The sequence below is a fragment of the Pelobates fuscus genome, chromosome 4, assembly GCF_036172605.1.
Source record: "Pelobates fuscus isolate aPelFus1 chromosome 4, aPelFus1.pri, whole genome shotgun sequence".
NCBI classification, from domain to species: domain Eukaryota; kingdom Metazoa; phylum Chordata; class Amphibia; order Anura; family Pelobatidae; genus Pelobates; species Pelobates fuscus.
The window spans coordinates 84,137,541-84,281,719 of NC_086320.1; positions in this window are offsets into that span (position 1 = coordinate 84,137,541).

Here is a 144,179-nt window from a genome sequence, read left to right on the forward strand (position 1 = left end):
TCTTCTCCGTTAGACTTTCACCCAGTCTCCAATTCTTCAAAAACATTTTGAAAACACACTTCTTCAGGAAAGCATATCATTTAAACTGTTAGCAGGTTTTCATCCCCCCCAACCCCATGACTCCTATCCTGCAACTGTCAAAAATAACATACTAAGTTCTCAGAGATTACTTTTCTAGCAACCTATTTCATTACCCCTGCTTATACCCTTTGTGTCACTATACCCCCACTCCCTCTAGCATGTAAGATCATTGAGCAGGGCCCTCAACCCCTCTGTTCCTGTGCGTCCATTTGTCTGGTTACAATTACATGTCTGTTAGCCCACCCATTGTACAGCGCTACTGAATTTGCTGGCGCTATAGAAATAATAAAATAATAATCATCATTAATATAATTTTACAGATGTATTTTTATTTCAATATGAACATATTGTTTCCTTCAAAAGTGTATTTAGAAGAATTTCGTAAGTAAAGGAAAATAAACTTTTCTTTATTGACACACAATCTTGTATGATGATAGTGCCCTCTAGTGGTAATAAAGCCTTACAACAATTCTTAAACAACAACAACAAAAGATACATGCACATGTATTGCTTGTAAATTAAAATATGTATAGTGCAGGCTTGCAAATTAAATCAAATGTATCAGCAAGCGTTTGTTATCAAATCGTCTGGTAGACTCTTGATATGGTACATGTGGAGTTATCACATAATTACGAGCAGGCCTCTAACGAGCACCATGAAAATTGTTCTTGGAAATGCGGAGAACCCCATCATATGTAAACATGTAAACGTAAGGACACTGAGTGAAAAGAACACTCCAACACCATAGCTATTACAGTCTGCTGTTGTAATTATGGTGCCAGGAATATCCTGGCCAACATTATAAAAAATAAAATGTCCAGGGACATTTTGTAACAGAACAAACAAGTAAGTAGTTTCTAAGAGTGTTGACTGTAGAGAATAATTGAAGCCATTAGACAACTCTTGGCCTTTGGCAAACTGGTACTATCCCACAAAAATCGGGTACGTAGTTAAACCATTTAAGAAGTAACAACTTACCTAAAGTCTGCTGAATGCTAGAAACTGAAACAATGCTTCTTGTAAAGTTGTGTTTTATGTTAAGGAATTCCACTTGTGTTATGTAAGGGTGCAGCTGTTGCTTAGTGATTTTGTACATATGGACTGTGCATGGTACTGTGTGTGATGTATGTATATGTGGGCAGTTTGTGGCCTTGTGTGTTATGTGAGCTTTGTGTATATTGTGTATGTGTATGGGCTTTGTGTGTTATGCACTGCATGTGTGTGGGCTGCCTATATTGTTTTATGTGTATATATGGGCTGTTTGTGTTATTGTGCTATGTGTGTATGTAAATTGTGTATGAATTTTCTATGTGTGAGCTGTCTATAGTGTTGTATTTATTGTGCATATTTGGGACTGTTTGTGGTGTTTTGTGTGTGTAGTGTATTGTACATGTGCAGTGTATGGATGTTATGTGTGTACTGTGTATGTTTGTTGGCTGTTTGTGATATCGGGTGTGTGCATTGTCTATGAGCTGTCTGTGATGTTGAGTGAGTATTGTGTCTATATATGAAATGACTGGGTTTTTGTGCATGAGTGTTGAATGGTTTGCAGTGGTTCTATGGATGTATGGGGTTGGTGTTACTGTCAAAGATCATTATAAAGCTTTTTTCACCCCCCCCCCCCCTCCTTCTTGCTTACCTTTAGTCATGCAGAGGACATGAAATAATGGTGGTCCTTATAGGTCTGTGGAGTGGAGCTTCTATGTGAATCTGAGGGGTGTCATGGTATGTAAAGTCTTTTAAATATTAAGTGTTCACAATGCAGTGCCTATAGTGGCTGACTGATTGACAGTCACTACGGACACTCTTACTGACAATTGTCAACATTGCTCTTTCTCACAAACGGCAATGCTTACTTGACTTATTTGTCAGACAGCAGGGAGAGTGTTTTTGTACCCAAACCACTCCATTATGATGTAGAGACATTGGTGCTTAGAGTTTACCTTTAAAAAGAAAACCATAAATCAAAAAAATCCCAACAAGGTACCCGGGACAGGGTGGGCAGGGACCCGAGGGAGCATCACCAGTGGCGTGACACGCATTATAGTGATGCCCACAATGAGCAGGCATGCTCGGAAAAGAAAGGCCACTGACAGGTAACCTGACTGGCCCCTAACCTTTAGGACCATGCAGGGAGCGCTCACTCCGTGCTGCCCAGTTAAAGTTGCCTGGTGTTCCCAGATGCAAGGCAGTACCCCACAATCAGATCTGTCCCAGCAAAAGCAGGACATAGTCTTAAATTAGAGGGACAAAGGTTTAAAAATAATATCAGGAAGTATTACTTTACTGAGAGGCTAGTGGATGCATCGAATAGCCTTCCAGCTGAAGTGCTAGAGGTTAACACAGTAAAGAAGTTTAAGCATGCGTGGGATAGGCATTAGGCTATCCTAACTATAAGATAAGGCCAGAGACTAATGAAAGTATTTAGAAAATTGGGCAGACTAGATGGGCCGAATGGTTCTTATCTGCCGTCACATTCTATGTTTCTATGTAAGCAAGTCTGTTGGAAAGCTTGTAAAACTGTCATCTGCTTACATAATGAAGCAAACGTAATGTATGCAGAAATGTTCAATATTAACAATGTTAACAGTTTTCAAAGAGGTTACAAAAGCAGTTCTGATTGCTCTAACCCCACCTCACATTCCTGCACAATAGAGACTGCTATTTAGCTATCACTCTGTGACCTGCTATTAGTGAGAATATCCATCAGTCATTGTCACGTGCACTTTAATTGGCTGTTCGTACTAAACTGTGATTGTTATAGCTAACAGCTAATCACAGAGCTGCAGAACATGATATTGGATATCTTCTTAAAGGGATTATACAGTGTAAGGAATACAAATATGTAGTGCCCTCTAGTCTCCCTTAACCCCCCTTTATTTATTCACCCTACCCCAGCTCCGATGTACCTCAGCACTGGGGTGGTGCTCCGCCTCCTCTGGCCTCATCTGACGGGGGTGCTTATGTGCATGTCACGAATGCATTAGGTCAATCAATGCTCTTGTGGCCCTCTGGTAGATAGCTACTAGAACCTGTCTTAATTGCAGTCTCTCTAAACCTGCAATGAGTTGCATTGCAGAACTAAGGGGAAAGGGACAGTGCACCCAGACCACTTTAATGAGCTGAAGTGGTCTGCGTCCCTATAGTATCCCTTTAAGTGCTTTGCAACACAAATCATTGAATGTCTAAACACACTATTCCAAACTCCATTAGCTTTATTTATTTTGTTTTAGTCATGCTTGAAGTATACTGGGACCCAATGGATTTTCTGAGTAGCAAACAGAATTAAGTATCAAGGTTGTGCGAGTCTTATACTTGGCACTGAGCCAACTAGATGGACCATCTGGTTTATATCAGTCATCAGTCTCTATTTGACTGTGAAGCATAACATTTCAAAATGACACAAAGATAATCTTCTAGTGCCTCACATGGAAAATAGATTGTTTATCATTTCTACCTGGCTTAAGATCTGTATATCCAAGCTTCCACAAACTTTGCTTATTCAACAGTATTTAGTGTGTAAACTGTACAAATGAGAGATCAAAAGCTAATCTTAGTGCTGTCTATTAGAGTTCAGCTATAGAAATTCCAATGCCGATTCACACTCAGTGCAATTTAGAACAGATGTTTCTGTTTGGATAAAGGTTATATTTCGGAAAGCTTTTGAACTAATGCAACTCCACTAACCCAGATACAATATGTAATCCCTGCTCCCAGAACCACTCACTCTTTAATATCTTTATAGCACACAAAGATGTTTAGCTTTACAGTAATGCACAGCACATTTGGTACGTTAACCATGACTTCAGTAAAATATATCGAATTACACAGTTAACTTGTCATGGAAATCAGAATGAGATTGAGTGCATACAGTATGTATAGACAATAAAAGATTATTTACAGTTGCAAGAAAAAGTATGTGAACCCTTTGGAATGATATGGATTTCTGCACAAATTGGTCATAAAATGTGATCTGATCATCATCTAAGTAACAACAATAGACACTCACAGTCTGCTTAAACTAATAACACACACAGAATGAAATGTTGCCATGTTTTTATTGAACGCACTATGTAAACATTCACAGTGCAGGTGGAAAAAATATGTGAACCCTTGGATTTAAAAACTGGTTGAACCTCCTTTGGCAGCAATAACTTCAACCAAACGTTTCCTGTAGTTGCAGATCAGACGTGCACAACGGTCAGGATTAATTCTTGACCATTCCTCTTTACAGAACTGTTTCAGTTCAGCAATATTCTTGGGATGTCTGGTGTGAATCGCTTTCTTGAGGTCATGAAACAGCATCTCAATCGGGTTGAGGTCAGGACTCTGACTGGGCCACTTCAGAAGGCGTATTTTCTTCTGTTTAAGACATTCTGTTGTTGATTTACTTCTATGCTTTGGGTCATTGTCCTGTTGCAACACCCATCTTCTGTTGAGCTTCAGCTGGTAGACCGATGGCCTTATGTTCTCCTGCAAAATGTCTTGATAAACTTGGGAGTTCATTTTTCCTTCGATGATAGCAATCCGTCCAGGCCCTGACGCAGCAAAGCAGCCCCAAACCATGATGCCCCCACCACCATACTTCACAGTTGGGATGAGGTTTTGATGTTGGTGTGCTGTGCCTCTTTTTCGCCACACATAGTGTTGTGTGTTTCTTCCAAACAACTCAACTTTGGTTTCATCTGTCCACAGAATATCTTGCCAGTACTGCTGTGGAACAAGATTAACAATTCTTAATCGTAGGTCTTCTGAGAGCTCTTTTTTGCGAGGCATCATTCACATCAGGCAATGCTTCTTGTGAAAAGTAAACCCCTGGTGTGTGTTTTTTATAGAGCAGGACAGCTGTAACCAACACCTCCAATCTCATCTCATTGATTGGACTCCAGTTGGCTGACATCTCACTCCAATTAGCTCTTGGAGATGTCATTAGTCTAGGACAGTGATGGCGAACCTATGGCACGCGTGCCACAGGTGGCACGCTGGGCCCTCTCTGTGGGCACACGGCCATAGGTTCGCCATTAATGCAATGCTCCACACAGCATGGCGTGGTAGGACAGGGCACCCACCCAGCACCCCTACCCCCCACACAGCACAGCACCCCTCTCATACACACAGCACCCCTCATACACACACACATACAGCACCCCCTCACACACAAACAGCACCCCTCACACACACACACACACACACACACACAGGACCCCTCACCCCTACCCCCACACACAGCAGCCCTACCCCCCACACAACAGCCCCACAACACACACAGCACCCCTAACCCCCACAGCACAGCACCCCTACCCCTGCCCAGCACCCCTACCCCCACCCAGCACCACCTACCCCCCCAAACAGCACAGCACCCCCTACCTCTCCACACAGCACAGCACCCCTATTTCCCCACACAGCACAGCACCGCTACCTCCCCACACAGCAAAGCACCCCTCTCACACACACAGCACCTCTCACACACACACAGCACCCCTCACACACACACAGCACCCCTCACACACACACACACACACACACAGCACCCCTCATACACACACACACATACACAACACCCCTCATACACACACACAGCACCCCTCACACACACACACACACACACACATACAGCACTCCTCACACACACATACAGCACCCCTCATACACACACACATACAGCACCCCTCATACACACACACAACACCCCTCACACACACAACACCCCGCACACACAGCACCCCTCCTACACACACACACAGCACCCCACACACACAGCACCCCTCACATACACACACAGCACCCCCCCCACACACACAGCACCCGTCACACACAGCACCCCTCACACACTTACACAGCACCCCACACACACACACAGCACCCCCCCCCACACACACACACACAAAACCCCCCAACACACACACCCCACACACACAGCAACCCTCACACAAACACATACACTACATGCCTCAATGCAGTATGTGTGTGTATTCAGCAGTCTGTGTGTGTGCGTGTATTCAGCAGTCTGTGTGTGCGTGTATTCAGCAGTCTGTGTGTGTATGTATTCATCAGTCTCTGTATTCAGCAGTCTTGTGTGTGTGTATTCAGCAGACTGTGTGTATGTATTCAGCAGACTGTGTGTATGTATTCAGCAGTCTGTGTGTGTATGCATTGCATTTGTTGGAGATACTAATAAATATACGCTTAATTGTATCTATTTATATCATTATTTAAAAGTTGTTAATTAGTTCGGACAACAGTACGAGTTGTTTTTTCTAAACTTAAACCTCAGTATTCAGGTTTAATTGCCGTGTTGGCACTTTAAGGAAAAAAAAGTTGGCATGTATTGCGGTTTGGGCACTCGGGCTCAAAAAGGTTCGCCATCACTGGTCTAGGAGGTCACATACTTTTTCCACCTGCACTGTGAATGTTTACATGATGTGTTCAATAAAAACATGGCAACATTTCATTCTTTGTGTGTTATTAGTTTAAGCAGACTGTGATTGTCTATTTTGTGACTTAGATGATGATCAGATCACATTTTATGACCAATTTGTGCAGAAATCCATATCATTACAAAGGGTTCACATACTTTTTCTTGCAACTGTATATATACAGTATATATATATATATATATATATATATATATATATATATATATATATAGCCCACAGGGCCACCCGAGTCCGCCCACTGGGATGCAGTGTGTGTACTGATTGTGGTGTGTGTAGTGGATGCAGAGTGCATGTGTAAAGTGGATGTGGTGTGTGTAATAGATGCAGTGTGTATAGTGGATTCAGATTGTACATTTGTGTAATGAATGAGGTGTATATTAGAGGCAGAGTTTGTGTTTGTGTAGTGTATGTGTGTATAGGTACCACGTGGCCCCTCAGTGGCCGCCCTTCATGGTGCCGCTGCACGCAGTTTACACAGGCCAGCTGCAAGAAGGTCCCCTGCGATATTCCAGGCACAAGAAGGGTAGGTTGGGAGCTCCTGGAGGGGGCATGGGCCGGCGGTTAAGCCAGAATTCCCCAGGCCTCTCCATTACAGGTTTTGCTGCCTACTTGGCAGGGTCACAGGGCTGTGGGGGCCAGTAACTCTCCATTGGCTTTGGATCTAGGCCTAGGGGTGTCCGGTAATTTGGGGAGAAAGGGTCTAGGGGGTCTTCTGTCTTCTCTTATTTTACCTTCGCTTGCTTCATTCTCCCTTATGCACCAGACTGTTTGTGGGTTTAATGCAATGCCACTGTCTTAGGCTGCTGGCATGTGTGGCCCCCAAGTAGCAGGGTATAACATCAGTACCATGCATGTTCCCCTTGGGGTAGAAGCGCCAGGCAGCGCTCCCGCCATGTCTTCTGTTAACACTGTTAACCCTATATCCACTGTTATCCTCCCACTTCTCATGCCTCTACTTCTGCTGATGCGGCTGCCTTAGCCTCTGCCCTCGGTGCTCCCATCGTATCTTCTGTTTTGCAGGAGTTGCTAAGAAACATAGAATGTCCCTCTGCTCGCATCGTATCCAGAGGGTCCACAGGTCAAGTTCAGTTACCACAGAGGGCTGAGATAGCTGGCCCCATTCCTCCAGTGGCTGGATCATATCAGATGGGTGTTGCTGTTCCTCCGGACATGGGTTGCAGGTAGCTGGGCCATTCGGTGAACCTTTTCCGCCTACACTGGCCAGTTTCGATTTACCCTTTTCATCTGCCGACTACGGTTCGGAGGATGAAGGCGCGCTAGGCTTGTCCTCTAAGGATCAGAAATTGATGTTTCGCATGCTCAGGAAATTGTTACTAGCGCAACGTAGAGGGAGTCACCCGGGCACTGTGGGCTGCTTTGTTCTGTCCCCGGCACCGCTGACTTCCCCCTCCTCTTCCCTTGGCCAAGATTTGTTGCTGCGTGGGGCAGCCATTCAATGGGACTCGTACCCCTGTTCTGTTTACTCCTTGCATACGCACCTAAAGTCCAAGGTGAAGGCAACAATTTGGGAGTTGAAATACTTCCGCATTTTTGAGCTCTCTTCTGAGGTTTATAGGTTAAAGGCGAGAGCTGGTGGTGAGTCTGGTACGAAACGTCCCAAATGCCTTGAATCATTTGATGAGTGGCAGCGCTGTTTTAGGGTGCTGGCTTCCTGTCTCTTGGAAAAGCATCCAGCACAGGCCATTCCTGTCATCAAGTACATGGAGAGGATGGATTATATTTATCATCATTTTAGGGAAGGGGCATGGAAGAAGTATGATTCAGAGTTCAGAAGGCGTATGGCGAGTAATCCCTCTCTGTCCTTTGGTGTGCAGAATATGCACCTGTGGTCGCACTTGGGGCCAGGGCGGGTCTTTCCTACTGAGAGTAGCGTTTTTTCCCAGTATTCCCGCACTTTTCACCATGGCGGCCGGAAGGGAAGCGAATGCTGGAAATTCCTGGATAAGGAGCTGCTTGCTCCTTTCATCACGTCTGCAGATTCTGTGGGGGTGGCCATCCCAGAGCGGAGTGCAAACGACCTTCTCAGTCGCAGGCCTCCTCTGGTCACTCATTCTCCTCTCTCAAAGGCTCCAACACCACTGAAGGTGGATGTAATTGAGAGGTGGCTGCCTTTGATCCTCCCCGGCAGCAAGCTGAATGGCTTCTGTCTGGTCTACGGGAGGGTTTTGTGATCCCTGTTTTGGATTACTCCCCTGGTAAGGTTCCGGCAAGGAATCTTCAATCGGCCTATTCCTTCCCCAAAGTGGTCAGGGACAAACTAGCTAAGGAGGTCTCTCTGGTTATGGTAGCTGGTGGCCCCTTTGCTCCACCACCTATGGAAGACTTGGTTATTTTACCATTGGGTGTAGAGCCCAAAAAGGAGCCTGGCAAGTTTAGGCTCATTCAACACTTGTCATACCCTGACGGGGCGTCAGTTAATGACGCCATTGACTCAGCCCTTAGTTTGGTCCACTTCCAGCCATTTGATGATGCTGTGGCATTAGTCAGACAAGCAGGCCAGGGGGCTTTGATGGCGAAGCTTGACATTAAGTCTGCTTTTTGCTTTCTCTTGCTTCACCCTTCTTCATTTAGGTGGATGGGTTTTAAGTTTGATGGGGCTTATTACGTGGATAAGTGCTTACTGATGGGCCGCTCAGTGTTGTGTGCTTTCTTTGAATCCTTCAGTTCATTTTTGCATGGGCAGTGTCCTCGGCTGCAGGCAGCACATTGGTAGTGCACTACTTAGACGATTTCCTCTTTGTGGGTCCTAGCGGCTCGGCTCATTGCTCCTATTTCATGTCCATCATGAGGAGTCTCTTGGTTGAGTTTGGTGTTCCCCTAGCAGAGGACAAGTCTGAGGGGCCTACACAAGTGCTTTCCTTTTTGGGCATTGAAATAAACCTCTTTAATGCAGTGCAGGTTACCACAGGACAAGGTTGATAGGACGCTGCTTTCGGTTAGTATGGCTGTTTGCAATCCCTTTTGGGCTTCCTTAACTTTTCATGCAGGGTTATTCCCATGGGTCGGGTTTTCAATAGTCATCTGGAGATGGCTCTTCATGGCAGTCCTAGGGGCAATGCTAAGATCTCCTTGTCTATGGACATGTTGGAGGATCTTCGCGTCCTGGGGTGTTTTTTGCAGGACTTCATGGAGTCCGATTTTGACAGTCGGGTCCTTCCTCCAACCAGTCTCTCCATCTGTTTACGGATGCTTCAGGTTCTTGTGGTTATGGGGCTTATTTTCAAGGGTCTTGGAGTGCCGTCTCCTGGTTGGAGTAGGTCAGAGTCTCGTCCGCTGGACACTCGGGAACCCATAACCGCTGCTCATCTGATATCGCTTCTGCTTGCTTTACTGTTAGTTTATTCTTCTGCATTTGAGGTCGCTCTTTATTGGGCAGCGTTTGCCCTGGCTTTTCGTGGTGCGCTCGGGGTGGGGGGAGGAAGAACCGTCATCCAGGGTGGTGTGCCGTGGGATCCAAGCTGCTTATGTCTCCCTTTCCCCTCAGGCAGTTTTGCTGTTCATTCCCTTTTCCAAATCCGAACAAAAGGGGCGAGGTACGTGGGTGTCCATGTCTGCATCGGCAGATTGCGCTCTTTGCCCTGTGCAACTGGTTAGTTCCTTCACTCGCTTGCATCCCCTGAGCTGCGCCCAGTTTCTAGTCCAAGCAGATGGTTCAGCGCTGTCGCGTTTTCAGTTTACTAGAGTTTAGAGCTTAGTGGTGCGTCAGGCGGGGATGTCTACCATATCACTTCCCATTTTTTCAGGATTGGCGTGGCAACTTGTGCTGTTGCGTTGGGACACACCCCTGACGTACTTCATAATTTAGAGTGGTGGAGATTGTAGAGAAGTTGTATGTTAGGCCACTAACTGCTGCTTAGGTTGAGGCGTTACCTGTTTTGTTTCCATTTATTCACTCTGCTTTCCTTTTAGGAGCTGCTTCCCCCACACGTGTTTGGCTATTGGGTCACTCCTTTATCCATTGGGCTTCATTGCACGCACTCTCCTCATCACTGCGCCAGGCTCTGGGGTTCTAACCCTCTCGGGTGTGTGTCCGCTGGTTGGGACAACATGGGCTATATATATTTGTACATAGGCAATGTGGAGCCCAGAACTCCCAGAGCAATCCGGGCCATCCAGGACTGCCGGGCCCATGACAACCAACATGGTTGTCATGCCCTGATGGCAGCCCTGCTGGTCATATCTGGTCATATCTGTCCTTGGTACAACTGTTAGAACCCCAGGAATCCCGATGTGTAGGTTCCCATCATCATATGTTGTTTCTCTTTCAAAATTGTGTTGATATTTCAATGCCATGCTTGCTCTTACTGCTGTGGCACTGCAAGTCTATCTGTTGTTATATGCACAACAAAGAAACAATTTTAAAAAAACTTTGTGCCTAGTGTTTTTGTGGCTCTTGGTAGAGAGGAGGGCAGCATATAAAATAGGAATGCTTTGGGTGTGTAGGGTATGGTAAATCCCAATATGATCTGCATGAGACTGGAGATCCTTGACCAAAACTTTTGGATCACTGTGCATGACCACCAGATGTGCGCCATGTCCCCAGTGGTATGTAGGCACCTCCAGCATTGACTGGATGTGCTCGGGAAAGATTGTTTAAGTTTGGAGGGAGTATAGTGCAATCTAGTTATCCTCTTGTAGTTACTTTCTTGTATCGCTAGGCTGATAGAGGATGTGTGTATCTGTTTATCTTTGAGGGATAAGTGTAGTTCTTGCTCCCAGCTTAGACTGTATAGTGGGATAGTAGGTGAGTGAGTGCCCTGCAACAATGCATACGTGGTTGTTACTTGTTTCCTTTTAAGTGTGCGGTGGATGCATGTAATTTCAAATTTGGACAATGCTCGGTTGCCTTGTTGGGGATATTTGTTTGTTTGTAGAAAGTGTGTGAGTTGTTCGTTGTGAAATTTTTGTAGAGTCGTGTGGTTCCCATCTGGGTTCAGTGATGATAAGGGTTTAATTCCCTCGATGTAAAGGAGGGCCTGTAGCAGTAGGTATGGGGTGGTGTAATATTCTCAGTATGCTGACCCAGATTCTCCTGGCTTGAAGAGCAGGTTGTGGGTTAATAGGTATAATGGCGAAGGGTAGGGCGATATATCTGCTTGATGTCTCACATGTGACCACATTCTCAGTGTAGGGGTAATGGTTGGGTGTTACCTGTGCTTGAGTAGTGATTGGCCAAATTTGTGCCATGATACTGTGTAAATGGGGACACGAAAGAAAGTATCCTCTATGGCCACCCATTGTTTGGTCGTGTCTGTGTCTGCCCATTTGTAGATCCTGGCTAATAGTACTGCATTGTGGTATTTTTCCACATTTTGGCAGCCCCAAACCGCCCTCTGCTTTGGGTCTCGTAAGCAACAAGTAGGCCAGCCTAGGGTGCCTATGTGACCAAATGAATGTTGTAAATAGTTTGTGGATCATGTCAAAGAAGGTGATATAATATTCTAGGGAGGGCATTAATTTTTAGGATATTTATCCTACAAAACCAACTAAAGTGTGGGGTGTGCCAGGTTGGGAGGTCTTTGGATATTGCTTGAATTAACAGGGGGAAATAGCATTCATATATAAGCGAAGGGAAGTACTACCCCTCAGTATTTTATAGACTCGGTTGCCCAGGTGAATGGGAAGGTTGATTTTCAGGTGTGCTTTTGTTGAGTCTGGTACGCTCAGTGGGGGGATTTCACATTTACTCAGGTTGGCTTGGAAGTTGGAGACTCTGCTATAGATAGATATTTCCTGCAGTATATGAGGGAGATAAGAGGTGGGCTCTGAGACCGTGAACAGTATGTCATCAGCAAACTCCCAATTTGAAGCCTTTGATATTGGGGTTGTCTCTAACTCCCTGGAGCAATGGCTCCAGGACTAGAACAAAAAGAAGTGGGGACAGGGGGCACCCCTGTCTCGTGCTGTTGGAAATGGTGACTTGGTGTGTTAATTGGCCATTTATACATAGCATAGCCATTGGCCTAGAATAAATTGCTCCTATCCACTGGAGCCTGTTCGGGCCAAAACCCATCTGTTCCAAAGTGGCTCACATCAGGGCCCAGTCCAAACTGTCGAAAGCCTTTTCGGCATCTATGGAGAGTAACAGTGTCTGGGTGTCTGTATATTCGGAGTGATGCACGAGGTTAATGAGTTTAGTGATATTATTTTTGGCTTCTTAACCAGGTATAAATTCGACCTGGTCTGGGTGGACTAACTCCGGGAGCATGGGGTGTAGGCGGTTTGCTAGGGTTTTAGTGAAAAGTTTAAGGTTGATATTGATAAGTGAAATTGGTCGATAACTCCCGCAGAGGGTCATGTTCTTACCCGGTTTGGGCAGGAGTGCAATAGTGGCTTCTAGCGCCTGTGGAGGTCGGGAAGTGTCCTTAAGTAGAGAGTTAAGTGAGTTTAAGAGAGGTTGTGTTAGCTGGGCGGGAAAGTTTTTGTAGTATTTGGTCGTGAAGCCGTCAGGGCCTGGACTCTTCCCCAGCAGGAGGGAGTGTATCGCTACCTCTAACTCATCTTTAGATATGGGGAGGTTTAGTGATTTAGGTGGGATTGTTGTTATAACCCTCTGGCTAAGGAAGGCCCTAATGTCAGAATCAGCTGGCGGGGATTCCCTCAGGTTGTAAAGTTTATGGTAGAACTCATGAAAGGCTAGCATGATATCCATCATTATGTTTGATATGGTCCCTTGTGAGGTCTGTATAGAGGAGATAAATGTGGTTTGCCTTTGTGTTTTTAGAGCCTGTGCTAATAGTTGTCCCCCTTTACCTCTTTGGGTATAATACCAGTGTCTGGTAAGAAGAAGACTCTTCTTGATTTGTGCTCCACTAAGGGTGGCCAGTTCTGAGAGTTTATCCAAAAGTGTTTTATATGTGGTGAGGCTTAGGTTTGTTTTGTGTTTGGATTCGAGAGTCTGGAGAGGTGTTCTGTGCAAAGTATTGATCTAGAGTATCTCTAATTCGGGCCACCAAGTTTTTATCATTGAGGAGGGTGTCGTTTAACTTCCATTGGGTTCTGGCGGGGTGAAGTAATGGGATGTGAACATCAAGAGACAGGGGTGTGTGATCTGACCAAGTGATTGGGCCATATGAGCAGCGTGTGATGAGATGTAGGAATCGGTGTGGTAGGAATAGCATATCTATTTTCGAGTAGTAGCCCCTCGTGGTATAATCTCTGGTTGTAGGGTTTGTGATTCGCCAGCAATCGTATAGCTGAGCCCTGTCCAGTATAGATTGTAGTTGTTTGCGTGCGTTGTCTGGTATGTGTGTGATGTGGAAGTTGAGTCCATGTCGCTAGGGATATGTTAAGGTCATCTTCCATAATCAGTAGGCCCTCTGTGAATTGTTCTAAGACGTTAAGAATTTTACATAGGGACTGGCTTTGTTTTTTGTTGGGGAGGTATAGATTTGCGAAAGTCACCATGGTGTTTCCTATTAGCCCCATTACAAATAAATACCTGTCATTGTCATCTGTTTTGTGTGCGTTATATTGAAAGGGTAAATTTGCCCCAATGAGAACAGCCACCCCCTGGCTTTGGCTGCCTTGTAATTGCTAAAATATCCTGTGGTGTAGTGTCTGTCCCTGAGGGTGGGTGCTGAGTCTTTGCGAAAGTGCGTTTCCTGGTAAAAGATCACGTCAGCTCTGAGGCGATGTGATTCCCTTAGTGCTTGCCGCCTTTTTTCTGGGGTGTTCAAGCTCCTGGTGTTTTGGGAGAGCAGTGTGATGGTAGCCATGTGTGCGCTTGTGATCAGGCTCTGTGGGTGTGTCTTGTGTGGCCGCCCGGACAACGAGGGATAACCCGTGTGAGCAGCGCTGATAAAATATATTGCAAGTAGAAAGAAAAAATATAAAACAACAATAACTATGTACAAGAGAATAACAATGTTCAAAAATACTTTTCTGTATTACGTGCGACTGTTATGTCAATTTAGGTGCTCACTTGTGTCGATCCCCGAGATTTACCTTAGTCAACAGGGATCTAATATCAAAGTAGTGACACCGCTAAGGGAGCGAGAAAAAGGGGGGTTTGCTGTAACCTAGGGTTGGTTACCTGTAATCTAGGTAGGAGTGGCCATGTATATGGTTGCACTATGTGATTTAACGGCTAGAAGCTATCAATGGCTGAACCACTGTGCCTAGGAAGCCAGCAGTTGGCAAGTGAGGTTGCGAAAGTGGCATCAGTGTGGGCTGTCAGGTGCCCATCCATGAAAAGGGAGTGTGAGTGTGGTTTGGTGTATCGAGGGCATTATGAACTTGTGAAATATGTTCCCAGTGAGAGTTTGGTGTTCATGTTCCAGGGGTAAGGCAGGTGGTGGTGGAGGGGAATGAGGGGAGCGGGGGAGGGGTGAATGGGTGTGATTTGGGAGCCCTTGTATAGTGGTAACTAGGCAATATTGACATTGGTAAACAACATATTAACATACGACCTGAGCCAGTCCAGTTCAGTTTCACATCAGGATGGATTTTTGGGTTAATGTTTTTTTAATTTTTTTTCGTTGCCTTCGATGAAATAAGGTGGTGTGGTTCGTGAGTCCAGTCCTACTGGAAAGTGGCTTGTCTGTTCCCCTGGACTTGTCAGTTCCTCTGCTTGGTCTTGTCAGATTTGTCGATCTGTTGCGATGTGCGGGTCTTGGAGGTTTCTTTTAGGGTATTGAGTCCTTCGTGTGGGATAGAGAAGTGGACTATGGAGACTGTTTTTGGGCTTCCTGTCTTGTGAGGTACTGACCACCTCGTTATATGGTTTCGCCGTATGCTGTACCTGTGTTTTTCTGGTGGTGCAGCCGGGATCTCCAGTGTGTGTGAAACCGTTGTCAGTGGTATTGGTTTCAGTGTGTGGATAGGGGGTCGGGTATTTCTGGGAGGCCTCTGGAACATGTGGAGGTTCTCTAGGTTGTTCGTGGGAGCAGATGTATAAGGCAGGGATGGTGGGGTATTTTAGCAGTCTGGTGATGATTTCTAGCATGCTTGGTGTTGGATGTGGTCCGTCCGTCTCTTCTTTAAAGGTGTTTTACCTCTCTGTCGTTGTGACAACGGATGAACGCTGGATGTTAGGTTCGGGAGGTACCAGTCCAGTACTTTATGTTGCGAGCCCTCAGTTGGTCGGTAATGAGCTTGAGGGATCTTCTCGCGTGGAGTGTCAGCCATGATAGATCCGGGAAGACCTGAATTTAATGTCCGTGGTAATGCAGCAGGGGGAGGGGGGAGTGCACCGAAGTGCCCTTAGAATCTCATCTTTAATGGTAAAGTAATGCAGTCTGCATACAATGTCACGATGTGTGTCTGCCATGTTCCTAGGTTTGAGTGAGCGCTATGCTCTGTCAAAGAGTATTGGCATGTCTGCGGCCTTACCAAGTATCAGGTTGAACAACTCCAACAAGATGGCGGGTAGGTCCTCTCCTCCTGTTTCTGGCAGGCCTCTGACTCTGAGGTTGTTTCTGCGCCCCCGTTTGTCCACATCATCTATGAGCATTGCATGTGCGCATAATTTGTCGATTGATTTTCTACCTTACAGGTCAGTTTTTGTATCTGTGCATGGATCACGTCTCTGTCCTCTTCTAGTTCCTATACCCGGTGGCTTACTTGATTGGTCTTGGTTTCCAGGCCCTCCAGTCTTGTGTGGAATGTAGCATCGAGTTTTTCCAGCATTTCAGCTAGGTCCGTGCGTGAGGGTAATGTTTTCAGGATCTCCTTGATGCCCGGGTCTGTATAGCATGAGGAGTCTGTATAGTTATCAGAGTGTGCAGGATTCGCGGGTGCTGACTCTAGGAACAGGCGCCATATTGGAATCCGCGTTTTCTGGCGCTCGTTCAGCATAGTCTTTGAACAATTTAGTCAGGGAGCCGGGTTTCCCCGCAGGAGTCTTCCCTGAGGTTAAGTGGCCGCTCTAGGTTCTTTTGGGGTTACCCATGTTTGGGAAATGCCTCGATGTTATAGGATTTACTGCCCGAAGCAAATTCAGTGTGCGTTCATGTAGCTTGGTGGTTGGCCACGCCCCCTCCTGTTGCTCTTTTTGTAATGGCTGTCATTGTAGTGGTATTGCCATGCCTTATGTTTGTGTTTACAAATTGGTTGCTGCTTGGTGGATTTATTATTACTGTAATGTTATTGTTTTTAACTGCACTGCACATAGCACACAGTGCACTTTAGTGCACAGTGCTTCAACACACAGTGAAAAAAAAAGCTTTGCAAACTGATTCTTCATGTTCAATGCTGCAACACTCGATGCAGGTAGTGTTCACTTGTGTAGTAAACTGCAGCCACAGACTGTGCTGCAATTTACTAAGCACATGCAGTGGCACTAAAGCACATTGCAAATCATATAATCTCCGACAAGAAATAAAAGAAAAACTTTCAGTGTGGAAAAAGATGGAAAATAGTTTCCTATCAGCTTCTATCTACTGCATCTGCAGAGGTAGCAGGTGTAACCACAGCGCAAGATTCTGCCAGTCAACATGAGGTTGTTACTATGAAAGGAGTTTGAAAAGGTTGCCCCCACCACCAGCATCACATTTTAGACTTAAAATTTAAAAAAAGACCTATCGTGCTAAACTGCAAGACAAAGTGTTTCTCACTGAGAGAAGAAGCTTACAATTTCCAAAGCACAAATGCATTTTTTTCACTAAGAGTAATACAATTCTAAATCAGTGAATCAAAGTGGGTATAGGTGGCACTGGCAGGAGCAGCTAGTCAAGAAGAACTTTTTTCTATTATATGTTTTACTTTTTTTTTTTTTTAATGAATTGACTGGATGATAACGGGTCCGAACCTGAGTTGACTAGTGACACTATCCTTACTTTACTTTGGTACTCTGCTGTAAATCTTCACTAAAGAGTGTCTCCCTTGACCTCCACAAAGTAGACCCTGCTATGCTCTCCTTTTGTTGCTACTTGGGGGAGTTCCAAGAAGTTATAAGGCTTGAACTAGCTGTGGTAGAAGAAGCTGCAGTTTCAATGGAAGTGAAATGCAGTATGAAACTAATGAGAAAAAAACAATTGCTGGGTGTTAAAGCAGATGTAACGGACATGCTACAGGGCTAATCTCACTATCCTGAGGTTGAATGTTAACTAGTAGTGGTGGTGGAGACAGCTGTGACAGAGGTGTCACCAGTCTTCATGGCCAAGGAAGAGATGTTCAGACTCTCAGAGGCAATTGGACGACGGCTGGTGATGGATTAGGGAACACAATCCCCTACCCTACCTCAGTTTTTTTATTTTGGGATTTGTACATGATCTTGGTGATAGTGGATTTTTTTTTTTTTTTAGCACATTTTGGATATTAATGATTGTGTATTGTGTAACCTAACACAACTTTATTCAGCAAAAATAGGTGCTTGTGATGCAAAATGGGTTGGTGCTTGATGAATGTACTACTTTGGCATTATTGTGTTTGACTTTAAGAAACATTATATTACACACAGCGCACTGTGCAACAGTATCCCACTTGCACAGCACACCAGACTTCACAAACTCAGAAAAAAATGAATTCAAAAATAATTTTCTTCCCACAAACTCTTAACAGAAAAAAATGTTTAGAAACTGCAAACTGATGATTCCAAGATGGTATTAAGTGGCAGTGGCTAGCAGTAGACACAGCACTAATCATAACCACCAATCTCACACTAGGATTAATAAAGCACTTGAAATTCCACTCAAAGTTTGTTTGAGTGCCACTGTGGCAGTAGCTAGGTAAGAAGATTTTTTTTTACTGAACAATACACTCGTCAAAAAATTATTTTATTTCTACAAAAACTTAAAAAAAACTTTTGAAAACTGTCATTTGGGGGGGCGGAGCCTAGCAGTGAAACAGGCCAGATGCCATATCTGGCAGCTCCTGAAAATACAAACACAATCTGCTCGATATCGCAAAAACTAAATGCCATCCAGGCACAAAACCCACAGCACTGAACAGGGGAGACCATCCCACATCACCCGATGCCCTTCCGGTATAACCCAAGGCAGGCCAAGCCGAAAAGCAAAGTTCGGGCCTACTACACGCCGAGCAGCCATGGCCTAAAGTACCTGCTGGGCGCAGAGGACACCTTGAAAGGCGGGGGAGAGCTGCAACAGAACTCAGAATACGAAAGCACGGAGATGGGACGCCGATCACAAAGATCCCAACAAGGTACTGCCACAGCACAGCCTGACATAGGCACCCTATTGCAACGACAGGCACCTGCCAAAATGGCGGTTGAACAAGGCCCAGACCTCCCACACATGGCTACCCCCACAGATCAAACCTCCCAGTAGACATGTGCAATTCGTTTTGGTCCGAATATGTATTTGGACGAATTTTGGGCAATTCGGACATTCGGGTACTTCCGAATGTCCGAATTGCTGAAGTGACGAATTGCCAAAGTACCGAATTTCCAAAGTTCCGAAGTGTCAAAGTGCCGAAGTTCCGAAGCACAGTATTGCCTAAATACTAATATACTTACCCAGTGAAAGAAGAAAAATGTTACATTGTATACAATTTTAAATAAAAAGTATACAAACATAGCCAGGATTCACCTGTAAGCATTTGCAACACTTACAACAATCAAGTAACATACATTCATATAAAATGTAAGTTACTTGGCCAGTCAATGTAATGACAGGAATGAATAAGTAGATAACTCCCTAATTCCCACGGCATTAGGGAGCTATCTACTAAAAGGCTGAAAGACCTAAATTGGTCTTTCAGCCAAATTTACTAATACTAAGTAAAAATTACTTAGTATTAGTAAATTATGCCCCTACTCGCTATACCGTGAGTAGGGGCATGTCTATTAAACAGTGAGCAGCCTGTGGCTGCTCACTGTTAAAAAAATAAATAAAAGTTTAATCCACCAATCAGAGAGTTATGAGTCAAATTACACAGCGTGGGAAAATTCCAAAGAACTTTCCCACGCTGTGTAAAATGGCACAGAGCAATCTGATTGGTGGATTTCAAACCAATCAATCAGAGTGCTGTGACAGGTAAATGTAGAGACTTACTCGATGCAGGTAGTGTTCACTTGTGTAGTAAACTGCAGCCACAGACTGTGCTGCAATTTACTAAGCACATGCAGTGGCACTAAAGCACATTGCAAATCATATAATCTCCGACAAGAAATAAAAGAAAAACTTTCAGTGTGGAAAAAGATGGAAAATAGTTTCCTATCAGCTTCTATCTACTGCATCTGCAGAGGTAGCAGGTGTAACCACAGCGCAAGATTCTGCCAGTCAACATGAGGTTGTTACTATGAAAGGAGTTTGAAAAGGTTGCCCCCACCACCAGCATCACATTTTAGACTTAAAATTTAAAAAAAGACCTATCGTGCTAAACTGCAAGACAAAGTGTTTCTCACTGAGAGAAGAAGCTTACAATTTCCAAAGCACAAATGCATTTTTTTCACTAAGAGTAATACAATTCTAAATCAGTGAATCAAAGTGGGTATAGGTGGCACTGGCAGGAGCAGCTAGTCAAGAAGAACTTTTTTCTATTATATGTTTTACTTTTTTTTTTTTTTAATGAATTGACTGGATGATAACGGGTCCGAACCTGAGTTGACTAGTGACACTATCCTTACTTTACTTTGGTACTCTGCTGTAAATCTTCACTAAAGAGTGTCTCCCTTGACCTCCACAAAGTAGACCCTGCTATGCTCTCCTTTTGTTGCTACTTGGGGGAGTTCCAAGAAGTTATAAGGCTTGAACTAGCTGTGGTAGAAGAAGCTGCAGTTTCAATGGAAGTGAAATGCAGTATGAAACTAATGAGAAAAAAACAATTGCTGGGTGTTAAAGCAGATGTAACGGACATGCTACAGGGCTAATCTCACTATCCTGAGGTTGAATGTTAACTAGTAGTGGTGGTGGAGACAGCTGTGACAGAGGTGTCACCAGTCTTCATGGCCAAGGAAGAGATGTTCAGACTCTCAGAGGCAATTGGACGACGGCTGGTGATGGATTAGGGAACACAATCCCCTACCCTACCTCAGTTTTTTTATTTTGGGATTTGTACATGATCTTGGTGATAGTGGATTTTTTTTTTTTTTTAGCACATTTTGGATATTAATGATTGTGTATTGTGTAACCTAACACAACTTTATTCAGCAAAAATAGGTGCTTGTGATGCAAAATGGGTTGGTGCTTGATGAATGTACTACTTTGGCATTATTGTGTTTGACTTTAAGAAACATTATATTACACACAGCGCACTGTGCAACAGTATCCCACTTGCACAGCACACCAGACTTCACAAACTCAGAAAAAAATGAATTCAAAAATAATTTTCTTCCCACAAACTCTTAACAGAAAAAAATGTTTAGAAACTGCAAACTGATGATTCCAAGATGGTATTAAGTGGCAGTGGCTAGCAGTAGACACAGCACTAATCATAACCACCAATCTCACACTAGGATTAATAAAGCACTTGAAATTCCACTCAAAGTTTGTTTGAGTGCCACTGTGGCAGTAGCTAGGTAAGAAGATTTTTTTTTACTGAACAATACACTCGTCAAAAAATTATTTTATTTCTACAAAAACTTAAAAAAAACTTTTGAAAACTGTCATTTGGGGGGGCGGAGCCTAGCAGTGAAACAGGCCAGATGCCATATCTGGCAGCTCCTGAAAATACAAACACAATCTGCTCGATATCGCAAAAACTAAATGCCATCCAGGCACAAAACCCACAGCACTGAACAGGGGAGACCATCCCACATCACCCGATGCCCTTCCGGTATAACCCAAGGCAGGCCAAGCCGAAAAGCAAAGTTCGGGCCTACTACACGCCGAGCAGCCATGGCCTAAAGTACCTGCTGGGCGCAGAGGACACCTTGAAAGGCGGGGGAGAGCTGCAACAGAACTCAGAATACGAAAGCACGGAGATGGGACGCCGATCACAAAGATCCCAACAAGGTACTGCCACAGCACAGCCTGACATAGGCACCCTATTGCAACGACAGGCACCTGCCAAAATGGCGGTTGAACAAGGCCCAGACCTCCCACACATGGCTACCCCCACAGATCAAACCTCCCAGTAGACATGTGCAATTCGTTTTGGTCCGAATATGTATTTGGACGAATTTTGGGCAATTCGGACATTCGGGTACTTCCGAATGTCCGAATTGCTGAAGTGACGAATTGCCAAAGTACCGAATTTCCAAAGTTCCGAAGTGTCAAAGTGCCGAAGTTCCGAAGCACAGTATTGCCTAAATACTAATATACTTACCCAGTGAAAGAAGAAAAATGTTACATTGTATACAATTTTAAATAAAAAGTATACAAACATAGCCAGGATTCACCTGTAAGCATTTGCAACACTTACAACAATCAAGTAACATACATTCATATAAAATGTAAGTTACTTGGCCAGTCAATGTAATGACAGGAATGAATAAGTAGATAACTCCCTAATTCCCACGGCATTAGGGAGCTATCTACTAAAAGGCTGAAAGACCTAAATTGGTCTTTCAGCCAAATTTACTAATACTAAGTAAAAATTACTTAGTATTAGTAAATTATGCCCCTACTCGCTATACCGTGAGTAGGGGCATGTCTATTAAACAGTGAGCAGCCTGTGGCTGCTCACTGTTAAAAAAATAAATAAAAGTTTAATCCACCAATCAGAGAGTTATGAGTCAAATTACACAGCGTGGGAAAATTCCAAAGAACTTTCCCACGCTGTGTAAAATGGCACAGAGCAATCTGATTGGTGGATTTCAAACCAATCAATCAGAGTGCTGTGACAGGTAAATGTAGAGACTTACCTGTCAGTCTCTTCATTTACCTGTCAGAGCACTCTGATTGGATGGCTTAAACCCACCAATCAGAGTGATCTGAGCCTAATTGCAGGGCGGGGCAAGGCTTTATTAGCCTTCCGCCGCCCTGCAGAGCTCAGTCTGCGCGGAGCCCTCCATGGGTGAAGAAGGATTTTTTTTTTTATTGCGTCGGTTATTATGGTTTTTTATTTGGCCTTTTTTGGGGCTGAAAAAAGATTTTAGAAGAAAGAAAACATCGAATGGTAAGTTATTTTTTTTACAGGTTCTTAGTTAAATGTCCCTCCCTCATTATGGGAGGGGTGACTAGGGGTTTGGGGACTCCTAGTCACCTGGGGGGGGACATTTTTTTAGGGCCCCCAGCCGCCGCTCAGGGGTGGGGGCCGGGGGGGAGGACAATGGGTCCCCCCCCTTTATTAGTATTTAGGGCCCTCACCCGCCGCTCAGGGGTTGGGACCAGGGGGGAGGACCTTAGGTCCCCCCCTTTTTAGGATTTAGGGCCCCCACCCGCCGCTCAGGGGTGGGGGCCGGGGGGAGGACAATAGGTCCCCCCTATTGGTATTTAGGGCCGCCACCCGCCACTCAGGGGTGAGGGCCAGGGGGGAGGACATTAGGTCCCCCCCCCTTTATTAGTATTTAGGGTGCCCACCCACCGTTCAGGGGTGGGGGCCAGGGGGGAGGACATTATGTCCCCCCCCTTTATTAGTATTTAGGGCCCCCACCCACTGCTCAGGGGTGGGGGCGAGGGGGAGGACCTTAGGTCCCCCCCATTTTTAGGATTTAGGGCCCCCACCCGCCGCTCAGGGGTGGGGTCCAGGGGGAGGACATTAGGTCCCCCCCTTATTTTACTGTAGGGCCCCCACCCACTGCTCAGGGGTGGGGGCCAGGGGGAGGACATTAGGTCCCCCCCTTTTACTATTTAGGGTCCCAACCCGCCGCTCAGGGGTGGGGGGCCAGGGAGGAGGACATTAGGTCCCCCCCTTATTAGTATTTAGGGCCCCCACCCACTGCTCAGGGGTGGGGGCCGGGGGGAGGACAATAGGTCCCCCATCGTTTTACTTTAGGGCCCCTACCCACCGGGGGGGCCTATTTATTTTTGTTTTAAACAGTGAGCAGCCACAGGCTGCTCACTGTTTACTAGACATGCGAGTAGGGGCAAAATTTACTAATACTAAGTCATTTTTACTTAGTATTAGTAAATTTGTCTGAAAGACCAATTTAGGTCTTTCAGCCTTTCCGTAGATAACTCCCTAATACAGTGGGAATTAGGGAGTTATCTACTAAGCGGCTGCAATAGAAGTGCCGAAGTCCTGAAATTCCGAAGTTCCGAAATGCCGAAGTTCCGAAGTGTTGAAGTGCCGAAGTGCTGAAGTGCCGAAGTTCCGAAGTTGCCGAATTTCCAAAGTGTCGAAGTGCCAAAGTGCCGAAGTTCTGAAGTGCCGAAGGTCCAAAGTTGCAGAAGTTCCGAAGTGTTGAAGTGCCGAATTGCCGAAGTCCCGAATTGCGAAAATTCCGAATTTCGGAATGCCGAACCGAACCGAAAATTTCCTCATGCACATGCCTACCTCCCAGGGAGTCACACAAGGGGCCATGCAACCTAAACAAAGCACGCTGTCCAAACCCACACCCCAGCAGGGAACCACAGATCTGGCTACCAAGCAGGACCTGCAGCAACTGCAAACCATGCTGCAGGACATACAACGCTTGCTGGCAGCAGATCACAGAGAAAGTTGTCATTACAGAGGGTGAAGTTAGAATGATCCAGGGAGAAATCTCCACGCTGAAGGAGTCATTCCTTCAGCTCCAACACAGCCACCAACTCCTGACAGTACAAGTGGCAGCACAAGAGGATAAAAACCGACGCAATCACATTAAAATCAGAGGCATACCCGCCTCAGTAAACAAAGAGGACCTACCGCACTATATTAGGAGACTCATGCAATCAATACTACCACCCGCAACGGCAAGGAAGCTCACATTCGCGGGGATATACCGCTTACCAACACCTCCCAGAGCTGCCACCACGCTTGCTGGAGATGTCATCGTCCGCTGTGTCCTACCCCAAGACAAGGGGCACATCATGAATGCGATCAAAGGCAAGACTCCACTGGATTTCGAAGAGTCCCAACTAACCTTCTATCAGGACTTAACCAAAACCACTCTCCAATGGAGAAAATCACTCAGTGAACTCACCAGTCAGCTGCGTTCAGCGGGGATACCAAACCGTTGGGGTAACCCACGCTCCTTACTAGTCACCCACAAAGGGACCACCACAAACTCTCCTCGGGGACTGAAGCACCCGCACTTCTAACGAAGCTGGGCCTACCGAACAAACCCGACCAAAACACCGCCCAAGCCTGGAACCCAACAACCGCGGAAATATTAATTCCAAGAAGGCAGAGACTAGAAACACAGGCCACCTGACAGGTAGGGGGGAGAAGTCCTCTACCCCTGCCTGTTCAAAGGCGATACAAAATGTTATAAAATGCCTATATACCATTTACTGCATACTTGTCAATGTTACACAAGTTACGTCCACTGAACATGTATCATGGCGCAAGACGGAACACACCCCCCGACAGCCCCTAGGTTAGGGCTACCACCCCTCATCAGTAGTCTCTATTGAGCTCAAGCCAACTACACCTCTACCGAGAGGTAGACCATACTGAGGACTTATTCACAGGACTCAACAACCAGCATTGCAACCTCTACCAAACCCATACTAACCCAAGCAAGGAACCAGAACCACGACCAGCCCTCTGATAACACTCACACTGGGCCAGACCTCCGCAACCGACCCATGACCTAGGTAACAAAACCACAATCTCATACGTTAGCTACACATACTCTAGACCTTACTCACCACCTAGGATTATCTGCTTGTTATAACTAAAAGAAAAATTTGTGCTAAGCTCTGACACATGCATTGTATAATCATTGTTGAAATCTGTTAATACCTGCTATTATGCATATGGTAAACCTATTGTGGGTTTGCAGCACGCAAAAATAAAGAATAATAAAAAAATAAAAACTGTCATTTGGAAACCTAGTTTTAAACTAGGATCGATGACACAATGTGAATCTCCTATCCCTCTCTCAAAGTTGTTGAGGGGCACTGAAAGACGGTAGCTATACTGCTTGCTAGGTATATACACAAGTACCTTAAGGTTAGTCTCACCCTAGGATTAATGAAACAATGGCAATATCCAATCTCTCACTCAAAGTTGTTTTAAGTGCCACTGACAGAAGCTAAAACAAGCCTTACACTAGAAACAATCACACAGGCTATCTTTCACTCCCACACAGACACGGCAAGGATAAAACACACAACCAATGCTGGTCAAAGTGTTTGAAAGAACCCTGCTTGTAAGTTTAGATTACTGCTCCTCATTTGGTCTCTTTACGGTCAGTTGTAACTTGATCTGTGAAAATAATCAACATTTACTGGCTGTCCCCTAACCATCTGGACTGGACAGGAGTCCAGCCTACATGATTGGGCAGATCTCTTGCCCATAATGACAAACTAAGCCCTTGTATGCACTGACCAACAATTGCTTCATATTCCATTCCATCTTCCTTTTTTTTCTGACACTAGGAAAGGCACTCTGAGTCATTAATCCAAACGACCATGTTCATGTGTAGCATGTGTCATTTGTTCTGAGATTCTGGCACATGGCGGTTCAGAAATTGGAATTGTGGTCACTCAATCTGCCTGATTTCAGACAAATTGCAGTTCAGAACAAGACTAATTTCCAAGTATATTAAACAGTGACTGCAGCATTGAAGAGAAGTGCCTGGAGTACTACTACCACATCAGAATGAATGAGAGAATATCTTCATGGGAAAATAGGATTCATCTTAAAGTGGCTTTGTCGCCATCTGGGGCTTTGCACAATTTAAAAAGACTCCTGACGATGACTGTTCTATTGAGTGCCTGTATAGTGCAGGGGAAGTTGTTTTAGTTACCTGAACATGTCCCTTATGGTCACCACCATGTTCTTCTTGCTTGTCCTCTTCAGCTCCTGGAGCTTCATCTGCCCGCATGCGCAAGAGTACAACAACGAGTTCTATGGAGATTCCTGCGAGATACCATAGACAGAGCCTATTTTCTTTGCAGTCGCCACTGATTGCTCTGCCATTTGTCAAGTTTTGTCAGGCATAGGAAAAATGTTAAGATGCAGTAGCCCCTGCTTTGTCGTAGAATGTCTTTTGACTCCATTGAAATTTTAGTAAGATTCCAAATCAGTCAATTTGAACATTTCATACAGATTTTATCATTATGAAATACTCATTTTGGAGTGACAGAGCCATTTTAGCTCCCATATTACCTTATATAATTGGTCCATAAAGGAACACTCCATCAACAAAACAACTTAATCTAAATTAAGGATTGTTTTAATGTTAATAAGATTTTTATTGGTCACTGTTCATTCCGCCAAAACAATTGCGTAATATACAAGAGTTCACAGTTAAACCATTTTTTCAATTTGCAGTTGAAGTCAGGCACCCGCGCAGGTCAGGTCCTGAAAGTCAGCATGATATGCGACCATCGGCCAATGAGTCCAGATGTCTGCATAAGTTTGGGTGCGTCCTTGGGCCATGAATGTCAGTTCTTCAAGCCGTCTCAGCTCCTCCATTTTATTAAACCACAATGTCAGCGGAGGGGGTGTCTCTTTTTTCCAGGATACGGCATGTGGCTGCAGGTCAGGGTCAGTGCAATGTCGTTCAAAAGAGGTGAGTGTCCTATGTAAGTCAGGTTGTTGGGGGATCTGCTTGAGGAACCTGCTCAATTGTTCAAATATGAGTTTGTATAAGACGGTCCCTATGTTCCCCCTCAATAAGTCATCCAGTTTCCTAAGGTTACGCCCTCTGCACATGTGACAATCCTGAACCAGGCCATGAGGAAAGAAGCATGTGTATGTGCTACCCTCCATACACGGGTGGAAGTCAGGGTTGTTAGTAACAGGGTATAGAGGAGATGGGGATAAGGAAAGGCCTAACCTAGGAGCTAACCTGTGCCATTTCTCCATAGTAGCCTTAATGCAAGGCCCGATCTTGTTCTACCTGCCTTGGGGCTCATCCATGTTAGTGCTGTCAAGGATCCCCCCATCTGGGATTGCTCAATGTCTTTCCATAACTTAACGGCCCCATCCTTGGCCCATTCCATCACCTTCTGCAGATGGGTTGCATGGTAGTATTAGAAAAAGTCAGGAACTGGCAACCCCCCTTCCGTTTTTGGTTTCGTCAATATCTGGTATCGTAGTCTAGGGCGTTGGAAGCCCCATATGTAATTTATTATTAACGATCAGAGAGATGTGAAGTATGCGGTTGGGACCTGAATAGCAACCGTCTGAAATAGGTAGAGGATGCATGGTGTTCATGTTCATCTTCACCACTGCAATGCGCCCTAGCCAGGAGATATGCGGTAACGTCCAATCTACCAGGTTTTTCTGGATCGTGGTCAGCAGGGGCGTGACATTTGTTGCATATAACTGGGAGAGATCTCTTGTGATCCAAATGCCCAGATACCTCACTGCCCTCTTTGACCAATTGAATTAGAAGTTCTTGCGCACATCGGTGGCTTTAGCAGTAGGCATGAAGATGTTGAGTAGGGTCGTTTTGGAGTAATTGATTTTGAAGTTGGAGAGGGCCCCGTAGAGGTCAAATTCTCACATGATGTTCGGTAGTGTAGTCTCGGGGGAGGTCACGAAGGACATGAGGTCATCTGCGTACGCTGCCACTTTATGTTCCCCTCTCCCAGCTTGTACCCCGTGGATCTCTGGGTTCCTGCCACACTGCCTGCAGGAATGGCTCAAGGACAAGGGCAAATAGCAGCGGCGACAGCGGGCAACCTTGGCGTCTGCCGTTTCTGATTGGAAAGGTTCAGTAAAGGACCTATTTATGCAAGCCCTTGCTGTTGATATCTCATATAGGGCCGCTATCTACAGCGTTTTTCTATCTGATTGAGATTTTTTTTCTATTTGCCCTTTTTGCCCTTTTTTCAATTTTTTATATTGTTTATTTTCTTTTTTTTCTGTATCTGATCAGACTGTCAAGAATGCACTACTTGATCAATCGGAGTGGATTCGAACAACTATATAGTTAAACATACTTGGTGGATCCACCGGACTCTTTTTGAACTACTGATCATTACTTATTAAGATATTACTATGGAAGGGTGTATATAGGAGGTTTTTGTACATAATAGGAATTTAACTTTTTGCAAGATTGGCTATCATACATTATATCAAATGTGATTTCTGGTTGTGCACCATTCTCTATATTAGGCTCTCATTAAGTAAAGTAATCTTCTTTCTAATAATATCAATTGAATAATTAAATGAATTTAGCATTATTACAATATTTCATTTTTATTTTACACATAGTGTATGTGTCTGAGTGCGGTATTAATATTGATTTATATATGAATTTGAGATTTCTACGGGGGTAACCTCTAATACCTGCACTATCCTGAGGTAGAGTGCCAACACATTCTTGACAATTATTTAGTGCGGTGGTTAATCTGGTTGTTCGACTGTATGCAGAACAACAGATATAAACTAACTAGCTTTTATAGAAAATATGTCTGAATTAAACTACATTTTTTAAAACATCCACCACATGCTAGAAACTATAAAGTAAAGCTTAATTATAAAGATGGTGTTTTCCCCAAAAACATGTTTTTACATTACTAATAATCAACAACCATTCAGAAAAGCAAGCAAAAATTTGAACACAAAAAAAAAGTCAGAAAACTATGCAGACTACCACAGGGACAGTTGTTCTCGAGTGTGTTTGAGGCCTTTGAGTTACTGACCTCGTGCTGGACCTTTGCTCTTTCATAGCCTGGATCAGTCCTCAGACTTGTTTATGACATCAAAGAAAATATGTCTGTGAAGCAGATCTCACTTCAGATACAAAATTTCCAGTCATGAAAGGCAGGAAAAAAAAACTACAAACAGACTGCAAAAGGGTTGGATTTTATCAGAAATTCTCCATGGCCTAAGGAGAAGAGATCACATATTGCATGTACTATGCAGTGGAACCTGTGGGTTTGTAACTGCAATGAAAAATCCCATTTTCTCACCCTGTCTGGTTTGGATTGGTAGAATAACACACAGTATTCCTCGAACATACAATTTCACTACCTTTTTACTACATAATTCTACCCTTAGAAATGTCTATATTAAAAAGCTAATCCAGTTTTTACTAAGAATCTACTAATATATTGGAAAATCCTTTCATTAATGATTAATACTGAAAACACAACAGGGGTGAGCGTTTTATTCTATCCTGGTTGTTCTGTATCCTAAAAATTCACAAAGATTTAACAAAAAGGATAGTAAACGCAAATCTCTGCAATTTTTGCATTAAAGGGATTGATATAAAACCATTTCTAAACATGTTCTACCAGCCTAAAGCCTGAGCATTATAGGAAATGCAGTCCACAAATACATATTATCGGGAGCTTTATCAAAGTGAGCAAAAGTACTAAAAGTGATGCAATCACCATGGAAACCAGTAGAACCAGCAAGCACATTCCATTAAAATGTTGATCTAGTTTTTAGCACAGAAAACCCTGATAAAATCCCTCCTAGACACCAGTCAGGCCTCTATTTCCCCTTTCTCCCTCCCTCCCCAGCACAAACAGTCTATTTGGTGAGGCCTCAATTCCTCCTCCCTAGTGAGCCATGCCCAGTCGTATCTCTTCGCACCTTTTGCACCCAATTTGTACTCTAGTACACATAGTACAATTATGAAGACACCAGAAACAGGTCCACAATAAGAACAGCACCGCACCACAAAATACAAACTGAATTCTGAGCATTAAGCCCATATGAAAGTTCATCAGATCTTCTCTATGCATGGTCTACTCACATGGAGACAGACAGAATGGCTAGATTAGCATGGAAGCATCCACACCTAGCAGATATGTGCCTTTTTGGGTTATGTTGCCCCTTTATTGATAGGACCACAGCACAGTCACATCATCAACACATTCCCTTGCCCCATTTTCCGACACTTATACCTCCCAATGCTGGGAGATGTGCCTCCTGTCACTGTGTGAGTTGTTTAAGAAGATGAGGGGCATCATAGAAAGTATTGTTTTGGTTGTGACTAATTAAGGAGTTAGTGAGATGGTTAGGACATAATGCTAGATATTTTCTGACTGCTGGGGATCATGGTATATTATGCACTGAACGTGAATGGTTGGTTAATATTAAGTTAGAAATATGAGTTACAGTGTCAGCAAAATTTGGTGTGTGTGTAAATATCTCACAGGAAAGAATTTTAAACAATTCATACTTGATTACCTCCCCCCATTTAATTCCAGGCCATGCTTACATATGTTTATTGGGATTTCTAAAAAAAAAAAAATATGCTGGTCCAGAATATTTAATAGAGGAGTTTTTATTATTTCTGATAATTGATACATTTCAGAAACACATATTATACTCCTCTTGAAATAAGATACTGTGGAAAAATATTTCAGGTGGTTTTATAGAGTCATGTTTTGTTAATAATAACCTACAATTTATTCCCACGTGTTTCCATTTTAGTCGGTTCAATATGAGCACCGATTGATTTTTTTCTGTGTGATTGTCAACATATCTAATCAGCAGTGTGGAAAAATAAAAATAAAGGACACGCATATCTCAGAGTAGCTGAGGACTCTTGGAGAAGACTCTATTTTGTTATCCTCTTGTTATCTGACTCTAGTAGACCTACATTGTCGATATAAGCATGAGGTCTAATCTCTCCCTGAAGCAAAGTATTTCAGATCAGCCATTCCGGAATACTTTACTCCATTATTTAAGATACAGCAGGTAGTATCTTATTCAGATGTAAAACACTAAGTCCTGTTTGCATTTCTGAACTTTACCACATGAGGGCATTGTTTTATTTAAAAAAAAAATAATAATATTATAATATATAATATAGTTAAAAAACCAGAACACACATTCAATTTTAAACTCGTTTAAACAAAATTATTAATGAGTGATTAAAAACACCTCACAATGGCGATTTATTTGAAGCAGGGTTATTTAACATTGTACTGCAGAGAGTCCCAGGAGGGTGGGTTTCCCAGGTACTTAAGTTAATCTCATAAGAGCAAACATTAGGTTGCAAGGATGGGACCTGCAAAAAATGGGGAATATTGACGTTGTGGCAGGCTTATGCAATCTATTGTCATATACTGTAACTGAATTCCCATTATTTTTGTCAAGAGGTTAAAACTCTTAAAGAAGTTTAACTAACATGTTCCTCTGCAACGTGGCCCCCTCCCAGCCCTAAAAAGGTTTAAATAACCCTTTATTCACTTCCCAGATTCCAGAGCCATGGACCCTCAGTGCTGGGTCGCATTCCGCCTCATCCGACGTCATCCATGGTGGGACATGATGCGCCTGCTTGGCAAGCACCGCACACGCATTAGGCCTTCCCCACAGGAAAGCATTGCCTCAATGTTAGACTGTGACCAGAGGCAGTCTTATTACTGCAATTTAAACATTGCAGTTACTCTAAAACTGCAATGTTTTACATTGCAGGACTAAGAGGTAAAGGCACAGTGAGATGAAGTGGTCAGGGTGCCTGTAGCATCCCTTTAAATAATTCTTTAAACGTTAAACTACAATTGTTTAAAAGTGAGTGTGATAGTTTTTGCACACTGTATCAAATGGTCCTTTCTGCTCTCTCTCATTCTCGTCCTAAATGATTATCATTGTCCTATTCCACCCTGTAAGTACCGTATTTATCGGCGTATAACACGCACCGGCGTATAACACGCACCTCATTTTTAGAAAGAAATTCCAGGAAATTTCCCCCCCCCCCCCATAGTATTCCCCCCCTTCATCCCATAGTATTCCCCCCTCATCCCATAGTGTCCCCCCCCCTCCCATAGTATTCTCCCCCCCTCCCCTCCCATAGTATTCTCCCCCTCCCCTCCCATAGTATTCTCCCCCCCTCCCCTCCCATAGTATTCTCCCCCTCCCCTCCCATAGTATTCTGTCCCCCTCCCCTCCCATAGTGTACTTCCCCCCCCCTCCCCTCCCCTCCCCTCCCCTCCCATAGTGTACTTCCCCCCCTCCCCTCCCCTTCCCTCCCCTCCCTTCCCATAGTGTACTTCCCCCCTCCCCTCCCATAGTGTACTCCCCCCCCTCCCCTCCCATAGTGTACTCCCCCCCCCCTCCCCTCCCCTCCCATAGTGTACTTCCCCTCCCATAATTACTTACCTGTCCTGAAGCGTAGGCCGGCTTCACAGCTTGCACCGCGGTACAGGAACTTTAATTTCATGTTCCGGTTTCCGGCGGGACTGAAAGGAAGTGTGCACACTACGGTACATGTAACACACTTGAAAATATTTTTTTTTTACTATGAATAGATGAGTGACTGAAAAAGGGCATTAATCCTATTTTATAACTATCACATGAGCATATATATGTTACATATAATTTAAAAAGCACAAACCTAATTTGTTTTATGGCAGATTAATGGAACTGTGTGTCTTTATCACTAAATTCCTTATCTGTCACAATACTTAGTTACTCTATGGTGAAGGCCATGGTGCAGATTCTACAAAAATTCTGTAAATACGTTTAGCACATATTTGGATTATATCAGCTCTAAGAGAGAGGCCTTTTTACATGTATCTACTGACCTCTCTGCAAGGACTAGGCATAGTCTGTCTTAAATGGACACTATAGGGTCAGGAACACAAACATGTATTCCTGACCCTATAATGTTAAAAACACTGTATAGCTCCACTGTCCTCCCCTCTTCTCCTCTTCCCCTCCCCTCCCCCCCCCCCCCCCCCCCCCCCCCCTCTGCCCAGCATCTGCCTCCTTGGCTGTCATCATCAGAAGTTAAGATCTCATCCAATCATGTTGCTTTTCTATATGAAAGCATTGGATTGTCTGAGACTGTCAATTCCGATGATCTTAGCTAAGGAGGCTGGCTGGGGTGGAGCCAAACACCACCCTGTCCAATCAGCATCTCCTTATAGAGATGCATTGAATCAATGCATTTCTATGAGGAAAGTTTAGTGTCTCCATGCAGAGGGTGGAGACACTGAATTGAGTGGCCAGTGGAGGCATCCCTAGGCTGTAATGTAAACGCTGCCTTTTCTCTGAAAAGACAGTGTTGCAAAAAGCCTACAGGGACTGACTATACTCGCTAGAGCAAACACATTAAGCTGTAGTTTTTCTGGTGACTATAGAGTTCCTTTAAATCTTTAAATGAGGGTTGTCCCTTTACTGTATTAAAGACAGTTATGAATTCATTATTCTGTAAGGCAGGGTTTGAGAGTGTTGCCGATGCGCAGAAATGTGCAAAGTGAAAACCTTACCTTAAATGCCATACTTGGTACAAAGAGATAGCTATTGTAAACTAACAGTATAAACATGATATAGATTTATTTTCAGTAAATAGAGCATTCTGAAAATAAGATCACACAATATCATATTTTGGTGCATGGAATTCTTTTCTGCAGATCTGAAGGTCCAGGACCGGACTGCGGATACGAAGCAGCCTGGAAAAAAATCTATGCCAGCCCCATAAGTCATTGTGCTATGTAGGGTGTTTATATTTATATATATATAGGCATAGGCAATTTAAATAGTTGGCTGCACTCTCAGATTTCCGTAAAGCGTAACTTTTATTGAAATATTTAAGAGAAGATCAATGTTTCAGTCCCTCTTGGGGACTTTCATCAGGATCATGATGAAAATCCACAAGAGGGACTGAAACGTTGATCTTCTCTTAAATATTTCAATAAAAGTTACGAGTGCAGCCAACTATTTCAATTGCCTGGATACTGGAGCCCTGGTGATGCACCCGGTCACACAACTTTGAAGCCTGCGTGCAAGGTACAACAGCTTTTTTTATATATATAAATATATATATATATATATATATATATATATTATTGATACATTTCTTCTTCTAATTCAAAATATTAGTTCTTTCGGGGTAATTAAATTATACAGTAAAGCATACTCACACACAGACACAGACAATCTTACTGATGCACACAAATAGGCTTATTGACAGACAATCTCAATGACACACACAGACAAGGTTACTGGCACACACACAAATTTAGTACAGACAAACTCTAATACACACACAAGCTTACTACAGACAAGCTCACTGTCACACACACACGCTGACTACAGACAAGCTCACTGATGCGCACACACTCTCCCTACAGACAAGCTCACTTACACACACATGCTCACTACAGACAAGCTCACTGCACACATATGGTCACTACAGACAAGCTCACGATCACACACATGCTTACTACAGACAAGCTCACTGTACACACATGCTCATCACAGACAGGCTCCGACACACCCATGCTCCTTACAGACAAGCTCACTAACACGCACACACACATATGATCCCTACAGACAAGCTCACTGACACACATACAAGCTCACTCACTAGCAGACACACACACACACACACAAACTCACTAGCAGGCACACACACAGAGGCTCCCACACTAGCAGATGCGCGCACACACACACACACACACAGAAGCTCGCTCGCTCACTCACTAGCAGATGCACACACACAAAGACATCCACAGCCACATACACACACAGGCAGACAGCCACACACACACACACACAGTCACACACAGGCAGACAGTCACACACACACAGGCAGTCACACACACACACACACACACAGGCAGACAGTCACACACACACATGCAGACAGTCACACACCCAGACACAGACAGTCACACACCCAGACACAGACAGTCACACACACAGGCAGACAGTCACAAGCTCACAGGCAGTCACACACTGACACAGTGACCTGCTTCTTACCTCCACACCCCTTGAAGCTCCTGGAGGCTGGTTGTTGGGGAAGCAGGGACTCCTTCCTGCTTCCCATGCAGCAGTTACCAGGGCCCCCGCCGCACACTAAGCTCCGCCCCGCCACACACTAAGCTCCGCTGCACGCTAGCTCCGCCGCAATATTCTATTTTTTTTTTTCTTTATGATCCCGACTGGCCATGTGTGAGCTGTGCCGGCCGCCTGGCTCCCTCTGCTCCCATGGGGTCCTGTGCGGCCGCACAGCTCACACATAGCCGGCCAGGATTACAGGAGCCTGATCACTGATTAGGGCTGTCAGCCCAGTCCCAGGTGCCACGGCCCACCGGGAAATTTCCCGGTATCCTGGCCCTGTGAAGGTCATACACATTTCAGCAGCACTGTATGATGATGTCATATTCCAATGGTTAGGCAGTAGCTGGATGTCTAAAACCTAATCCAAAATGTAAAATTGTTAAACCCTCCTTCCCTATTGTTTATTTGTTCAGTTTTTTATATTATTATTATTATTATTATTATTGGTATGTATATAGAGCCAGCTTATTCCACAGCACTTTACAATAATAGGGGAATTTACCAAATGAGACTATAACAAAATGTAACAGGAACCATAGGTAGTTGAGGACCCTGCTCAAACAAGCTTAAGAAATAATACCAGCCACCTGTTAGCACCCTAATGAAGAAGGGTACTTGTTGTCTAAATATACTTTGGGAATGTTTAACCCTTTAGTGACCAGACCTCAGTTGGAGTATTGTACGCAGTACTGGAGACTGTATCTCCAGAAGGATATTGATACTTTAGAGAGAGTTCAGAGAAGGGCTACTAAGCTGGTTCATGGATTGCAGGATAAAACTTACCAGGAAAGGTTAAAGGATCTTAACATGTATAGCTTGGAGGAAAGACGAGACAGGGAGGATATGATAGAAACATTTAAATACATAAAGGGAATCAACACAGTAAAGGAGGAGACTATATTTAAAAGAAGAAAAACTACCACAACAAGAGGACATAGTCTTAAATTAGAGGGACAAAGGTTTAAAAATAATATCAGGAAGTATTTCTTTACTGAGAGGGTAGTGGATGCATGGAATAGCCTTCCAGCTGAAGTGGTAGAGGTTAACACAGTAAAGGAGTTTAAGCATGTGTGGGATAGGCATAAGGCTATCCTAACTATAAGATAAGGCCAGGGACTAATGAAAGTATTTCGAAAATTGGACAGACTAGATGGGCCGAATGGTTCTTATCTGCCGTCACATTCTGTTTCTATGTTTCTATGACTGTTTTTCAATTTTTACCATTATTACACATATTATATACTGTTTTTCTCGCCATTAAATGGTATTTCTAAAGATACCATTATTTTTATCATATCATATAATTTACAACAAAAAAATATTTAAAAAATCTGATGAAAAAATGTAAAACTTCTAATTTTGACCCACAAAATTTGTTACGCTTCTACAGCCGCCAAAAAACACCTATGTTCAATAGTTTAAAAATGTTGTCCTGATTTACAAATACCCAGTGTTAGCTTTTTTGCAAGTTATAGGGCACTAAGTACAAGTAGCACTTTGCTATTTCCAAACCATTTTTTTTTTCAAAATTAACAAAAGTTACATTGTAACACTGATATCTCGCAGGAATCCCTGAATCACCCCTCACATGTATATATATTTTTTTTTAAAGAAGACAACCTAAGTTATTAAAGGACCACTCTAGGCACCCAGACCACTTCAGCTTAATGAGGTGGTCTGGGTGCCAGGTCCCTCTAGGATTAACTCTTTTTGTTATAAATATAGCAGTTTCAGAGAAACTGCTATGTTTATACTGAGGGTTAATCCAGCCTCCAAAACCTCTAGTGGCTGTCTCATTGACAGCCGCTAGAGGCGCTTGCGTGCTTCTCACTGTGAAAATCACAGTGAGAAGACGCCAGCGTCCATAGGAAAGCATTGTAAATGCTTTCCTATGCGAGCGGCTGAATGCGAGCGCGGCTCCTGCCGCGCATGCGCATTCAGCCGATGACGTCGCGAGGAAGAAGGAGAGGAGGAGGAAAGCTCCCCGCCCGGCGCTGGAGAAAGAGGTAAGTTTAACCCCTTCCTCCCCCCAGAGCCCGGCGGGAGTGGGTCCCTGAGGGTGGGGGCACCCTCAGGGCACTCTAGTGCCAGGAAAACAAGTATGTTTTCCTGGCACTAGAGTGGTCCTTTAAGCTTGGGATATTTTGACTCTTTTCATGCAACCAGTTTACCATCAATCTATGCCAAATTTTAGAAAAATATATATAATTGGTGATTCTTTTGACACACATAGCACTTTAAGAATACACGTACTGAGAACTTTAAGGTTTACTGCCAAAGAACACCCCAATATGTGTTCAGCACATCTCCTAAATAGGTGTGTTGGGTTCTCTGGGGCTAAAATACCCTATTTGGAGGGTGTGCATTCTAGTTTTCCAACTTGGAATTTTCTCAGCTGGTCATCACCCACTGATGTCCTATTTGACACATTTTTGAAGCCGGCCAATGTTATTTACCCCTATCAAACCATATATTTTTGAAATTTTGAAAAGTAGACACCCTAGGATATTTGAAATGGTGATATTTTAACACTTTCCATGCACTAATTATACCACCAGTCTTTGTCAAACTTTTGGGTACTCATTTTTTTGTGTGTTATTTTTCTCTCACATTTTACTTTAGGCATGGATTCTCAGTTCCTGTTATGTGTTACTGACAGAGAACACCCCGATATGTGTTCAGTAACATATTCTGAGTACAACAGTGCCCCCAATGTACAGGTTTTACAGGGTTTTGCAAACTGGCAGGGGTAAAATATAGGGCTTTCCCCTTTTCCATGTTTGCACATTCAAATTTGCCAGATTGGTTTGCTGGGCCTATGTTGCCTTTGAGACGGTATGGCAGTCCAGGAATGAAAATTAAGCCCATAATGGCATACCATTTGTAAAAGTAGACAACCCACAGTGTTCAAAATGGGGTATGTCCAGTCTTTTTTAGTAGCCACTTAGTCACAAACCCTGGCCAAAATCAGCATTTAGGTTTTTTTTGCATTCTTCACACATAAACTGCCATTTTACCGATGATATTATCTGAATAATACATTTTATTGCTCTAAAACACTCAGATTTGTGTAGTGTAATGTCTAACGAGTACAACTGTACCCCTCAAGTACAGGTTTTATGGGGATTTGGAAGGTTACAGGGTCAAACATAATATTTGCCAATTTTTGTTTTTGTAAAATGCTATTTGCCAGATTGGTTATGTTGCCTGGCAGCCCTGAAATGTGAATTAACCTCATCATGGCATACCATTTTCAAATGTAGACAACCCAGGGTATTCAAAATGGGGTATTTGCAATCTTGTGTAGTGGCCACTTAGCCACAAACGCTTGCCAAAGTTAGCATTCATATTTGTTTTTTGCATTTTTTTTACACAAAAACTGCACTTCAACTGGTGATTTCATTGTCGTGATATGTTTAACTCTTTTTAACACTCACTTTTGTGTTCAGTGAAGTCTCCTGAGTATAGCAATACCCCCATGTACACTGAAGAGACACTGAAGTAAGATGATCCCTACACCACTCCCAAACACATAACCACTCCATATACACATACAGCCAATCACAAGCATCTACCCCCACACTCATACATGTGCCCTTGTCCGCTTAGCTGCGCTATCTCCCCAGGGCCTTATGCACAGACAACACAGCCACACACAACAATAAAACCTACAGCATTAAATGTTCATACTCCTGCACATCCAGCAATGTGGTTATATGATTCAATGCACCAAATGCCACGTAGAATGCTACATTGGGGAAACCACAAAACCATTAAATGGCAGAATTAATATGCACAGACACTCCATTAAACACCACAAAGAAGAATCCTACTGCACTCCTGTGGGACACCATTTTACCCAGCCTGGCCCAGGGCCGGTGCAAGGATTTTTGACGCCCTAGGCAAAAGTAAAGTTTGCCACCCCCCTCCCCGTGACATCACAATGCCCCACCCATATGACCTGCCATGTTCTTTCTTCCCCCTCCCTCCCTCCCTGTTTCTTTCTTCCCCCTCCCTCCCAGTTTCTTTCTTCCCCCTCCCTCCCTCCCTGTTTCTTTCTTCCCCCTCCCTCCCTCCCTGTTTCTTTCTTCCCCCTCCCTCCCTGTTTCTTTCTTCCCCCACCCTCCCTCCCTGTTTCTTTCTTCCCCCTCCCCTACCTGTGTTGTAGCGTGGCCGAGCTCTGTATGGTCCGCGGGTACAGGGAGCTTTTGTTTCCTTTACCCGGCCGGACTAACAGGAAGTGCACACTCAGTGTGCACTTCCTGTTAGTCCAGTTGGGTACAGGAGACAGATGCTCCCTGTACCGGCGGACCATACAGGGCTCGGCCACGCTACAGTGAGGGAGTGACAGGATGGAGCGCTGAGCACTTCCCTCCTGTCAGCCCTTCTCCTCATGCTGCGCCCGGGCGGTGCGCCCTCATGGACGCACCAGCCTGGGCAAAGCTGCAGCCGCCTGAGGCTCTCTGCAGAGCGCTCGGGCGGCTGCAGCATTAAGGGGGCCGGCGCTCCTGGCGGCGCCCCTTCCCAAGGGGCGCCCTAGGCAGCTGCCTAGTCAGGTAGCGCCGGCCCTGGCCTGGCCACTCAATGAAGGACCTAAAAATCTAAGTACTGGAAGGGTTTTTAAAAAAAAATACCCAAGAAAGAAAAACATTTGAAACCAGAATGATCAAATTGTTTAACAGCGAGAATAGAGGACTAAACATTGATTGGGGTTTCCGGTCCCACTACCAACACTTTACATGAACACTCCCCCCACATTATCTTACTGTTCTGTCATATGTATCAACATTTTAAAATACATTCCAATATGTTTATTCTATCAATATTCAAAGTACTATGTGCAGACCTAGGCTTTCCCATACTCTTATGCATGTATGTTTATATATGTGACTGTGCATTCATATTTGAGTATATGAGTTCATGTGCATGTATGTATATGTGTTTACGTATATGTGTTCATGTGTTTTTCTGTTTGTTTGTATATATATATATATATATATATATATATATTTGTGTGTGTATGTATAAAGTGTACCATCTTCTGCACTGTCTGCTTGTTTTGTTTTGGTTTTCTCTCTCTCTCCCCCCTCACTCTGATCTTTAGAGAGATATTTAGACCCTCTGCAAGAATGCTGTCTATTTTTTTTATCAAATCTGTGTCTTATCTGCACATGTCGCTTTAACCCCTGTATCACAACTCAACTTTGAATTCTATGTGTCCTCTTGCTCAGAAATGCTTCAGACTTGAGAAAGGGAGGTTCATTGTCATTAAACAATTCTTTTAGTCCAATAAAAAAAGGAATTACAAGATGTAATTTGTGTGTGTGTGTATGTATGTATATATGTATATATACAGTATATACACAAACACATATAATACATGTGTATATAATATATGTGTGTGTGTGTCTGTGTGTGTATATATATTTATATATATATATATATATATATATACACACACACACTTTTATTTACTATATATGTATAATATATTATAAAATAATTAAAGCATTTTATAATATGGTACATATATATTGCATATATATGATTTCATTATAAGTGTATTTTGAGTAAATGTGTATATATCTCAAAGTACACTTATAATGAAATCATATATATGCATTATATATGTATAATATATTATAAAATGCTTTCATTATTTTATAATATATTATACATATATAATATATGTATAATATATTTATTTTATTTACATTTTTTTTAACTTTTTAGCAGCCTGGGGGACTGCCTGACAGCTCAGACAGTCCCCCGGCTGGCAGCTCCATAGACTCCTATTGCGGCCATGCATGCTGCAGGGGGACTGCTGGGGTCTCGGACACTTCTCCCCCGCGGACCCCGCGATCACATGGCCAGGGGGGCCAGATCAGCCGCATGTGGACTGCCTGGGATGCCAGGCAAGTCCCCACATCGCGATCGCCGGCGGGGGATCGCCAGCGATCAGGTAAGTGCATAGATTGCCGCGGACGTACCAGGTACACCCGAGGTCGTTAACGACCATTTTTTGTCGGATGTACCTGGTACGTCCGCGGTCAGGAAGGGGTTAAAGGGACACTCTGGGTACCAATACAACTTTACTGCATTTGATACATTTTGGCTTCATTAATATGCTATACTTTTTGTATGCTCAAATCTTTATTGATTTTGCACACAAAAAAAATTATGTTTTGCAGAATGCTGTCAGTTGCTGACTTGTGTCCAAACTTTTTGATAAGGAAGTATTTTTTGGAGTAAAGGGGTGTGGCTAAAGAGGCAGACTTATGGTGCAAAAACTATAACGATTTGACCATGCAGAAAAATACAGCATATTAATGAGGCCCAAACTTTTCAAATGCATTAAAGTAGTATTGGTGCCCGGAGTGTCCCTTTAACTAACACAGATTGGCTTATATTCTGTGGTTTTACAGTTTGGTCTATTGAAGGAGAGTGTGGAAGAGGAATAGCTTTGGGTAAACATCACTAAGGGAGTTTTGTCAATTGGAGGTTTTTTTAAATTTATTTTTTTTATAAATCTTTATTTTTGTTGTGACCTGTCGTGGTTTCCGTTTCCTGGTTTCCTGAGAGTGCTATTTTCGTGTTTATGATCTCCTGGTATCCTGATCTTGGCTTTTCCCTGGTTATTCTGATCTCTGGTTTCCCTGACTTGGCTTGTTTAAACGGTATTGAGTATTTTCTGGCTTCCTTGACCTTGGCTTTCCCTTTGACCATTCTCTGTCTCTAGCGTATTAGTCCGGCCATTCTAAGGTCCGGTTTACGCTCTATCCTGTTATTTTTCTTTTCTTACTTATGTATATGTTTACATAGTTTCTGCGTGCTGGACCACACTACTAGCCGTGACATAGTGCCACTGAGTATGACATTATAGGTAGAGAGCTATTGGACAGAATACATAAAACATGAAAAACAAACATAAACAGAGGCTCGTGCCGTGGCAGTAGGAGCCAGAGCATTGCGAGGAGTACAGATGTAAGTGTCATCTCTGTTCATCCTATTCCGCATGTGGGCCACATCAGAGAGTCCAGCTCCCGATCAGGTAAGTTGAACAGGTCACCCCTCCGGATCTCCACTGCGATATGCTTAGAGGAACCGATCCTCGAAGACCAACCACGCCTGACTGCTGGAGATATTTGCAGCGATCTGATAGACAGCCAGCGGAACATATGAGGACCTCGTCGGCGATGTAGCTGGTGCCTGCGTAAAGAACCCCGAGTGATTTGCATTCTGGGTTGGTAAAATCCGGCTTGGAAGTCATATCGTCTAGGCTTAGTTACCAACTTCGTAATCCATCTGCGCCTCCACCTCCATGATGATCTGCGTGCACCGCCCGGGAGAGACTGCAGACTGTGCCGTCGGCCAGCTGTCCAAATTTGTGTGATCGTAGCTGGGCCTATGTGAGTATCGTGCAGCATTTGATTTTGTAGTATAGCCCAAAACTGAGCACAGAGCTTGTCAAAAGCTTTCAGCAGCGGGTCCACTTGAGGATCAGGCTGTGGGAAGGCTTGTGGAGTAACGGGCCCCGGCATGGTGGCCATCTTGCAAGGTAGGCCTCAACCCTCTGGCTTGATCTATAGTGTGGTGCCACACTGAGAAGGCCACTAGATTCCACCAGTGGAGACCGGGATATACCCCCACCGGTCCAAAGGGGGGGGAGGGGGTGACAAGACCCTGGAACAGGCTTTCTTCAGGCCCGGGCAGAGGATCGGTCGCCTCCCCTGCCTCAGGTAGGTAGGCCGCAGAGATGTTAAGCATGGGCTATGACTGCCAGAACCAGGCAGAAACAAGTCCAACTCTCAGCAGGATAGTCCCAAGGAGTATAGGCAAGTTTTGTGCCAAAATTAGAAAGAACAAGTCAATTATCTGGCCCAGTAGGGGATTTTCTCTAGGGAGCTCTAGCCACATGTGATCACCTCACTTGGCTTACAGGCCCTGCCCCCCCAATTGGATGTTTTTGACTCTATAAGGGGTACTAGAAGTGACATATAAGACTAATAAATGCTATAAACAAAGGAATATTGTACTTTCAAAAGGGGTATTACAAGATAACCACAGGTTAAACCAAAAGAGTTGACAAGAAAGACACAGGGAACGAGAAGGAGGCCATAAGGGAAGAGAGGTCACGAGATGGTAAAAAAAAGGACATGGGGATTCATGAAACTTACAAATACACAGTTTAAAATACATTTGATTCATAATGGATGAGATTAGATGGATCATATTTCATTAAAATCCAACTATTTATTCCATCTTCATAAAAAATTTACATATACCAATTTCTTTTTTGTATGACATCAAAAATGGAACTTAAAAGTCATTGGCCATGAAGTGGGCTAAGACAAAAGAAGATAGACATATGGTACAGAACATTGGTCACACTCAACAGGGTCCACAAGACAGATACATAATGTAATGAAAAGGCACTCAGGAGAAGGTGACGCATAATGAGCAGAGTTTATCTAAATACTTACAGTCAAAACAGTGAATAAGAAGATGCTCAGAAGAGGGGCAGAAAGAGATAAAAAGAGGGGAAAAGGGGACAAGAAAGAGATTTTTTTTTAAAACTTATACAAAATACAAAAAACTATGTTTAGATGATAAACAAAATGGACAGAAAATAATCATAAGAAAGTGAGGGAAACAAAAAAAAAATGAATAGCAACATGAATTTAGTATTTTAGATTAAGTTTAAGAGGTGCAAAAAAAAAAAAAACAACAACTGCCCATAAACAACATCCTACATTTCATGTAAAACATGGCATTAAAATACAAACATACCATGACAAATATTGAGTCATCGTAGATATAGCCGTTGTATTTAAATAATATCTGTGGTTTGCAGTGTGACGCTGATATCTTTAAACTGATAGTAACTATTCTTGCATCAGGGCCTTGAGGTTTCTATTTACATCTCTGGCAGTTTGGGTCACCAGTGTCAAATGTGTTTGTTCTTAAATTTAAAGAAGTATGTGTGAATATTCTGTGTTTGAACCAAGAGGCACCCCTGCCCCCTTTTAAATTGAGTTGCCCCCTTCTCTATATTTATATATCAGCTGGTTAGGGCAGTGGTAATGTCATTACCATAGAACTGGGAAATCCCAAGTTTGGACCCCAGTCAGAGTACCTCACCAGTAAATGTCTTGGGACAATGATATACTTCCTAATAGGTTGAAACGTGGTTCGAGCAGGGCCTTCTTTACCTCTAAATATCAACTTTCTATATTTGTAAAGTGCTGTGGAAAATGCTGGTGCTCCATAAATGGCAGTAATATTATTTTTGGCTGAATTGTTAGAATGATTTTTATTTAGTTAAAAATTTAGGATTCTGTAACATTTAAAACCCAGCCCTCTCAGCGTCATATGAAGAAGTTTCTCCTTCCTTGTTCTACATCTGAAATGTTTTTTATAGGTTTTAGGAATTCTGTGCCGAATTGCTTTTATCCCTTTCAGTGCAGCTATTGAATAATCTGTTCCATTTTTCACTATACTGCAATATAATTATATAAATAATGGAGAGGTCTATATACTCTATACTCTATGTACTTTAAGTCAATAAATGCATTACCGTTATTATGCTTGTCACAATATATATTCAAAGATTACTGAGTTATACATTTTGGTAATGAGGGGAATGATTGATTGCACAGAGAGCACTGTTTAAACGAAAGGTTAATCCATTTTACACTTGAAGTTGAAACAACTGAAGATAAGTAAATGATCCAAGGTAATTCGGAGGTAATTTCAGGGCTAATATTTAGCTGGGTCACGCCCGGTCTCAAAAGGTAACTTGTGGTCAATTATCTTTTTTGGGACAGGTTTTGAACTGGTGCCAACGTGCAGTGCAATTGCTTCTCCATTTACTCCTCATTGTTACTAGATGCAATGTGTGGTTTCTGGTTAGGGACATCAAACTATTTCCCCGTTATTAAACACCTGTGAGGAATATTCCAGAAGCAAGATATGTATACATTTGTGCACTGCATATACACTTTTCTCATTGTCCGTACATTGTCTAATGAGCTCTGTACGATACTGTGTACAGTTATACATGATATTATTTAATACATTGTAACTGTACTCATGTGTCTTTCGGGCCTACATTTGTCCAGAAGAAGTGAAAGGTTTGTCCACAGGGCCTGCTCTAGACTTTGCAGGAGATACCATAGGCGTATCTCTAACATAAGGCCCCCCACTAACAACAATAGCAAACAAAAAAAGGGTTTGCATTGTGTATGTGTTTATCAGGGGCTGTAGATATATTGAAGGGTGGGCTTACAGAGCTGGATACATAGAGCCAGACTCTGTATTCATTGTTCAGAGGCTTACTGTGTGACGGCTCACGGTGCCTCTATATTGTAAGCTCTCTGACTGTAGTTATGGCATAATTTGCAAACTAAATTATTTGCAATAAACTAATTTAATTTGTACATATGCTAATCATTTATAGTGCCGGTGTGAAGGTTTTTTTAGAAACAAACATTTTGGTTAGGCAAAAAAAGCTTTTTAAAAAAACAATTATTTACCAAATAATAAAGTTACAGCTTAGAAAACAGTATTGAGACATTTTCCCCACATATTCTATAATCCTTTAGCATGTATTGTTCTATTTGTTCTTTAGATGTTTTGTATATGTATGTATATAATAAATGTTGCCACTTTACCTTTGCATACCATACCACCATTGCAGCCATTGACATGCACACACTTATACAGGCACACATATACACAAACACATATACACGCTCCGATACATACACAGGTATACACACACAAACACACTGATGCACAGAAACACACACATTGACAAAAACAGACATACAGTTACAATGGGTATCTGACTGTTTGTATTTCTGAGTGTGTTTTGCATTTTCTATCTGTGTATGTACCTAAACGTGTGTCTGACAGAGAGTATCCTTGTGTGAATGTACATCTCTGTAAGTATATGTTTGAGTTAGCTGCCTGAAATGTGTTGTGTGTATGGGGGGCTACCTATGCCTTTGTGCATTGTGTTTATTGCAAAACTATGTTGCATTAATGTGTGTGTATGATGAATGTTTTTTGGGGTGGATTAGGACAGGATGAGTAAAGAGGTAACTTGTGTGACAGGGCAGGGTGGTAAATGAGACAGAGTTGGGGGGGATGAGTGTGACAGGGCCAGGGACGTTTTAGCCGCGAGGCAAACAAGGCATTTGCCTTGGGAGGCATTTTCCAGGGGGCGGCAAAAAACACCACCCCCAAATGCCCAGGGCAAATGCCTTGTTAGCCTTGCGGCTAACCGACATGCCGGCCAGGTGTGCAGGCTGCTGTGCGCTGGCGGGTAGGCGGCTGGCGAGGGAGCTCTTCCTCTGAGCTCTCTGCTCAGCTCCCTCGCGCACCGCCCGTAGATTGAGGCTGGGAGCTGGAAGATGACAGGAAAAAGGAGGTGAGTGTGACAGAGTGATAGAGGATGAGTGTGACAGGGTTAGGAAGTGAGTGTGACAGTGTGACTATTCCCAGTTATTGGAAAAATTATGCTATCCCAGCAATAAAGGAAGTGTACTATTTAATCTTAGATAGTAAGCTTAATGAATTGGCTCTTCAACAATCATCTAGTATAGTTGATTTATGAAATATCATTGGACTTTATGAGAAGATAAAGGTAACTGTGTGTATTCTTTAAGAGTTAAGTTGAACCAGATGTGTCTGTATGTGTGCTTGTGTGTGTGTCTGTGTTTGCATGGGTCTCAGTCTGTGTATCTGTGCATCTATGTATCAATATGTGTGTATGTGTATCTGCATTGTCTGCATTGTGTCAGTGTATCTGCATGTCTTTACCTGTGTATGTGTAAACCCAAGTAAAACACTGCTTTCAAATGGCGACAGTACATAAAAACAGACAACACTACACACAAATGCACCACTACAGTCACACACATAGTCCATACAAAACATGCTTACATTCAAACTCACAAACACTGCTCAGTGCTAAATACAACCCACGGACAAAAAAAGCATAGGCAAATTGTATATCCCCAGCTGGCAAATGCAATGTGGGAGTTGTATGACAGAGGGGATCAACCTTTTGGCAATCCTTGCGATAGGGGGGGCCCAAAACAAATCTTTCCCCAGGGCCCTCTCTAATTTAGTTCCACATCTGCTCATAACAATCCTGGATGCATTGAAAAATGTGAGAAAAGAACAAACACTATACCTTGAATATGCATGTTTTACAATGTGTTTGTATCAACACGGCACAGCTTATATGGTATTTTTTGGCCAGCAGTTATATTTCAGTAACCTTTGCTATTAATGATGTCTTTTTTTTTTTTTATCTTTTCTTGTATACATTCCCATATCATTGACCTAATTAAACTGGGAAATGATCCAAAAATGTTTTGCTGTGACTTGTTCTTTGTTCTACAAACACAAAGATTACCTTTCAAAAAAGATCACCTGGGTGTACGAAAGGCAGGGCTGGATTAACATAGGGTCTAATGGAGCTGATGCTCCAAACCCATGGAAGTGGCCCATTGATAAAAAAAAAAAAACATAATAAGAGACCAAATGAGGGATGCAGCAGAACAACACTTTGTGGACTCACTATAAAATAGTTCATGACATGCGCACAGTCGTTATTCGGCTTGTGGCATTTTTCCCTTAAACAACCCCCCAAAAAACACAGACACCAAATTTCTGTTGGAAATATAAAAGTCCACAGCTTTATTTTATTGTAATAAACAAACAAGGTTACAAATTGGGGTCATTGCCGTATAATAATAATTTACCACCACCCCCTTCCGTACAGCATTACCCCTGGCAATGACCCCATACCATAAACAATATATAACAATATAAATAACACATAATATATAACACACAGCCTACCAAAGAGGCCCCATAACCATAACTTTCTTAACTGTAGGGGTGTACCGAGACACCCCTACACCACCAGGTTCGGAGCCACCGATGAGCTCGAACCAACAGACCACTTACAACTCTGGCCTAATTCAGCCTAACCTTAGCCTAGCCACTTGCTACTCCTCTTCCATCCCAATTACCCTAGCCCTATCCCGCCGCTGTGACCAAACGGGAACTGCTACAAAACCCAGGGTGGGAGGGACAATTAACAGGTTAGTGCAGATTCTGATTAAAATGGCCACTTGCTAAAATGACCGCTTAATATACTCCCACTTTCCCCACCCCCTACTACAACCCCTTACTAATTACCCACCCCTAAATCTTTAGCTCCACCTGCCTACTCCTTGGCTCTGTCAAGGCCCATTCCCCTGACTGCGCTGATCCATGGGCTTCAAGTAAAGCTGACTTTGCACACTATGCAAATGCTCTTAATGTTTCTGTCTGTCTAACAGCGTGCCATGTTCTCTTTCTGCTACTCTCACTACATCCACTTTTCTCTCTGTCCAAGGCTGTTTTCCAGGAGCTTCTTCCTGCTAGTAAGAAGGGAATGAGAGGAGTGGGCAAGTAAGTGTTGAGGAGAGAGGATTCAGAGTTTGTGATTAGTAAGAGAGAGGAGTCGGGAGCTGTGGGGGCTTGTAAGTAGGACAGAGAGAACTGGTTGAAAGATAAAAGTGAGAGATTATCATAACGTATGCGTATTTTTATATACAGTATGTATCATGTGAGATTCCCTCTGGTACCACATCCACAAGATACAGGACACCTGGGAGATTTAAGTGTTTACTGTCTATATGAGTCTGTAATTAGGTCCATCATACTCATCGGCACCAGGCCCAAAAGGGTCTTAATCCAGCCCTGACAAACAGATAACTCAGATCAAGGATACGAGAAATCGGGATAAATCTAACACAAACTGGGTCATTACACAACAAAACCACGCAGGACAATTCTTCCCTAGTGCAATATGGCTTAAATAAGCACAGCACTGGATGGTAAAGCCGAAATGTGAGATTTGCACATGTGAATAAGCTAACTAAATATTAGCTATTGCATGCTTTTTACTTTTTCAAAAAAATTATCAATTCAACCGAGATGTCACTTAGGGAGAAGTTTAACTATAATTGGGCTGAGAATCACGGTGGTCAAATTGACGTTAACCCTTTTTGGCTATTAGAGGACCCGTATGGGATTAATTAACAATTGGCATGATGTGGGCATGAAGGTAAGCACCACAACAAAACATGGACACTGAATCAACTTTAGGTAAATACACACAATATGTGCAATGAATACACTCAGCCCTATGGTGGTCAAATATTTTAGAAGAGGACATTTGCCATTAAACTGTTTTTGGAAATGTATTGTTTGCAGCTCATCCTAACCCCATAATTTGCAACATCTATTATTGGGTGATGAGTGCCCTAAGACCGATTCTATAACCCTTGTTGACAATTTATTAAATCATGTGTCCCCAGGATGATATCATTACTCACCATCCATCAAATCAAAAGAGCTTATAAAAATCCACATAAATAATTCACTCTAGAGGTTGAAATATTTTGTTTTTGTCATCAGAGCGGCCGATGCTTTATTTATTTAGGCAGCCATTGGGTACGGAGGGTTCTCCGATGATATGACTGTAACGCAGACTAGAGGAAATGATTTTATCTAACATAGTATTGAAAACAAATTGAATTACATTAGTGCTGAAATATAAATTAAAGTGTCTGGACTCAAGATCCGCTGTCTGATGGATCAAGTGTTCGAGGCCTAATGGAAATACAAATTCCTGTATCTTAATAATATAAAGTACACAACAGTGAGTTGGAAGCAGATTAAACTAACTAGCACATCAAAGTTCCCTGGGCAGGCATGGAGCGTAATAATGACTGTTTTGTTCATCTTCATGCATGCGTATAGTCTGTTCTCTGTTTCAGTTTCGTAACCTTGTTTGGCTCCTAAAACAATGGATTTATTCTGTTTTGTTCAAGGGGAACTTGATTATTTTTGTTTCTTATTTAAAGCATATTAATTGTTGCTTTTCAAAGACTATTTTGTGTTTTTCTGGCCAAATTATATTTTCACTTATAAACGTCACAGTTTAAATGAACAGTCAGCCCTACAAAGTAAATTTAATGGCAAGAGGAAACAAATGATTAATATAATCCACTGTCCATTATTTCAACCCTTTTGATTACCTTGAACCCACTGCCTGTTTTATAGTATATAATGCCACTGTAAAGAGTAGGGATACCTGTAATCTCAAATTTATCAAGCAAAAGGTATGCTTCGCTACACATACAATAACAAAAAAAAAAAACTTTTGTAACAAACAATCTTTTCAAAGTAAGACAAAAGCAGTAAAGTGAAAGAACAATCCTCTTGTCGAAAATCCTATCACATCTACGAGTTTTAGAAATACGAGGACAACTGTGATTGTCACATTATATGTCTGGCCACCTTGGGGGATTGGTTTCAAAAACACTGTACGAAGTAGAATGTGTGAGAGAGATTCATGTGACACTGGAATCCGAGGAAGTAGCAATGCCCTTGCAAGAAAGCAATGAGCTTTTTCGTACACCTGATGCACATTAATCCATTAAATGTGAGTCGAAATAAGCTAAGTGTATCTGACTTGAGATATGATGAGGGACATAAAGTCCATCCAAAGGAATTGTATTCTTAAGTAGGCGGCATATGTTGAATGTAAAAATTAAACCTAGTTTTCCATAGCACATCCATTTTCCACCCATACAACCCATATGGCTGGTGTTTGATGGTCTGTTTGCTTTCAGTAAAGTAGGATTCATTATTTAAATTCATTTGTTTGTACACAATGTACCAAACATTGGACCACATGCACATTAGTGCAAATCAGTTTTATTTAATACCTTAGGTCATACTTTACTACTATAAATTGCTCTGTGATATCAGAAGACAGACAGACATAACTGCATTTAGTCTGGGGTTGCTGAAGGCCTATTGTTAAAAGGACAGTATAGGCATTATAGCCGTTTCACCTCATTGAAATGGTTGGTTATAATGCCTGGAGTTAGTTGTCCCCCCATTCAATGACAATTCATTTTTGAGCAGTTTAACACTGCACGAAGGTTTCTGGCAACCCACAACTCAGCTTATCCTGAACATCTGTCTCAACCAGTATGGACAGGAAGCTGAATATTTCGGTGCAGCCAAGTCGCTATTGACCAGTAACCAAATTGAAGCCTATATAAACCATGCCCTCCCTTTCTATTATGGTTATGATAGCCATGTCTAGTAATTTATATATATATATATAAAGCTATCAAAACCATAATAGAAAGGGAGGACATGGTCTAATTAGGCTTCAATATATATTTTTGTGGCATATGATTTCGCTCCATGTGACTATACTGTTTTCTGTATTTTTAAAGGCTCATTAGCATAACAGCTGTCCCAAAACCAGTAACTCGCCTAGGGCCTTGTGGGACCTTAATCTTTGTCTGGGGCCAGTAACAAATCTCTCTAACTAGGCCTACATCCTTACAGAAGGCTCATTCACTGTTCTCAGGGCAGTGTAGCAAATACAAAATAGAAAATTAGAAAGTAACATATAAAATTATTATGTCAAACAGCATACACCTATATTTATAAACAAGCATAATGTCTAAATTTAAAGCACAATTATTGTTGTATATAGCATTCACAATAAAAACTGTTATATAAAAAAACTTGATGTCTAATTTTATTGTCATCTGTAGCGATGTGGACATAAATGTAGGAGTTGCAGTGAATGTGATCTATTTTAGTTTTAATAAAACATCTGGCATGCATGCAAATATAAAGATGTTGTACAAATTGAAGGATATAGTCTATGTTAAGTAAGCCCAGCTTTTAGATAGGGCACATAGACTTCTTATTAAACCAATTATAACACTGGTCAAACAATCCTAGTAGCAGTCTGTGAGATCTGTCCTGGATCAATCTTTCTTTTATTTGCTGTGGAAATTGAAATGATCCTTTGCAATGTTTACAGATGAAACAGTTATATGAGGTTAAATAAGTTAAACCATTCTATACACCTTGTTGTCTCATAGCCTTAGCCTCTCCTTTTTCCACCCATTTGGCACATGGGCAATCTTAATGACAGTCTCAAGTTTTTTAGGTTCTTTGACCTCGGTACTAATGTCTGAACATTATGCTTTTATTATTTTACAGTCTTGGGACTTGGGGTTCTGTTTTGTGCCTTGTCCATCAGTGAACGTACGTAAGAGTCTGGGCTGGGCGAATGTTTGTGTGTCTGCCTGTCGGTGATTGGCCAGTTCCTGCAGACATACTCAAGATTAGTTAAAGGGTTTCTCCAAGAATTATAACCACTACAGCCAACTGTAGTGGCTACAATGCTATGAGTACCCTGGCGCCATTCACCAGTAATGGGGCAAATCATTTTGCAACCTGTTGCCCTCTTATCTCAGTCCTGCCAGTACGCGAGGCTCCTATCCAGCTGGGCGACTTGCAGAGCTGCAGAAGTCGGATGCGGGCCATTCATTATCTCTCAGCCAATGAATGGTGGTCCTCTTTGCATAGAAAATACACATAATTAACATTAACCAGGCTGTTCCAGGGTGACTAATTACGGTCCAGTGGTGCTGCCATTAATGGGGTTACATCTCCAGCAGCACTGAGGTTAAACTCTGCTATGAAACACTGCACTTACAGATTCCAGGCACTGAAGTGGTCATGGTGGTTAGAGAAACCCTTTAAAGTGGCACTGTCATTCTGAACTTACCTTTCTCTTATTGTTTCCTCTTCCTCTGTCAAAATCTGTTCTCCCTTTCTTTATTTCGGATATAGTTTTCTTTAAAAAAAAAATGAGATAAAGTAGGGACTACTTTATCTTGTGTATTTTTCCTATGCTTCACTTTCTTTGACCAAAGGAGGAGCTTAAGTCAGCTCCATTTCATGTGTTAAAGAAAGTACTCACCTTCCTCCTTGACACAGGAGCTGACTTAAACTCATCCTTGGGTTAGAGAATGTCAGGTGTAGGAACAATACATCAGACACAACAGTCCCAACTTTACGTAATGTTTTAAAGAAAACTACATTAGATAGGAAGAAACGGAGAACAGATCCTGAGAGAGGGAGAGAAGGGGAAACAATAGAAAGGTAAAGAGAAAGCCAAGTACTGCATGACAGTGCTGCTTTAAATTGTTCTATTGATATTACTGTCAGTACTGCTCTACTTATGGTTCAATTTTTAATCCTGCAGTAGGTAGAGCGCATGAAGAAATTAGAATCATAAATGGTTCCATGGAACATAACCTTCAGTTGCATTGTGCCCAGTTTTGGTTCTTTCTGAAGTTCTTTCTGCTTTTGAACTGGTAGGCTCCCTCACCATGTTCCACTCTAGACACATAGCTCCACAGCCTGCGGTATGGTGTCCTGAACTTACAAGACATGCCTCAAGTGGTTCTACTACTAATGGTCCCTACCTTTTCAATACTGTGAGTACTTCTATTTTTATTAAAATATACTTTTGCCAGGCCTAAATATTTCCACTTGCAACTAGCCATTGGTGAGAGAACTATTATGTCCTAGTGAGTAGAAATTCACTGTTGGTGAGTGTTCCATGGACTCTCCAGGCTTGTGGTGGCGAGTAACATTTAGGCCTGGATAGTAGAGTAGGAATTGAAATGTTAACCCATGCCTTTGCCATGTCTTCAATATTTAAGTGTCCTTAGCAGACCTTACGTTTATCTATAAATAAACAATAGGATTTATGTATGTGCACTCATGCAGACAGGATACTGATAATACATTACTGAATACATTACTGAAAGGCCCTGTGTTCAACACTTATCAAGGACATGACTTAGCTAGCCTATACTTGATTTATTCACAAGACTGATTTAAAAACAATATGGAAACATCGAACAAACAAAGGGAAATATATTCTTACACAGAACTTACCTTTTCTATCTCCAGAGCTGTTTGCTTTCATTGAAATATGTAGCAGGTTTACTAAACTCCAATGACTTTAGTAAAAGGAGTGGTTTAGGCCAGTCCTGGGTAAAATTGTAAACTTTAGTCAATTTTACAAGATAATCTATTTTGGGCAAACCTAGAATTTTTTGGCAGTACCTACTAAGCAGATGATTTCTTTGCAGGTTATTGCTTTCTTGCAAATTATGATTCCGGTCAACTTGGGAATCAACAACTAAATGTTGTTCTTAATGTTAATGTTCTTCAGGTATTTTAATTTTATGACTTTTATGACAAGACCCACATAAAAATCAATGAGCTATGTGGCAGGGGTAGGTATAAATATAAAATGTGCACTCACATGTAATGGAGCTGTAGGCTTGGCTCCAAAAACAGCGTGGGAAGTGGTATGATCCCCACTTAAGTATATAGGTTTAGACAGTCTTTCTCCGTGGGTATATGTATATAGAAAGAAACTAATAAAATAACAATAGTGTACACTGTAAATATGGAGTGTAAATAATAATAACAATAAAAATATTTTAAACTATTCACATGCTTAAGAGCAATATGTGGTTTGCTCAATCCAATACACTTAGGTGGTATTATCCCCACTAAGGATGTAGCCCAAAGATCCAGCAGCAGTAGCAGAAACAGGTTCAATAAAAAAAAAAAGTAAAAAAAAGCAAGGTCAAAAATAGATAAAACAATATGAATAGTATACTTAACGCGTTTCACCTAAACATAGGCGTTATCAAAAGTGTTTACAAGATGTATGGGACCATAGCAAGGAAAGGATGAACCAAAGCTCCTAAACAGAGCGAGAGATCAGGCAAGGCAGCACAACAGCAAATAGGTATCAGAAAACAGCGAAATGAGAAACGGATATAAGTAAGAGGATATTGCCAATACTCTGACCTGATTCAGGAGGTAAGCATGGTAAGAGGTAGTGGCCTTAGTGTATTTTATGGATACCTCTGTTTTAATTGGTTCTTCCTTTCTGTTTACTTTTTCTCCTCCATTGAGCTGTAGTAAAGAAAGAACTCAAATATGAGCCTTCGGTCATTATCAAAATTAAGATAATGTTGTCACTAAAACTAGAATAATCTACAATTATTTGAATTCATACATCTGGTTAAGTAAAAAAAATATTTATTTTTGCTTTTCATTTTAAATTTGCTTCTTTTTGCTTTGGTTAGCAGTGGGCATTTCTTGTGGTTTCAATAAATTAAAAGTGGTTATCTGACGATGATTTGCATGTTTAGGTTACAGTTACAATTCAGAGTGCCATCTGTGTGCTTGTGGAATGGCTGCATGCACATGCCCATTTTGTCTCTGTAAGGGCCATCTGTCTAATATCCATCATAAAACCATCACAATTAGGTAAAACCTGTTGACATGCTTAGCTTACTATAGGTCAATATAGACTTGCCACACCAAGTAAAATAAAGATGATAAAATAATCATGGTGATGATCTGGAGAGATTAGAATTACAAACTTACATACAGAGAGGTTAGTTTTAAAAAACAAACAAACAAATTACAACATAAAAATAAGTACAGACTGTGACTAAAACTGAATTACACTATCGAAGGTAAAAGCTCGTACTTAGGAGGTGATAGATATTAATTGTTCATCAAAAATATTGGAATCAAAAAAATATTGGAATCTGAATCTGGTTTTGATGCTCCATAGTTGGCATTTATAAGAATATTAGGGGAATTTTCCTGAAAACCACTTTTGCCAAAATCCTTATTCATGCCTTGGGTCTTCAAAGTATCTATGATAGAAAGAAAAAAAAAAAACTGATATTAAAGTGTTTGTTCCTGCTTCATATCCTGTCTCCATCATCGCTGTTATTGTCATAATGGTGTAATGTAACAAAGAGTTTAATTGTCATAAGGTTTCGCTGTACCTTTAAATTTCTTTCCTAGAAAACCAGAATGTTAAACATCCTGTGCATTTAATTTCCGATCTATAGAGTCTTTGTTTGAGCTGATCATCTGCTTTGAAATTCAATTGCAATGGCTTTTATGGAATTTTAGCTTTAATTATCATATGTATGGCTCGATTAAATGTAACATGTTATTTACATTGTTGAACACAATTTGATCAATTTTATTTTTGCACCATGTTTGATTTTGAACCTCATGTTTTTTAACTGAACCTAACAACCCAGGTATTCCCTACAAACAGGCAGAATTATAACAATTCCAAACATCTTAAAGGCACAGTTCAGTCCCCTAGAATACTTTAGCTTGCTCATGTGCTTTATATGTGAAGAGTGTGTTTTTATATTACTGTATACTGTAAATTAAAATATAATTTATTTTTTGTATATATACTATATACTGTAAATTAAAAATGTATTTAAAACAAACTAGACAGCTAAACTACACATTGCATCCAACCTGTATGGGTGGCTGGAATTTCAATTCATGTTATATTGTATTAAAATTAAAAGGAAGAAATTTCAAAATTTGTTCTAAAAATAATTCTATAATAAAAAGTACCGTATTTTTCGCTCCATAAGACGCACCTCACCATAAGACGCACCTAGTTTTTAGAGGAAGAAACCCAGAAAAAAAATATTCTGAACAAACTGTCCCATAGTGTTTCTTACTATGGGGCAGTTTGTACAGAATATTTTTTTTCTCCCCTGTCCCATAGTGTCCCCCCCTCCCATAGTCTTCTCCTCTCTCCCATAGTCTTCACCCACCCCCTCCCCATAGACTTCATCCACCCCCTCCCCATAGTCTTCATCTCCCCCCCTCCCCATAGTCTTCATCCACCCCCTCCCCATAGTCTTCATCCACCCCCTCCCCATAGTCTTCATCCACCCCCTCCCCATAGTCTTCATCCACCCCCTCCCCATAGTCTTCATCCACCCCCTCCCCATAGTCTTCATCCACCCCCTCCCCATAGTCTTCATCCACCCCCTCCCCATAGACTTCATCCACCCCCTCCCCATAGACTTCATCCACCCCCTCCCCATAGACTTCATCCACCCCCTCCCCATAGACTTCATCCACCCCCTCCCCATAGACTTCATCCACCCCCTCCCCATAGACTTCATCCACCCCCTCCCCATAGACTTCATCCACCCCCTCCCCATAGACTTCATCCACCCCCTCCCCATAGACTTCATCCACCCCCTCCCCATAGACTTCATCCACCCCCTCCCCATAGACTTCATCCACCCCCTCCCCATAGACTTCATCCACCCCCTCCCCATAGACTTCATCCACCCCCTCCCCATAGACTTCATCCACCCCCTCCCCATAGACTTCATCCACCCCCTCCCCATAGACTTCATCCACCCCCTCCCCATAGACTTCATCCACCCCCTCCCCATAGACTTCATCCACCCCCTCCCCATAGACTTCTCTCCCATACTGTCCCCCTCCCCTTGTCCCATAATTACTTACCTGTCTTGTAGCGTTGGCCGGCAGCACAGGGCGCACCGCGGTAGTGGAACTTGAATTTCATGTTCCGGTTTCCGGCGGGACTGAAAGGAAGTGCGCACTCAGCTTGTGCACACTTCCTTTCAGTCCCGCCGGAAACCGGAACATGAAATTCAAGTTCCACTACCGCGGTGCGCCCTGTGCTGCCGGCCAACGCTGCAAGACAGGTAAGTAAAGCTTCATATTCGCTCCATAAGACGCACAGACATTTCCCCTCACTTTTGAGGGGAAAAAAAGTGCGTCTTATGGAGCGAAAAATACGGTAGTTTAACTGAGTATTTTGGCGTTCATTTTGCAATTTGTTTTTAATTCAATACAATTAGTTTTTTCTAGACAAACAATTCATTTTCCAGGAAGGTGCATATTAATTTATGCTGAAAATCTTTATTTTTTTATTAATGGTATTAACTATCATCTCATTCCTGTGCACACAAACCCAATGCACAATCACTAAAACAAGGGTCTCAAAGTAGATTTACTTGGGGGCCATTGTCCAAATCGCCCTATGGTTGACAAAGATCTGCACTGCCAGATGTGTGTATATTCATATATCGGTACTCCAATACACACAAATACACACAGCTACACACTCTCAAACATACAGATACTCACCTTTGGCGTAATGGGCTAGAGTAGTGGTTCCCAAACCAGTCCTCAAGGCACCCTTACCAGTCCAGGATTTAGGGATTGCCACCGGGTGGGTCTAATGTGTTTTTTTTTTGTTTTTTTTCTAAAAGCATCTTAGACACAACTGGCTAATCTCTGAATCCCAAACTGATAAGGGTGCCTTAAGGACAGGCTTGGGAATCACTGGGCTATAGGATATTGACCACCCTCCACTGTGTTGTCCCATTGATTACACAGTATCTATTTGGTATTTAGGGTGGGTGGAACAAGAATTAAGACTATGGAACTAGGCAACCTTTATTATGAGGAAAACAGTAAGTTTACTATTAGGGGACAGCTCAGCACATAAAAATATAACATTGCGTTATGGCTGTCATTGATTACCAGAATCAGAGGGTGGAGTTGGACATTAAAGTGGAAGTTGTTCCCTAAATATATGTATCTATAGGTTTATGGTGCTGAACAGTGTATGGTGTCTATACAGCCAGGGGTTATATACAACTAATTATATAATAATAATAATAATAAGTTGGCAGAGCCTAAAAGTCATGGGTTTGAGTATAGGTATAGTGCACCATCTTTAAACATTATCAGCCAGATTCCATACAATTCTGTAAAATAAGAAACAGAGAACGGTAAACCCTTTGCCCAATGTGCTTAACACCCTCCCACTCCATAGACATGTAGATAGAATTAACTCCCCCTTTACTCTCCAAGACAGTTTAATTTACCCATGATCCTATCTTCCTACTACACCTCCCCACTCTCTGTGCACTCCTTTAAATGTTTGCTATTATGAGATCGATATCTAATCTGCAAAGGCTTTGATTTCCCACCAATGGAGATGTCTCTCTCCTCCAACTTTGCTGGGATGGGTTCACTAGAAGGGGAAGATCAGCTCAATGGAATTACTACGCCATATTTACAATGAAATAATGCCTAGAGTGCTTTGATCTGGTTTCCATGCGTCTGATTAATTTCATAAACTGTCTAGTTAAGAGTGCTCTGATCATTCTCTTCCCTATGCCTAGTATGGCTCACTTTCTAGCACTCCACCACTTTTTAATTACAACCTGTTGGAACAGTACTGCATACACCAGCAATCCATTTTCTTATCTATTATCATATTACCCATGTTTCCACTGCTCCCTCATCCCCCTTTCCCCATTAACTTGCAGTTAATTATCTCTCTCGTTTTTCTTTTTTCTCTTCACTCTCTCTTTCCCACCATTACTAAGTAATATTGTTAACCATCTATGTTATCTCACACTTATGCGTTTATGTCCATTTGATGTAAGTGTCCTTTGATACTCCAGGTTTGTATCTAGGATTTTTTTAAAATATATATTTTTGTACTTTGTACACACGCCTTTTTGTCTCTTTTTAAGTGAGTGTTCTGAATAATACGTTAATAGAACTTTGCTGATGTGTTAGTAAAGAGGGTTAAACTTATTGTTAGAAGGTAAGAATGAACACAAACAGCACCGGCTTTAATGCATTATCAATATAATATACAATGTGATACAAGATTTACTTCAAGGCTTTCCTGTCTCTTTAAATCCTGTCAAGGTCGATTTAAGTAACATTTTTTGGACATGTGCTATATCAGGGCCCAGCATTTAGTCAGCTCCCCTTTGTACATGTTCAGGTTCTTATCTCCCAGTTGTGCTCTATTGTGATGTAATTCCAGTAAAATACAAGTTTAGCAGGCTAAGATTGCCACAAGGCATATGTATGTATATGTGTTTGTAGTATCAGTTAGTTAATAACACGTAGCTAAGATACTGTCATCACTGTACTGACCAGGTGCAGGAATGTAAGAACTGGAATTACGCGTCCCTCTCCTTTGTATCAGATGAGCCACGTGGTTAGACCGTATGGATGAGTTTAGACTCTATTCATTAAATAGGTTAAGGGTATGTGTGGGTGTAGTTAATTGTGGGAGGAGCTACAGTGCTATATAAGGAATGTACTCTATGTATTCAGTACTCAGACTTTGCTGTATTTTGGTGACGCTAGTCCCTCTGAGTCCCGATCGGTGATCCAATAAAGAATCTCTTCCTTCCTGAAGAAACCTGTGTCCATCTCTCTGTGCTTGGCTTCCGTCAGTTTCTCCGGTATCATTTGGTGCATTGGCCGGGAAGCTCATCGTTCAACGGTAGCTGAGAGGCAGAGGCGTGAGACGGTCTATCTTTGCCCACGTTCTCTACGGCTGCACCCCTGAACTTCTGCGTGGACCTCCCTTCGTCTCGGCGCCACTGGTCTGTTGTCCAGGAGATCATCGGCCTCTACGTGAGAAGTGCTGGGGTGTCCCCGTCGATGAGTGTGAACTCAGGTTCAGGAACGAGGAGGTAAGATAACTGCTGTTTTAGACGGCAGGACCCGCTAGGGGTATACCGATTGTGCGGTAGGCCCAAAGGGGTTTTTGAATCTGTATCTGCCCCCTCTGTCGGAGGGAAGGAGCGAAGGCGCACCGCTCGATCGAACGCTCTTTAGTCAGACCGTTTGATTTGGTTAGTCAGGCGGGGTCCTGGTGTAAGATAGCCCTAGCCGGACACCGGTGTCTTGTCTAGACTAGCGTTCTAGGGTGTATATTACGTTCGCTAGGTCGGAGGGACCGGGAGACTAAGCGGCGCCTGTGTAAATTCGGTTCGCTAGTTCTCATCCTATCTGGGCTAAGTGGGAAGGCGTGTAAATTTGGAACCCACTAGACTTTTGATAGTACGACTAAGAGGCGCCTGTGTAAATTCGGATCTCTAGCTCGTTGTATAGTGCGACTAAGAGGCGCCTGTGTAAATTCGGTTCTCTAGCTCGCTATGTATATGTGGTGATTGGGCAGTGTGGCTAACCAAAACGGGTGTATATAGTTTTAGGTAGTCCATTCAAGGTACTGGCCAATAGTTTAGTTGGGAATTGTAAATGTGTTAACGATTGTTTTAGTAAAGTGTATATCTTGTTAGATAGCGCGAGCTCAGCCGTCTAGCGAGAGTGTTAATAGTGTGTTGCTGTATTATAGTGCACGGTACCATAACCCTGTATATTTACTGACATTATATAATAAGTACTAATCATTGTCGTCCATTGCATGTTTAACACCATAACCACTAATAATTGTATTGTGACCTTAACTTGTGCTTTGACCTATGCTAACCGTACTGTAACCGCTATTTGTAAAAGACGATGTTACTGGGGTGTGTTATAGACGGGTAATTCGTATATAGAGAATTATAGCGTGGGTGACTGTGTAGTTACGCCAAAGGGCATAATATTGATTATATAGTGACTGGTGTAGCAGCTGTGTGTGTACGGGAATTCCCTGAGTGTTTATTGTTATTGTGTACGTTTCACTTGGTAACCGTACCACGTGGTGCTGTTGCCAGAGGAAACGGGTGTGACTGTTGAATAGTACGCGTGTATAGTAATCGTTGTCGACGACGTTCCACTGTTAAATATGGGTGCGTCGCAGTCAACGATTCCGGATCCCTTAGGATGTATGGTTAAGAATTTTAAAAAGGGATTCAAAGTTTGTGATTTTGGGGTAAAGATGTCTCCTGTACGTTTGGTCACTTTGTGCACTAGGGAGTGGCCTACTTTGGTTGCGGCATGGCCGCCACGTGGCAGTTTGGATCCAACTCTGGTACAGCGCTTACACGTGGCTGTATCAGGTAGGCCTGAACTTTACGGCCAGTTTCCTTATATTGATTGTTGGAGACAGGCCGTAAATGACTCGCCAAAATGGCTCCGGACATGCCACGAGGAGCAGTGTCGCCTCATGGTAGCTAGGACTTGTTCGTCCACTAGGACTGGTGTTAGGCCCATTTTGGACACGCCCCCTGAGTCCGAGATCCCTTTGCCGCCCCCTTACTTTCCGGTAAGAGGAAGTGACGCAAATACAGGAAGTCCTGTAACCCTTCCCTCATTACCCTCATCCACTTCCGCTTCCTCCTCCAGTGCAGGATCCACCCCCCCTCGTACTAAATCCCCCCTTCCGGAACCAGATAGACCAACCTCCATTAGAAACGAATATCCTGATTTGGCGCCACTTCAGACTTCCGGTCAAGCTTCATCTAGCTCGGCCCGAAGTGTTCTATTTACCACCTTTTCCCAAAACCAACCTCCCACATCCCCATACCCTATCTCTCCCCGACCGGAACCCATGACTGACGCCCCTCCACGTAGCCCCATACAGACCCGACAGTTGACCGGTGCCCAACAATTGAGACACTATCAGATGCCTCTTCGTCTGAATCCCGGGTCAGCCTATATTAATGCCGCAGGTCAAATGGCACAAGCTGACCCTGTCTTCGTATATGTTCCCTTCACTACAACCGATCTTTTAAACTGGAAGACCCACAATTCCTCGTATACTGAGAAACCACAAGCCATGACTGATCTGTTCACCTCAATAGTACAGACGCATAATCCGACATGGGCTGATTGCCAGCAGTTACTAATGACTTTATTTAACAATGAGGAAAGGACAAGAATAAATCAAGCAGCCATTAAAGCATTAGAGGATAGAGCCTGTGCTTTGAACCAAGCTAACCCAGCAGCATGGGCCGCAACACATTATCCCAACACTGATCCCGATTGGAACGTAAATGGTGCTGATATGGTTCAACTCAGAGCCTATAGAGACGCTATAATTGCTGGCATGAAAGCCGGAGGAAAGAAAGCCATTAACATGTCGAAGACAGTTGAGGTGATCCAGAAAAGCGATGAAGCGCCCAGTGTCTTTTATGACCGATTATTGGAGGCGTACCGCTTGTACACCCCCTTTAATCCGGAAGACGCAGACAATTCCCGAATGGTTAACTCCGCCTTTGTCAGCCAAGCTTACGGAGATATTAAGCGCAAGCTACAAAAGCTAGAAGGGTTTGCAGGTATGTCAATCACCCAACTAATGGAGGTAGCAAATAAGGTGTATATGAATAGGGAAACAGAAAGCAAGAAAGAGGAGGAGCGCAAGATGCGTAAAAAGGCTGATATGCTAGCGGTAGCGATCGCAGGCGTAGATAAACGGGGCCCAGATAGAGGCAATAATAGATGGAGTAGGGAGCCTTTGAGTAGGGATCAGTGTGCGTATTGCAAGGAAGAAGGGCATTGGAGGAACGAATGTCCGCAAAGAGAGCAGTACGAGAGGGTCCTACCCAGGGCAGGCTACGGAAACTTTAGAGGCAGAGCGAGAGGTAGAGGAGGCCCCGGAGGGAGTAATGGGTATAGAGGGAGTAATGGGAACAGAGGAAGTGTTAGGGAAGATAGGTATATTCCAGCAGCGCAAAGGTCCCGCGATAGAGAAGGTAGGGACTTCGTAGGATTGGCTGACACGGTCATGGAGGACTATTGATACCGACCGGGCTCCATCCCCCTTGGTCGAGCGGAGCCTATGGTCGATGTATCAATAGGGGGGAAAAGGAGTGCGTTCATGATCGACACTGGTGCTGAACATTCAGTGGTGACTAATCTAGTTGCTCCTCCATCTGGAAGGACTATTACTGTGATAGGAGCAACTGGAAGAAGTGCTGAAAGACCGGTTCTTAAAAGTCGACTCTGTACATTGGGAGGCCACGTAGTAAAACACCAATTCCTTTATATGCCTGAATGTCCAGTCCAATTGCTGGGACGTGATATGCTATCCAAATTACAAGCGCAGATTACGTTCCTACCAGATGGAACAACATCTTTAAAGTTTAATGGACCTTCAGGTATTATGACTTTATCCGTACCAAAGGAAGAAGAGTGGCGACTTTATACAGTGTTGACTAGCCAAAACCCTAGGAGTGATGAGACATTGTTTAACATACCAGGAGTTTGGGCAGAGAACAACCCACCAGGACTGGCCCGCAATATTCCACCAATAAAAATTGAACTGAAACATGGGGTTTATCCAGTGAGCCTAAGACAATATCACATTCCGCAGAAGGCTAAGAAGAACATCCAATCCTATCTGGATAAGTTCATACGGTATGGTATCCTAAAATTCTGTACTTCCCCCTGGAACACCCCATTGCTGCCTGTTCAAAAGCCCGGCACAGATGAGTATCGACCTGTGCAGGACTTAAGAGCAGTCAATGATGCGGTTGTTAGTATACATCCAGTTGTACCCAATCCATATAACCTGCTTGCTTTAATTCCGGGCGGGGCTACTTACTTCACAGTCTTAGATCTCAAAGATGCCTTCTTTTGCCTCCGAATTGCCGCAGAAAGTCAATGTATTTTCGCTTTCCAGTGGGAGAACGCTGTAACGGGCTCAAAACGCCAAATGACTTGGACAAGACTGCCCCAAGGGTTTAAAAATTCACCTACCCTATTTGGTTCAGCCCTAAGTCAAGATCTATTGTATTTCGAGTCCATCCCAGGAGAGTGTGTATTGTTACAATATGTAGATGACTTGTTGATAGCAGCAGTTACAAAAGAAATCTGTCAGCAAGCAACGCACGATCTACTACACATTCTCTGGAAGGCAGGATACAAGGTGTCTAGAAAGAAGGCTCAGTTGTGTTTGCCAACTGTCAAGTATCTAGGATTCCATATCTCTGAAGGTCAAAGAATTATGGGGCCAGAGAGAAAAGAAGCTGTCTGCCAAATACCAATACCCAAGAATAGAAGACAAGTGCGAGAATTCTTGGGGGCAGCAGGCTTCTGTAGGATATGGATTCCCAGCTATGCGATACTAGCAAAACCTCTGTACGCAGCTATCAAAGGTACAGAGCACGACCCCTTCTTATGGACCCAAGAACAGCAAACGGCATTTGAAGATGTGAAGAAGGCTTTGATGAGTGCCCCAGCATTAGGTCTACCTGATCACACACGACCATTCTACTTATATGTACACGAGCAAAGAAGAATGGCTGTGGGAGTATTGACACAGTACTTGGGATCATGGCAAAGACCTGTTGCCTACATGTCTAAGCAACTGGATGCAGTGGCCAGCGGACTTCCACCTTGTCTAAGAGCCGTAGCTGCAGCCGCCCTGCTAGTAGCTGAAGCCGATAAACTCACTCTGGGTCAAGAACTTTATGTACGAGTCCCACATGCAGTACAGACGTTGTTGGATTACAAAGGAAATCATTGGTTTAGTAACAGCCGTATGACCAAGTATCAAGCAATGTTGTGTGAAAACCCAAGAGTGCATTTAGAGACTGTAAACACCTTAAATCCAGCTACCCTTTTGCCACAACCTACTGAAAGTCAACATGATTGTTTGGAAGTAATGGATGAAGTATTCTCAAGTAGACCAGATCTTCGTGATTTTCCCATCCAGAACCCCGATGTTCAATATTACACCGACGGCAGTAGTTATGTGAAAGAAGGGATCCGCTATGCAGGATATGCAGTGACAACAATAGACAAGGTGATAGAAGCTCGGCCACTGGCGAAAGGAACATCAGCACAAAAGGCAGAATTAATAGCACTAACACGAGCGTTACAATTGGCTGAAGGTTTAAGAGTAAATATCTATACGGACTCTAAGTATGCGTTTTTAACCACTCATGCCCACGGAGCTTTGTATAAAGAAAGAGGACTACTGAATTCAGAAGGCAAAGAAATCAAGTACGCAGCCGAAATCCTACAACTATTGGAAGCAGTGTGGGAGCCGAAAGAAGTCGGTATCATACATTGTCGAGCGCATCTGAGAGGAGATGGTGATGTAACCAAAGGAAATCGGATGGCAGATAGTGCAGCTAAGCGTGCTGCTGAATCAGGAAGACAGGAGTATGTAGGGCATATAGCTGCTCTTATACCAACTCCACTGTCCCAATGGACTCCAGTTTATACAGCTCAAGAAGAGGAGTGGTTAAAGACTGAACCGGGAAAGTATCTGGAGAACAAGTGGTATCAGCTAGAAGATGGAAGAATAGTTATACCAGCATCGCTAGCGGTAGAAATTGTCCAAAATTATCACAACGGGACACATTCTGGGAGAGACAGTACTGAAGAATCTCTTAGAAAACATTTCTACATACCAAGATTGTCCAACTTGACTCAGGCCATTGTACGCAGATGTGTAACGTGTGCTAAGAATAATGCAAGACAAGGACCAGTAAAGCCACCAGGAGTTCAGTTTATGGGGGGACTCCCCATGTCCGATCTACAAATAGACTTTACAGTGATGCCTAAGTCGGGTGGACATCGTTACCTGCTGGTAATTGTGTGCACCTATTCAGGCTGGGTAGAAGCATGTCCTACTCGTACAGAGAAAGCAGGAGAAGTTGTGAGATTCCTGCTACGAGAAATAATACCCCGATATGGACTACCCTGTTCTATAGGATCGGACAATGGTCCAGCTTTTGTTCATCAGTGCCTACAACAACTGACTCATATGCTTGGTATAAAGTGGAGGCTTCATACTGCATATAGACCCCAGAGTTCTGGTAAGGTAGAGAGAATGAATAGAACTATAAAGAACCAGTTGGCTAAAATGTGTCAGGAAACCCAACTTAAGTGGAACGTTCTCTTACCTATAGCCTTATTGCGAATCCGCAGTACCCCTACCAGAAGGATGGGCCTCTCTCCTTTTGAAATCATGTATGGGCGACCACCTCCCGTACTTGGTAACTTAAGGGGGGCCTTGAGTCAGTTGGGAGAAGGAATTGCTCGGCAGCAGGTTGTAGAGTTGGGTAAGACTATGGAGGAGGTACAGAAATGGGTACAAGATAGATTACCTGTGAATATTTATCCCCCTGTTCATAGTTATCATCCAGGAGATCAAGTGTGGATTAAAGAGTGGAATAATGTACCGTTAGGGCCCAAGTGGAGAGGTCCTTATGTTGTTCTTTTGTCTACCCCTACAGCGATAAAAGTAGCAGAAGTGACTCCGTGGATACATCACTCCAGGGTTAAACCAGCAGCAGTCGATTCTTGGCAAGTTACAGCAGATCCAGAGAATCCCTGCAAGATCCGGTTAAAACGCACTACTCAGTCGGAGTAACGAGGAATTATTGTGGATTACAAATTTTATTGTTACAGGTGTGAGTGAGAAGGCCATAATAAAGCCTGTCCGCTTACCATCACATAGTGTATAAGCCAGGAAAGTCTCGAAGGGACACCTGTGAAGATGAGCAGAACTCCATTCCCTGCAGCCCCTCACATCCTGGAAGCTGAGGCGCCATCGCACGGACGAAGACTGAGGATGACGGCGAAAGATGTGCTTTTGATAGTGTTTATTTATATGTGTTTTTATATTCAGGAAGGTAGAGGTACCGACACTCCTAGCTGTGAGGTATGCATTAAGACTACGAGAACAGGTAACCATATTTCCCAAACCCTAATTTGGCATTCACAATACGAATGTAAAGGAGATGTATCGAGATGTAGATACTTAAATATAGATTATAGTGTGTGCCATTTAAGAGTAGGAGAACCTAAGTGCTTCAGTCCGGAGTATCAGCCTCGTACAATCTGGTTGACTCTCAGGAATGGAGATCCTCAGGGGACCCTAATTAATAAAACGGTGTTAGAATCCGTACATTCTTCGGGTGTTCTGCTATTTGATGCGTGTAAAGCGATATCGAGTGGTAGAAAGCCGTGGAATGTATGTGGGGATCTTAGATGGGAGAGGACGTATGGGTCTAACGATAAATATATTTGTCCCAGTAGCAAAAATAAATATGTAAGTCCTAGATGCCCAAATAGAGATTATAACTTTTGCCCATATTGGTCTTGTGTGGGGTGGGCAACTTGGGGACAGACAGTAGACAAAGACATGATAGTGACTAAGTTGCCGACTAGCCCTTATTGTAAGTCTATGGAATGCAACCCAGTCCATATACTCATTAATAACCCCGACAAGTTCTTAGATAAGTATGGAAATTTATTTGGGTTTCAAATATACGGGACGGGTTTAGATCCTGGGACATTATTGTTTATAGGAATAGAGACTGATACGGTATCCTCCCAGACTCATCAAGTATACCATTCCTTTTACGAAGAGATGAGTATAGATAATAAGATCCCCCATAATGCTAAAAACCTGTTCATCGATTTAGCTGAAAGTATTGCCGGTAGTCTTAATGTTACCAACTGCTATGTGTGTGGAGGTACTAACATGGGAGACCAATGGCCTTGGGAAGCAAAGGAGGTAATGTCCGGTTCTGAGGCAGTTGACCAATTAATATCTACACAAGCCGATTATCATATGAGTGTTAGAGGTAAATCTGAGTGGAGATTAAAGACCTCCATCATAGGTTATGTTTGCATAGCAAGGAAAGGAATAATGTATAATACTTCTGTAGGAGAATTAACTTGTCTAGGGCAAAAAGCTTATGATGATGATACAAAGAATACAACTTGGTGGTCGGCTTCAAATGTCTCAGAACCATCTAACCCGTTTGCTAGATATGCCAATTTAAAGGATGTGTGGTTTGATCTATCCATCACATCTACTTGGAGAGCCCCAGCAAATTTGTACTGGATCTGTGGTAAGAAAGCCTATTCGGAGCTGCCACAGGACTGGGAAGGGGCATGTGTGTTGGGTATGCTCAAACCATCCTTCTTCTTGTTACCGATTGAAACAGGTGAGACTTTAGGTGTTAAAGTGTATGATGTGAATCATAGGAAGAAAAGGGGACCCATAGAGATAGGCGCCTGGGAAGATGATGAATGGCCTCCCCAGCGTATTATAGATTACTATGGGCCAGCCACGTGGGCTGAGGATGGTACCTTTGGTTATAGAACCCCTATTTATATGCTCAACCGTATTATAAGATTACAGGCGGTGGTTGAGATTATCACAAATGAGACATCACAAGCGCTCAATCTTCTAGCGAAGCATAACACCAGGATGAGGACAGCAGTCTACCAAAATAGATTAGCCTTGGATTACCTTTTGGCAGTAGAGGGAGGTGTATGTGGGAAGTTTAACCTAAGTAATTGCTGTCTTCAAATAGATGACGAAGGGCAAGCAATAGCTGAGCTTACTAGCCATATGGTTAAACTAGCGCATGTGCCTACTCAGGTATGGAAAGGGTACAATCCAAGTAGTTGGTTTGGTAGCTGGTATGAGTGGTTTGGAGGGCTTAAGGCAGTGGTAGGTGGAGTCCTACTGATTTTACTGTTGTGTCTACTCCTACCGTGTCTTATACCCTTAGTAGTTAGGTCTGTGCAAAGCCTGATAGGAAGTATAGCAGAGAGGAAGGCTGCTGCACAGATAATGGCGATATATAAGTATAAGGCTCTAGATCAGGGAGAACCAATGCAAGAAGATGAATGTTGAAGATTCACATCATAAGATAAGTCTGGTCTGGTTCATGGTAACCTGAGGTATATGCAAACCAAGGTTAAGTGATGCCTCAAGTAATTGTGAAATATCAGAGGCATCAAAGGGGGGAATGTGATGTAATTCCAGTAAAATACAAGTTTAGCAGGCTAAGATTGCCACAAGGCATATGTATGTATATGTGTTTGTAGTATCAGTTAGTTAATAACACGTAGCTAAGATACTGTCATCACTGTACTGACCAGGTGCAGGAATGTAAGAACTGGAATTACGCGTCCCTCTCCTTTGTATCAGATGAGCCACGTGGTTAGACCGGATGGATGAGTTTAGACTCTATTCATTAAATAGGTTAAGGGTATGTGTGGGTGTAGTTAATTGTGGGAGGAGCTACAGTGCTATATAAGGAATGTACTCTATGTATTCAGTACTCAGACTTTGCTGTATTTTGGTGACGCTAGTCCCTCTGAGTCCCGATCGGTGATCCAATAAAGAATCTCTTCCTTCCTGAAGAAACCTGTGTCCATCTCTCTGTGCTTGGCTTCCGTCAGTTTCTCCGGTATCACTATCTGTGCCCTTGATTGTTTGCAAACTGTTGTGTGTTGCCTGATTTTAACAAAATCGAGGCTTTTCATACATGCATTAACTATTTCATTAAAATTGTTTGTTTAAAATACTGGCATGATATTATAAAAACATCACAACAGAGCACTTTTTTAAGAAGCACAATATAGAATCTGGATTTTTAACATACCTGACATTAAAATTCAACAGAGAACTTGATGTGAAAATGACTTTATATTTTAAGATTCCTAGTTTCCTACATGGTCAGTTGAGTTTGTATTATTATTATCTGTGAACATATATTGTTTAACAAATAATTCACACAATTTAAATTCCTATTGTAAATCCTTTAAATTAGTAATCTAAACTAAATTGTAAGGAGAGTTAGTCTACAGACTTAATCTAAGCAATACAACCATGACTGCAGTGGTCATGATCTTGCAATCGTATGATCTGACCAAGCATTTCATTTGTGTCTTACTGATACTTTATGCTGCAGCAGATGTACCACTGTTGCAGTGCAGCTGTACTGGGAAACGCACACTGTGCGGGCCCATACGTGGCCCATGTCCTGTTGGAGGGAGGGGAGGGGTGAGAACCAGATAGCCTCAGCTGGCAGAAGCCACCCTCCTGCACCCAAAATGTTAGAAACTACAGGGTGGCTATATTTTGACCTGTATGTGCATTTTTTTGCGCATCATTGCATGTCATCGTGTGTCAGTGTGCATGCCTGTATATCTGTATGTGTGTCAGTGTTTGTATCTCTGTGTGTTTGTGTATCTGCATGTGTGCCAGTGTGTGTATCTGTGTGTCTGTTTATCTGCATGTGAAATCTGCATATGTGTATATGTGTGTGCATGGCAGAAGATGTGTATATGCGCACACATCTCAGCATTGAAACGCCAACAATACACAGAAATTCACCCTTGCATTAAAACATGCAACGTCAACACTACATACAAGCACACCCCTGCTTTTAAACATCAACACTTGACGTACCTTCCCAATGTAGGTGAAGCCAGTGACACAAGAATAATCACTGACAATGCCACGATAAACCCCATTCAATGATTCCAATTCCATATTTGTACACACAGCAAAAATGATTTGCTTTACTTTTTAAATATTTATTATTTGATGTTTAATCCTGCTTTGATATACTGAGGTCCCTATAAACCCTTGCTAGCGGGGAATGTCTACTATTTAGTAACCACCTCTGTAGAGATACTCCATGCCAAGAGTATTTAAAATAAATAAGTAATAATTAATAATACGATTAAGATATAACAGTTAAGGATAGGGACAGAAGATTATATATCTATGTGCTTGAGCCGTTGTATACCCATGTTGATATATTGTTAAGATAATAAGCATCACTGTCTACCTCTATTATGATGTAATCGAAGAAGAGAAAGGGAAGAGGGAAGATAGGAATGTGAGAGGAGAAAGAGAGAGAGAAGAGATGAATAAGACCCCTATCCCTATATCCATTAAAACCATACAGTGATAAACTAACCCAAGTATGTTTGCGATTTTACATCATATGTCATATCAGCAGGCTTCGTATTGTGAAATCCGCTTCTTAAATTAAAAGATCATTTAGTTCTTTTTTTCTCCCATTAGAGACTGAGTAAGCCAAGCAATTTTGAAATGTACCCAAAAAAATGAACTTAATTGTACATATACAGCAATGGAGAAGACTGACTTAAAAAGAAAATACAAGAATGACTCGTGAGACAACGAGCCCCTGGGTATCAGTTAACTCCCATAATAACATTAGGCTCTCTTATGGTTTGTCTCATTGCATAATTACATTTTTTAACAGAATGTGACAGTTTAGAAAGCTCTGTGGTTCAACTGGCAGGAAATGATACTTATTTATGAAGAGCAGTAGTGACGTCAATGACTTCACTTTCAGTCCACTTCCCCCTTCTGATAACAAGATGACTAGATGTACGGCAGAATTAAAGTGTAGCAGCTTTTGTGTTTAATAAAGAGTTCTATTATATTAGCGTTTGTTTCACAATTCTTATTATCTATTCAATATTATTGGCTTAGTAAGAACACAGAAGTCTGCCGTTTATCATAATCCTAAATCATTAAATTAACCCTTTCTAGGACAAGTTCCACATATTATACATAAAGGAGTTAAATATATTAACTCTTTCATTCCAACATAATTCTTTTACCGGTTTACATAATACTTGTTAAAGTTTAGAAACATGCCCCTATTCACAACTACTTTAGCAAATGCTTTATATTATCTCATGATTTCTTGATGATATTACCAGCATAAAAGTTCAGTAGCTACAAAAAAATTAAAGTGCGCTGTGCCTTTGAGAACTGTGTCAAGCCAATTTTCACACAGAACAAAGTGCATTTAAGGGCAAAAAAATTTCAACGGGGCAAATAGCAATTTGCCAACAATCGTGCAAATATGCAATTCGTGCAAATGACAATTGTGCAAACCACAAAAGTGCAATCAATACAAGTGTAAACACCGACAGGGCAAAAAAAAAATGATGAAAAGTATCACTCACGGTATTTGGTTTTTGCAAATTGTGAAAATTGGCTTGACACAGTTCTTAAAGGCACAGCACACTTTACATTTTTGGAGTTATATGATTAGAGTGTTTTTGAGCTAATACACTTTTAAGATACTTCTATTTTAAATACATTTTTCATTGTTTAAAAAAATTGTTTTCTAGCGCCAATTATACTTGTTTTTTTTTTTTTAAACTTAAGTGCCATTATAGTTGTGCTTGATTTGCTGTTGTTTAATGATCTGAAGCAGTGTTTGGCAAACTTGGACCTGAAGCACTATAAACTGACTGATATCTATGGCATTATAAGCACCACAACCACTACAGATCATAGTAGTAGTTATGGTGCTATAAGGCTATGGGTAGCACCCGGCCTAGTTTTTTTCTCAGACTGTTTGTTGGTGAGTTAGCATATACAGTGGGACCTCGGTTTACAAACGCCTCGGTTAACATAATTTTCGGTTTACAAATGAAAATCCATTGAAAATAATGCCTCGGTTTACAAATTTGTTTCGCAATACACAATTGTACCTGGGAGGTTTATAGCACCGCCCCCTGCATGATGGAGGCTGTGGGTAGCACGTGGCATCAAGTGTGGAGGTGTTGGAGCGGCTTTTGCATCGAGTTTTGGAGCCATTCTGGAAATTGTTTGCAGTTGTTTTTAGACTTTTTGGTGCATTTCTCAAGCTGTGGAAAGGTAGGAAGCTGAGCTTTGTCGTTTGCATGTCTTTTACTGTGTGTTCTGCATTGGGGTTGGTTTCCATGCCAGCTCTTTTTACCTATTTCTGACCTCCAGAACGGATTTATTGGTCTTCAATGCATTCCTATGGGAAACCATGTTTCGGTTTACAAATGTTTCGCAATAAGAAATATCCCGGAGAACGCATTAAATTCGTAAACCGAGGTCCCACTGTAATCTCAGCATACTATTTGTCCATCCAGGTTGGACAGAATTGCACTTCATAATGTAGTGTAATTCCCTGGGGTAATCTGAAATCTATGAAATTATAAGCAACTATGTGTAAAGAGACTGACCTCTATTCAGCATAACCAGTGTGATAATCATAGATTATTATGGCATTTCAAGTGTTATTTTGATTAATTTTATAATAATTTTCAAGTTTTAAACCTCATAGCCTAATACATGCATCTTCAATAAATAATATAGCAAAGCTAAATGTCCCTATGATAAAAAGCTTTGATGTGTGTGTATAGAGATATTCTCTATTTTTAAATACATGCATTACATACTGATTTTGTATATTTACTTTGTCTTTATTCCTAAAAAAAAAAAAAAAAGTAGATAAGATAGCATTAAAAATAAAAAAGTCAAACATGAAAATCCTTCAATAAAAAATATATATAAAAAAAAAACTAAAAAAATACAGAAAAATAAAGATGCATGTATTGGGTATAGGAAGATTTTCCCCTAATGGAAATTCATTTTATATTCCTTTTAGTGATCATTTAAGGTCAGACTATTTGACAAAATGTTTTACCAAAAACATATCGTAAAACATCATAAAGTCAGTAATACTGAAACCGAAATTATGTCCTGTATGTCAAATATCAGATAAATGAATGTTTGATTACTTGATATCTGCTGTTATCATTCAACATTACCACCCTTTGTTTGTTCATGGACTTCTAGATAAATGTTTTTTTGGACTTATGTACCCTATATTTATACTTCTGCTATTTTAATACTATTTATTTCAGATTGATGAGTAAATACATAAAAGCCAAAGATACACCATCCTCTCATTGTCTTATCTTAAATGGCTGTGTTCTTTATGAATGATTCTTAACCCCTTAAGGACCAAACTTCTGGAATAAAAGGGAATCATGACATGTCACACATGTCATGTGTCCTTAAGGGGTTAAAAGCCATTACAAGAGAAGTATATCTTTTTTTGCATTATTTCGGAAATTGGAAAACTTTTGCAAACTGTATAAAAGCTTTTGCCTTGAAGTATTTCATAATAATGATTAAAATGTTAAATAATAAACTATTTTCTATCCTTAACAAACCTTTTCGATACCTCCAGTTTGAAAGATAGTCTTATAAGTGATATGTTAGTGAATGAAAAAATAAATATACACTATACATACTTACACTGTCTCGGGGTTATTCACTAGTGAGAATTCAAAGTGAATTCAAAATGAATTTAAAAACTTAGGTAAAAGTAATCAAATTGGAAAAATTATCTAACTCAACTATGCTTTAAGTTCAGTTACTTTGGCCTCAAATTTGAAATTCACTTTGCATTCCCATGTTAGTGAATATTTACTGTATGTATTTGATGTTCTAGAACTTATATTCTGAATTGCAAATAAAAATAACAAAGTATTTATAACCAGGAAAGGCACATTCAGATTACTCTGGTTTTCAAGCATGTCCTGGGGATGTTACATTAGACCAACATGCAGGGGTTGTTACTATTACCCAATTTAATTGAACTCATTTTATCTAGCTAGGAATGATGAAGTGCTTGAGTCAAGCCTGCAACCCTGGAGTTGAACAGACTCTACTGATGATGCATTAGCCCATTGAGCTATCTCACCAGCTGAATTGCAAATGTATTTATTTATGATGTAGCACTAATATCTAGAGTGAATATGTTGACATTTGATTCCATTAGTGAAATGCCAAGGAAAAATGTCACAACTGGAATTCTATAAGTGATCACGAGATCTGGCTTGGAATTTGGAGCCATACAGTAATTTGGGGTATTTTTGTTTTATTGCACTGTCACCATACCAGCTGCCTTCGAACTGGGAATCCCAGGTTTAAACTCCACTCAGACCAACTCATAAGTAAAAGTTCCCTGTTCTAGGCACCTAACGATATGCATCTGGCTACCTCAAAGCCTCATAGATTGTAAGCTCCTTTGAGCAAGGCCTTTTGTACCTCTAAATATATGCTTTCTATAATTGTAAGCATTGCATTGGTTTTAGATAATTGAGAAGGGACAGGATACATTTATTTTGTACGCCAAATTGGCATGATTTTACCAGCTGCTGCTTCTTGCAATGCACCCTGTACCTTTCTTTGAGAGGACATTAGTATAATAGGTTTATACAAGCACAAACAATAGAGTAAGTGGCGCTAAACAATATACGAATATATAAAGAAAAACAAATCCCAGTGCGTCTAAAACCAAACCAGTGTTTTAGTCACCCTTAAAACACTTACATTAGTACAAATGGATACAGGAAAAGGTGGTTTTGCGCACACAATGGATAATTGATGAGATAATCTGTAACATAGACAACTATCATAGGGCAATATGCATAAAACCAGTATCTGGTATGAAAAATAATTAGGAGCACTCACACTTTAGAGAGCCATATAAGTCGTCTCTCTACTGTAGTAGCATGTAGAATACTCAGTACTGTAGTTGGAATGGTGCCCCAGGAACAAGAATCAAATTCTGTCTGGATCAGACAATCAGGAACCAAAATAAAATATAAATAAAGTATTTTATTCAGAAATAAAAACTGGATAGGCACAACGTGTTTCGACCACTGACTTTGGTCTTCCTCAGGTGCAATACTAGTACAAACATATAGCATGCTTTTATACCTTACAAAATTACAAAATAACACACATATGTGCAATGTACAAACCCCGCCCACCCAGACCCATATACGGGAATTCCGGTTCTCATTCCCCTCCCAAAATGAAGTCCTTGTGCTTTTAAGTCCATATTAGGTGACCTTCTCAACATGGTTGTTCTATTCGGATGTTTCCGTCTGGTTTCCTGACTTCCGGTGTTATGCCGGAACGTCATTTCCGTTTTCGTCACTTGATGACGTCATATCCGTTTTCGTCATGTAAACTGAGATTTCCGGCTATACGCCTAAAAAACGTCACTTCTGGTTTGCGTCATTCAGGAGGAGGAGAGACCAACCTCCTCCTGAATGGCATAGAAGGCTATACTTACAGAGTCCATAATAATTAGTCCAAATACACCTCATAATAAAGGGAAAAGAAAGGGGGGAGAGGGATGGGTAAAAATATATTAATACATAATTATACATAACAAATTAGACTTAATTTCATAAAACAAAGACATAAATAGAACAATATAAAAAAATAGACCAAAAATATGTAAATACTTTGTATACCCCTTCTGTACAAATTTTTTTTTTTTTAATTTCTGATTGTTTTTTGGGTTGTAGCGATCTGTGACAGATATAATGGAGGATAATTGTGAGGATTTGATTCTGCTGGGTTTTGAACCCTGGTTTACATGCTGCTAGACCTCTTCCTTACAAGCTCACCAGCCTGCCTTTTGCAAATTTACCTGAGATCTGATAACCTTGACTCTACAAGCAATGATATCAGTGTCAAGTTGTCAACTCTCTTCAGCTGTGTCTGGTCAGGTATCTGGTCATGTGTCTGGTTCTTGGCCTATATAAGCCACTTCCTGTCTCTGTACCTTTGCCAGATTATTGTGGTTCCTGTACTCTATAAATCAAGCTAGTTCTTGTTTCTCCTACCTGTTGCTGAATTAGGACCGTTTGACTTTGCTGCTTCTCCTTCCCACTGACCTCGGCTTGCCTCACTACAATGACCATCTTTCTGTTCCAGTCTCTCATCTTTGCTTAAGACCAGACGGCCACTCAAGGCTCAGGGGCTCAACCACCTCGGTAATGAGTGGCTACTTCTGACAGAAAACATTGCTGATCTGGCTGCTGGACTCCAAACCTTTGTAACATCAATATCATTACAGTAACATTCCTCTAACACTTAGGAGAGTCTGCCAGTTTCCTTATCAGTCAATGCCAGACATGTGCAATTCATTTCGTTACGATTGTACATTCGGATGAATTTCGTGATTTTCTGACATTCGGATGCTTACGAATGTCCAAAGTTTAAATTGCCGAATTTACGAAGTTCCGAAGTCCCGAATTGCCAAACTTCCGAAGTGGAGTAGGGTTAGGGGTTAGGGCTAGGGTTTAGCGTCAGGGTCCGAATTACAGACCTTCCTAATTGTCGGAGTCCCGAATTTCAGAAGTGTCCAACCGAATGCCATTGGTTCGATTTATCGAAGGAGACAAATCTTTTTACTTACCTGAATTTCTGAACCGAATTTTTTTTTGGCCCATGCACATCCCTAGTCAATGCTTTTGTAAGTACTGCTTGCCTTTAGGTTCCACATTTTCCTGTCACATGAATGTTCCATAGTGCTAGGATGTTCACTACCTCCATAATAGATATTTTTTGCACAATTCGTTTGAGCATGTAGCCATATTTGTAGTGAATTTCTTTCTGATTGGGAGTTGTAGTGATAGCCTTCTTACTATGGCCAAGCCTGGACTTTGTCCACTAGGTTGTTGTGGGCTTCTACATGATCATCAAAATAGTGTTTTTGTCGCATAGTATACATTCCAAAATCTGATCTCTTTTCTTTAAATCTTTATTTAGAAATAAGTAATATAAAGATGTAGGCGAATGTGCACAGTTTTTCCAAGACGGAGAGCTCAGCTTCCCCCCCAAGAAACAATCTAGTCCCCATTAAATGACTTCTAATAATGCAGAAAGGTCAGTACCTCCCACCGAAGTTCCAGTTGTGAACCTGCTCTCTGGTAGGTGCCCACCACCACAGAACGTGATAAAAGGAGATGACAAGAGGCCTAGAAGAAATATAGAGAAACAGTGAGAAAGAAAATGGTGGAAATTGAGGAGAATAGTGGGCTAGGGAGGATACAGAGAGGAAGGAATAGGATAAGGGAGTTTATCAACCACAGAACCTGCCTAGAAGTGTGCAAATGAGGAGATTGCTTCCAGCCCCAAGGGACTACATAGTGGTATCCAAAAGGTCCAAGTGGCCAAATATTTGAGAGTACTATTATTCAGTACTTAAGTCAGCTCCATTTGTTGTGTCAGAAAACGTACTGGCTTAAGCTCATCCTTTGGTCAAAAAAATTCAAGCATCTAATTTGTGTAATGTTTTAAAGAAAAGTACCTTATTTATCTTATGTTTTAAAGAAAACTAGATCAGAAATAAAGAAAATAAGAACAGATTCTCAGAGATGAAGAGGAACCAATAGAAGAAAGGTAAGTTCGGCATGTCTAAAAGGCCTGTTCTGTCTTTTAGACTTAGTTCTGTCAACCGTCAAGATTTTAAGGGTCCCAAAAGGCTGTATGATATAGCCAACGGTAAGTATATTAACCGGGAGAAAAAGGGAGAGGATGAAACCAAAGAAACAGGAATGACGATAAATATCGGTTAAGTGTCAATCCCGACGCACGTTTCGCCTGAGTTAGAGGCTCATCAGGGGGAACCCCTTACCCCATATTTTTCGTCATTCCTGTTTCTTTGGTATCATCCTCTCCCTTTTTCTCCCGGTTAATATACTTACTGTTGGCTATATCATACAGCCTTTTGGGACCCTTAAAATCTTTTCGGTTGACAGCCGTCTGGGTGGAACAGGAAAATTTGATACCGATCAGGGTATCTTCTTCACAACTAATTTTAACTTGCAGCACTCTGACACTAGAACTGCTTTATTCTACACACAGTTATTAGATCTAATCTTTTTTCTACACTACTTTGCTATACAACGAAGGCACTATTCCATCTACCTTATTCTCTTCCTTCAGTTTCAGTAGCTTTATTGCCATTTATTATATATATGTGGGTTACTGGTATTGACAAACTTCAGTTCCCACTATTTAAGTGAATAAGAGGAGCAAGCTCGCAGCTTAATGATTTTTTATCTGCACGTATCATTAATCCCATCACTATCAGGCAGCCAGGTTAGCTCCTGTTTCCAGCTTGAGTGCTGATATAAGTATATGTGTGACATATACAGCATTCTGGTAATTAGTATGTGATTTTCAGAGATTGATTTTGTGGCTGGTTGCCCTTAGGTAACTTGTTGAGCGCACGATTCAATTATATCGCTACATATATTTCATGCACTCTCGATACATCGGTGCACATTTGATAGTTGCGTGGAATATACAAAGAGCTACATTACTGAGTATCAGACACATTCCTGATACACTGTTGCATTAATATCTATTAATGCTAAGCAGTTACCTTTCAAGGGGCTTTTTCAATACTTTGTGCCAATTTATTCTCTCTATATGTACGTGACAATTATATACTGAGTTTTGGCTGATCTTATGATTAAGGATACTAGCTAGATATTGATATATCTATTCGTGCCAGCTCAGTTAATTTAATTATTTTTTTCACTTTTGTGTGTCATTTCTCACTTCCCTGTCCCTTTATCTGTATTCCTTACGTAGACTACTGTAATTAACTCGCAATCTTGAGTCAGGTAGCTACTGTCAGGGTTTGTTTTGTAAAGTATATGTGAGTCTTTTCTGTTTAATAAAGTATTTTCGAGAATTTAAAGTTATCACCCTTATCTATATATATTTTTTAGGGACAGATTTCTTCTTCTTCTTCTTCTCTTTGCTACCAATTTCCAGAAGTCATTAACGAATGAAATGTCACCATTTGGTTTGGGCACTAGAACAATGTATGTGTTCCATTCGCTCTTTGAAACTTAATTTATCATAAGTCCAACAACTTCTTTACTTCTGTGTTAACTGCCTCTCTTCTGGCCTCTGGTATTCTGTAAGGCTTCAGGGAAATTTATTTCCCTAGGATAGTAATGATCTTATGTTTAATAATATATTTTTCCTAGACCTTGGGCGAACATCTTTTTTTAGAAACAAAGTCCTTAACGTCCTAGATCATGGATGCAACCTTCGGCACTCCAGATGTTGTAGACTACATCCCCCATATTGCTCTTACACCCATAATGCTGGTAAAGCATCATGGGAGGTGTAGTCCAAAACATCCGGAGTGCAGCAGGTTGCTGATGCCTGTTCTAGTGTCTCTGCAAAATGTACGTCAGGTTCATTGTTTAAAGTTTTGAGAGTAGCTTCACTTTGCATCATCATTAATATCTCTCACACCAAACATGATTTTAGCGCATTTTTATGATAAATTTGTTCTGTCTTCCTCCTGCTTTGTTGTCTTACTTTGTAATTTACCGTATTGACCTGTTCAATTATTTCATATGGTCCTTGTTGTAGGAACTGTAGGAGTCAGTGCAAGAGCTCTGTCCCAAGGTGGGAAGTCCCTTAATCTGCCATTCATATTGTAACTAACTTCCTGAGCTTCTGTGCTTTTTCCATATTTTTTTTAAAAACTATTTTTATTGAATAGTATTTTAAAAACTGCTTTTGCCATATTTTCCTTTACTACTAGCATTATCGCTTCCATACCCTCTTACATTTGTGCAGTGTGTTCTATAACACTGCAGAGAGTTCCTATGTCTCTTGAGCAACATCCAATATACCTCTGGGATGTCTGCCATATAACAAATTGAAAAGCGAAAATCCTTTTCGAAGATTGTGATATTTCTCTAATAGAGAACATGGGATATGACAACCCCAAAACATCCCAATTCTTTCCATCTTTGTCTATCGTTTTGCGTAACATGGCCTCCAGTGATTTATTAAACCTTTGGGGGTGATTAACTGATGTTCAAGCTGCTTAATTTTGGAACATTTACTCTACTCCTTGATTAAGTTTGACAATTTCTTGGGAGAGATGTTTTCTAAAGGTACTGCTCGTGATAGCTAGTTGTGTCATCTAGTATAGCTAGGATATATTGGTGCCACCTAGTTGATTTCGGTAACAGCCCTACTAAATCCATCGCAATCTGCTCAAAAGGAATTTCTATAGCGCAGTGGTTCCCAACCCAGTACTCAAGTACCTCCTAACAGTCCAGGGTTTAAGAATTACTCGATTGTTTCTAAGGTGTTTTGGGGGGAAAAACCAAAACACTTGAGACACAAGAGGGTAATCCCTAAATTTGGGACTGGTAGGGGGTACTTGAGGACTGGGTTGGGATCCCCTGCTATAGCGGATAAAGGTATTGATGGGTTACGAAAATCTTATAACATATGAGCCAGCTTTAGGACAATATTTATGTGGGATTTGGGAACCAACAATTGCTCTACCTGCTCAGTCCTTTTTTTCTATTCTATAAAGCAAATAAAGTTATATTTTACCAAAAGGAAAACACAAAGGTTTATTAGATTAAATAACATTTCCTTACTTCTATCATTTGTTTCCTTGCAGCTGGTAAACTTGTGTTTTACCACTTGGCAGTATGAAAATTACCAGGACTAATTTCCAGATCCTAGAACTGTCCATCTTTTATGGTAGCATCATTATTTCCTGGGGGCTCTGCCTCATTACCCAGACATACTAGAGGTAACTCTTTTTCATTATCCAACTCCAACTCAACATTAGAAAAAGGGAATATGTTATCTTCTTCCGATACCCCCTCACCTTCCCCTGGGAACATTTCCTATAGCACCTTTCCCATTTCCGGTAAAAGTAGGCTAATTTTCTGCCCATCACCATACCATATGGCAAAATAGGTACTGCACCTACGCAACATTCATATTTGATAAATGTTTATAGAAAGTTTTCAGTATTTCAATAGGAGAATTATACAAAGTATAGGAAAGATACATCAGTGATATATGTTAGTACACATGGGTAGTCACTTATATAAAGGCATATAAATTGACAAACCAAAAAGTAGATCATTGTACACGATATTAACCCAATGCAGTGTATAGTAGATGGTAGATAAGGTACCATGCATACATTAATGTAACTTGTGTAAGAAACATAATCCAAATCAAATAATTAGTTGTACTATGGAAAACCAAAACCATTGACTTTCTGGCAAGTGAACTCTTATTAAAATAATCTGTTGGTAGGGCATGTAATTCTCTTAAATGAGAAATAATAGAAGAGATAAGAAATAAGAGAGGGAGTAAGAAGTAGAAAAAGAGGGATAAGGAGAGAGAAGACAAAAATAGTGGGGTAGGGAGAGGGTTTATCCAAATTAATTTAATTAAATGCAATTTCCCTACGCGACATTTAAAGGATCACTATAGTGTCAGGAAAACAAAGTGGTTTTCCTGACACTATAGTGCCCTGAGGATGCCCCACGCTCAGGGTCCCCCTCCCGTGGCGCTGAAGGGGTTAAAACTCCTTCAGCCACTTACCTTAATCCAGTGCCAGGCTCCCTTTGGCGCTGGTGACCTCTCCTCTCCGTCCGACGTCAGCTCCCCCATCCAACGTCACTGGAGCCGAATGCGCATGGCCGGAAGACGGCCACTAGAGGCTGGATTAGCCCCAAATGTAAACATAGCAGTTTCTCTGAAACAGTTATGTTTACATTTGAAGAGTTAAAACCTGGGGGGCCTGGCACCCAGACCACTTCATTGAGCTGAAGTGGTCTGGGTGACTACAGTGTCCCTTTAATCATTCCAATATCAGTCATAATTTCTACTTCTGCTGTGGGGTATAAGTGAGTGTCACCATGTACATATACAATATCAAGCAGTTGCAATGTTTCTAATATTCTAGGTTAAAGCAAAACACACTTCCAGAATCAATGAGGGCTTGTCCATTCTTACCTTCAACCTGCACAGTCCTTAAATAATTAGTAAACACAGGATTAGTTACCTCAGATATCTTATTGCAATTAAATACAGTATTATGTCTGTCCCTGGTTCCCATATTGCATTCCATGGATTATTTAATCTGCGGACATTTACATGCAAAATGTCCAAGTAGCTGACATGTAAAGCATCTTATTTGTCCTTCATTCTGTCCTGGTCTCTGGGGTGAAAATTTGGGATTGGGAAGTAATTTCTCATCATGTCCCAAACTCTATTCAAGACTTTGTCCTCTCACTGATCCGTTTTTTCCAGTTTATTAATTTGTCCTTGAATTATATTAATTATTTATGAAGTACATACTTTGTTCTGGGTCCTTTATGACCCCTTGGTGGACCCACAGCTTTGTGGGCCCACAGCAGTCCTGTTGGGAGACTCCTGAGCCACCGATCCATGACTACTATCTCCACAATTTTAGCAGCTGAGCTATAATCTAGCTATAACCAATTCTAAGCAAGTCTCAGTAGCTTATACATATGTAACTCCCCAAGTCCGTAGTGCAAGATTGCAGGCCTGTGAATTGACCTGGGGCAGGAGAAATGCTCTGCAACTTGACTGCCTTCTGGACCCTCCATTCTCTTGCTCTAGGCTTCCCAGACTTTGGTATAGGCTGACTGTTTAATTGTCACCCAAGGCAGTACCACAGTGTTTATACTGGGTCTTACCAACCAAATGCCAAAACTATGTGATGTGCGTATATGATTATTACTGACTTGATGATCCTCTTAAAATTAATGTGCTCCAAATATTGTATGTTTCTTTTAAGTTTGTTTCCAAGGATTTATCTTGCTTGCTGGGATTATTCTCTTTGCATTTGATTTGTTTGTATTCCGGCATGGCGAGGTGTGACTGCGCTGTAATACTTCAAGTACCAGTGGCTTTACCCTCATCCTCTAATGAGTACATGTCATACTCAGCTAAAAGTGTCCTACCTCTAGTCTTTAACTTTGACATGTCTGATATTTCATGTTACTATTTAATTATTTATCACCTCTGTGTCTGCAACTCATAGGTCGACTATATACCTTTATTATGACCAATGTAAAGACATAATTGATTCACTTGTTTTAGTAACCTACAAAATGTGCAGATAATCCTGACAAGTATGACCTTAATTTCCTGTGTATTTCTATTGTTTACGTTTATATTTCTGTCATCATCACTGCACTTAAAAAAAAAAAAAAAAAAAAAAGTCGTACATCTGTACGGTGTACCAATTCCCCAGCCATAAGTCCATTTATTGAACCTTTGGTGGCAAATTGCTGGTGCGGGTTATGATTTCACATTTCAGCTTGCCATAGTGAAAACATATTCCAAAGATCTGATTTGGAAAAAAAATATGTAATCAGAGACAAAATTTTTTTTTGGGGAAGTCTGGTATTTTGGCCTAAATGTTAAAGTCCTTTCTCAGCCCACCACAACTTTCTAGTTTGTGAATAGACAGACAAATGACACACAACACAGAAAATTTAACAGCTCAACTGTGATAAAAGTTTACATCTATACAGAAGACTTACATTGCCAACTTTTTAACAGATCGCACTTTGTACTAACTGATGAAAGCTCAAGTATTTGGTAACGGTCATTTACTTTAAAGAAGAATAAGGACACCTCATTAAATGTATTCCATTCACCTGTGAAAAGTCACCTTGAGTTCATAATTCCAAAACAATGTTATTTACATCATAAAACATTAACAGATAAAAAGTACAGATTAGGTTTCAGAGGCACCTGCCATAATCAAGGATTGATCTTTAGCTTTGAAGTATTAAGTGTTTTTTTTTTCTTTGAAGAACACAACGGAAACGTGAGAGTTTCCATGTAAAGTAAACATAAATAGCGCAGACTGTGATCAGAGAAAGGACAGTAAACAAGGTGATTCTTCTTTAAGTGAGTGGAATGTTATAGGGGATTGTTCACTAAAGTGAGAATTCAAGGTGAATTTCAAATTAAAGTTCAGTTCGTCTAGTCTGAATTTAAAGGAACACTATAGGGTCAGGAACAGAAACATGTATTCCTGACTCTATAGTGTTAAAACCACCATTTGCCCCTCCCTTATACCCTTTAAAGGTATTACACCTAACATCATCTGACATCATCAAAATGAAGGCGGCGTGGGGGCAGGGCCAGATGCCGGCCAAGCCAATCAGCATCTCCGTATAGAGCTGCATTGAATCAATGCATCTCTATGAGGAAAGTTCAGCGTCTCCATGCAGAGCGTGGTGCACACTGTCCAGCACTGCCCCAGGAAGCACCTCCAGTGGCCATCTGATGAGTGGCCACTAGAGGTGTCCCAATGCTGTAATGTAAATGAAAATGAAAATGCCTGCAAGGACTGACTATACCCACCAGAACAACTACAGTGAGCTGTAGCTGTTCTGATGACTATAGTGTCCATTTAAATTATTGAAATTATCTTTTCATTTACTTTGAACTATATGTAGGTAAAGGTTCTGGAGTGGCCATCACAGTTTCCTGACCTTAATAGCATAGAGCCACTCTGGGGAGATCTCAAACATGTGGTCCATGCAAGATGGTTTTAGACTTTGCATGACCTGGAGGCATTTTGCCAAGACGAATGGACAGCTATATCACCTGCAAGAATTAGTGGACTTATAAGCAACTATTACAAAATACTGTATGATGTCATTGGTGCTAAAGGGAGCAATACACAGTGTTAAGGGTATAACTTAAGGGTATTAAGTATTAAGGGTATAACTAAGGGTATAAAAACTTTTGAACAGGGGTCATTTGATTTTTTCTTTGTTGCCATGTTTTGTTTTATGATTGTGGCATTTTGTTGTAACCTAAAGTTGAATATGAATCCCATAAGAAATAAAAGAAATGCGTTTTCCCTGCTCACTCGTGTTTTCTTTAAAAATGGTACATAGAGGGCCGGCCTTAGGCCTTTGGGCACCCTGTGCGAAAAATCTTCACAGCGCCTCCCCCTTCCCCCTCCTTCCCACACACCCTGTCACACACACACATGCAGACAGCCACACGCACACACAGACATAGAAACATAGCTGTGCCGGCAGATAAGAACCATTCAGCCCATCTTGTCTGCCCAGACAGCCACACGCAGACAGCCACACACAAACACACATGCAGAGAGCCACACACAAACACACAGGCAGACAGCCACACACAGACAGCCACATACACACAGGCAGACAGACACACACAGGCAGACAGCCACACACAAACACACAGGCAGACAGCCACACACACACAGGCAGACATAGAAACATAGAATGTGATGGCAGATAAAAACCATTCGGCCCATCTAGTCTGCCCAGACAGTCACACATAGGCAGTCACACACACAAACATAGGCAGACACACACACACACACAGGCAGACAGTCACACACGCAGACAATCATACACAGGCAGACAATCAAACACACAGGCAGACAGTCAAACATAGACAGTCACACACAGTCACACACAGACAGTCACACACACAGACAGTCACACACCCACACATAAAAAAGGGCAGATAGCCACACACACACAGGCAGACAATCGCACATAGTTACCTCTGTTCCTTGTGGAGGCAGACAGGCAGTGCAGCTCCAGGATTCTGATTGTTGGGGGAAGCAGGGACTCCTTCCTGCTTCCCCTGCAGCAGTTACACTGCACTTTTAGCTCCGCCCCTGCCGCAGGTAAGCCCCGCCGCAGATTTATTTTTTTTTATCCTGGCCGGCCATATGTGAGCTGTGTCGGCCGCACGGAGCCACCTGGTCCATGGTGCCCTGTGCGTCCGTACAGCTCGCACACCCCTAAGGCCGGCCCTGGGTACATATATCACTAATTCTCCAAGGGTATGCAAACTTTTGAGTACAACTGTATGTCTGTAAATCTGTGAATGTGTGCTAATCTGTGTATTTGAATCTTTGAGTGCATGTTATTATGTGTGTTTCTGTAAATCTGTGAGTCTGAATCTGTAAGTGTGTGTGTGAGAATCTGTGAGTGTGTGCTAATATGTGCCCATAAGAGTATATGTTAATTTTGTGTGTGTGGGTGTAAACCTTTGTGTGTTTGAATCTAGACAGAATCTATGTGTGTGTGAATTTGTGAGTCTGAATTTGTTGGTGTGTCAACCTGTGTGTGTGCTAATCTGTTTGTCTGTGATACTGTGAGTATATGTTACTCTGTCTGTATGTGTGGCTGTGAATCTTTGAGTGTGAATCTATGAGTGTTTGTTAATCTGTGAGTGTATGCTAATCTGTGTTTGCATGTGAATGTATGAGTATGTGCTAATGTGTGTGTACGAATCTGTATGCATTTAAATCTAGGCAGAATCTGTGTGAATCTGTAAATCTGAATTTGTTAATGTGTGTGAACCTGTGTGTATGTGTTAATCTGTGTGTCTGTGAATCTGTTAGTGTGAATGGACACTGAACTGAGATGCACGCTTTGGATGAGGCATGCATAGTTTTGGTGATAAAGTGAATTTAAAGCCAGTTTCAAATTTAAGGCCAAAGTAGACAAAATGGAAGCATAACAGACTTGGAGAATATTTGTAGTTTGGCTATTATGGCCATAAATTTAAGGTTCGGTTTAAATTCCTTACATGTTAGGAAATAAAAATGGAAAAGAAAGGGCGTGTACCCCAGCTTACTAGGCTGGGGGGTCGCCCCAGGAAGGGAGTTCTGCAGCTGTAGTACTGCTTGAATAATGGTCTAAAATATTTTAATCGTGGGTATCATCAAAAATATGATCCCTAAAGAAAACAAAACAAATAAACCTTAAAGTACCATCACCATCCTAAACACACTGGGGTGGGTCTTATCCTCGCTATCAATAGTATACAGTGAACCTGGTGCTTCAAATGGGATGAACCAGAAAATTGTGCAATGGAAAACTCCCTAGAAGGGCACTGGTCAGTAATCACTGATCGAGTCCCCTACATGGGCCATAGACAACACGGTATCCCTATTGCACTCTGCACTGTACGTAGACCTATGGTAAATAACAACGTGTCCCTGTGTGACTACAGGAGCATGAAGTAGCTATCTGACCTGCTGGAGATACAATGTATAAATCCAGTGTCAGGACACACTGAATGGTTACTTGGGCTTGCACTCGGCACTGTGCATAGACCTAAGGTAAGTAACAACGTGTCCCTGTGTAACCACAGGAGCCTAAGGCAGCCGTCTGACCTGCTGGAGATACAATGAATAAATCCAGCGTCAGGACACACTGAATGATTGCTTCGGTTACACTCAACCCTGTGCATAGACCTATGGTAAGTAACAACGTGTCCCCATGTGACCACAGGAGCATAAAGTAACCATCTGTCCTGGTGGCGATACACTGTATAGACCCAGCGTCAGGACACACTAAATGATTGCTCTAGTTGTTGCACCGACTACAATAGGTTGCTGACGTATTCGTCCCTATAACAGTAGGAGCTTGTGAGGAAGTCGCTGTGGAGAGAAAAAGATTCTACACTATACTTAGTAAACTTGTCCAAAGCTGCTATCAGGAACATAATCAGCATAGGTTGAGCGAGAAAATGACCCACTACCCTCACCCAGTGATCACATCAAACGTGCTGGTGATCGTAAAAATAAAAGTAATGACCTAACGTCCGTTTCGGCGCTATTAGAGCGCCTTTATCAAAGGTGAACCGGTATGGGTGCCTGGCTGGGTTTAAGTAACCCGCCCGATAATGTGAGTGACCAATTGCGGCGCTGGGCGTGTCACGCCTCTTCGCGCCGTGTTGCCGTGTAGCCCGTCAATTGGTCCGTCGGATCGCCCACGTGGGTATCTGTGGGACGGGTCGACGGACAAAGGGAGGGTGTCAATCCCCCTGACTGGAAGAGGACTCCTCCCCGAAAAAGAGGCATGGCTTAAACGGTTTAACCCTTCGTACTTTGTCCACATACTAGTTAGAGACCCTTATTACACGGTAAATCTGGGTAAAAACCCATAGACCGTTGGAGCTTAAAAGCTAGGAGGGTTTAGCATATGCCGATTAATTCAAGGTTGTTATTGGGAAATACAGAGCTGTAATAGCCCTTACAGGGCTTCAGAACAATATTAACCCTTGCTCATATGCAACCGAAATAATGTTGCAGTGGAGGACAAAGCAGGGTACGTCTCACACATCCATAAACTATTAATGAAGGGGGAGACACTGGTATAGAGTGGTCCTAGGGATAACTGAACCCTTTCAAGCGTATAGACGGACCTTATACCTGCAGCTATTAGAATGCAGGTAAAGGTGCCCTCTTGCATGTGGGATGCAAATGAAGTGATCCTATTATGTCCTATGTAGGGAAGGTCCTAAAGTGGAATAGGACCAATGTTCATATCCCAGAGGAAACCAAACAGAAACAATCGGGGAAGGGGGTAAAAGCCCAATTTGGTAATAGGTGGAAAGGGTACGGGGCGGTCACTACACATATTGGCACATAGGTACTCGGTACAACACTTTCTATATGTACAGAAAAGTGTATCTGTTAGCAAACAAAAGACCAAAAAATAAAATTGAAGACTGGACTACACAAATCTATTTACATATGTACATAGTGGGGAAACTCATCAATCAATAAACGGGGTGAAGGTAAATCCTTCATTGAGGCCTTTGGGGGCAAGTGTGTCAAGTTTGTAGATCCAATAACATTCCCTTCTTTTAAGGGTTTGATCCAAATCCCCGCCTCTTCTGCCCAGTTGGATTCTCTCTATTCCGGCAAACTTAATACATTTAGGAGTGTCCATGTGGTTGGTTCTAACGTGTCTGGCAACTGGCGTGTCTCTGTCAGACGTTATAGAGTGGATATGTTCCATAATCCGTCGCTTGAATGGGCGTATGGTTTTTCCTACGTATTTCTTGCCACACTTGCACATGAGTAGATATACCATTCCCTGGGTGTTGCAGTTGAAAAACTGTTTTATGGGAATCTCAACGGTGTTATTATAGTTAGTGAGGGTTTTTGACCCTTTGGCTATGTATGTGCATGCGACACACCTCCCACATTGGTATGTGCCATGTATAGTCAACCATGTGGTATTAGTTTTTTTTTGGGGGGGTAGGTAACTAGGTACCAGCATCTCTTTTAGATTTCTACCTCTCTTTGCTGTGATGGACACCCTAGTAGAGATGGTGTCTTTCAGGTGTGGATCTTGTGTCAGCAAGGGCCAAAAGCGACCCATTACTTTTTTTACTTTGTCCCATCCAGCATCGTATTTTGCTACACATCTGATTAATTTTTTAGAGTCTTGCTTGGGCTCATCCATGAGTAGATCATCACGGGTACTATTGAGTGCTCGCTGATAGGCATGTTTTAAGCAACGGTTAGGATAGCCTTTTTGTTTGAATCTGAGTCTCAATTCGGTTGCTTTGAGTTTAAAATCCTCTATAGATGAGCAGTTTCTCCTCAGACGGAGGTATTGGCCCACCGGGATCCCTCTTTTGAGTGGGGCAGGGTGGTAGCTCTCCCATCTTAGCATGCTATTGGTAGAGGTGGGTTTACGGTACAGGGTGGTTTCAATCACCAAATTCTCTGTTATCCTCAATGTGCAATCCAAGAAATTAAGTGATTGGTCTCCAAACTCCATAGTGAGTCGGAGATTCAGATTATTCCTGTTGAGAGTCTCAACAAAGGATTCAAAGTGTAATTGAGTGCCTGTCCATATGATGAGGATGTCGTCTATGTACCTCTTCCACATAAAAATACAGTCGGTATAGTCGATGTTTTGCTCAATGAATACCCTTTCACTCTCCCACCAGCCAAGGTGCAGGTTGGCGTACGATGGGGCACAAGAAGTCCCCATCGCATTCCCCTGCACCTGATGGTAATATTTGCTTTGAAAGATAAAGAAATTATGTGTGAGAATAAATCTCAGCAGGTCCAGTACAAAAGTAGTGTGTGTACTGTGTTCCACTCCCCTTTTACTTAGGAAGAACCCCGTGTGATCCAGGCCACTCTCATGTGGGATAGAAGAGTAGAGGGCCTCTACGTCAAGACTACATAAGGTTGCGCCCCTGGGTACTGTGACTGATGTTAGGCATTTTAACGTATCTTTAGTGTCTTGTAGGTACGAAGGTAGGTTTTCTACAAACGAGCGTAAAATCCTATCCACATAAATGCTGCCTTTACTAGTAAAGCTGTTGGTCCCTGAGACAATGGGCCTTGCAGTTAAGGTTTGTTGTTGCTTGTGAATTTTAGGCAAGCAGTAGAATGTGGAGATTGTAGGGTTTTTGATGTAGATAGCCCCATACTCCTCCTTTGACAATATACCATTATCGAAGGCTTTATCCAGCAGGGTTTTATACTCCCTCTGATATTTCGCAGAAGGGTCTGCGGTTAATGGCTTATAGGTCTTGTCGTCATTAAGGATAGTTTCGACCATTTGTATATAGTGCTGTCTGTTTAAAAGGACAATGTTACCGCCTTTATCGGCAGGTTTGATTATGATCTCGTCATTGTCCTTAAGATTACATAGGGCTCTCCATTCTTTACCAGAGAGATTGCCTCTTGGTTGTGCTGACAACATATCTGTATTGATAGTCTTGATCATATTAGTAGTGGAGTCAATGAAAGTGTCAATATTCTTAAACTCCCTGAGATTGGGCGTGAACTTGCTTTTCTGACACAAGTCAGTGTATGGTACTGTGGAGGTAGTGTCATTGTCTTCTAACAGGGACACTAATTCCTGTAGACATTGATATTCCCTCACATTGAACCCTAGTTCTTTCGCTCTTTTCTCATCTCTGAGTTTGAAGAATTTGTGGAGGGCTAATTTCCTCCCGAACAAGTTAATGTCTTTTATCCATTCAAAATGATTGAATGGGGGGATTGGGACGAAAGATAGTCCCCTCATAAGTACTTTAATTTGTATGGGAGTTAGGGTGAAGTCTGACAGATTGACTATTCTCGTATTGTCTTCTAATAGCGTTTGCGTGCCCTTCCTCTGTACCGGGTCTGTCTTTGGGTTTGAACTTCCCCCTCTCGGGGGGGCTGTCCTAAAAAAGCCACCCCTTTCTTTAGGATGCCCTTCTTGGACTGCATATTCATATTCCCTGTTTGATTGGTCAGTTGTTCACTATCCGTGTCAGATGTCTCATAGTCTGATGTCATGTATTGGTCCGAGTCCGCTCTTACAGTTTTCTTAAAGCGTCTGTACACTCTACCCTTCTTGTAGTCATCATTATCCCTGATAAACTTGCCGTGTTTACGGCTTTTTACGTTATATTGGTATTTAGTCAAGTTTTGTTGTAGCCTTTGTTCATGACTAGTGAAGGTGGGATCTTCTTTACAGCCCTGTGTCCCCTCCACTGCTAGGTTTACTTGTTCATTTACTGTTTTTAACCTTGCTGATTCAAAACGAAGCAATATGTCCATAAATTTATTAGAGCAAATATTTGCTGCCTCTTCCCATTCCTTCAAGAGGGCTGGGTCGTCTATTTCTAAGTTGGGGGTGGTTTGGATCCTCAATCCTCTTGGGATCATAGATTTACTTAGATACTTTTCTAGTGAAGTCACTTCCCAACCTAGCCTGATCTGCTGCTTACAGAGATTAGACAGGGTTCTGAATTTGGCATTAATGTTGTCCTGCTCAGGTAGATAGGTCACCTCTTTGTCAGAGAACACTGAATCTATATCAGTACACCACTGATTGGACTCCTTTAGTTGAGAGAGAAAATTAGTCATGATGGCACACCACTGTAAAAAGTAAATATAATCGCACACTCGGAAGGTATTGAAACCTCTAGTATTAGATAAATATAGAAACAAAGTGGCACCGAAGTGCTAGGTTCCCAAATGAGGGAACTGTAGTGTGTCTGTAGAACTCAGTAGGGGGTAACCCTGGTATATGTACAAAAATGGAAAAGAAAGGGCGTGTACCCCAGCTTACTAGGCTGGGGGGTCGCCCCAGGAAGGGAGTTCTGCAGCTGTAGTACTGCTTGAATAATGGTCTAAAACCTATGCTGATTATGTTCCTGATAGCAGCTTTGGACAAGTTTACTAAGTATAGTGTAGAATCTTTTTCTCTCCACAGCGACTTCCTCACAAGCTCCTACTGTTATAGGGACGAATACGTCAGCAACCTATTGTAGTCGGTGCAACAACTAGAGCAATCATTTAGTGTGTCCTGACGCTGGGTCTATACAGTGTATCGCCACCAGGACAGATGGTTACTTTATGCTCCTGTGGTCACATGGGGACACGTTGTTACTTACCATAGGTCTATGCACAGGGTTGAGTGTAACCGAAGCAATCATTCAGTGTGTCCTGACGCTGGATTTATTCATTGTATCTCCAGCAGGTCAGACGGCTGCCTTAGGCTCCTGTGGTTACACAGGGACACGTTGTTACTTACCTTAGGTCTATGCACAGTGCCGAGTGCAAGCCCAAGTAACCATTCAGTGTGTCCTGACACTAGATTTATACATTGTATCTCCAGCAGGTCAGATAGCTACTTCATGCTCCTGTAGTCACACAGGGACACGTTGTTATTTACCATAGGTCTACGTACAGTGCAGAGTGCAATAGGGATACCGTGTTGTCTATGGCCCATGTAGGGGACTCGATCAGTGATTACTGACCAGTGCCCTTCTAGGGAGTTTTCCATTGCACAATTTTCTGGTTCATCCCATTTGAAGCACCAGGTTCACTGTATACTATTGATAGCGAGGATAAGACCCACCCCAGTGTGTTTAGGATGGTGATGGTACTTTAAGGTTTATTTGTTTTGTTTTCTTTAGGGATCATATTTTTGATGATACCCACGATTAAAATATTTTAGACCATTATTCAAGCAGTACTACAGCTGCAGAACTCCCTTCCTGGGGCGACCCCCCAGCCAAGTAAAGGCGTGTCCCTTTCTTTTCCATTTTTGTACATATACCAGGGTTACCCCCTACTGAGTTCTACAGACACACTCCAGTTCCCTCATTTGGGAACCTAGCACTTCGGTGCCACTTTGTTTCTATGTTAGGAAATAACACCATAAGAAGTGAATTGTGGTGAATTTAAAAGGGAATTGCAAAATCTAATCCATACAACAAAACTGGAAAACAATTCCAATTCAACTTTTTTTTTCAAGTCAGCTACCTTGGCCAAGATATTGCAACTTCCTTATCAGTTCACCTTTTTATTGAAGAGACTCTTTATTATACTAGACTACTCATATAGAGCAGGTATGTTGGTATCATAATTATTGGGGCACTAGATACATTCTATTGTTATTATTAATGCAACACTCTGCTAGGGACCTGCAATCTGTCAGGGTCTTGGAACAGGTTTGGGTGTGGGGAGCACAATAAAAGTCTTGCCCCAAGCACCTCATGACCTTGCTTTGCCTCTAGCAATGTTGTCTGTATTTGGAAAGAGATTGAAGATCTTGCACCTCTAGTGTAATGTGAGAGTCATCAACGAGAATAATTTGGGGAAGATATTTATGGAACACATTATTACGCTTAATGTCAATAAAGCATCAATAAAATGCCACAACAAACCTGAGTATTATTGAGGACCATGTGCATCCCTTTATGGCACGAGTATATCCCTTTTCTAACAGTTACTTTCAGCAGAAAAATGAGCCACGTTACAAAGCAGGCATCTAAAGGTGGTTACACAAACATGACAATGAGTTTAGTGTATTCCGAAAGCCAATCCAATAGTAGACCTTTGGAATATGACAATGCATTAAAAGCAAATGATGGACTATAACTATATAATATGGCCTTCATGAGGAACAAAGCAATGGGAGGACCAGGGCTAAGTGAGAATTCTCCTTCACAATATGAGGGACATTCAATGATTTATAATGCAATATAAAAAGGCCAAAGGAGTAGAATGTGCTTTTTAAGTATTGTTCCTGTACCTTTTAAGTATTGTTCCTACGCACATGCATCGAATAAACTATGTACTGAGTGCTAAACTGTGTAAAAAAATATTAAATAATATTAGCTAGCTCCATCGATAAATGTAATTCACATTTTTTGAAACATATAAACAAACAAAGGTTTAAGAAGTTCTTCTGCTGCTATGCCGACATACCAAACTATTCCTAAGATACCCTCACATTGAATAATGTGACACTGACTACAAACTAAAGTTAATTTAAAAATTATTGATCTGAGAAACATCAATGTAGTATGATAATTTTTTTCAAATGCAAGATTTACAAATTCAAAAATAACAGAGCAATCATCCTTAGTATCATAGTTGGTTATACATTTTTAAGTTGATCAGCCAGCTTATACTCCTATAGTTGTGTGCATTGCAAGCACTGTTAAACACACATACCATTTAGCCCAAAGCAATTCTTGTAAGCAACAATAAACGTGACATATAGTATCTTTCAATGTCATTCTAGGGACAAAGTATGTTATGTGTCTTGCCATAACAAGGACAAGAAGCACAAATAAGGATCTATAAGAGAAAACATTACTAGACTTATTATATTCTTTCTCCCTGCTCTTTAAAGAATTGGAAATTGAAAATTAAAAGTGGTGTTTTCATTTAAGGCTCACATTTTTGCATTTTATTGTATGTATTTCTGGTTTTAAGTGTGTATATACTACATGTAAATGGAGGGATATACAGAAAGCCCACAGTAGTTTGGTTCTGTAAATTCTTGAATTTTATAGTAAAGAAAAAAAAACTTCATTGCTTGAAATGTACTTTTATTTTACTCAAAAAAATATTTTAATGTTAGTACTTATACATAAGCAAATGTAAAAAAAGAGGTTGTACAGGTGACCTCACACTCCATTTACTAGCCTTTGGTGTGACTCACATCATTGTTGAGGGAAGGGAACCCGTCAGACTGTCAGTGCTCCAGTCGAGCTGCATGCATTGCTTGTAATAACAAATAAACATCCAATAGAAATTTTTTTTAATACATATATCTCAACATCACTTAAAGAGGCACTGTCACCGGGGGCGGGGCCGGACCGCCGAGCGGAGCGGTCGCAGGGAAGATCAGCTCCCGCACACAATGACCCTATAAGCCCACTACTACTACAGATTAAACTCATCCAACGTACCCATCACTGCGACCCTCGATGGATGGGGGCCACCGGACCGGGGAGAGGCTTGCCTGATGGGTTTTAGTCCCCCGGAGGGGAGTTCTCTGCCGCAACGGGCGGGAGCTCTCTGGGCGGTGGGTGGAGTGGACGGCCGCCGCTCCACTATGCTGCCACCCGGAGCCCGATAGCCACGCTGCACTGGAACGGACCTGGCCCTGATCCCCCCCCCCCATGGACCGGGGGGGTAATCCCGGTCCGCACCCCGTGGCCGCACTCAGAGTCCTCGCAGAGACGGCCGGCATCTAAGATGGCGGAGGCCGCGTGTGACAACATTGCCTCATGGCGCCTGACACAGACTGCTGATCCCCGCAGAACAGACATGCCAGGCACCTCACAGTGAGTAGGCAGAGCGGGGCCCCTAAGAGACACCTACCCCCAGTGGCAGATGGGAGAAGGAGGGGGGAGAGGCACAGCGAAAAGCAGCACCATAGCTACTACCACCTGCGCCATGCGCAGAGCTACTTTCCCTCTGCCAGAACCGAGGGCCGGAACCCTAAACACAACGCCCCCCCCCCATCAATCAACCCACCAAACAGCATCCCATATCCAGCAGCAGCCCAAGACCACCAACAAGCCACGACTATGGACACGCAGCAGGATGGGGAAAGGCTCATGGAGGGAGAACAACAAGCTACAGATCAAGGGGACTATGGGCGAATATGCCTCACGTGAGCAACCTAATGTCACCTCATGCACCCACATTTAAGGACTTCCACATGCCAAGCCGAGGCCGATATACCGGCAACAACCATCCTGAACATGCTCAGAGACGCTAACTGCTGATTATCCACTACAGTCTCTATGCCTCCCGTACCATGTGGGGACCACAGAGTGCTTGAGGACTGATATTGCATGTCACTGATGACCTCTTCCTTACCCTCATGACAGCAGACATGTCTCCTCATATGTACACAGCCTGGGGGAACACTCTCACATTAAACGCCTACACAAGGCCGTATCCATGCATACAACACAGCACTATACTCGACCACTTATTGCTATGCACACATGGGAGTACCAGTCTCTGATGGCTCGGGGTGACTGATTTCAAGCGCTGACTCACTATATGCTTACACCAAGTTCACACAAGCGACACATACTCGACTATATATCGTGACAATATAAAAATGTGCACAGTAACTCTATGCTATGCCTCTTAACTTAACAACCTATGTATAACAATGAGTGTATGCCGTTGGGGCACTGCAAATGTAATCGCATCTGCTTATCTCTTGCACGCAAAAATAAAGAATTTAAAAAAAAAAAAAAAGAGGCACTGTCACCCAACAGTGACATTGATGCTGGAGGTCCGGTGGCCAGGAACTTGAGCTTTCTTACCTGAACTTGACCCTTGCGGGCGCTGAAATCTTTTTCTGGCTGGTCTTCTTGTGCTCCTGGTGCTTCAGCACCAGGAACTGACATCCCTGCTGTACTCTCATGAGGTCTATGGAGGGTCCTGCAAGACTGCCAATTCTCTGCAGCCGTCACTGGTGGCGGCTGGGGGAATGACACTTCTAGAGAGCGCTAGCTCTGCACAGTGTCTAGAAGTGCCAGGTGTAGGAAATATACAGTATAAGGTGTGGTGACATTCTGTCAACAAACTAGTATTGATACCGGAGAAACTGACGGAAGCCAAGCACAGAGAGATGGACACAGGTTTCTTCAGGAAGGAAGAGATTTTTTATTCGGTTCACCGATCGGAACTCAGAGGGACTAATGTCACCGAAATACAACAAGTTCTGAGCCCCGGACAATAGTGCAGGCTCCTTATATAGGCACATAACTCCTCCCATATTAAGCTCCACCCGCACATTCCCTTAACCAATCAAAACGAACAAGAACTAACTTCCTGCTTGACCGCATGGCTTGTCCAGCACAATGGAGGAGGGGAATACTACATCCGGTATTCTTGCACATGCTCCGTACACTACTGATCGTATCTTGCCTCGTGCAACCAACCGACCGATACGTCAGCATATGCACGTATGCATGCCACGTGGTAATCTCGGCCTACTAAATTTATTTTTACCGAGATTCCACCACATTGGTGACCAGGGGTCATGTGACCAAGTTCATGTATTCCTTTCTTACAGGGGGATAAGCTTTACCCTTTGATATGGTAATTGGGTAATTCAATACCTTTACAAGTCAGGAAATAGATAACCACTTCCCCCTATCTCCATTCCTCTCTGTTCCTCTTTGGCTGTGCTGCAGAGCAGATGTGCAGACGCCATGTGCTATCTTGGTGAACTATGTTACTGTCTGTTGCTTCCTTTTCTTCCTTGGTGGATGTGATGTTGAACTTGCGGCAGTGAGCCATACTAGATGTGAAGGCCTAACCGTGGGTGAGATCAAACGTGTGGGGAAGGGAATTACTATATAAATTAAAAAGGGTTGTTGCTCCGTGGGTCTGGGTTGTGTGTTTGTGATACATTTATAGTATTGTGTTGTTGCCTTCTAATAAATACCATTTAATGTAGACGAACCTTGTGTAATATATATATATAGATTTGGTAATTTACCACATAAGGTAGGCCCTACTATATCTCAGTGAAATTCCAACACAGTCAATATTAGTATTTTTTTTATAACGATTTAAACTTTTTGAAATACTTTTTTTGCAGAGCAGGTGACAGTGCTGCTTATTATTTTTAGGAGAAAATAAGTAGAAATTACTTGATAAAGAAATCAATCTGGGAATATTCACTAAAATAATTATGGGAATTTCAGGGAACTTTTTATGCTGCTCAGCATATTTACTGTGCTAAAACATTTTTACAAAACTGTAACGGTCTGCGGGTACTCCGGCTGAGTATTTCTATTGCTTGTTGGCTTCCTAGTCTTTTTGTATACCATTCGATATCACCCTGCTCAATATAAGCTTTCTGTGTCATTAGGAGCGTTCAGATGTCTATCACAAAGTAATCTGAGCAACATTCAGAGGTGAAATGTAGCAAGTAGAGATGTCCTGAACAGTTCGCTGGCGAACATAGCTTGTTCTCGGTCACCGCGGCGGGCGAGCATATGTGATGTTCGGTCCGCCCCCTATTCGTCATGGAGGTGGGAGGGTCTGCTGCTGATTGGCTGGAATGTGTCTGCTGACTGTGCGGTACAGGGTCAAAGTTTACTCAATGATGACGAATAGGGGGCGGACCAAACATCGCATATGTTTGCCCGCCGTGGCGACCGCGAACAAGCTATGTTCGCTGGCGAACAGTTCCCAGCGAACTGTTCAGGACATCTCTAGTAGCAAGTGATTATAGCAGTAATTATAGCAGTGATTATAGATTTTACCCCACGCCATGAGTAGAGACTACAGAACTGACTTTATTGCAGTTGTGCAGAGCTTTTTATACTAACAGAGGGTCATTTGTATACAATAAGGTAATTAACACTACATACAGTTCCCCATCAAGTCTTCTTCCCATGATTCCCTTTTTTTCTTGCTGAAAACAACCCTCAGCCCCCCCAAAACAAACATTTGCTCAGCTCCATTTGTCCATATAGTTTAAATCACCTGAAACAACAAACACCCCTTGTAAAATTCCCACCCGAGCAAGAGGAGCTCCTACCCTGCAACCCTTGGTCCATGACACTCCTCCCTCCAGTTCACAATCCGGGAGACGCAGCGAGATTCTCACGGGTCTGCCAGATGCTGTTTGAGACAAACCACAAGTAACTTATGGTTTCGGTTGGCACGAGGAGGTAAGCCAGCCTAGGTCATTTACCAATAGTACTTCAGCAGGAAGTCTACTCATATTGCCTACATCCACATCCCAAGCACCCACGACCCAATGTAGGTAGACCCTAGCGGGGGGTAGCCGATACACTTGACCCCCTGCTACTCAGTGCACCACTGACCTGCCATTTCTCTCATTCAGTTTGATGAAATGTGGTTGAACCTGGGTAATTGTAGCTCTGGTGTCCTGTAATCCTTGGGCAGCCTGCTCAATCACCCATACAGCCTGCCAATGATAGTATTGATTGTTGCCAGAGGCTGCCTCATGAATAACTCCCCAGAAACCTTAAATCCTACAAAGTGATGTAGTTCCTCGAAACCTCAGATAAACAGTGAGCTTAAGCCTGGCTTGCTTGGTAGGGCTGCCCAAGTGGGCCGTGGTTGCAACTTAGGACAGTTGTTCTGGAGGTGCCCAATCTGTGTTTATTCATAGCACCAATGCCTGGTCTGCCTGGACAGATGAGTGAGGCCTGGAGGGGGTCCCTAATTGGAACGAGTACTGACGTCCCTCAAAGGAGCAGATATTACCCTTGCGGAAGGTCATATGGGTCTGCTGGTTGGCTTACAGGTCGTAGAGGTGGATCCGATACTAATCCACCAACTTGCATTTTGGATGGATCGGAACCGGTGATGCTGAACTCAATCGCAGATGTCAGGGTCTGCATAGTTGAAAAACTATTACATTTCAATTACCTTAATCACCTTGGCCACAGTAGTTACCTGGTACTCTCAACTGCTCCATCTGGTAGCCTCACACTGTGAAGGTTCTCCCTTCAGTCTTTCTCAGATCCCCAAAACTTTGCCAATATGCCTCCAGGGTGAAGACATGCTGGATTAAGAGCCTTTCTTTCACCAGATCATAGTCATGGCACTCTTCATCAAACATGGTTTGCTAGGCCTCGGCTGCCCCACCCAACAGCTTGCTTACCAGAATGGTGACCCAATTCTCTTTCTGCAACTGTTACAAACCACTTTGCCTTTTAAAATACCCGTAGATATCCATTGTCATCTCCCTCCTCATCATTGAAAGTCTTAAACGCATCTTAAGGCAGCCGGTTTCTCTCCTCTCGTTTAGTCTTTCTAGGTGTCTACATGCACCCCGTGGGGTGCATCTGACCTTTCCCTGACTGCCGCTCTGGGCTCCTTGATACATCCGCCATGACCTCCCAGATGGTTACTACAGAGGGATTTGGGCCATAGTAGCGTAGCCGCTGTTGCATCAGCCGGTCAAATTTATCAGCCACTCTCACTTGATCGGTCACCTTCCATAAGTATCTTGATTAACCCCTTAAGGACCAAACTTCTGAAATAAAAGGGAATCATGACATGTCACACATGTCATGTGTCCTTAACCCCTTAACGACGAGTGACGGACGAGGTCCGTCACTCAGGGGAATGCGTTAATGACGAGTGACGGACCTCGTCCGTCACCCGTTAAAATTAACCCCAGATCGCCGCAATCGCGGCGATCGTGGGGTTAATGGTGCTCCGGTCTGCCTCTGCATTAGAGGCAGACCGGGAGCACCGGATCGGGCTGTCAGAGTACATGTGCCCGCTCTGACAGCATGTCTGAGCGGGCACATGTGCTCTCTATACTCACCTCCGCCTCCCTGCACTTCCTGGTTCTGTGTGAAGTGCAGGGGGACGGATCTTCAGTGATCCTGCCCCCTGGTGTTAAAAAAATAAAGTAAAATTAAAATCCCACCCCCCTTTACCCCCCCTTTACCCATTTTAATAAAAAATTAACCCCTTCCCTGCCAATTGATCACTGACTACAGTGATCAATTGGCAGGGATTACATTTTACTAAGATCTGATTTTTTTTTTAACCCCTGAGGGTTAATTCTTTTTTTTTTTAACCCTCAGGGGTTCAATTTATTTTATTAATTAATTTAAATATTTTAAAATTATAAATTTAGCTAGCTGGGGAGGGTGGAAGTTAGTGGGGAATTGGGGGATTTAGTATTACGCTAACTAGGGGTTAACGTTAAAAAAGTTTAAAAATAAGCTTTAAAAAGTTAAAAAATTAAGTTAAAAAAAAAGTTTTAATAACATTTAAGTAAAAAATTTAAAAAAATAAACCCTTTACCCAGTCCAAATAAAAATTAACCCCTTCCCTGCCAGTCGATCACTGCCTACAGTGATCAAAATACAGATCACAGTATTATACTGTTCTAATTTTTTTTTTTAACCCCTGACGATTAACTTTTATTTATTTTTTAACCCTCAGGGGTTAAATTAATTTAATTAACTAATTTCAATATTGTATAATTAAATATTTTGCTAGCTGGGGTGGGTGGGAGTTATGGGAAAATGGGGAATTTACTGTTAGTGCTGCTTACTGCTAGTTAGGGGTTAACGTAAAAAAAAAAGCTTAGAAAAATGTTAAATCTGTAAAAAAAAGTTTTACGAAAGTTTAGGAAACTTTAAAAAAATGAATAATCAAAACAAAAGTTTAAAAAATAGTTTTAAAAAGTAAAAAAAGGTTTAAAAAGTAAAAAAATACATTTAATAACGCTCATTACCACTACACCTGGTACAAGCTAGCGGAAAAATGATCCCACGCTAAGGTTCAAAATATGCCTTTTGAAATACCCTGGGATGTCTTCTTTAAGAAATGGTATGGCTTTATGGGGTATTTGGTTTATATAGCCTGGTAAAATACTCTAAAATGGGACATGGGCACAGCGTAAAAATTCAAAATTTGAAAAAAAATGGAATGGCTGTGTCCCAAATGTGCCCCTCCGATGTCCACATATACCTGGCAAAGGTACATACGGGGGAATTTTTGTACTCAGCAGACATAGCTGAGCAACATATGAAGTATTATACAGTGGTAGTACACATAAGGTTTGCAAAATATACTGTGCAAACTCACTTTGTGTGCCAAAAAGGCAGAAAAAACGCTTATTACCACTACACCTGGTACAAGCTAGCGGAAAAATGATCCCACGCTAAGGTTCAAAATATGCCTTTTGAAATACCCTGTGATGTCTTCTTTAAGAAATGGTATGGCTTTATGGGGTATTTGGATTATATAGCCTGGTAAAATACTCTAAAATGGGACATGGGCACAGCGTAAAAATTCAAAATTTGAAAAAAAATGGAATGGCTGTGTCCCAAATGTGCCCCTCCGATGTCCACATATACCTGGCAAAGGTACATACGGGGGTATTTTTGTACTCAGCAGACATAGCTGAGCAAAATATGAAGTATTATACAGTGGTAGTACACATATGGTTTGCAAAATATACTGTGCAAACTCACTTTGTGTGTCAAAAAGGCAGAAAAAACGCTTATAACCGCTACACCTTGTACACGCTAGCGGAAAAATGATCCCACGCTAAGGTTCAAAATATGCCTTTTGAAATACCCTGGGGTGTCTACTTTAAGAAATGGTAGGCCTTTGTGGGGTAGTTTGAATTTAAAACCTGCAAAGATGCTTGGAAATTGCACATAGGCCCGGCGTCAAAATTCAAAGTTCGGTCAAAACTGATATGGCTTGGTCTCCTATATGGCACTGTAGCTTCACAAAATAGTGCCATAGACATACAATGGGGGTGTCCTTTTACTCAGAAGACTTAGCTGAGCATAATTTGGGGGGTTTGAACTTAGTGGCACACATGAAATATACAAAATGCCCAGCAAAAATGCAATTCGTATGTAAAAAATGCACAAAATTATTTTTTACCACATACTTTGGCATGTAATGGTAAAAAAATGGGGGCATGTTAAGGCACAATATGCACCTTATGAGATACCCTGGAGTGTCTTCTTTTACAAATGGTAGGCCTTTGTGGGGTGTTTTGAACAGTCAAACTGTTATAATACCCCAAATGGAAGCATAGGCTCATTAAATCCGTCTCTCAAAATTCTACTGTGAATACTGAAAAGGACAGGTCTCCTGTATGGCACTGTAGCTTCACGAAATAGTGCCATAGACATACAATGGGGGTGTCCTTTTACTCGGAAGACTTAGCTGAGCATAATTTGGGGGGGTTTGAACTTAGTGGCACACATGAAATATACAAAATGCCCAGCAAAAATGCAATCCGTATGTAAAATATGCACAAAATTATTTTTTACCACATACTTTGGCATGTAATGGTAAAAAAATGGGGGCATGTTAAGGCACAATATGCACCTTATGAGATACCCTGGAGTGTCTACTTTTACAAATGGTAGGCCTTTGTGGTTTTTTTTTGAACAGTCAAACTACTATAATACCCCAAATGGAAGCATAGGCTCATTAAATCCGTCTCTCAAAATTCTACTGTGAATACTGAAAATGACAGGTCTCCTATATGGCACTGTAGCTTCACAAAATAGGGCCAAAGACATACAATGGGGGTACCGTTGTACTCAGCAGAAGTAAATGAACACATAATAAAACTTTGTACAGGAATAGCACACACCAACTTTACAAAATACACATGAGAAGTTCTTTGTTATAAGTTTGTGTGCGAAAACCACCAAAAAACACAATTTTACTCCAATATTTAGCAGAGGTTGGCGGTAAAATGGCTACGTAGAAAGTGTCAAAACAACCTTAGGTAAATAGCCTGTGGTGTCTACTTTATATAAATATATACTTTTGTGTGGCAATTTTGTTTTCTTTTATGGCTATTAGGCTTACAAGACAAACATACCAAATTCTAAAATCGCTCCACATAAAAAGTTTATTTTACTCCTTGTGCTTTGTGACCTGTAACCAGGACCGGTGCTAGGATTTTTAGTTACACAGGCGAAGATGCCTTTTGGTGCCCCCCCACCCTCGTTTAAAATAAGGTTCATACAAACACAGAAATAATCATACAGAGACATACAGACACAGACAGAGACATACATGCATACAGAGACATGCAGGCATATAAAGACATACATACAGAGGCATACCGTCATACAGACACATAAATACATACATAGACATACAGAAACATACATACAGAGACATCCAGGCATACAGACACATACACGCATACAGAGACATACCGTCATACAGACACATACATATATACAGGTATACAGAGACATACAGGCATACAGACACATACGTACAAAGACATACAGGCATACAGACACATAGATTTGTACATACAGAGACATACAGGCATACAGACACATACATTTGTACATACAGAGACATACAGGCATACAGAAACATACAGACAAAGACATACAGGCATACAGAGACATACAGGCATACATACAGAGACATACATACATACATACATACATACAGAGACATACACAATTACATACTTACATCAGTTCAATCTTGTCCCCTGGATGCATGCTGTCTGGCTCCTTGGAGTCCTGTCCTGCAGCCCAATCACTGGGCGCCAGCCGCGCTGTGTGGTACACAGGGAGCAGGGATATGATGTCATTCATATCCTCGCCCCCTCCACACAGCCTGCGGCAGACACCAGGGTAGGTGTAGTGGCGTACACATGACCCATGGGGCCCCAGTGCGCAAATTGATCCGTGCCCCCCCCCCCTCACGCTTACTCTGCGCGGGCCGGGGCCGCAACAAATGGCGGCGGTCACCTGGTCGCAGGGGTTGCAGGGCTGTGACCCCTGCGACCGCGGTATGTACGCCAGTGCATGCAGATGCACACACACTTAAAGGACCACTACAGACACCCAGATCACATCAGCTCAATGAAGTGGTCTGGGTGTCAGGTCCCTCTAGTTTTAACCCTGCAGCTGAAAACATAGCAGTTTCAGAGAAACTGCTATGTTTCACCAAGGGTTAATCCAGCCTCTAGTGGATGTCTCACTGACAGCCGCTAGAGGCGCTTCCGCCATTTTAAGACACTGAACGTCCATAGGAAAGCATTGAGTAATGCTTTCCTATGGGCGGTTTGAATGCGTGCGCGGCAAGAGCATTCGGAGCTGAGAGGCGGAGGGATCCCCAGCGCCAAGGGAGTCCGGCGCTAGAGAAAGGTAAGTGCTGAAGACACACACACACACACACACTCTCACGAACAGATGCATACACACCAGCTAACAGACACACATTTACTGACAGACACACTCAGCGACAGACATACATACACACTCACTTACAAAACATACACTCTCACTGACAAACACACACTCACTAACAGACATCAAACAGACTCACTAATACACACACAAACACACTCAGTAAGAGACACACAGTAACACACTCACTGACACTCACTAGCAGACACACACTGACACTCACTAGCAGACACACACTGACACTCACTAGCAGACACACACTGACACTCACTAGCAGACACACACTGACACTCACTAGCAGACACACACTGACACTCACTAGCAGACACACACTGACACTCACTAGCAGACACACTCACCGACACTAGCAGACACACTCACCGACACTAGCAGACACACTCACCGACACTAGCAGACACACTCACCGACACTAGCAGACACACTCACCGACACTAGCAGACACTCACCGACACTAGCAGACACACTCACCGACACTAGCAGACACACTCACCGACACTAGCAGACACACTCGCTGACACTAGCAGACACACTCACTGACACTCACTAGCACTCACTAGCAGACACTCACTAGCACTCACTAGCAGACACTCACTAGCACTCACTAGCAGACACACTCACTGACACTAGCAGACACACACACTGACACTCACTAGCAGACACACTCACTGACACACTAGCAGACACACTCACTGACACACTAGCAGACACACTCACCGACACTAGCAGACACACTCGCTGACACTAGCAGACACACTCGCTGACACTAGCAGACACACTCACTGACACTCACTAGCAGACACTCACTGACACTCACTAGCAGACACACTCACTGACACTCACTAGCAGACACACTCACTGACACTCACTAGCAGACACACTCACTGACACTCACTAGCAGACACACTCACTGACACTAGCAGACACACTCACTGACACTAGCAGACACACTCACCGACACTAGCAGACACACTCACCGACACTAGCAGACACACTCGCTGACACTAGCAGACACACTCACTGACACTCACTAGCACTCACTAGCAGACACTCACTAGCACTCACTAGCAGACACACTCACTGACACACTAGCAGACACAGTCACCGACACTAGCAGACACACTCACCGACACTAGCAGACACACTCACCGACACTAGCAGACACACTCGCCGACACTAGCAGACACACTCACTGACACTCACTAGCAGACACTCACTAGCACTCACTAGCAGACACACTCACTGACACTAGCAGACACACTCACTGACACTAGCAGACACACTCACTGACACTAGCAGACACACTCACTGACACTCACTAGCAGACACACTGACTGACACTCACTAGCAGACACACTGACTGACACTCACTAGCAGACACACTCACTAGTAGACACACTCACTGACACTCACTAGCAGACACTAACACTCACACTAACACTTTTCTTTTCTGTCATGTTGTTTCTTTGCTATTAATGCAAAATAAATCCATGTTCAGTATATACATAAATCCAACTCACAGTACCTAAATAAATTACATTTTATATACATAAAAAAAAAAACACTCACACTAACACGTTTGTTTTTTTAATTTGATCCCCCAGCCTCCTTACCTTGTTGGAGTGCTGAAGGGATTCCCTGGGGTCCAGTGGTGCTGCTGGGCTCCTGGGCGGGCGGGCGGGTGGGTAGGCAGGCAGGCTGGCAGGCAGGCTGGCAGGCGGGCGGGCGGGCACGCGCGAGGGAGCACTCTCCCATGTGTGCTTCCTCTTCAGCTCCCTCGCGCGCCGCATACTGATACCGGAGCCGGAAGATGACGTCATGACGTCATCTTCCGGCGCCGGCATCCCTACGCGGTGCGCGAGGGAGCTGAAGAGGAAGCACACATGGGAGAGTGCTCCCTCGCGCGCCCGCAGAATCGGGCGCTCGGCCACGCTACAATAGGTCGTCGGTTGGAGGGGAGCGCAGTGCGCTTCCCTCCTTCCGGTCAGCCTGATTTTGCGCCCCCAGGGCCGGTGCGCCCTAAGGCGGCCGCCTGGGCCGCCTTACGGTAGCGCCGGCCCTGCCTGTAACTACCAAAAAAAACTGAAAATCCCAGACACATTATATATTCTGTAATTCAGAACAACTAAATGAATTTATTTTTAATTACTTTCCTTAACCTGCACTAATTATGTACACATTATTATTGCAAAAACTGTAAAAAAAACACACAAAAATTATTTTTTTTGCATATTTCTGTATTTTTTTTATAATAAATAAGCATTTATATATATATGTGTTACATCAAATTAAAGCCCTTTCTGTCCTTTAAAAAACGGTATATAATATGTGTCGGTGCAATAAATTAGTAAAATGCAAATTGCAGTTGAACGCAAATAGCAAAAAATGCCGTTGTCATTAAGTGAAAGACAAGCTTCTGAAGCTCTGTCCTTAAGGGGTTAAGGGGTTAAGGCTGTTTTGTTCAGATTGCTGGCTACAATACCTCAAGCATCCAGCAAGTCTTTCAAGGTAGCCCACTCAAGGTGGGCCGTCCACTACATAGGTTGTTCCGAGTCCTGGTGGTAGTTAGGATGCTCCTCATAGCCAGGAAGTGATCCCATCGCTTGCCAGCACTCATGGTGTGGGGTTATAGCCTTTTCCCCACACCATGAGTCGAGACTTCATGTAGGGGTTAAACAAAACTGACTTTATTGCAGAGGCATGTATACGCATACAGGTTGATTTCCATACAATAGGGTAACCATCAAATCTTCTTCCCATAACTCCTTGTTTTTCTTGCTGAAAAACAAATGCTCAGCTCTGTTTTGTCCACACAATTCAAACAACCTGAAACAACAAAGCCCCTTGTAACATTCTCACCCAATCAACCCCTACCCAGTAACCCTGGGTCCATGACAAAAAACATTCCTGAATTGATACAAATCAAAGTGCCATATAGACTCGAGTATAAGACGAGTTTTTCAGCACATTTTTTGTGCTGAAAAACCCCCACTCGTCTTATACTCGAGTCAATTGTCTGTATTATGGCAATTTACATTGCCATAATACAGACAAGGACCGGGGGCTGGCAGAGGGCTGTTACTTACCTTCACAGCAGCTCCTGTCAGCTCCCTTCTCTCTCCTCCGGTCCGTGCAGCTCCCAGGTCAGAGAGAGAAGGGAGCTGACAGGAGCTGCTGTGAAGGTAAGTAAGCGCTCTCTGCCAGCCCCCCTCCTACAGCCCATCCACTGGACCACCAGGGAGTGAGAGCCCCCCTCCCTGGCCAGCTAACAAGCAGGGAGGGGGGACGAAAAAAAAAAAATTATAATAAAAAAAATCAGAAAAATTATAATATTAAAAGAATAAGAATTAAATAATAATAAAAAATGTCCACCCCCCACCAATGCTCTCCATCTCACACACACACACACACACACTGCATTCATACACACACACTGCATTCATACACACACTGCATTCATACACACACTGCATTCATGCACACATGCACACACACTGCACTCATACACACACACTGCACTCATACACACACACTGCACTCATACACACACACTGCACACATACACACTGCACTCATACACACTGCACTCATACACACTGCACTCATAACACTGCATACACACACTGCATACACACACTGCACTCATACACACTGCACACACACACACTGCATACACACACTGCATACACACACACTGCATACACAGACACTGCATACACACACACACTGCACTCATACACAGACACTGCATACACAGACACTGCATGCACAGACACTGCATACACAGACACTGCATACACAGACACTGCATGCACAGACACTGCATACACAGACACTGCATACACAGACACTGCATACACAGACACTGCATACACAGACACTGCACTCATACACACACTGCACTCATACACACACTGCACTCATACACACACTGCACTCACACACACACTGCACTCACACACACACTGCATTCATACACACACTGCATTCATTATATACACACACTGTAAATAAATATTCAATTAATATAATTTTTTTAGGATCTAATGTTATTTAGAAATTTACCAGTAGCTGCTGCATTTCCCACCCTAGTCTTATACTCGAGTCAATAAGTTTTCCCAGTTTTTTGGGGTAAAATTAGGGGCCTCGGCTTATATTCGGGTCGGCTTATACTCGAGTATATACGGTATATATAAAAAATACCTAATTCTGAAATCTTTCCTAATGGCACATTATTATCGTAGTGGGCAGGGCTTATTGCTCATCTTAAAGGAAAACTCCAAATCCCTTTCACATTTCCGTTTGCTATAGTGATTATGGTGCCAAGAGTGACTCTTTAAGGAAAACCCCAGACAATGGTCATGGTTAGAAGATGTATTATCGTTGTCCACAAAATGAACCTGTTACAAATCTACATTGTGAAATAAATATGGATAAAAGAGGTGCTTTGTTGCCAAGTGATAGTAAGCCTTAATAATTATCATATTATTATTGGGTTTCCTCTGTACACTATATATTTATTTAGTTTAAGCTTTATAGAGAATTAACCCAATTTTCCTTTAGGTTACTGGTATAAAACCTGTTGGTCAAGTTACAGTTCCCAAGATATCCACAGTTAGCAAATAGATTCACAAGCTCAGTAAATTACTTTGGTGACATCCAAACAAACCAAAAAGGAACAATAGTTTTTTTCAATTTGTATAATAATAGGAGCTGGATAAACCTAATGAATTGATTGGTGCATTGTCCTTTCCAGCTTTTAGAGATATGTGACAGGTTTTACAACTGTGTTACACTATAAACAAAAAGACAAAACAAAAGGCCATTAACTGTATGCCATGGAATTCAATCTTCCTTCTTTAATTGTATACATTGAGCCAGCCATTATTTAAAAGGAAAGATGCCATTGTTTAAAAGAAAAAGTGTTGCCATGAAGTATACAGAATACATAGCATGCATCATTCATATATAATTGGCTTGCTTTCCCCCTGCAGCATTTGAATTGTACGTACTGCGAAACAACAATCTTATTGTGGTGCCCATCAATAAGGATTCCCTAGCTGTGAGCCAGGCCCAGGACACAGCTGCGTGCAGGAGGCTGGGTTTAACATAGTGAGCAAGCAGTGCATGCTCACACCGTACAAGTACTTGTACAGCTTAATGAGGAAGTAAAGCTTTTTTAAATGATGCCACTAGCTGTGGGGGTGGAGCAGGGTCACACAAAGTGGATGTTTCAAAATTCCACATCCCTTCCTTGTTATCAAGCAGTCTCAGTGTTGGACTTCCACTGGTAGCTGTACTTTAAGAGGGGCTTGCTTCTTACAAAGGTGTTGTTCATATGCAGATTGGCAGAATAGTACGCTAGCAAAGAAATGTGTTTCTTTGAGGGATGGATAACAAAGCAAGACCAAAGTAAGGACAAGTTGTATTTAAAGGCTAAATTTCATCTTGCATTTACTCACATCAGTAATCAGCATCTAAATTCCAATTATTCCCTAAGCAATTGATACCCAATAAACACAATCCAGACAAAGTGACTAAATTGGATCTCTTTTGTTAAATTGAAGAATTAACTTTATTTTAGCTATGATAATGTTACACCACATGAAGAGCAACCCAAAACACATTGGATAACAGATTTAATGTATTCACAGGCAGCAGGGACTGAATATTGAAAATGTTTAGTGACTGACGAATTCATCAAGATGGCTTGCAAGAATATATGTGAATAATATTTATAAGATTGTCATGTAATTAACTGATTATTACTTTGCGCCATTACAGAAAATACAAACACCTCTTTACTGGCGACTTCACTAAGCAGAGGATTTTATCCAAATATTTGCCTATTCATTTGTTTTGGCTTACATATTGCCAAATAAGTTGCTCTGCATCAATTCAATGAGGGCAAATTCAAACCAGTAAACTTTACTGTATCATCAGGAAAATAAATTTCTATTTACTGGCAGATGACAACTATCAGGTGGCAACATTCCAAAAACATTCCAAAAAAATAAAAAAAGTTTTATTCTGTTAACCCAGACCCAAAATTGCTCATTCTACATACCCCTATGTAAATTAATTTTGGGGTCTGAAAACAAGTGCTGACTGCATGGATACTGGCTTAAAATGACGGACGACTGAAACCACCATATATCACTAAGCTTTACAGTCCGCACAGAACACCTTTAGGCATGAGAATGTGGATTGTAGATTGGTGTGGCTTAGAGTACATCCTACATGTGAAGACTTGTATACTCAATTATTAATTATTGACCAAACAATTTGGATTGCACCTGTGATCTTTTTCTTTTATCATGGTCACTACAAATAAATTAGGTTACTTGTATTTAACAACAAACATGATCCCACTATCAGACCAATAATTGAATGAGAATCTTCAAGTGCCATACTGTTACAGGGTTTGGGTTTAGAACATAGTCAGTGGTTTAAAATCTGGAAGGAGGGTAGTTGCACAGCATCCTGATTTAAACTAAGTACAACTATTTCCCAAAATCATATTTGTTTTGGTGCCCTGAAGGAGCTCCAAATCCCAAAGCAAACAAATAGACTAGTCCATTCCTCCTTCAGTTTGTTTCGTGATTCTGTCATATGGTGATTCGGAGTTACGGAATTCATATAACCTCGCCAATCTCCCAAAACAAGGACAAATTATAATTGTCTTGACACAAAATGTACAAATCTACTTTATACTCTGCAGCCCCTTCTCTCCGCCAGGCTAAGTCATTATGTTTTATCTAATACATGCCTGTACTTCAATACTAATAAGTTCAAACACAAAATATGCTCATTCACCAAAGTGCAACGTGTAATTTACTATAATGCAATACTGGGTACAACATACAAACAGCACTAGAACAACATGGCGGGACAAGACTGAGAAAGGATTATAGAAGACAAGAAACAGGAAAGAAAAATCATTAGAGGCAGAATGATGGGACAGGGGAAGAAAGGGATCAAGAGCAGGCGTGGGAAGGAAAGGTTAAAATAGACATGGGCATTGAAAGTTTGCATGTTCCTGTAATGTCTATTCAGTAGGCTGTAAATGATTTTGCTTTATTTGAAACTTTTGTCCAATAAATGAGAGATCAGGCAAAAAATGATCTATAGCTTACGAAAAAAGTTGTCCACTTTCATTTATAATTATTTTTAATATTATAATACTACAGTGCTGTACCATTTATAGGGCTGAAGTAAGACAGCATGCTACGTATGACAAACTAATAGAAAAGGAATCGAGAACCACACAAGCGACCTTCCTGTCTGGTCTTTGAAGTACTTGTACATTAAGTGCTTAGCAAGAGTCAAAAAGTTACAGAGAAGATTTACAAGATGATACCTGGAGGAATAGAGCTAAGGGAAGGTGCAGCAAACACGTCAAGCTACGAATGGGGAATTAGTGAGCACATTAGCTGGCAATCAGAGAGGATTACTAGAAGATCTATCGCTATGATCTAAAGGAGAAGAGTGGTAGCTGAGTTTAGTGCATGATTAATGGGTAGAGAAGATAAGCTGCAGGAGTTGCAGAAGAAAGTTGGTGCATCGGTGAGATGGGATCAGGTCAGATTTTCCTTTAGGCACAGTATGCACTTGCCTACAGGCGTTTAACACAGTAAAGGAGTTTAAGCATGCGTGCGATAGGCATAAGGCTATCCTAACTATAAGATAAGGCCAGAGACTAATGAAAGTATTTAGAAAATTGGGCAGACTAAATGGGCCGAATGGTTCTTATCTGCCGTCACATTCTATGTTTCTACGTATGTTTGATAGGAGAGTCTCAGGTACCTACTCGACCTGTTAGAAACCACTACACACCCAGCAACCAACATTGCAAAGGCCTGAACACACGCAATCTACAAACACAAACATATACATACACACAGACATATGCAAATGGTCTCTCACTCTTTATTACTCTCTATTACTCTCTATTAGATGCGTGTCTACACATTTTTCATCATATTTAAAACAACCACGTTTTCTTTTTTGCCTTGCAGTAAAGACGGTGCTGGTAGGATTATTAACGAAGGATATATATTGGATTTTAAACATCAAAACAGCTGCAGAGAAGAATATTTTTAATATGTTTTTTACATAGGTTATAGTGTTGCAATGCTGATGAATTTTTAAAGGGATACTGTGGGCACTCACATGTGGTTAGGAATGTGTAGAATAGGTTACAGCTAGCTATGCGGCAGTTTCATTTTTTTTTCCATACATTTTTTTTCCCATAACATTGGTATAATTCTCCTGCCGGCTACGAAGGGTTTTAAGGATGATCCACCCCAGGTGACATTCCATAAGTGGATGTTGGCAGACTGGCTGTGCTGTACCCTTTCTACATTGCTAACTAGTGCAGAATTGCACTGAATAACAGATTTTGCTGCATTTTCGTGTTTCTGGCTATACTTTTAATTCATATCCCAACTTGAAAAGTTGTCTTGGCTTGCTTAGAGAGGCGAGGATATGGCATCTACAATACAGCCTTATGGTTAAAGCAGTTTTGCTTTAGATTGAAGCACAAGTGGTTCTTGAAACCTTGAAACGGTCCTGTTTTGTTCAGAAAGCACTGATTAACCTCGAGAGTGATTTTAGAAAGTTAAATGAACATCATGATTATTTAATGAGCCATTTCCTGGTTTAGTGAGATAAATACAAGTGACAGTAATCTCAGAGAGCTATTTAAAAGAACTCTCACCATAAAAAAACAAGAGTTTCCATGGGTAATAACCTGCGAGAACCCTGAACTTAAACCATGGTGTTAATTATAATGCTTTTTTTAATCCTAACTTTAAAATCTGGACCCAACAATCAAACATAGGAGTCACCAACAATGAAAGAACCATTGGACTTTGTTAACTATAACACTAATTCTTTTAGTAATAACATGACATGACAATATATTTTAAAACATGCATAACTGGTGCAGTAGTTGTAATTATGTACATAGATTTAATTTCAGCAATACAATTTAAAATAAAATACTACAAGTTCGCACTAGTTTAACTTGTCCACCATTTATTCATCCTTTACAGTGATGTAGGAGGTAATATAGTGATATAGTATTTTATAATATGGATTATACAGTAACCCTTCTTTTCGCAACATTTCAGACATTGTGGATAAATGGACCCCAATAATATTTTAATTAAAGATGTCTGAAGAAAAATGCCAATAGAATTTATGAATGTCTCTATATGGTATTGGTGAGTGGGACCATCACTGTCCTGTTATCTCTAACTGACTCTTAGAATGCTACATGAATGTGTGTGTCCTTCAAAACATTCCATTGTGTGTTTGTGGATAGGAGCTACCATTTTCCATTTTTAAGGCAAAGACGCGGGGACGTTATATACCCAGGGCAGAGAAATCTGTTGTGTATATATGTTATTGGAAAGGAATGAGCTACTCTATTTGTGCTTTTGTACTGATTATTCTGAACCCAACAACCGTATGGAAAGACAAGAAATGATCACCAATACTTTCTAACTCTCAAGGTTTCTCCAAAAGATTAATAAATAAAATATATATATATAAATGCACCTGAATTTAATTTCTGGGCATGCCATACAGCCATTATTCTAATGTACGTGTAAGCTGTGCATTCAAAATAAATGCTATGTTTTATTTTTATACAAAGAAAAGAAAAGTGAAGGAGTTAAATCCCAGCTTTGAGCAGCTGGAACCTGCGTAGTTACTCAAAGTGTAGGGTATATATATAATCCAGCCATGTGATGTTTGTTATGCTTTAGGAAGTGATTCATGAATCCATGTGATACAAATTGTTAGTGTATCTGAGATTAATACCTGTGTGGGTGTAAAATAAAGGTAAACGCTAGGTCAGGTGGGTGTAGTATGTACCAAGTATCAATTAATATTGGCTAGAGATAGCAGTAGAGTTAAAGAAATACTTCAACACCTAAAGTACTTGAGCGTGCTGAAACGTTTTAGGGGTACACAAAGTGTCCCTTCTGTCTTGCCTAATAAAAGTGCTGATTTCAGTGCAGTGCTGAAATCAACAATTTTATAAAGCTCTGAGCTTCCTCAAGCTTTGTGCTCTTACTCAAAGCAGTGTGAGACTTCCCGTGGAGAATTCTTGGTTCGAGAAGCATTGGATGGCCTGGGACATCACTAGTCGAGGCGGAGTGAAACTGCGACAAGGAAAACAGGAAAAGGTTTTTTAGGGCACTATAGAGGAGGGAGGGGTTAATCTAAATCAATTTATTAGTACTTCAGTATTATAAATAAATGCATTTTTGTAACTCTGAAATGTCCCATTAAAATAAACCTGCCATGCAACACCTGCTTTTTACTGTAGTTGTTCTGGCGTCTACAGCGTGTCCCTGCAGGCTTTTTAATGTAAACAGGCAGTGTTTACATTACTGTCTAGTAACACCTCAAGTGTGCAGCACTGACCGTCAGCGTCTCTATGCTCAGCGCCGAACGCTCCCCATAGAGATGCTGATTGGCGCAGTGCAGCACCTCGTTTTGCTGCGCATGCACAATAGCTTCCCTATGCTTATCTTATGGGAAATCATTGCATTGGCTGAGATCGTCAAATTTGATGATCTTAGCCAAAGAGGCGAAGTGGAGCTGTGCCAACCGCGATGAAACCAGCAGGAAGAGGGTAGGTAAAACATCTTTTTAAACTAAGCAGAGGGCGGGTGGTGACCAAAACTGTATATTTACAACTTTAGTGTCAGGAATAGATGTTTGTATTCCTGACACTATAGTGTTCCTTTAACATAAAATATAACAGCTCCCAAGGCAGCAAATGTATAATTTATCATAGCAAATTATATATTTCTTTGCTTTGAGCTATTATAGTGATAATTACCTGCTGTATTTTGCCCTTGGAGGGTTTATGACTGTTAAACAGTTGTAACATCTACTTTAAGCTGCCCTTTCCATCCTGCCCCCCTCCCGTTGTGGTTTACCCTGCCTTTCTCAAACAGGGCACTCTTTGCTAATGATGTCAACTTCAGATCATCCTATACTCTCCCAGCAAGCATGAAGGAGAAGGAGTGGTAGACTAAGCAGAGTGATTTGGAATGAGAGAAACGTCTCTGAGATGATTCTCCTGCTGTCACAGTCAGTCATTCCTTTGACCTGGTATGAGCAACCATTTGCCCTCAAGATGTAACTCGTATTACTAAAAACAAGATATATAATCATCATGGTATTTGGAGTACCTGGTAAAAATGTTTACAAATAGCCTTGTCTCCACTGTATACTGAATATGAAGAGATTGTAGTAGCTTTTAAGAAGTTATGAAAACATTCTAAACGTACTCTCTGTTATTAGATATGTTTGTTATATGTGGAAAGAGTTTGATTATTAAGAGTAATATTATTAAGAGTAAGTTTACTCTGCTTTGGGGTATTTACAATGTTAATTACAATGCTTCCGCTAATAAACTAAAATAAAAAACACAAATCAGTGTTAACGCCCTTGCTAATCAGATACAGTTTTGAAATGTAAGTTACAAAATCGTAAATTATATATCTGCAATTCTGTTTGTGTCTTTTCCTTCTTGTTTTGGCCACTTTTGAAAGCTGACAGACACTAGCACATGAAAAGTTCTGCCCTGCAGAATGTATCAAATGTAGCATTGGTATGCTATAGAAAGGAAATCCATTAATCAAGGCGAAATTCTAAAGGAACTACTTGATTGCTATATGGTACATGGAAAAAATGTTCTTGAACTGGTAATCACCTGTATTCGTGAAGATGTAAATTGTTGGCAATTCACAGTGAATTTCATATTTTAGGTTTAAGTCGCCCAATATAAAATAGCTATGTGTTTTTTTTGGTTATTTTTGCCAAACAAAAGCAAATTTGATTAGATTTTTTTACAATTTACACGTTATTGAATAATTCTGTTAAAGGAACACTATAGTCACCTAAATTACTTTAGCTAAATAAAGCAGTTTTAGTGTATAGCTCATTCCCCTGCAATTTCACTGCTCAATTCACTGTCATTTAGAAGTTAAATCACTTTGTTTCTGTTTATGCAGCCCTAGCCACACCTCCCCTGGCTATGATTGACAGAGCCTGCATGAAAAAAAAAACTGGTTTCACTTTCAAACAAATGTAATTTACCTTAAATAATTGTATCTCAATCTCTAAATCGAACTTTAATCACATACAGCAGGGTCTAGCAAGCTATTAACATAACAGGGGATAAGAAAATCTTAATTAAACAGAACTTGCAATAAAGAAAGTCTAAATAGGGCTCTCTTTACAGGAAGTGTGTATGGAAGGCTGTGCAAGTCACATGCAGGGAGGTGTGACTAGGGTTCATCAACAAAGGGATTTAACTCCTAAATGGCAGAGGATTGAGCAGCGAGGCTGTAGGGGCATGTTCCATACACCAAAACTGCTTCATTAAGCTAAAGTTGTTCAGGTGACTATAGTGTCCCTTTAAGGTCATTCACAAATTTGAAATGGAAAATTAATAGGGTACTAAAATGCAAGTGTAGGCAAAAATAACTGGAAGAAAAGAAAAACCTCAGCTCTAGTCACAGCTTAAATGTTTCTTCCTCAATTTTTCAATTCAGTGTTTAATTCACTACAGTTTAGGGTTTAGTGCTTAACACTGTGCAGGCCCAGACTGTCCATCGGGCAAACCGGGCAAGCGCTCAGTGGGCCACAATGTCCATGGGATGAGGCCACCAGGGGAGATCACAGGATCTCCCCTGCCAGCCCCTGCAGAGCAAGCGCCATCCGAGCGCCGGCCCTGCTGTGTGCCTTCATGGGCCAGTGGAGAGATCAAAGACCTCCCTCACATTCCCACAGGCACTTTACTCGGCAGCCGGGAGGTAGGAGGGAGAAGAGAGAGTACCCGGGAGCTCTATCTAGCAGCTCCTCCAGGTCCTTCCTCTCGTGAGGTCGGAGCGTTGCCGTGGTTACCGTGGTCACCACCCGACCACCAGGGCTTCTTCACTGGACCACTAGGGCTGCAATCTCCCTCTTCCTTGGGCAAAGGTATGAAAGGAGTGGGGAATATAACTAAAAAAAAAATAAAAATGCACATAAGTAGTCATGCATTTTTAATACATGGTTTATTTATTTAATCTTTTTTTTACAAATTAGTATATATATATTTGCCTATATCTGCACCCTCACATACACACAGTGCACCACAGACACACACAGTGCACAACAGACACACACAGTGCACCACACACACATTGCACCACAGACACACACAGTGCACCACAGACACATACAGTGCACCCTTCACACACATGCTGTACCACACACATACACACACACACACTGCACCACAGACACACTGCACCCTTCTCTCTAACACACACACACTGCACCACACACAAATACAGTGCATCCTTCACACACACGGCCCCCTCACACTCACACTGCACCCCACACACACTGCACCTATCACACATACTGCACCCATCACACACACACAGCACCTGTCAAACACACACTGTACCCCTCACACACACTCTGCACCACACACAAACACAGTGCATCCTTCACACACACTGCACCCATCACACAAACACACACTGCAAACTTCACACACACATTGCACCACACACAAACATAGTAATGCATTCTTCACACACACTGAACCCCTCACACAGTGCTCACCATGCAAACAGTACCTGTCACACACACATTGCACCTCTCACGCACACACATTATGCCTTATACACACTACACCACTTACACACACTACATTCCTTGTAAACACTCTGGATCCTCTACACACACACTAGATCCCCTATACACACTCTGGATTCTCTACACATACAAAAGATCCCATATAGACACACAGTGCACCCCTCACACAAACACAACATGCCTTATACACACTATACCACTTACAAACACCAAATCACTTGTAAACACTCTGGATCCCCTATGCACCCTTTGGATCCTCTACACAAACACAAGAGATGGAACAAGAGATGGATTAGTTACATGATATGATCATAAATTGCATAAGCCTGCCACAACGTCAATGTACCCCATCTTTGGCAGGTCCTACGCATGTAGGTCATATAATGTAACTAAACCCCCATTATTTTGCCTAGATTAGGTGTTTTTTGTTTTTTTTTAAACTAATGAAATCTATCAACATTGAAGTTACTGTTTAGTGGATAGGTGAGTTCGCTGGATCTTGTGTATTGTATAATTTGGCCCCCAGCAGCTCCCCATTTATGCATGTTCAGATAAGTGCAGCCTCCCCCCCCCCTGTTTTATATATATATTTGGCAGTCTAGCCAACTCCTTGGTTTTGCACCCCTCCCTGTCACAGGTGCCTCATCCCAGGGCCCTATTTAGCCATGTACTGCAGAGATCCCCAGATGGAATTTTTTTCCCCACGTAAATGGGTTAATCTCATAAGAGCAGGCATTAGGCTGTTAGAGAAGAACCTGCCAAATATGGGGTACATTGACGTTGTGGCAGGCTTATGCAATGTATGATCATATAATGTAACTAAACCCCCATTAATTTTGCCTAGATTAGGTGTTTTTTTAAAAAACTAATAAAATCTGTCAACATTGAAGTTACTGTTTAGTGGATAGGTGAGTGTGCTGGATCTTGTGTATTGTGTATATATATATATATATATATATATATATATGTATCATTTAAAAAACAAGATGAAGAAATCCACATACATTTCATGGCCACGGACACATGCCTACAAAAAGAACTGTCTACCTTCCTGCCTTCACCCTTGGCCAGCAGATGGGGGCTATTTAATTTATTTATGCCCTGCCCCCAACAATGGTCAGCGGGTGAGGGCTACTAATTTAATACCGGAAGAACCTAATGGTTCCACCCCAGCCCCCACCCATAAGTAGCAGGTGGGTCCTCTAATTATAATATTAAAGGGGGAATAGCGTCCCCACCCAATAGTGGCAGATGTGGGTTCTATAAAAAATGGTGGGACCTAATGTCTCCCCTCCAAGCCACTCATGGGTGGACGGGGCTTTAAGCAATTATACAAGAAGTGGTGCACTTCCCCACCCCCCTATTATTTTAATAAGGGGTCTCCAATCCCTTAGCCACCCTTAGTCATTCTCCCTTCGTGGGTATATATATATATATATATATATATATATATATATATATATAGATAGAAAGTATAGTATTATATATATATTGTATATATAAATATATAAATATATAGAAAGAAACAAATAGAAGCCACAATAGTGTACACTGTAGATATGGAGTGTTAAACACAATAAAAATATATTAAAGCCTACTCACATGCTAAAGAGCAAAGTATGGTTTGCTCAATCCAGAACGCTTACATGGTATTACCCCCACCAAAGATATGTAGCCCAAGGATCCAGCAGCAGCAAGAACAAGTCCAATAAAAAGGTACTGTAATTTAAAAGAGAATAAAAAAACAGTAACAAGGTAAAAAAATCTTATCTTATCTGTGATGTTTGCAGTAGAAGGGTCTCTACTGTATTTTGATACAACACCAATTTTGCACTACCAGCTACTATCATACCAAAATGCAGCACATACAGACTACAAGTACCATAACCACTTCAGATCACTTCAACATTTAAGGAGCTGGGTTGCAAATTTCAGACTGAAAAGCTGCACATTTAAAACCAGAAAACTGTGTTGATATTACCTCTAATCTATACTAAACTAAAATGTTACAATTCTCTTATAATTTCTTCCCAGTTTTAATATGTGTGCATTAATTTTAAATTTTCTATAGTGTCCCTTTAACTCAGATCCTGGAAATAACAGCTCCTACATAACTTGGGAATGCAAGACACATACCAAAAACAATAAACAATTTGTTGCAAATTAGTCACATTTTTTACCATCCATCTCAGATAATTCTATTCCAGTTGGTGATTTAATTTGAATACTATGTCTGACGTATTTATATTATCTCTTTCGTTCTGATATGTGATTAAGCCTTTAATTGTTAACATGATCACTACAGGATTCTATTCTTTTCATTATATTGCACATTTTTGTCTCCTAATTTTTTTTTTCTGTTTCCATATTTTTATATTTTTCTTTTTTTTTTCTTTTTATTTATTGTACCATGAGATATCTACAATTTGTCAGTTACTGACACATAACCTACGCACAACACCATATCCTTGTAATACGGATGCAGAAATGCTCATGTATATTATTATTATCACGATTTATTACCCAGGACATACTTGGAAAAAGAGAGAAATCTCAATGTATACATCCAGGTAAAATATTTTTATAAATAAATCAATTTATATAGCGCCAACAGATTCCGTAGTGCTTAGAAATATTATGAGAGGGGGTTTTAACTATAAATAGGACAATTATAAGAAAACTTACAGGAACGATAGCTTGAAGAGGACCCTGCCCAAACGAGCTTACAGTCTATAGGAGGTGGGATGTAAAACACATCAGGACAGGAAATAGCAATCAAATAAGGTGGGAGTGAAGCAGAGCTGGAGGAGAGAGTAGAGTGCTGCCCTTTAGGAGAGAGCAAGAGGCAGGTATGTAAGGTAGAGGTTACTCTGGGAGGCCATAAGCTTTCCTAAAGAGATGGGTTTTAAGGCACTTCTTAAACGATTGAAGACTAGGGGAGAGTCTCATAGCGTTAGGCAAGCTATTCCATAGGAAGGGAGCCGCCCGCGAGAAGCCCTTAGCCACCCTTATTTAAATAAATTAGTCCCACCTACCCCTTCATCCTTATAATAGTGAAGCCTTAAGGCCTATAATGCAACCATAATCTGGTATAATAATATTTGTATGTAATATCCCCTCTTTTGCTGTTGACCAGGTTTTTACACTATGGAACATTTTCGCTCCAGCGTCTGTTAGTGACCTTTACAGGAGCCGGTTAGAGGTTCCTATTTGTTTTACAACTATTTTATATCTATGAATATAGTCAGAGGTTCCTACTTGTTTTACCATTCTTTTGTATCTACAAATTAATGCCTTGCAGAGAAAAGAGGGAACCTACACTGGAGAGGTCATACAGAATCATCATCTTGCACTAATGCATCATATTTACCTGTGGGAAATCATATACATCATTTGGATTCCACTACCACCTGTACACTGATTACACCCAGATATATATCTCCTCCCTGGACCTCTCCCCTGCCATCCTGCAACGTGTCACTGTTTGCCTTTCTTCCATCTCTGACTGGATTTCCTCCTGCTTTCTGAAACTAAATCTCTCTAAAATGGAGCTCCTTGTCTTTCCTCCTCCTAATACTGATCCTCCTCTTTCGCTCTCCCTTCAAGTTAGTGGTATCCATATAAGTCCATCCTTGAAAGCGCGCTGTCTTGTCATCATACTTGATTATGGCCTCACCTTTGAGCCTCACATCCAGTATGTTGCCAAATCCTGTAGATTCCATCTTAAAAAAATTGCTCGCCTCCGCCCCTTTCTTACACAAGGTGCTACCAAGGAGCTTGTCCATGCTTTTAGTAATTTCCTGCATGGATTATTGTAACCCTGTCCTGATTGGTCTTCCTAAAATCCATATTGCCCCACTACAGTCTGCAATGAATGCTGCCGCCAGACTGATTTTGCTCTCTAGTCGGTCCTCTCACACCTCACCCCTCGGTCAGTCATTACATTGGCTTCCTGTATCCTATAGGAGTCAATTCAAAGTGCTAACCCATACCTATAAAGCATTGAGCAATTCTAGCCCCTCTTATATCTCTTCACAGATCCATAGGTATGCTCCTTCTCGGTCTCTCCACTCTGCCCGTGACCTTCTCCTGTCCGCTGCTCAACAGAAGGGGTATTATATACAAATATTATTATACCAGATTATGGTTGCATTATAGGCCTTAATTTAATATTTTTGGATAAACTTTGAAAGTTATTTCATATTTTTTTAAATATTTGATATGTTTTGATATATTAAAAGAAAATTTATATACAATATATATTTTGATATTTTAATATATTGAAAAAAAATTATATAAAACATTTATCCAATAATATTAAATCAATATAAAAGCTTATCCAAAAATTTTAAATGTAGGCCATTACAGTGAAGGGAAAAAGTATTTGATCCCCTGCTGATTTTGAACATTTGCCTACTGACAAAGAAATTATCAGTCTATAATTTTAATGGTTGGTGTATTTTAACACGGAAAGTCAGAATAACAAAAAAACTGAAAAACACATGTCAAAAAGTTATAAATTTAAACTACAGAGCAAACACATATATGATTGGAGAAAGGAACACCTGACATTTCTAGGGATTCACCTCACACCCACAATAAGGAAGATGTACAAAGCAAACTATCTAAAGTTACTTGGTGATATTAAACAACAGCTACATAGCTGGAAAGGGAAATACATCTCGTGGTCGGGGAGAATAGCGGCAGCAAAAATGATGATACTACCAAGGATGCAGTACTTATTCCGAACGCTCCAAATCCGCCTGCCACAACACTTTTTTAAGGAAGCCCACGGCTTACTGAATGGGTTCATCTGGGGAGTGAACCGACCCAGAGTGGCGGCGGTCACCATGTGTAGGCCCTTTAAGGAGGGTGGGATGGGGTTTCCAGACATCAGGAAATACTACACAGCGGCCTTGATGGGCACCCTCATAACAACCTTCCACCACACCACCACCATGGCACCAAATAGAAATGGCATACACTGGCGGGATGGCAATGTCCACCCTGGCTTGGATTCCCAAGCATAAAAGACCGAGATATCAGAACATATGCCCCACCACGGCAGCGACACTCTCGGTATGGGACAGACATATTAAAGAACGCCTCACATATCTCCCCAGCGCTACAAACCCAAGCATTTCATATCCTTATTCCCGGATTTGACCATGGTTTATGGCATAACAGTGGGATTAAGTGTCTATCTCAGATAATGTCAGATGGCCGCATACTGGACTACAATTCACTGTCCAAAACTTTTGATCTACCTCCCAAAGCCTACTTTACTTATTTACAAATACAGTCATGGGTGAGAAAACATGTTGATACAGATAGGGCACCTCAACAAGTCAACACATTGACTGAGATAGAAAAAATCTGCTTGGCCCAAAAACCACCACAAAAACTACTGTCTCTCCTATATAAACTATCTAGAACACAGGAACCACCAAAAGCTTTAAGCTTCATAAAAGCCTGGGAGAAAGAGTTAAACCTAGACATACCTAACGAAGCATGGTCCCAACTGCTGCAGGCTCACAAACACCTAACACTAAACACATCCCAGATAGAGGTTAGCAGGAAGGTGATGTATCGTTGGTACATGGTGCCCACTAGGTTACACAAATTTGATAGACGGCAGTCAAAATCATGCTGGAGATGCTTAAAAGAGCAGGGAACAATGCTCCACATCTGGTGGACTTGCCCAAAACTCAAACCCTTCTGGGGAAGCGTTTCGACTACCGTAACTGCGTCCACGGGTGTAGCTCTGCCGTTCTCCCCAGAAACGTATCTTCTACTAGCGCTACCCCACAAACTACAAAAGGCAGACCTATATCTCATATATCATATCATTATCGCAGCTTTAATGTCCATAAGCAGATTGTGGCTCAGCGAAAACCCACCAAACATTGACCAATGCTTAAAATTGGTGGATACCACCAAATCCTACGAAACCGCGGCAAGGCGGATGAGGACCGCAAGCAATGTCTAGCCGATGGCATGGCAAAATTGGGATGACTGGCGACAGTCAGTCCAAAAGAGCACATAGTCGGGAATAGACCCCGATGAGAAACATGTCCCCAAAACACAAGCCGATCCCCCCATATTTCCCCCCCCCCTTTTTTTCCTCCCACTCATCCCTCCCTCCAAGTTTATGATTTGTAATGATGGTTACGCCAAGATACAGAAATTAAACGAATGGACAAGATCTAAGTACAGTTGCAGGTCTAGTGTTCTATGATCTAATGTTATATCTATGCATTAAGGTTCGTTGATGTTAAGCTGGAGATGTACGCTATTTCATGAAGTGTGATATACTTCTGTACTGTGACCACTTTCCACACTTTGTATCTGTAAAACTTGTCTATAACATTGAAAATTCAATAAAAAATTATTATACAAAAAAAAAGTTATAAATTGATTTGACTGTGAATGAGTGAAATAAGTATTTGATCCCCCTATCAATCAGCAAGATTTTTGGCTCCTAGGGGTCTTTTATACAGGTAACGAGCTGAGATTAGGAGCACTCTCTTAACCCCTTAAGGACACATGACATGTGTGACATGTCATGATTCCCTTTTATTCCAGAAGTTTGGTCATTAAGGGGTTAAAGGGAGTGCTACTAATCTCAGCTCGTTACCTGTATAAAAGACACCTGTCCACAAAAGCAATCAATCAGATTCCAAACTCTCCGCCATGGCCAAGACCAAAGAGCTGTCCAAGGATGTCAGGGAGAAGATTGTAGACCTACACAAAGGCTGAAATGGGCTACCAGACCATCGCAAAGCAGCTTGGTGAGAAGGTGACAACAGTTGTTGCGATTATTCGCAAATGGAAGAAACACAAAATAACTGTGAGTCTCCCTCGGTCTGGTGCTCCATGCAAGATCTCACTTTGTGGAGTTTCAATGATCATGAGAACGGTGAGGAATCAGCCCAGAACTACACGGAGGATCTTGTTAATGATCTCAAGGCAGCTAAGACCATAGTCACCAAGAAAACAATTGGTAGCACACTACGCCATGAAGGACTGAAATCCTGCAGCACTGCAAGGTCCCCCTGCTCAAGAAAGCACATGTACAGGCCTGTCTGAAGTTTGCCAATGAACATCTGAATGATTCAGAGGAGAACTGGGTTAAAGTGTTGTGATCAGATGAGACCAAAATCGAGCTCTTTGGCATCAACTCAACTTGCCATGTTTGGAGGAGGAGGAATGCTGCCTATGACCCCAAGAACACTATCCCTACTGTCAAACATGGACATGGAAACATTATGCTTTGGGGGTGTTTTTCTGCTAAGGCGACAGGACAACTACACTGCATCAAAGGGATGATGGACGGGGCCATGTACCGTCAAATCTTGGGTGAAAACCTCCTTCCTTTAGCCAGAGCATTAAAAAAGGGTCGTGTATGGGTATTCCAGCATGACAATGACCAAAAACATACAGACAAGGCAACAAAGGAGTGGCTCAAGAAGAAGCACATTAAGGTCCTGGAGTGGCCTAGCCAGTCTGCAGACCTTAATCCCATAGAATATCTGTGGAGGGAGCTGAAGGTTTCAGTTGCCAAACGTCAGCCTCGAAACCTTAATGACTTGGAGAGGATATGCAAAGAGGAGTGGGACAAAATCCCTCCTGAGATGTGTGCAAACCTGGTGGCCAACTACAAGAACCGTCTGACCTCTGTGGTTGCCAACAAGGGTTTTGCCACCAAATACTAAGTCAAAGGGGTCAAATACTTGTTTCACTCATTGACATGCAAATCAATTTATAACTTTTTTGACATGCGTTTTTCTGGATTTTATTTTTTGTTATTCTGTCTCTCACTGTTAAAATACACCTACCATTAAAATTATAGACTGATCAATTTTTTTTGTCAGTGAGCAAACGTTCAAAATCAGAAGGGGATCAAATACTTTTTTCCCTCACTGTATGTCTAAACTAGCATAAATTAATCAAGTGTACATCTGCTACAAATATAATTATTTCATGGTAAATAAACCTGCAGTCACATACTGAATCACATTTTAGAGGATGAATTAACTAAACAGAGAATAGTCTACAAACTAGTTGTAAGTTTCGTTCAATGTCCCATTTTCCACGCTATCCTGTTGGTGCTAAAAAAAAATAAAATCAACAGTATGATCAAACAAATGTGGCATCTGTCAGACATTGTGTATTATCTAATTTTGTAGTTAACATAATGATTTGTTATTATAGAGGTTAAACTAAATACAATTTAGATCTTGAAAATGTCTTACTTGGAATGTATTACCAAGACACAGATACACTTATAAACATATATAAATTCTGAGGCACCTAACATATTACTGTTTCTCTGAAGTTTCTAATCAGCTAATTAACAGAGGCCTGTATATACCTCAGTGGAAATCACATTCAATCTTTGAAACAGCTGAACAAAGATTGCAACCAGTTTTGGCTGTTTGCTGTTATATTTTTTATTTTTTTAAGTTAGCCCTGTTTTCATTGTTAAATTTGTCTACAAACACTGGATTGACCAGCCCTGATCTGGAAAGCTGCATGCCTAAAAGAGCCAGTGATACATTAGTATGTACAGCAAATCATAATAATCTCCAAAGGGACTTATTTATCCCCACAATATTCTGACATTTTACTGTTTTGAAATCAAAGACCAATTTTCTTTGTTTGTTCTTGTAAGGCCACCTTCTGCCATTGACGCCCTTGCGTCAAAATTGTACCATCTCTCTAGACGCTTGTGTCAAAAATCAAGTACACTCACCAAGTGTGACACACCCGCCTTAATTCAGCACATTGCTCCCATATTTACATACTTACACCAATTCAACCGCAGTTGAGGGAATTCCATTGCAGCATTCCTCTTAAAAGATAACAGTCATAGCAGTATGTCTCTGAATTAACTTAAAGGAAGCATGCCATGAGCTACTCACCGTTCTATATGTTTTTCGGTTGGCATTCTTATTGGCGCAGTTTGCATGGGCAGAAATGAAGCAAACCCTTTTTTTTAAAATAATTTTTATTTTATTGAATTTCGTGCACAATAGCAGATATTCACGTCAGGGTACAGGCATTGAAAGTAATACATAACATATATAACATCTCTGGACGGTTACTCTGTGTGCGTTACACATCTTGTGTTAATTACTGTAGGCAGTGTGAGTCAGATGTCTTTTGTCACCTCAAGCTAAGGCTTAGGGGTGCTGGCTTTGCTGTGTGGCGGTTGTGTAACCTGGTGGTCAGGGGCTTGGGCACATAAGCAGGGATGGTCGTAGTGATACAGGAGGCTGGAGTGTAATGGTGAGTGGGCCTATGTTAATGGCTTAAGTGTAAGCTGCCCTACTCAGTATGTGGCGTTTCAAAGTCTACAGACTCCAAGTCTGTTAATCTTGAGCTGGGTCAGCAATTTGCCTTCCCCGGCGGTTCCCTGCGCCCCCACTCCAGTGTGACTGCTTGTGCTTGCTCTTGTCGGTGGGTCCAGGCAGTGGAGTATCTTCTCCGGGTCCTCATCAGGTCACCATGTGTCACCTTCAGGGCTCCATCTGCTCCCCAGCAGTACCTCACCGAGTGGTCCGTTAACTTCTTGGCTACTAGAGACAGTTTTTTTTTCCAGTAGTGTGGCTAAGGGGATGTCACTGAAGAACATTATGGAGGCGCCTTCAAACTTCTTGCTCCCCAGCACTCTGGAGCGAGCCATGATGGCTCGTACAGTCATGTCTCTGGTGACTATTATGGTGTCTCTTGGGGCTGTCTCTGGAGCTGTCATAGCTTTCCTGACTCTGAACACTGTGAGTACCACAGTAGGGTCTGCTCCCCCCTTTAGGCCTATGGCTGTGATCAGTTGTTGGGTGTAGGGTAGTAACGCGCCCCCTTTTACCTATTTGGGTATTGCCCTCAGGCATATGTTACGGTGCTTGTGTCAGGATTCAGGGAAGCCACAGTGCAGTTCAGTCTCTGGACCTGCAGCGTTAGTCTTTCTAAGCTGGTTTCAGTGGCTTGCAGCCGAGTTTCCTTAGCTGCGTCTCTCACCTTCACCTATTGGAGCTGTTTCTGCATTGCCCCCACATCTTGTCGTATCTCCCAGAGGTCCAACTTCCATATTTGGCGCATTTCCAGGAGCATCTACTTTATGTCCCCTTCGCGGGAGACGAGTCTTCATTGGAATCAGCTTCCCGATGTATAGCGCCGTCTTTTGGAAAGGTAAGTAGCTCCTCTTCTTCCTCCAAGGATTCCTTTGAGGCTTCTTCCCTGTGGCTCACCACGGGCACCATTTCGGGAGGCGCAGGCGGCGCATGCCGCTCCCACGAGAGTCGGATATCTCTTTGTTTAGGAAGTGAAAAAAAAGTGTATTTGGGGTAAAGTTGATGATGTGAAGCAAAGCTCCACCAAAGCACGTCTGTACAGTCTCTTGGTTGGCCACGCCTCCCCTCAGCTCAGTGCCTTTAAGCAAGTTACACTATATCAGTCTTGTTGTACCTGTGCACCAGACTCGGCTATGATCTGACTTTTGAGATTTTGTCCTGTTCAGTGTTCCCATGTATAAGATCCAGCAACACACCTGACTTTGATTTTATCCTGTCCAGTACACCTATGTAGCATATAGAGAGCAGAAAACAGTGTGGCTTGAAGTTGTGGAATTTATTCAATGAACCCCATCCATGACAGAAAGTTGATGAATGATTTTTAAAACAGAGCTGTCTGGATGACTTCTGTCATAGGAACCGAGGTTGACCAACCTTAGAATTGGAAAGCCTTTATTACTTAGGCTCATGTGGCATGAAGGTTCCTGTGCTCAGAACAGGTTTATTGGCTTTGTCTAACTCTGTCTGCCTCATTGTCCAATGCTCCACTTTCATGTCAATGTTAGATTTGCTATAAAGGAGTGCATATGTTTGTTAGGCTAATCTGTGTTCTGGTTCCACAGTGTCTAGATCTCTTCTTTTAGGTGTCTTCCTTGGATAATTGGATGTATCTGCTAATGATACCCAAATAATGTTATCACTAGTATGTATATGTAGATCTATTGCAGATCTTGCGTAATAGCACTTCCTCTCTTGTTTCTTGGTTTGTTTGTTTTTTTTGTGTGTTTTTGTTGTCTGCACTTGAGAACAGACTGACTAAGAGGTTTGGGATCTTACATTAATTTGCAACTTAGACTTTTGTTCCTGCTTATGGTCCTCTCTTATTATAACAGACCTTGACATAAGGTATTACAACAAAAACTAATATATACCCATCCCTGTGTTCTTCTCCCCTTTATTTCTTCTTAACTCTTTCTTAATCATCTTTCTTCTCTTTTGTCTGTTCACTAGATCCCCAGTGCTACTTTCCTTCTCTTCCCTTACAGTTATGGTGTCAGCCTTGCTCTCTTCTTGTTGCTTCCTCCACAACATGATGCTAGACTGGGACTTAAAGCCTTTATTGGTATTTTAAGCATAAACTATGTTAGTCAAAAACTTGGCTACGTGTATTGTTTATGTGCATCACCTATTTTGTATTGTTGTTTTATATGTATTAAGGCCTTTTGGCCTGTAATTGTGGGAGGGGCGTATGACACACCTCTTCCCTACTAAAGGGACACCCCTTACCTGGCTCCATATCGTTCGAGGTCAGCGCTGCATCATTTCCACTTCCGGGTCATCCAGACGCCATTTTACCTGATTACTCCATGAGGTTTTTTAAGCAGAGCTGTGTCAGGAATCCAGCCACAGGCTTTTCCGGCCTACCACCTTCTTTCTTCAATCCATCGCCGTGGATGGTGTCCAAGTGACTCACAAACTGTAAGTCAACCTACCCGTTATGCCAGGCATCAGTCCCACGGCACCATGCACGGGTCAGGTCCTCACTTTACGGCTGCATTTTGTCTAAGTCTGTTCTAAAACCATTGCATGTTCATGCATATCATTCGTTTAAACCCCCTACCGGTCTTTGGGTGTACTACAGGCTTCTTAGACATTATCGCATTTCATGTACAAACCAACGAACCACTGCATTTTCGCCTACACACTGACCCCTACCGGTCATTCGGTGTACTACAGGCTTCTCAGACATTATTGCATTTCATGTACAAACCATCGAACCACTGCATTTTCGCCTACACACTGACCCCTACCGGTCATTCGGTGTACTACAGGCTTCTCAGACATTATTGCATTTCATGTGAAAACCAACCTTGCTTCATTTAAACGATTGTCATTTCGGTTTGTGTTTTCTGGTCGGCACTTATTCATAGTATATTCTATGCACGATTGCTGTTCGCATTAAAATGCATACGGTTAAGCTATTCATGCTAACTTCTGTTTCCCTTCATACTAAGATTCGGTTATTCTGCTATGTATTCACATAGATCTTTTTCGTGAGTTACATTTCATCATTTCATGTATTTACATTTGGTTAAAAAGTTGCTTGGTTAAATAGACCATTTTCATGCTATTTTTAAGGTATCACTTATTACATCAGGGTATGAAACCAGCTAACATTTCTGTATAGACATTGGACTCCCACGCTTACTGGAGTTTTTTTTTTTTATAATTATCCATTTCATTACAATTAAATCAGCCTACGTTACAGGCCTCATTTCTTTGTTGTTAACCATGACACAAGGATTTAATTCCTTTTCATGCATACTCGGGTTGAATCACACGTACTGATCCAACCAATCATACGTTTCCTGCACAGTAATCGGTTAAACTTTCAAATACTTATTTTACACGATCTTAGGTTGTCTATTTTGTTTCAGTTTGCTTATTATATATATATGGTTTTAATAATAATAGTTATTTTATTTTACAATGCAGATATTACATGTATATTACTGTTATGGTTAGCCTACATTACGGCTCCTTTTTCTGTCATGCTCGTACGACATACCACGAGTTCAAGGACACGGTCCTATTTTCAAAGAGTATAATGGAGATATGATGTTATTCCAACCATGTACATTACGATTACATGGCACTAACTATTCAGGCCATTTCTTATCATACTCATACGATATACCACGAGTATATAAGAACACGGTCCTACCTTCCACAGAGGGTTTCGGGTTGAATCACACGCATTGGTTCAACCACTCATACGTCACGTTACAACATTTTCTGCATAGATTGTCATTTCACATAATTTCACATGGCATTTACAAACTCAGGCCTTTTCTTGACACACTCAGACGACGTAACACGAGTATTCAAGAACACGGCATATACGTCTCACAAGACTTTCGGTTTTTGAATCACACGTTCTGGTTCATACATTCATACGTCACTTTACAGCAACATTTATGATTCTGCATATTGTCACTTCACATTAAAAAGTCCCTTGCATTCCCAGATCAGTTTAGTGACATGCATATCATCTGATCACCTTCCATATATACACATTACACGGCCAATCCCCTGCTGCCAGGTATCGGAGCATGGGCAGTCATGTCACTATCATACTCATAGATTTTACACCTCCCACACATACTGCTAGAAGTCCTAATCACAGCCTATACAGATTACACAGGTCTCACAGGATCCATTCTCACTCTATCCTTTTTAGGTTTATCCAGGTTTTCATACCTGTCGAATCTCAAAACTTCATACATACTACCAGGTACGTAAGCCTGCTCACGTTGTAGTTCACATACGTTTCATTCTTCTAGGCCATAGAGTACTGGCAAGTTAGGGGTATAGGCCCAAATAGGTACCTCCCTTCTTGGCATTTCTGCCTATCGTTTAGTGGTCCGCGAGGCCAACACCCCGCCTCAACGTTTCGGAGGCAAACGCCATCGGGCCACACGTGAGTTAGCCGCCTCGCAATATTATAGAGAGGGCCTCACCTGTCACTCCCTCCCCCTGTTTTCTTTTACTATCACCGAGAGGCCTACGATTCCTGCCACTACGACGGGTGGCCTCAATAACCCCTCGCGCCAACTCATAGACAGAGCCTCTCATAGCCACTTGGCAACTAGCAGGGCCTCACCTGTCACAAAACAAGATTAATTTTTCGCCTTTCAGGCCTAGTTAGCCTGCCAGTATCACCCCTGGGGAATCGGTCACTACACCCCTTACCATGGCTGGGTCGGCCGCTGCGACCCCTCCAGCACTGGTTGAGTTGCAATCACTTTCTCCAGCCATCTGTTTCAGGGCACATGCTAAATCTGTGTCCAAATAAAATGTATCCCAAAACTATACTTAACATCAATAAACATTTCTGTACTTACGACATTACTGCCACATCATCCATCTAGACATTTGGTGGAATTCATTATCTCGGGTCTATCAGAAGGATTCACACAGGCCTCATACACATGCCTTCCGGAATCCTGGAATGTCCTAATTTACAATCCGCACAACAAACCCTACAGCGGTGGAGACACTCATAGCCAGGAAGTGGCAGAGGACTTCCTATGGGGGCCCTTCCGGTCCCCTCCGTTCACCACATGGCGGACAAACCCCATCAGTATTGTCACGGGGAAATCTTCTCACAAACAGAGACTTATCATTGATCTATCAACACCTCACACCTCTGCCACTCCTAGTCTGAACTCCCTCATACCCTCTGAGGAATTTTCACTGCAATATTCCACCATAGATCACGCCATTACGGATATCATGCAGGCAGGGGCCGGAGCATGGCTCAGTAAGACTGATATCACAATGCTTTCAAGTTACTGCCTATCCACCCTACACTGTGTCACCTGCATGGTATCAAGTGGGCAGGGAACTACTATTTTGCTCACGTTTTACATTTAGGTTCCAAAGTAGTCCGGCCATTTTCGACATATTCGCCGAAACCCTATGCTGGTTTTATTAAATATAGCCAGATGCCCTACAGTTATACATTATCTGGATGATTTCTTACTGGTCGAGGAGAATATTTCCCCTCCCAGTAGCCTAAAAGAAACCATCAGTCTATTCGAACAGGTGGGTGTCCCAGTCTCCTCCACCAAGACTGAAGGACCAGATACCTTCATGCAAGCTAGCCTGCCACGCCCAAGGTAGAAAACATTCTGATCAACATAATCTCTACATACAACTCGGTACTTGCAACCGCAAGAATTACAGTCTCTGCTTGGGTCACTGAATTTTGCCATTCGCATCATACCTCAAGGCCGGGCTTTCATCTCACAACTCCTTTACATGTTTCCCGCTTTTAGACATGATGGACACAGGTCACCCCTGGATACCCAAGCCACGGCAGGCGTAATTATATGGAGAAAATTTTTAACCACCTTGAATGGTAAAAGCATGTTCCTTCCAAAATTGTTTGACTCCTCGCCTACCATTTGGTCAGACGCGGCGTTTACCACAGGTTTTGCAGCAATTTTTCAGTTACGAATGGCTTTGGGGCAGCTGGCCTTCAGAAGTTCAGGACCTGGAGGGTTTTTCCACTACCTCAGCTCTGTTTGAGATATATCCCATCGTGAAGGTTGCCGTGGCATGGGTGCATTTATGGGCAGGTTCGTCTGTACGTTGCTACTCAGACAACCAAGTAACTTGTCACATTATAAACAAGGCCGATCCAAATCACTGACTATTATGAGATTCTTGAGGAAACTCACTTGGCTGGCTGCATGTCATAATTTTCTCTTGTTTTGTATTCATGTTCCAGGTGTATGTAACACTGCTGCTGACAATTTGTCTCGCTTTAATTTCCAGGCTTTTCGTCAAATACTCCCGTCAGCCGCACTCACAGCCACGAACACCCCACTATTCCACCATCTAGTAATGGACTAGATGCTATTATGCAACATAGCAGAACATTGTCCCAATTAGCACTGTCTACTAATACCCGGGAAACTTACGATAGAGCTTTCATTTGATTTAAAGATTCCTTTCTGAACACAACATCTTACAACCTTTCATCGTGACATCCTGGTTGGGCTTTGCTTCTTTTTGCCACCTCAAACTCAAACTATCATACAACACAATCAAACCATATCTGACAGGCATCCAACATCACATGCTAACTTTACAACCAGACAAATCAAGTGTCCTTCCACCAATTAAGAACATCCTTAGGGGTATTCAGAGATCCGAACCCCCACGGATGGCCCAGAGGCTACCCATAGATTTCCATATTTTTAAAGACTTATACAATTCACTAGATTTAAACCCTTTGCCAACAACACAAACCTCATCGTTAAAACCGCCATATACGTAGCCTTGTTTATGGTTTCTTGAGACCAAGAGAATTTACCGCCATCAGCACAACACAGTCCACTCACATCCTACTTCATTCACACTTAACAAAACACATGGACTATTATATCTTGACTCTGCCTCACTCCAAAACCAGTCAACATGCACTTTCAGTAGAGGTTAAATACTATCTTACTCACAACAGGTGGAGCCCCGTCAAACTACTGGACTCATATACCCAGCATAACAACGAACCACCATCTCAACCACTTTCAGTCTACAAGGTTCGGTACTCACTACCACCACCTTTATGACACACGTCAGGTCTTTACTTACACAGCTGGGCCTCAAATCAGCTATTAACTATTCGGGCCACTCCTTCCGCATAGGAGCGGCCTCCACAGCATCCAGTGCAAACATTCCAGTTCATGTTATCAAGTCACTAGGGCGCTGGAAATCATCGGCTTACTCTAGATACATACCTAACCCGGTACAAGAAGTAAGAAATGCCTTTCAAGACATGTCTGGTTAAAGTATGTATATTGCTGGTATGTAATAAATTTGATTTTCTACTTTTGCCCTCTTTATTTACAGGCCTACCTCATCGTCGGTTCCGGCACACCACAACGACTTGCTCTTTTAATACCATCCTACACTTATCAGTGTTTGTATCTTCTGTACTATCATGAGCCCTTAACACAAGTATTAAGGCCTTTTGGCCTGTAATTGTGGGAGGGGCGTATGACACACCTCTTCCCTACTAAAGGGACACCCCTTACCTGGCTCCATATCGTTCGAGGTCAGCGCTGCATCACCCTCCCACCCACTCCTCATTATTAACTCCTTTTCTCTTTACATTTCTTCTTGGTGGGCCCTCTTTATTTACAGGCCTACCTCATCGTCGGTTCCGGCACACCACAACGACTTGCTCTTTTAATACCATCCTACACTTATCAGTGTTTGTATCTTCTGTACTATCATGAGCCCTTAACACAAATATATATATATATATATATATATATATATATATGTCTTAATATAATGTCTCCATGTTTCTAAAATAAAGATTCTGTATATGTATGTATAAGTAGAAGTTTGAAACTCAAATTTCCAGAATCTGCTGCAATGGTTCAGCCCTTCAAAAGAAAAAGTTGCCTTACTCTCAAAGAACACATTTTCCGTTAGTTAGTTAGTTAGTTAGTTAGTTAGTATGGTTTTGTAGGGATGCCCGGTCCTGTCTCATTGCAAATTTCGTTTTTTTTTAGCAAGGTTAATAGTTGATGTTAGGTGAGCTTATACTTTATTCTTTAGTGGCTATTGCAGTGGAAACAAAAACCTCTGCTATTTAACATTACTATTAACACTGAGATGTGTGATTTATGCACAGGTAATCTTTTTCGTTTGGTTTTGTTAATATATTGAGGTTGAGTACTAAAGCAATGTGTTTTATCTTAGATTCTAAAATGTCTTGTCTTAATATATATTTGTGATTGTTACTGGGATCAGTGTGTAAACAACTAGCCCTAGAGTATATAGGGACCAGGAAAAGCAGTCTCCTTTCATATAAGGGTTAAGGGACTTTTTAGCCTGCCATCTACATATTAATGCCCCATTTAATGACACAAGGAATCTTGGAGACTGTCCAGCTGAGTCAGGCTTACAGGGTCGAATCCCTGACTGCAGATTTCGACAATCGTTAGTAAGTCATATTATCAGCCTTTTATCAGTGGTTAAGGTAATGTAAAGAAAGACAACTAAATGGGTTATACCTAAATTTCAGTAACTAGAGAGGGACAGGCTGGCATGTTAAATCCATTCCACATGTGCTTGGAATGGATGCCTGGGAAAAACCTGTGAAAGTGAACATGCATATGTAACGACCTATTCATCAGGGGAAGAGTTTCATAGAAAATCACTGGGGTTCACATCAATAAATGTCCGATTGAATGAGCACCTGGTGTCAATCATTCTGGTAGTATGTCTGTGTCATGGGGTGTGTGTCTGTCTGTGTCATTGTGTGTGTGTCAAGGTATATGTGTGTCTGTCTGTGTCATGGTGTCTGTCTGTCATGGTGTGTGTGTGTGTGTCTGTCATGGTGTGTGTATGTCTGTGTCATGGTGTGTCTGTCCGTCATGGTGTGTGTGTCTCTGTCATGGGGTGTGTGTCTGTCTGTGTCATGGTGTGTGTGTGTCTGTCTGTGTCATGGTGTGTGTGTGTGTGTGGGTCTGTCTGCGTCATGGTCTGTCTGTGTCATGGTCTGTCATGGTGTGTGTCTGCCATGGGGTGTGTATCTGTCATGGTATATGTGTGTTTTTGTGTCTGTCATGGTGTATATGTGTGTTTAAAAATAGTGTTTTTGATCACCTTTTTTTTTTCCCACGCAGCGAGCTGGTCTCTCCTCGACTGGCCCTGCCTCTATGGCTGAGATCATCAAGCTTGATGATCTCAGCCAATCCAATGCTTTGCCATTGGATTGGCTGCAAAACGTTACACCAATCAGCCTCTCCTCATAGAGATGCATTGAATCAATGTATCTCTATGGGGAACGTTCAGCACCTACAGAGTGTAGAGGCCCTGAATGTAGGTGCACTGACACAGGAAGCACCTCTAGTGACCGTCTGAGTGACTGTCACTAGCGGTGTCACTTTGAAGCAATGTAAACACTGCCTTTTCTCTGTAGAGACATGCATATATATATTACTCAATCATCTGTCATGGCAAGACATAGCCTTACATGTTACACGCGACAATATATGGCGCAGTGACTTATGGGGCTGGCATAAATTTTTTATCCAGGGCTGCTTTGTATCCCCAGTCCGGCCCTGCCTTAAAGTGTATTACAACATTATAACATATTTACTTCATAGTGGCTGTTATAAGTTCCATGCATTATGATGTTTTTTTCTCTTTACAAGAGATACATTTTTTCCCCTGCCGGGTGTAAACTCCCTGTGTATCTAATTCTATCAGGTATATAGGGTTAACCTTCTTCAAGCGTGTTAGTTGCCTCTAGGAGTACAAGGGAGCTGTGGTTTAATTTTGCACAGTGCTGCTCACCTCTGGAATGTTTTATCTGATTTTGAACAAATTCCTGGCACCAACAAAAATTTTACGATTGACCCATGTATGATCCTGTAGACATTTCTGTAACTGAACTGAAAACCTTCGTGGTCTAATATTCTACATTACAATTCAAAATCTGATTTTACTTATGAATGTCACGTCTCAGTAAAGCCACATTTCCTTCAAAATTTACAGCGTGTTTCAGCATTTTTTTTATATCTATGATGTGTGTAGGTTCTAAGTAATGCTTTTAAACTGCATTAGTATATAGCTCAGAAAAAAAGAACTTCAAAATACTAGGGAGATAAAAATGCAAACCTGTTTATAGAGTTTAGATACTTACAGTTTATAGTTTAGATGGTTACAGCAGTGTTTAAAGAGGGTACAGTTCTATCTTTTACGAGTCTTTATTTACCCACTGTTCTACCAACTCAAATTTTGCATGTGCCCAAACTCCCAGTTTATGTACTTTGTGTATATGGACTACATGCATGGGAGTAGGAACCCTAAAAAATCGGGGGGGCCGCCAGCCTTGCATGAATGGATGCAGGCAGTGTGAGCGCCTCATCATTTCAAGCTATTTTGGTGTATTTTTGGCCATATCCTAACATTGGCAGATAGAACTTCTGAGTATGGTTTAAGCTTACATAAGAGTAACTACTTTCGATCTGTGCTTTACTCCAGGTTCAGAGTAGCGGCCGATTCCCTGCTTGAATGCAGCATATGCTACTGTATAGAAATATCTGGAGCTCCTGTCCCTCCCCCACCTTCGACTGATGGGGGTTATCCGTGTCCCCGATGCTGTGAGAATCCAGCTCCTACAGTGCACTAAGGAGCATCCTAGAGTTAACTTACAATATGATTGCCATTTGTACTGCAGAGCGGTCAGGGAGGTGTGGGAACTCAATAGACGCTCATGGCTCTTAATAAGATATGTGCACATTTCTGGGCAAGAATATGCAGGCGGGAGAACCTTGTCCCTTAAACAGTCTACCTATGAAAGCACCCTTCACTGCAGGCTGGAGGCCTAATCCATTATTGTTGTGGCCTGGAGGGCAGTGGCATGTAGGAGGCCCCTAGCACAGATTGATTACTGGAATTCTCTGCTAATTGGATTCCCTAGAAAAGAACTGCTCTAAGCAACTCTAGCCCCGGTTACATTTCTTCACTGATTCGTAGGTACACCCTTTCTCAGTCCCACTGATCTGCCGGTGACCTTCTCCTGTATGCTGCTCGCAACCTTACTGCTAACTCGCGCTTGCAGGACTTCTGAAGGATGGCTACTTTCCTTTGGACCATCCTTCTTAACCCCATCAGACTCTCCCCTAGTCTTTAATCCTTTAAGAAGTCCTTCGAAACCCATCCTGTCAGGAAAGCTTATGGCCTCCTAGAGTAACTTCTATTTTACAAACCTGTCTCTTGCTCTCTCCTAAAGGGCCACACTCCACTCTAACCTCCAGTTCTGCTTCATTCACATCTTGTTGTCTGGTTGCTATCCCCTTCAATGCCCTTCCTACTGAATTTTTTATACCCCACCTCTTCTAGATTGTAGGCCCTCATCAACCTTTTGTTGCTGTAACATTTTATAATTGTCTAATTTATTGTTAAATTTTGATCTTTTTATAATATTGTAAAGCGCTGTGGAATAAGTTGACACTATGTTATTGCCAATAATAATAACAATAGGCTGAAGTATCCCAATGGATACAAGCTGGATGGCCCTGTGGCTCCAGTTTTATAGAACAACAGTAATTGTTTTATTGCTCTTAAGTCAATATTTTCTCAGTGTTTTCTCTGCTCTGTAAAGTTTAGGTAGAAAGTACATCACAGAGAGTCCGCGGTGGCTTTGAGAGGAAGTCTCTACCAGCTTGCTTGTCGTTTTGTTTGTATTATTGTCTTATCTGCTGTTGATATCACAAAGTAATTGTCTTATACTTAAAATGTGGTTTATTTTGCTGACTTGCTATTGTCTTGTACAATTTCACTACAACAATAAAAACACAGACTGAAAAAAACTAAAATCTAAAAGGGAAAATTTTATTACAATTAAAATACAATGCCCCCTTATCAAGATTGCATACATCAAATAGTATTGTTTTATATTGGCAAAATCAGGATCCTATCACTACAGAGGATACACATAGCATTCTGAGTGACAATAAAGCATTGAGATATTTTGTGTGTACCTGGAATGAGGTGAGTTTCTCTTTCTTTAATTTATAGAGACGTATTTGAAACATGGGAAGTGTTATATTTAAACAGGTAAAATAATTGTCAAACCTAAAGTGTGCTAAATATTTCACTCACTCTGCTGCTTGTTCATTTTGCATCTCTTTTAAAACCTTTTGAGTGCCCTCCACAAAGCGGAGAAATGGTCACTACATTACTCTAACTTGGGGGTTAAAAGTTCCCCTTTGTGTAGTTAAGAGTCTTCCGTATACCGAAGGGCCAGCCATGACAACCCCCTGGCTACATAATTGGTATGACTGGCTGTGAAATGACAGTGCAGCTACTGATCGCTCTTTGCATTGTAAAGGGTCTCCTCACTTCAGACATCCTAACAGTTGTCTGGGTGCCGTGGCTTCAGAAAAGGAACCAGGAACCTTGGCAGGTTACAGGTTTACAAATACAAAAAAATAAGTCCTGCGCTCAATGATCATAGCACACATCAGCTCCACACATACAATAAAAAAAAAGTTACCTGTGCACCAGCCCAACTCCCTATGCATATTTAAATAAATGAAGGTTATTTAGTAACTCCAATGGCCTTTATATGTAAGCCCACCAACCAAACCTCTTAGTGGGCCCTCCACTAACAATTCACCTTGCTTGCTACAGCTTCAGGCAAATAAATCTCTAATAAGGCAGAGAGGGGTATTTTACTGAACCCCTACATACAAGTTTAAAGGTTCCCTTCATTCGTCACATAGGAATGGTGCATGGATCCTTGGCAACCACCTAAGGACCCTAGGATTAACCTAATTTATGGTTAATCCTGCTTTGTGTGGCTTGAACTTCCTTGCTCTGTTTACTGTGTTGGACTCTTGTTGTTATTTTATCATTCTCTGTCTGAGAACCAACAACTGCATGCTACCAGAGCAGGAGATATCCAACAATGAGCAGCCCACGTGAAGAGTTGGTCAGCCTCAAGACCTGACTCCTACTGACCGTATGATCCACACCTACTGGAGGTCAGGCCTGATGAGTGTCAAGGCCACATTTCTGGATGAAACACAGAGCATCCACAAGTACATCACGAAGATGGTGCCTAAAGTTGAACTGCTAAGGCAATGTCTTAGACTTGAACAGATAGACGATGCAAAAAACGTGGTAAGACAAACCTCTCCATGGGTGTATTACCAACATATAGTGGATGTGGCTCACATGACAAAATCCTACCGATGGTTAGAAAAAGCAGAACTGAAAGATAGCACTGAGGCATTAATGCTAGCAGCACAGGAACTGGCACTCAGCACCAGATCAATAAGAGCGGGGTCTTCTACATCAGACAAGACCCAAGGTGCAGACTGTGCAAAGAGGTCTTTGAGACAATTCAGCACATAGTAGCAGGATGCAAGATGTCTGCAGGAACAGCATACATGGAGAGACACAACTAAGTTGTTGGGATTGTGTACTGAAACAGTTGCTCAGAATGGGTTAGGTTAGACCAGCCTTAGTCCAGACAGATGGGAGATACCACAAAGGGTAATTGAGAATGACAGGGCTAAGATCCTGTGGGACTTCCATATTCAGACAGACAAGCAAGTATTGGCCAACCAACCTGACATTGTGGTGGTAGACAAGGAACAGAAGACTGCAGGCTTGTTGGATGTGGTAATACCCAGTGACCACAACATCAGGAAGAAGGAACATGAGAAGGTGTACAAATACCAAGGACTGAAAGACAAGCTAGAACGGATGTGGAAACTGAAGGCAGTTGGAGTCCTAGTTGTGATAGGAACACTCGGGGCTTGACTCCCAAGTGGGAGGAGTGGCTTCAACAGATTCCAGGTGGGACATCTGCGTACAGTGTCCAGAAGATTGTAGTAGTTATAGGAACAGCTAAGATACTGTGCAGAACCCTCAGACTCCCAGGCCTTTGGTAGAGGACCAGAGAATGAGTAATAAATATACCACCCAGTATTATTATTATTATTATTATTATTATTATTTGCACTCCCACTGCTGTGAATCTTACTATCATTAAATGTACTAACACATTCTTAATTTTCTGAGATTACTGAGAATGGGTGAATCTCTTTCATGACCCTGCACCTGCAACTGGCGTTTGAAGTATTTGGCGAGGAAATCTACTGAATCTCCTGAGCGAACATTGAACATGTAACTATGTCTTCAACAAGTGAATTTTTTCTGAGAATTTCTTCAATTACTCATCCTCCTTGGATGAAACTACAAACAAACCGACATGGAATGCAGCCACAGGAGTTACAAATTGCATTTGAAGTACATCTCGAACCGCAATAGCACAGCAAAGTGATGTGAAATTCCTCCAGTTGCATACGTTGGAAATTTACAAAACTGAGATAAACACGCTAGTATAGAAATCAACAAAACATTAGAATTGTCACAATCTACAGAATCTAGTGTAGAGTGCATGAGTATCTAAATCCAACAAATGAGCAATTACATTAAGATAATAAGGATGGCATAACATGTCTGGGCAGGATTTAGTTTATCAAGAAGATCTTATCTTTCATCAATAGTAATGAATGTTCTTAGTAAATGTTGTCCTTTTCTGCCAAGTTTTTGCTTGTTTTTTTTTACTTATTTTTATTAAAGGACCACTCTAGGCACCCAGACCACTTCAGCTTAATGAAGTGGTCTGGGTGCCAGGTCCAGCTAGGGTTAACTAATTTTTTTATAAACATAGCAGTTTCAGAGAAACTGCTATGTTTATCAATTAGTTAAGCCTTCCCCTATTTCCTCTAGTGGCTGTCTCACTGACAGCCGCTAGAGGCGCTTGCGTGATTCTCACTGTGAAAATCACAGTGAGAGCACGCAAGCGTCCATAGGAAAGCATTATGAATGCGGAGGAGGAGGAGGAGAGCTCCCCGCCCAGCGCTGGAAAAAGGTAAGTTTTAACCCTTTTCCCCTTTCCAGAGCCGGGCGGGAGGGGGTCCCTGAGGGTGGGGGCACCCTCAGGGCACTCTAGTGCCAGGAAAACGAGTATGCTTTCCTGGCACTAGAGTGGTCCTTTAAGGTTTTCAAGAACAACATGAAAATAACAAGAGCAGTGGATTAGCGAATGTATTACAATCGTATAAATCGTACAAACATATATGTTGTTAGTGTACAAAGCTAACCAGTATAGTATTACAGAATAATATTTGAGAGGCATAATAGTAAACAGATCATCATATTTTGCGTCTGATGCATTAGTATACGTTGTCTTTCAAATCCGGTGTATTTCGCTCTTTCTGCCAAGTCTTCTCTTAATGGAATACTAAACATTTATTTTAACAAAACATGTTCATCTACGTAGATATCTGTCTGTCTATCCATCTATTATCTGGCTCTATGTTT